This window comes from Camelina sativa, chromosome 11, assembly GCF_030686135.1.
Source record: "Camelina sativa cultivar CO46 ecotype springtype chromosome 11, ASM3068613v1".
NCBI lineage: Eukaryota > Viridiplantae > Streptophyta > Magnoliopsida > Brassicales > Brassicaceae > Camelina > Camelina sativa.
The window spans coordinates 15,463,906-15,606,266 of NC_141890.1; the positions used below are offsets into that span (position 1 = coordinate 15,463,906).

The following is a 142,361-nucleotide window of genomic DNA, read 5'->3' on the forward strand; positions in this document are numbered from 1 at the left end:
TATATAGAATAATATAATTAATGTATATTAAAGTAATATATGGGATTTGAGTAATCATAGGTGATATGATGATACTCTTTCTTTAATACGCCCTCTCAATCTCAAGGGGTGATGAAACGAAGCGAAAATAACGGCTTGAGATTGACAAGTCCAAGTGTTGGAGATCCGTTTATGAATTGAGAATATGAGCTGTTCTTGAGCAAGATTTGCTAAAGACTCGACACGGTGACGAGTTGTGTGATGTTGAGGTGGCCGACATCAACGATGGTTAGAGAAGGAGATCCAATTTTTTTCTTTAAAAAAAAAAAAAATCGACATAGATTCAAAAACTTATAATATATAAGCTTGAATGATAGAAGCACTTTTGGCTTAAAATAAAAGAAAAAATATTTGACTTAGATTCAGAGGTCTAAGATGGTAGACTTGAATAAAAAGAAGCTCGATGGCTTAGATTCAGAGGTTCATAATGAACTTGAATGTAGAAGCACTTGGCTTAAAACAAAAATAAACAATAGAAACACATACCTTAGAAACAGGAACAAAGTTGTTAGATCATTGTGGCTCTGATACCATGTGAATAGAGAGAATATAATTGTATTATATTGTTGTATACTATTATCAAATAGAATAATACAACTTATATATAAATACAAACTATAATCAAATGACATAACTAAAGGGATTAAATAGAATAATATAATTAATGTATATTAGAGTAATACATGGGATTTGAGTAATCATAGGTGATATGATGATACTCTTTCCTTAATACTTTGTTACCAATTATGCCCGGAAACACGCCGTCCTCCTAATCATCACTGTGGTTTCCAGAGGCGGCGCTCACGTTGGAGGTGGAGGCCATGCTCATGTAGGAGGAGGCCATGCTAGTGTGGGAGGTGGTCATGTTAGTGCAGGAGGAGGAGGCCATGCTAGTGTAGGAGGTGGTCATGTTAGTGCAGGAGAAGGAGGCCATGCTAGTGTAGGAGGTGGTCATACTACTGAAGGGGGAGGCCATGCTGTTGGAGGCGGTAGCGGCCATGGAGAAGAAGAAGGACGACATGGGATCGGAAGAGGCGTCGGTATGGTTCATCGACCAGCGAAGAGGAACGGAGGCTCTGCATTAGTGACTCCCTTTGCCGATAGATTTGCAACTGCTTTCTTGATCATCGTTTTTTTTCTTTAACTAGATCGAGCTCAGTTATATTTTCTTTGATATATTGAAATTTCAGGATTTGATTTTGGGTCAAAGAGTTTGGTAGGTTAAGTTTTTTTTTTTTTTTAAGTCTTAATTAGTTTCGACTTTCAAGAAGATATGTTTGAGTGTTTGTGTTGTTTAGACACACAGATGCACACTTCGGTAAAGAAAAGGGTTTTCTTTGTTTGAGGAGATTACATACTTGCACATTTAGGTTATTTATACTCTCTGCCCATAAATCAATCCAAACACAAAACCAATACAAAACTCTGATCGGTGATGTGAGTATTGAACACAGATCACTTTCAGGAAGCGTTTTTGAGGATTAAGCAAGTTCTTGTGGCTTCCCCACGCTCTCACCCAACCTGTCCGTGTTATAATCCTCACAAACAAATAATCGAGACTTAAATAAACTCACTACTTAAACTCTAAACAAAACAAAAAAAGGAGGAGGCTAGCGTGGTGAGGAGGGTCGCATGAGTAGAGAAGAAGAAGGATGTTTTTGCCTCGGGAGAGGTACAGTGACAAGGAACGGTAACACACTATTCTTAACTCCTTTTGCTAATGGATTTGCAACTGTTTTACTGATCATTAGAGCTTAAACCTGTCACTGACACTAAATCAGAAGTATAATTATTTGATATTGGCAAAGTAATAAGTTGTTTGATTATATAAGTTTCAAGAAAATTTAATCTGTCATTGAAACAACATGACGAATATTTGATAGGGTACTAAGATTACACATTCGCACATTTTGGCATTTTATCTCTGATCTTTTTACCTATACAACTAATCCATACCCGAAAACATACATAACGCTGACCAGTGATAAGAATCGAACAAATCTCATTTTCGTGAAGCGTTTTTTAGGATCCCGGATGTGACTGACGAGGAAGGAGAGAAAGCTTTGCGGATATTGAAGACATTCCAAGCAGTCCCGGCTGCGTGTCCCACCGTGCCTAGCACATCTCTCGTGGCATCCCCTGCGCTCTCACCCAACCTGTCCATGTTATTAAACATCATTTATATGAGACATTCACACTAAATGTAAACGTAGGTGCACATAAATGCAAACAAACCATCGAGACTAAATGAGCTCACAACTTTAAATCTAAACAATATATTTTTGTTAATTAAACGTAGACGCAAAATTGAGGACTTTGAAAGTGAAACTTACCTCTCGCTAACCATTTTGGTAGCAGCCTTGGACGTAGCAGAAAGAGTTTGTCTCTCTGCAGCTTCAGCAGCGTCTAGTAGTTTATCTAATTTTCAAAAATCAAATCAGACTATTTTTAGTATTATCATTATAAAGATAAGCAAGTGTTATTGAGAAAGCCAATAACAATCAATTTAACGTACTAAGAGCATCAAGTGAAGCCAAAAGAACCTCCCCTGGTACCATTGAGAAAAAAGCTTTCCCTGGCTTAGACTTTACAACTGGACCCATCACCGAGCCACTCACCACTCCCACACCATTCAACATCGTCTTGCTCAATTTCTCAGTCGCTCTCGACAATCTCCTCACTCTATATATGTATTACCACCACAAAAATTATATTACCACCACAAAGATTATGGTTCATAGGAGATAAAGATACAAAGAACTAGAAATATACCCAATAAAAACCCAAAGCGACTAATACCATAACAATATGGCAACTATTTTTCTAAAACTATGATTGGAAGTGAAATCTAAATTGGAACACCCTTGAAAAAGAATCATTCTTGAGTGAATTATTATCATACCGATGAAGATTCTTATTGATTTGATTCTTGTTTGTGGTTACTTGTCTTTGTGACGACTTACCACTCTTCTTCTCAGCCTTTGTAATCATAACCTCACCTCCTTTATGAACCTGTTCTCCCATAAAAAAACAAAACCCAAGATTCAGAATTTGAGATTAATCTATTTTCTTGGGAGAAAAATTTAATGATTAGTTACAAACCTGATTAGTGTAAGCATTACTGCATTTAAACATCCCTCTAATGATTTGCCCTGTACCTCCTGCTATAGCTTTAGACACAACATTGTTATAATCTTCAACCTTAGGCGCAAACTCTTTCCAATCTATTCGATTCTTAACACCCGTAGAAGAAGAAGAAGACGAAGACGAAGACGAAGAGAAACACGAGTTCTCTCTCAAGAAATCGTCTAACAACTCGACACTGTTCAAGAAAACGACGTCGTTTTCGTCGATGGGGAAGAAGGTGACCCCGTAGCTAAGTGGCTCTCCGTCTTTAACCGGCAACGTGAACAGGTAGTCACGTGAATCGAGTTTCACCACTGGCTCGTCTTTAATCACCGGCCATTGTAAGTCATTTCCAATCCTCACGACCATAGCTAAAGCCACACCGTTGTCAAAAACTTGAACAAGCTCGAAGTCTCCGGCGGCGAGCTCCACCGCTTCGGATCCGTCGATGAGATGAGCTCTGCATCCATCAATCTTTAGTAACACTTCATCACTCACTGTTCTGTTCGATGAGTACATGGCGTCTTCTTGTTCTTGTCCATTATACGAAGATGGTTTCGCTCCATTTCTTGAAGTCTTTGATCTGAAAAAAACTCATTTTTACCTATCTTGAAGTTTCTTGATACAGTCTCAAGATTGAATTGTGTGTTTTTTCTTTTTCTGATTTTATAAAAAGAATCTTATCGATTAAGTAAAAAAACAAAAAGAGTTATGTATTAGACAGTGTGTTTTGCTTTCGGTGTTAATCGAGGTACACTACTTTTTTCTAGGACCCAACCATGTTCACATTTGTCCTAGTTATAAATACTAATATTGTTGCCGACATGTAATATGTATTGTGTCACTTGTTTATAAAACTTCATGAAGTTAATGTAAAAGTACAAGTTAAAACGGATGAAACATGAAGTTAATGTAAAAACAAGTTTCAAGTCTTAATGAACAATTCACAGTCTCAGCTAATCTTTATCATATATATATGTACATGCACATTGTGTCTTTTAGAGCATCAAAGAGAAGCCAAAAGGCAAAGAATGAAGACTTCCGTGAGTATTATCATCTTCTTTGTAGCTTTTCTCTCGATTACTACAATCTCATTAGCCAGGAACAGCCCTCTGAAAGATTGTATAAGAAGAAATATAGCACAATTGCTCCCTCTTTCCCCTTTGAATAAGCCCAAAACTTCTCCTTCCGAGGCTATAGAAGACAATTTATGTAGAGATGAAGGACGCATCATTGTGGACAACGTGAAAGTGAATGGAATGTTCCCACAATACAACCCATACCCGAAACCAAGCCCTTTCCGTCGGTGGTTTGTACAATTGATAAACTCGGGACTAAACTGGAGCTAATATAATAACTTTAGTTGTAAACACTAAACAGTGTCGTCCAGTAATATCGGGGGGCTATAAATTACCAAATTCTTTTTTGGGGTTTTATATAAAAGTAAAAAGTACTATTTTTTTTGTCAATTATGAACTCATCTTAATTTTTAAAAAATTTGAAGAACTTTTTGCTAATTATAGAGTTCATTTTGGCTAGGTATGAGATTTTTTGCTAATTTTGTGTACTTTTTTACTAATTTTTAGCCAATTTCATTAATTTGGAGGCCTGGTTGTAAAAGCAACGTAACAGCCGACACCAAAATATCTGGCATCACTTAGATAACTGATGTTTGAATTATAACGTCACTTTTCTTAAACTCAGCATCAGTTTAAATTGACGTTAAAAACTCTTGTTAAAGTATACAAATCCATAATTTTTTTAATTAGTTTATTAAATCTAATTAGAATTGGAATGTACTAACCCAAACAAATTTTAAGTGACTCTCCGTCTTTAATAGGTGACTTGGTTGCATTGCATTGCAAATATTTGTTTATATATATATATATATATATATATATAATTTTTGTTAAACGTAGTTAGGGTTTGTTAATAAATTTACTCTATTTTTTTATTTTTTTTTCATGTCTATTTTGAGTTTGTTTTATTTGTATAGTTTATTTTAATTGATCAGTTTATCTTTTTTCAAATTATGAACAATTTCTTTTATGTTATTTTTAGGTCTTGAATATTTTAATTGGTGGTTGTTTCTTCTTGTGTGACTTACCTATTTCATAAATCAGGTGAGAAAATAATTACTTAAACAGGAACAACAGAGACATATAATACTTATTACATTTAACCTACGAATATTTTTGAAGTTGGAAATACTAGTATTTGTTAGTTATATTTAACCTACAGATGTCGGATGGCAGTTTCTAAGAACAAGTTTTTAGTAGCTCTCTACTTTTATTATATAAGATAATATTGTTGCCGACAATATGTGTTGTCACTTGTTAATCAAACGTTGAGAAAACAACTCAAAACTCTCTCTTGCAACTAAAACAAATCCCTTATCTCCTTTCTTAATCTATATACCACTTATAAATTTAATAAAATGTGATGCTTTTTTAACTTTTAGATTTAATTAAATAAAAAATACAAAAAGAAAAAAAATCAAAAACAACATTCACGCATTCTCCGTCGCCGTCAAAATTTCTCCACCACCGTCAAGCTTTTCATCACCAACGAAACAAAACTTGTTGTTATTTTGTCTCATCTTCACCTCGTCTCAACATCACCTGCTCTAAACTTCAAGTTCTTTACCTCCAAACTTTGGTTTTAGATTTGCAAATTGAAGATTTGATTATGCACATTATTTTAGGTATTTGGTCATGGTTTATGGGTCGTTTAGGACTTTTAATTGCTAACAAATAGATTTAGTAGTTGAATCGTACAATAGATTAGCACCCAAAACCATCCAATGTGAGATCTTGCGATAAGAGAATTAGGTAAAACTAGTAAAACTGGTAGAATTGGTATAACTCTTATAATAAAGTTGAATATCCATAAAATAATTTGTAAGAAAACCTAAGAATGTGTGTACTAGTAAACGTCAGAAAATAATGTTTAAATGTTTAAAAGCAATTGTAATTTTTTTTAAAATATAAAATTTGGGTTGTTATGAAAGTACCTAAACAAGTTGTTCCTTATACTTTTAAGGTTACTTTGTAAATAATAACCAAATTAGGATGACAAACTTATAGAATTGTAGGTTTTAAACATATGATTGCATAAAAAGCTCATAATTATATGTTAATAGACTTCAATCAACGGTGAAACTGAAAAATGTAATTTAAGAGTAGGTAAAACTAATTAAATGAAAAAATCCCAAAGTACAAGTATTTGCAATTTTGGTACAATTATATGTGAACACTAAGTGTAAACACACATATTGCACAAGTGGCAATACAATTAGATTTTTTTTTTTACTTTTTTTCCAGATGCGCGGGTTTTTTTTTCTCAACAACAAATAGTTAATTACAAATAAAATCCAGCTAGTTTCATCTAGTTTTACCAGTATTACTTAAAACCCAGAAATTCAATTCTGAATGAAATCCAGAACAAACAAATCATGATTTTCTTTGTAACCAAAATAAATGAATTTTATCTAGTTTTACTTGTTCAATCAAATTCAACTACTTATCGTTTATGGAGTCACTTACGGTTGGCTTGTACTTCTTCCCGACTTGGTTCCCGAGTTTGTACTTACCGTATCATTATTTCCTTCTCTTTCTTCTTACTGAGGTGGTTTCAGAGATCGTTCATCGTCGCCATTTCTCAAGTGCTGTTCATCACCGCAGTTGTTTCTACTTACATTGAGTTGTTCATCGCCACTATATTTCAGAGTTTTTTCACGCCATTGTTGAATTGTTCATCGCCACCGTTGTTTCTACATACCATTTTTGAGTTGTTGGCTCGTCATTGATTAGTTCACCGCGAATGCTGTTGAAAGCATTTCATCTCTACACTAATCAATGATTTAAATTATCTGATTTACCGAATCTAATTTCAAATACAAACATAAACCCAAAAGTCACAAACCATTTCCTCTCAGCACTAGTGAGTGGAGGATTCAAATTCTCAAGTGCTTTTCATCGTCGTCGATGAGTTGTTAATCGTCTTAGTTGAGTCGTTCATCGCCGACATTGTTTCTACTTACCATTGAGTTGTTCTGGAGTTTCTATCGTTGAGTCTTTCGCTGCCGTTTTTTCTTCCGGGATTGGTTAAAGAGATCGCTCGTCGTTGAGTTGTTCATCGCCACCGTTGTTTCCACATATCATTGAGTTGTTCACTGCAAATGATGTTAAATCCATTTCATCTCAACACTACTATAGGATCCTAATTCCATAATTTAACGACTAGTTTTACCGAGTTATACCAATTTTATATATATAATTTTACTAGTTTTATCTAGTTCTACTAATATTTCAAAATCACACTAGTTTAACCTAGTTATACTAGTATTACTATTCAGAAATTAATAGTATTACTATTCAGAAATTCAAATACGAACATAAATCCAGAATTGAAAAATTCACAATTTTGCTATAAAAAAAACAATAGAAAGGAGAGAGAGGAGGAGGAGCTCTCGAGAGAGGAGTGAGAAAAGAGGAAGATAGTTTTGATTTTAGTTTTTAGGGATTTTTATCTATTTTTGTTGAGAAATTGAGTGGGTCCTGTTAAAATTAAATATTATGTAAAATATGATGTGTAATTTCTCAAATTTTGTTAGGGTAAAATTGTAAATAACCTATTTTCGTATTAAAAATAAATTGTTTAAGAAAATCATTTTATCAAGGGGAGTTTTGAGATTTTGGTTTTAGATTTAAGGACATTTGAGACGATTGCTCATCAAACGTCATGAAGTTAATGTAAAACAATAAAAGTACGTTTGTTCAAAAAAAAAACAATAGGGTAGTGAATGGTAACCAACAAAAAGCGGATTTGAGTTGTTTTTCTTCAAAACCGCAAAGCATCCACCAATCAACAACTTTTAAACAAATTTGGGTTTTTGAAAAAAAAAAAAAAATTTGCTGATTTGTCCAACAGACCATGAGTTAGACCGCCTTTTGAACCATTATCTTCTTTTATCCAGTGTTTTCTTTGAAAACCGCACTTTGAAAACCACGTAAAACAATACAGTTTTTTTAATATTAAAATAGTACATACTTTACTACACCAAAAAAAATAGTACCTACTTTATACAAAAAAAAATACATTCTCTCCTTCTTTTATCTTTTCTTTCTTCCTCTTAGTTTTTTACTTATATGTAATTTAAAAAAAATATACAATTTAAGTATCTAAAGTTTTATTCTTTATGATTGAATTTTTTTAATTCATTTAACAATATATATTTATCATAATGATTTAGGTATCTAAAGTTTATAATTGTATGTAAATGTTTCTTTATAAAAACAAAATAAAAAAATAATATGTATCTATACTAATTATTGATATGTTTTCTAACATTTTTATTAATGGTAATCTGCATGTTTTTGTTTTTTACCATTCAAATATTTTATTGTGAACCTTACTATTTTAATTACCAATCAAACTTTAATTTTAAATAAATTTTGGTATTTAATTTTTTTATTTATTAATACAAATAAATAAAAATATATAATTATACTAGCTATTAATAAAATAATATGAAATCCTTACCACAAATTGTTTTTCACCAATCAAACATTATTTTGTACTGTTTATTTTGGAGTAACCGCACTTGTCCCGCAAATATATTTGTCCCGCACGTACCGCAGTTGAACCGTACCGCACTATCAAATTATTTGTCCCGCACTACTAAATCTGCGGTTACCTTTCGGACACTAAAAGTACAAGTTAAAATGGATGAAACATGAAGTTAATGTAAAACAAGTTTCAAGTCTTAAACTCTTAATTAACAATTTACAGTTTCAGCCTCTCAGCTAATCTCTATCATATATATATGTAATGCTCATTTTTCTCTTAGAACATCAAAGCGAAGCCAAAAGATCAAATAATGAAGACTTCCATGATCATCATCATCATTTTCTTTGTAACTTTCCTCTCGATTATAACAATCTCATTAGCCAAGCAGAGCCCTCTAGAAGATTGCATAAGAAGAAATATAGCACGATCGCTCCCTCCTCCCCCTATGAACAAGCCCAAAACTTCTCCTTCCGACGCTATGGAAGACAATTATCTGTAGAGATGAAGGACGCATCATTGTGTACTACGTGAAAGTGAATGGAAAGTTCCCAAAATACTACGTCAAGGCATTGTGCAATGTATTCGGAGATGACGAGGGGAAGGTGAAGCAATACGTTCTTGAGAAATGGTTAAACCATTCAAAGAAGCTCATCGATAGCTTATCTTGTGCTTCTCTATAAATAATAAAATGTTCTCTTTTATTTTCTAATGATTTTGTTGGATCGGATTAATTAAATTTTAACGAATCAAACTCTGTTTTCAAACCAATCAAATCACGCTATGTTGCATTTTTTTTCATTCAATTAATAGTCTACAAAATCACAAAACATATATAAAAATGATACATCAATAAATAAATTTGTAAAAATAAAATATGTTCGCATTATTTTGATGTCTACACTCCAAAAATATAAAACATTTGAAGATTAATTGACATAACAACCACGAATGAATCTCCACTTACGTAGCTTTCACAACAGATTTAATTGAACCGGAATCACCGGTAATCGAATCGTACCGGAGAAATAAATCGGCAACGATCAAGCTGGCCGTGAGAGTGACCATGTCCTTAGCTGCACACTGTTTATTCGCGGCGCTAGGCGTACCAGTTTGTGGACCGTTAGACCAGTAAAGATAATCAAGCAACTCAGACCCGGTCTGACCAATATACCGGTCCGGTTTAAATTCATCCGGTTCGTCAAAAACATTACCGTCTCTCATCACCATTGGCTGATAGCCACAGAGAAGCTCACCTTTCTTAACCTCAAAAACCGAATCGTGTGAGCTTATCTGAAAATCTTTCCTCGCACGTGCGAACTGCAACGGAACCGGAGGACTAAAACGCAGCGTCTCGTAGACCACGGATTTAACCAGCTCCATTTCGTTAACCGTCTTGTAATCAAGATCCGACCCGGATCCGCAAACTCTCCTGACTTCGGATCTAATCCTCTCCTGTAAACCGGAGTCGCCGGTGATCCTCCCGATCAAAGAAGGTAAAAAGACTGAAAAGCCCCCGTAAGCCTTTAAACCCCATCACGAATAAAAGATTATGAATAGCCTCCTCTCGGGTCAACCCGAAGTCTTCTTGACCGCACCGGATATAATCTCCGGCGTTCTCGTCGATAAAATCGTATAGCTTCTTGTAGTTTCCGGCGATTATTTGAGAAGGGTAAGCCCAAGTATGGAGAAGAATCTCCTCAAGCGGCTGAGGAAGAACGCCAAGTTTTGTAGTTGGGATGACTTGCAACGCAAGCCAAGTGTTGAGTGTTTTCCAACCGTTCTCAGCAATGTCCGGCGATACGGAAACGTCGACGCCCGCGAGAGAGGCGCAGAGGAAACTGAAAATGCAACGTTGGAGTGGGAAGACATATGAAGCGGCGCCGTTTTTGGATATCTCTGATTCGACTGTGCCCCAGAAAGTGTTTAGGTTTGAACGAAGCTCTCGCAACCATACCTTTGAGCTTCGTTTTAGTGTTTCCATCGCGAAATTTTTTATCTGAATGTAAAGATACAAGTAAAACGTTAAAAACCATTAATATATAGTTAAAATACATGTAAAAACGATAAAAAAAAGTATAAAATTAATGTTTTATATATATAGAGAGATAAATCGTTCAATTGTGAATAAGAAAACAGAAAAAATATACTGTTCATCGATTACATAGTCTTTAGTAGTTTTAAGGAATGGTGGAAAACGCCAAACTTCAAGTGTTTGTTTTTTGTTTTTGACTTTCGATTATTTACAATTACACATTTTAGTTGTTTTTTTTAATAGCGCAAGAAATGAATTATTTGTTTAAGTTTTAACTAATTAAAAAGATATGACCTAATTTCATAATGATATCTGGTTTAACACCCATTACCATAGTATTTTAAATTATCTGGCCAGAGATATAATATCTAAACTGTTTCTAACTTTTCATTATTTTTTAATTTTTTAATACACTGATACTCAATAAAAAAATGTGGAATGGAGATTGGAGATGGTCCTGTTTTTACTAAACTTGAAACGTCGTACATGTGCATACCTTTGTTTTTTTTGGTATGACGTATAATAAATTAAAGGCTCACATGATAAAGAAAGGATGACAATTTTTCCAAAAAATTATATCCGTAAACTATCCTTTTTTACCAGGTCTTTTTCATATTCGTTCAATTTTATACAAACTTCAGAAAAATGCTAAAAATAAATCCTCTAAATTACCTGAAACAAAAAAATCCATTAATCGGCTTGAATTTGCCATTAATTAATAGTAAAAAGCTAAAAAAAATTACATGACGTCATAATATGCAGTCTTCAGAAACGCTAAAAACATATATATTTATAGATAGAAATGATAAAAATTTATTAAAAAATAATTTTGATTTTCCTTTTTTTTTTGAGGTTTTATTAATGATATCTAGTTAGATAAATAGAATTCGATATAATAATTAAAAAAAACTAGTTAGGTTAGGTTGGATTCGTACTTTTGGAAGGTTTTTTAAAAATGATTTCTAAAAAAATTACATCTCTTCAGTTACAACAGTGGATATTAATATTACATGTCTGTTAAGTAAAGTCTTGGGTTTAACTTTTTTTTTTTTTTTTGGCAAAGTAATTAATCTCTTCTCCTCTGTCGATATATACTTCTCAAATCCAATTGGTATTATTTAAAAGCTCCAACAATCGTTACTTTGTTTGCTACCTTATTAATTACTTTATATACTCATCATATGTATAATAGTATTAAAGCAACGTATATGTACGAACCTTGGCATGCTTTGGCTCGGTGGTATCGAGATAAACTCCAACTCTAAGGCCGCCGTAGAACTCAAGGCTAGGCCGGAAGTCTCCGATGAGAACATCTCTTTTATCAACTAGATCCATATCAAAGAGATGGCTAAAAGACTTGACGTCGAGGACGGCAATGATGTTAGGGTTAACGTTACCGAAGAAAGGAAACGTCGGAGGGATGTTTGTACGGAACACTGTGCTCTTGTACTTCTCTGCCCTTGTCCGGAAAAACTTGTCGGGCCCTTGGAACCAGAAGTAATCTAAACGGTCCGATAATGGTCCAACCAACGGCCAACCGTACGATCCCGGTATTGTACGGAGGGGAAGCTGCGACGGGGACGGTGCTGACGGTTGCTGTGATGTTAGGGATGTTGACGGTGGTGGCCGTGGGGAAGCAGTCGCCATCGTTCTCAACATCTTTAATTTGAGCTTAGAATTTTTTTTAGAAATTATCACTTCGTGTTCTATTTCTTTCTATGCGGTTGTAGATGTATCTTGGGAGATATAAATAAAAAAAAAAGATAACATGTAGTTATATTTCTGTATATCATTACCAGATGGATTACGTGCATTATTTGTGGACTCTTACGTAAATAACTTTTGTTTATATATTTTGATCTGTATTATATGTTGTTCCTGTTGTGTATAATATTTGACTCTTTTCCTACCAAAAAAAAATATTTGACTCTTTTTTTTCATTGTATATTTGAATTTCATTACTATTAAACATCATTATATTTCCGTAGAAATCAAATGTTCTTTATAAAATATGGACTCTATTTCCAAAACGGAAACCATAGTATATATGGCTTACAGCCAAAAATAAATCTAAATTATATTTGGAGAAGAAAATGGAAATTTAGTCAAGTTTACAGCCAAATGGCTTAATCCAAACAATAAATTAATATATCATATATATAGGATGAATTATTATAAAGTTTTTTACTATGCTATTTGAAATTTTAGTGGTTTTTTTTTGTAGTTTAGAGTATAATAACACTATTACTCAAAGAAGTAAATTGAATTTGGATGTGACCTATATACATTATGTGAATGTGAAAAAGTAGATGGAAAGTTTTCTTTTGTTTTATTTTTCATTAATAAAAATTACGTGTCACATTGGGATAGGCTAGAGAGTGACGTTTATATGTTACGTACATACAAAGTTGTCTTTTATTCTTGGTTTCTTATACGTCTACGTTTACACAAAAAAAAATTATTAATATATATATACAAATTAATATATATATATATATATATATATATCTATTTATATGTGTGTTTATTCCGAAATAAATGTTATTTTAAATATTTCAGCAACATTTAAATGTTAATCGGCGTTTGTATTTAAATTTTCTAATATACTTGATAAAAAAAAATCTTAGTCTTTCAAAAATGTGAGTTATTTCATTAATTCAAAGCAAATGCAAACATAGCAAGTAATGAACGGGAACAATGGCGTAACCATTGATAGTTTGATACCAACGCGATGATTAGGGCCTCCGCTGTTTCAAAACAAGTTTATGCATGCATATACATACATTAAGGGGGTGTTAACATTAAGATAGTCTTCATTTCTAAGACAAAACTTTTTTAAAGTGTATTTTTCAGGAAATATTTCTTATAGCACGATCGCCCAGACAAAATGAAACATATATGCAGAAAATTCTAAAACATTTTAAACTCTATATGGTAGTAGATTATAAGAGTTTAAAATTTTTGTAACCTTTAAAAATCACTATATGGTACTCTCTTTGTATCATAAAGTTTGATGTTCTAGGATTTTTTTTTTGTATCATAAAGGATGATTTCTTTAGTATATTTAATATATTTTTATTGTTGAAATCAAATAACTAATTAATATTTTTATAATAAATAATTAAAAATATATATGCAGTTGAATGACAAGTGTAAGAAAAGTATGAGTAAATAAGTATTAAAAGAAATATATAACAAAAATAATTAATAATAATAAAATATTTATTATTTTCTTAATCTTGGTGAAGATTAGATTATAAGAGTTTAAAATGTTTATAAGAAAAATCAAATGGGAAAAATAACTTCTATGATTTTTTTGGTAGAGGGAACAACTTTTGCATTAAATTCTCATTTTATTCAATGTCGAACTTTCCATACTCAAGATAAAAAGTTGGGACCCCAAAAAAAAAAAGCCGGGACATCACATCATTATTGGTGATATTCTATATGAGTGTTTAAAACTTTTTTTATAGTTAATTTTATTATTATTTTAATGAAATGTCTAAAAGAAAGAATGCTAATGTCTTTATGAAAACATAAAAAGAAATTGAGATGTTTTAAATCTTAATTTATAATTATTTTTAGGACACCCAACCTCTAATTAATCACCAATAAAGGTGGTCTTAACAGAAAAAGAAAGTTAAGACTAACTAATGGAAAAATTGATAGAAGCCAAAGCCATATACTCCTTATTTAATTTGGTTTGATTAGAGTTAGACCATTTCCGTCGGTCATTTGGAAGATGAGTGTTTTTAATAAGAAAACAAAAAAAAATAAAAAACTGAAGAAGGAGAGAGACACAAAATCTCGCAGAAGACAGACCACCCTCTCTCATTTATGTATCATTGATTTAATTTAAAAACAAAAAAATCAAATTAGAAAATATTAATAAAATAATTATGAGGTTCCAGTTTTAAAGGGTTACGGATGCTGATGCCCTAAAACCATTTTTAAAGGGAGAACATGATTGGTGTTCTAAGCTCAATAAAAAGATAAATAAATTGAACAGTAGGCTTAGAACAGATTTTTTGAGTCTTGAATTAGAACAGATTTTAGTCCTGTTCTATGATCACGTGGCAGTACGTCAATGGTTGAGTTTTTTTTGCAACTGAGAAAATTTTTCATTTCTCTTCCTCTTCCAAATTGCATTTAGGTTTTGCGATGAAAAGAGAGAAAACGGCGAAAGCTTCGATTTCTACATCTTCGCCGACTAAGGTTAGTATTTCGGCCAAAAGTGTCTCTGCTTTGCTCTCAATTCTCTGTTGTACTGAGTTTGGAGTTGAGATTCCTGTCTCCGGATTGTCTTAAACCTTCTTTTACAATACTCTCCTCTTACATGCGAGCTTCTCCGATTCTCAGTTTCTGATCGCTTCATAATTTCGCAATTACGCGGCCAAGAAATTCATCAACAACCCCAACGGTTCGTTCTCTTCTTTCTTCTTTCTTCGTTCTTCTTTTTGTTTTCTTCCCGATTATCTTTTCGTCGTATCCTCTGCTCTGTTCGATGTCGCTGTTTCTTTCTCCGACGTAGATTAACGTCGATGAGAATTGTGAACTGTTGACCTATGTTTATCTTTCCCGATTGCTGTTTTATTATTTGCGATTTCTTAATTGCATTGCCTGTTTCTTGCTCATAAAATTCGCCTTGGTCGATTTTACCACATATACCCACCCTGATTTTGTTTTGCGATCCTTGAATTGTTACTCCGTCACCGCTGAGTTCGTTGCATGGTCATCACGATGTCTTGATTCCCATGGTTTAGGGTATAATTTACATCTTTATTGGCGTAGAATTAGCGGTTTGAGACTTTTTTTGCAGTCAGAGAATTGAATTAAGAATGGAATCCTTTTTGCAGATGTTGTAACTGAGTTCATTGAAGGCCTCGTTGAAACTTATCATGGACTTCAGTATTTGGATGGTTTCCCTGAGGTTAAGGTGGTTATACGAGTTGATGTCTCGGCTGAAAAGTACGACAAGGTTGCCGTTATATCAGGTGGGAGTTTTGTGACCAGAGATATTATGTTGTTTGGTTTAGGATTTTGAAAGTCTCTTAAGCGATTCTACTTTTGTATGCAGGTGGAGGCAGTGGGCATGAGCCTGCACATGCTGGTTATGTTGGAGAAGGTATGCTAACAGCGGCTATCTGCGGTGATGTCTTTGCCTCCCCACCAGTTGATTCCATCCTTGCTGTGAGTATTCCAGATGCGGTTTTCTATCTTCCCTCTTCTGTAACTGGTACTGAAGGATGTCTATTGATTGTCAAGGTAGTCAGAGTGGGAAAGAGAGCCACATTCATACAGTTTTATTGTTGCGAGGAATCTTTTCTTCGTGTTTTTGATTAATCTAGTTTCCCCATCAACTCTCTTGGCACTGGTGATCGCTTGAACTTTGCTTGCTGTTATTGGAGTTATTTGGTTCATAGGCACTTTGCTTCCATGTTTTTTTTTATGTAACTTCAATATTCATGTATCAAATGTACAATAAAAATTGATTATTATATTATTAAATCTTATGATCTTAAACATGTTCTTCCAATAACCAATTTCTTAACAAAAGATCTAAACTAATAATCTTATATTATTTTCATAATATTTTTATTTTAAAAACTTGTTCTCAATAAAGATGCCCTAAACTGAAAGTATGAAGATCTTTCTTAAAAAATCAGTGTGGAGGAGAATCAAAAGATCAATAAAACACGTGTCTATCTAACTTATAACCACCGCTTCTGTCCAAAAAAGAAATTAACAAATGCCATGTTACCACCGCGTGATGAAGAAATATCAATATTGGTTACATTATTGATTATATTATTTCAGATGTGACGTTAATCCTTTGATTATATTATAACCTTATTTTCGATTTTTAAAAAAAAACGTTCTTTGAAATGTAAAACAACGTAATATGAATGATTGACTAGTGAAAACAATTTCTACTTCTCTCGATGAGAACTTTGCTTTCACGACTCGAAAGACATGCATGAGAATCTACGTTTCTAGAGTATGAGCAAATGGAGATCTAATTTCAATAAACTAATAACTGAGAGAGGAGACTGGGGAAGGTTCTCGCACCTACAAAAACCCCAAAAACAAAAACATTAACATATGGTCCCAACTCCCAAGTAAGTGATAGATTCTTCACCTACATTTTTGTACTCACGTTATAACTGGTCCCGAGGCACCATACCTTATGATATAGTTTAAAATTAAGCACCGTCATGTCAACTGGTAACAGCTTTTAAAGGGACTTCACATTATTGAATTCACAACAGGAGGAGTAAATAATATATTGAATATTTCGAGCTGGCAACTTATTACAACCAGAAACGAGAAAATCCGATTCTATATAGCATTGCTCAGGATAAGACTTGATTCAGGGGTAATCAGATTTAATTTGCCAATGCATTAGAGTAAATATCCATTAAAAAGAGATGAATCTTTGAAGTCTTTTAATAGAAGCCACACCCTTTGATAGACGACTAGAAAGGAATCTTGATAGACTACAGTCTACATGGAGTAATAATTCACCAAATGTACGAACGGTGGATACTAAGTTGTCCAACAGTCCAAGCCATGGAGTGGTGGAGTGGTCAATGTATGACAATACAAAAAGAAAAGCCTAAATCAGAGAGACTTGGTTAAATTTTCAAGTCCTGTTTTAAAAATTCCCGCTTAGCACCGATTATGCTCGGATAAATCGCTAGCCCATCTTCTCTACCTTGATTAATGATTAATTTCTGTCTATCATCGATTATCCGATTATTTTTGTCTAATTTGATTATAACCTGCTAATTCGATTACTTTTCGTTTAAATTCATGTATACCAATTATTTTTGAAGCCAAATATAAATTAAATCTATATATTTTTGTTATTTAGACATTTAATAATTAAGATTTTTTGATGTTTTACAATAATTAATGTACAAACTTTTAATGAAAATCATAAAAATTTCTTCTAAAGTTACGATTTCATGTGTTTAACGTAATTTTAAAGACAATACTATAGTTTTATATTGTTTTTGATACTTTTTAACATAAACAGAATTATATAAATATCTAGTACTATATATTTTTATTTTATTATTAATTTAATAAATAATCCTAAAACTAATCATCGATTAATAACCGATTTCTCGCTAGGCGCTAGACCCGACCGCCCGACTAACGCCTAACAATTTCTAAAACAGGGCTTTCATAAACTAGCTCTTTACCAAAAGCCTAAATTAAGCCATAGAAAACCAATCGTTGTCAATAATCTACCGAAATAATGAACAATCCTTATAATTCTACCCTCACCTCACTAAACTACTCTGAACTCTCTAACCAGATTCATATAATATTGGTATATTTCAATTTTTCAATGAAAGCTGAAAAGCTTATAATGAATGTTGTAGTTTTTAGAATAGTCTTTGGTTTGAGTTTTGAGTGTTTCCTAAACCCATTGTCACGTATTTTTAGATTGTGGTAAAAATAGTTTTTCATTTTGGTTTTTGTTTTTGTTTGAAAAATTGTTTTTCGTTCACGTAACTTTTATTTTATTTATTCTTCTTCTTTTCTACACATGTGGGGGGGGGGGGGGGTAAGGGATTTTTTTGACCAATGTTATCGATAGATGGATTTTTTTTTGGGTTGAAGAATAGTAGATGATTTTTGACCATCTCTATTAGTTATTAGTTATAAAGGAAAAAATAACAATCTCTAAAGAACATTTTCAATGGTTCTTTATTTTTGTCTGTATATTTTATTATAGAGTAATTTTTGCTATCTATATATATAGAGAAACTCTATTTTTTCCTCTATAAATAGAGTTGAACTATTTTATTTGCAAAATAGTCCTCTTAATCTTTAACTTCTTTTATTTATGACCAAAATAAATAAAATAAGTATTTTTAATAATTAATAATATAAATTTAAGTATAAATATTTATTCTAAAATATTGAGACTACCATTTGCAAAATATAATTTCATGAAAGTGTTACAAAATTTAAAATAAAATAGGTTAGTTTGCAATTTTTGTAAATAAAAGGTGTTAATTGTAAAATAAAAATAATATCTATTTAGAATATTCATTTACAGAGAAAAAATAGGAAAAATCATTGGAGTAAAACTCATCTCTATTAGACTATTTCCAATTGTTTTTTTATTTTTTCATCTATAATAAAGGATTTTTATAATAGAGATAGTTTTGCTCCAATGGTTTTTTCTATTTTTTACTCTATAAAAAAATATTCCCCATACATTCTAACGGTGAGTTTGGTCCCACCAAATCTTTGGCTCCATTTTCTAGAATTGTTGCATTTTACATTCTCACATTTTCCAGGCGCACCAGGTTCTCTACAAATTTATTATTGGAGTTTTTGAAAATCGTTGGGAAACAAAATGGAGGTAAACTAATACAAGATGAATCAATTGTGTAACCCTGCAAAAATGTTTTGAGTGACATGCATATACAAGATTCAAGGTAAAACATTTGTCCATCATTGTTACTGCTTTCAAATGTTAGGGACTTGGAATTTCTAACAAGACATTCTAAATGAAGTGAACAGTAATTTGGGGAAAAGAGCATGTCATTGGACGTAGTAAGTTATTTTGAAGATGCACCGAATCACCGACGCGGAAATACAAGGTAACAATATAGCTTAATTATTTGTTTTAGAGAATTAATTTGTTATGAAATTCTATTGCTTTTGGTTAACATCCATAAATTGTAAACTTTTATGTTCAAAATTCGTTTTTGTCATTATGTTAATATAAATTATAATCGTTCGATAAATTGACCCGTTACGTACGAGTCCATGTATCACTGATTTTTATATTATTGAAATATTTTTTTGTTGTAAGATCAAAATGTTAAGACTTAACCAAAACATGACCTCTAACAATGATAAGAAAACATTAATTGAGTACATTGTTTGAGATAATAATAAATCAGTCTCTTTAAATTAGTACCATACTAAAGGATAACATGGTTTGCACAAAAATAATAAAATAAATAAAAGATAATATGGAAATGAGTTTTATAATAAAAAAAACATAAGAAAAAAACTTACAGCTCTTCTTATAAGTAAAATTTTTTTAGAGATACAGACAGCAGGAAAGTATTATTAATTAGTAGATGTGTAGATGGAAACTGACATGGATTGTACAGAGTGAGCTTTCTCTTGTTTTGTTCTTGAATCATATAAAATGTAGAGTAATAATCTCCAACCATGAATCTGAAATAAAAAGAAAAGATGTAATTAATGAAACTCACCTTGTTTTATTATAAGATTAAAAGTAAAAAGAAAGAACAATGAATCTGAAATAAAAAGAAAGAGACATAAGATGAAAAGAAGTCAATAAGCATGGATAGATTACAATTGTTTTTCTCATACAATTTATAATCGATGTATATGATGTATAAAAAATTAGTGAAAAGCGAGAGATAGGAAATGCCAGAAAAAGATTGAGAATTTGAGTCCAACGTGAAATGGATTTTTCATTTTGTAGAAGAAGATAAAAAGGTTTAAAAGATCGTGGTGCAGTGTATGAGAAAATTTAGGGATTCTATGATTTTTTATTTTATTTTATTTTTTTAAAATATGTAGGAAAAAAAATGAGGAAGTTATGTATTTTTTTGGGGTAAAATGTTATTTAAACCATGAACCTGAACTTTGTTGTAGGCCATTTAAAATATCAACTTTTGTTGACGAGTTTTTTTAAACATGAAGTTTCGTTGACCAAGCAAAAAAAGATTTATAGGAAGTCGTCACGTATTAAGATTTAGGTATGATTTGATTGTATAATTTAGGGTATATTCGTGGAATGTGGGATAGAAATCTTCGTAGTTAATTAGGTAATATATTCTTAACAATGACGATATATATTATAGGTGCAGTTAAGGATAGAAGTTGAGTCAAATTTTGAATTAGGAATATATTACAAAACTAAAAATGGGGCTTAGTAAGATTTTGGAATATTATTAAAAGACTGATATCTGTCAAATTAAATAATTTAAGTTATTTAAGTTATGAGATTGAATAGCGTAATCAATGTATTTAATCGTTTGACTTGATAAGAATATAAACTAATTTAATGTAGATTAACTTTTTTGCAGCCCATTATTCATTTGATTGGAGGCGTTAGTATATCCATCGAGAAAGTGATAATTCGTTACAATATCCGATTAATAATTTTCGGGTTATTTCTAATTTAAAACCCAATCCATCGTATTCAAATGTCTTATTTAACTTTAATGACTTATCTTCAGTCAAATTTCGATAGGGGCATTTTCAGACTAAACTAAAGTTGTACTTCTTTTTTACTAATATATGGATAATGTCATTATTGTCAATATATGATATAAGAAAAAAAAGATTTTCCTGGTCCAAGTATTAAACGGTCCTCCTCAAAAATCTAATACAAGGAGGCCTACACCATCTCACAACTCTCAAACCCAAAATTCACAGGGAGTTCTACCAATATCAATAATTATATTCCACATAGTGCAGTTTTTTACATTTCTTCTTAAAAAATTAGAAGCTTATTTGGATCAGGCGGAGAACCATATAAGACTCATCCAATAACTTTGATCTTTACTTCTGCAAGTAATGAGTTTTTAGAGGTGAGACCTATTTTTTTTCTTTGTCGGATAAGTCAGCTTATGACGGCTGAGTTATGGTTAAGCACTATAACTCAGCCGTAACAACATTTCATAAGTCAGCCGTTGTTCGTAACTCAACCAGCCGGAAAATGTTATTTCAGTCATGTCGTAGTAATAATTCAGCCAAAATTTTGACAACTCAACCATCGAGTGAAAACTCAGCCAGGTATCTTTAAGTCAGCCGTAACGCTTGGCTGAGTTATGCTCTAAGTCAGCCGTCCGCTCTTACCTCAGCCGAAACATACTATAACTCAGCCGTCATTACCTCTGTAACGCGATATGGCTGAGTTATTTAATACACGTCAATGATTTCTGACGTGGCAATGACATTTTTGTAATTACATTTTTTTCTGTAACATAAAACAAGGGCACGCTGGGTATTTTGAAAATACCCGAAATATCCTAGTAATAAAAAAATGATTTATTTGTTTTGGTAATATTACCTAATTTGGAGTACATCTGAGTAAATCTCCTTTTATTTGCAGTAAATATTTTACATACCATTCCAACTAAAAAAATACAGCAAAATCAATATGGAAACCGAAACTATGATATATTTAACCACACTTTCTATTGTGTATTGGAGATATTCTATTTATGAATCTTTTGCAAACAAAGAGAACAACAATTTGATTCCTATTTTGTTTTCCAAAACCTGTGAGCTTTGATTCTTAATGTAAAAAGAACTCAGATTCACATTTATTTAAATATTATAATTAATATCTATAAACTTAATAAATTTTAAAATATTACGAATATGTAAAATTGAACGTTTTTTTTTTGTTTATCAACCATTGAACCATAACTGGCTGACCCATTAGCTAGCATGACTCGATCTCTGGTGTGATGGTGCCTTCTACAAATGGACTTATATCTCCTGCCACTGCACTAAGGTCACTTCACTTTAAAATACTATATAATATGGTTATAATTAGATGGGTTATAAAGAGGAGATGTTGGAATTAATAAAATATTATTAAATTTGTGCTAACACGTATTAAATCCTCATTTTATTATTTGTCAACACTATTAATATTAGAATATTTGACATAGAAAAGTTAAGTTGATTTAACTAAGATAGTGTAAAATAAGTTGATAAATTGGCTTATCCTATAAAGCACAAGTTAGATATCCAATCAAATTAAGCCACATCAAAGTCTTTTTTTTTTTATTTTTTTTAAAGACAAAAATCCATTTATGAGAAAAACAAAACATGATCATGCAAAATAATTTTTTAAAAACTAAAAAAGTCACAAACACAACTGCTTAAAAAAATTCATTCCTAATTTTACTCCCCACTAATAGCTCCACGTTCATGGTTGTTTACAACATATCTATCTTTTATATAAATCCAATTTCAGTTTATACCTTCTTCATTTTTGTTTGAAAAAAAAATCCAAATACAAAAAACAAAGCACCACAAAACAACTTTTATCTTCGATTACAAATTTACCAGTCACCCCCACCATATTGACGGCCAACCACCAGATCCATACCTTTTGTTTGATCAACCATAGCCTTCTCTATATACACTACCACGAAAACCTCTTTGAAAAAGGTTATCAAGCCATCGGCTGATTTTTCAAGGACTTAGTGTGTCGATGCAACATCCGAAGGTCGCCTAATATTGTCAATCCATTGGTCGCGTATCCCTCAAGCACGTACAAGCATGTGTGTAACTTATTCCAGTCATCCTTGCTTTCTATCCCCTCTTAAAAACTTATGTTACCAGGGTTCTCATAATTTTAATCCTCGTCTTATTAACTTAGGTGAGCCACATTAGAGCCACGTCAGAGATGCCAAAGAGTGAAATATGTTTAATCAAATCCGAAAGAAATAAGATAATCAATAATTCTTCTATCGCTTTCTTTTTCGTGAAATTTTTAAGCAAATTTTCAATTTTTATGCATCTAAGACGTTTTAATTTTTTACTTGGTTTTAGGAAGAATAACACACAATTCAATGGCATATACCAACGAGCATCACAGAATATTTTTATATTCTCATACCATTGGAAGAAGGTATTTCCTGTTCTCATGCATTTGTATTGTGTATGTGTTTTTCATATGAGATCCATATTTGGTTATTTGAAAGCCTTTGCTAATGAATTAATGTCATTTTTCATAGATGTATCCTTTTATGAGATCAAGAGCTATAAATTCTCTGAAAAATGTTTATTTTGCATTGTTTTTTGTGTAATATATATTGTTTACACAAAAATATTTATTTCGCATTGTTTTTGTGTAACATATATATATATATATATGCATTTTTGAGTATGTCTCTTTTTAATATGTATCATATATATAAATGTATATGACTTTTCATATTTGTTTTCATCTAAAGAGCTACGTTTGCATTCTCATGTTTTTGCTGGACGTGGTGTATCCATGGCACACTCTCCATTGCTATGGGTTTTTTTAATTTTCTATGTTTTCTAACAGGTAACAGGTGAACTAGAAGAGAAACCAGAAGATAACGAATAACATATGAATTAGACGAAGATTAAATAGATAATGCTTAGAAAAAAAAACATCTAACTTGGAAACGAAACTGAACATGAAGACACAAACTAAAGCAAAGACAAGTAAATAACCAAGAAACGTTAGGAGCGAGGAAAATAGTAGAAGACGAAATAGCAGTAGAAGATGAAATAGAACATAACACACCATAAGTTTGTATTGAATCAACTTCACAAGGATAAATTTTGTGTCTAATACCAAGAATATAAGCCTAATTAATTATTCTTTGTATTAATTCTTTGAAATACATGTAAATTTTTGCATTACCGCTTTTGTATATATATTCTCTGAAACATCATTAGATATTAGTTATATCTGGAAGACTATTAATTTCTTTTGCATTCAACTAAAATTTTATTACTATATCAAGTAAGAAAACAAAAATTTCAAATGCATAAAACAAATTATTGTTTTACCACATGAACACTTTTTTTCTACTTGGTTAATAACATTTAAAAAAAATATATAATATAATTATTTTTTCCGTGCATAGCACCAGGTATAATTTGGCTTTGTGAATTTGAAAGAGCTTTTAGTGGTTGATCATATGATCGAACAGAGGATATGGATTTGGTGGTGAATTGGTAATCGAAAACAAAAGTGGTTTCGTGGTGCTTTTTTGTGTACAGAGATTTTTTTTTTTTTTTTTGCTAAGCAGGTAAATATCATTAGATGAATGAACCAAAAAGATGTACCTTGCCAAAAAAAATTGAAAAACAAGGATACATTTTATACATCCGAGTCTCTCAAAAAAAAAGAATTTGGGGGATTTTTTAGTGTGCAGAGAAAGTTGAAGAGGATTTATATAGAAATGGTATTTGTTGTAAACCACCGTGAACGTGGATATGTTAGTGGGAGTGAAATTAGGAATGATTTTCAGTTGTGTTTCTCGTATAAGAGGAAGATGAAAAAGGTGAACGACACAAAAAAATGGAGATGAAATGTGTTTTAGATGCTTCCCTTAGGGTTATACATTTTATGGGCTTCTCTGTGGGCTTGTACCAAATATATTATTGTAAATAAAAAACCCATCGTAAGTTTTTTTCTAAAGGATTTTTATTAACCATAATCATTTGTTAATTTTGATTTTTTTTTTTCCAGTGTAAACAAAAAATCTGATGTGGCTTATTTTTTATCGGACTATAAAGGATTTTAGGTAACAACTGCGTAATAGTAGCTTTGTAATTGCTAATTTATGGGATATGAATTGTTTTGAATATTTGAGTTGTGTAATTGCTTAATTAATGGGATATGAATTTGAAATGTTTTTTTTTGATTTGGAGTAGTTATGGTATTTGCTTTTGTTCTTTTGATCCAGATATGTTATTAGAACCAATCCGACTGCCCATTGGATCCGCGTGTCTAACAGCAAAATACCTAATCACCCCTTGCCCTTTTTTTTCTTTCTTCGTCCGTTTTATTTTCGTGAGGGCATTTGTATGGGAAAAAATAGTAATGTCAAAGTGAAACTAAGAAATTAAAATTAAATTAAATAAAGAAAATAGTGCTAATAAAAAACATTGCCCTACTTGGTTTGGTTTCATTTCATAGGCGTCAGTTTCGGGATTCATTTTGAATTTAGTTTTCGAATTCAAAATATTGAAACGTAACGTATTGTGTCGCTACCCCACTCGAATCGAAGTTGTATAAAACTCTTCGATTTTGTTTCTTTTCTTCGGGTTGCGTATCATCAATTTTATTAAGGTTCTTCTTCTTCACTCACTCTTCAGTTGCAGAAGTATGGAAGCTCTCCTCGCCAAGCTCAACGACAACCTCAAGGAAAATTCCGAACTCGATGCAGTTAGAAAGGCAAATGAAGAGAAGTTCGTCAAACTTGTTGAAGGTACCAATTTTTTTTTTTTTTTTTTTTTTATTCCTCTAATTGTTATCATTTTTGAGATTTGAGCATTTCTCTATTGTTAGGTTAGATTTTCGGAATTTGGAATTTACAAAAATTGGGATTTCTTACTGTGTTGTTCTTGACTTTATAGTGTCCCTGTCTTTTTGTGTGTGCAGCTTCGGAGAAGTTGGAAGAGTTTTTCAAAAGTGAAAACAAGAATTTGCTGGAGAGAGTTGAGAACATGACGACTGAATTGGCTTCAATCAGGCATGTACTACATCATTATTATATTACCGTGTTCATTTTTCTTCTCTGTTGAGGTGGTTTATATTTAGAGTAAGTTGGAGGATGCCTTGCAAATGTAATTATAGCAATCTTGTTTCACAGATCTGACTTGGACGACAAGTGTCTGGAGAATCAAAATCTTAATCGTAATCTCAAGAGAGAAGAACAAAAGAGTAAGAAGAAGCAATGTTAACTATAGTTTCTGCTCAAAATTGAATGTAGCATTTTCATAGGACATGATATATGATGTTTTTTTTTTTTTTTTTAAGGATTTTGGCTAAGAAAATAATGTGTAGTGCTTAGATTTGTTTATAACACCGTCTAGGATATAATCTTTGTTGTTCTTTCTGTGTTGAGTAATTAATTTTTGAACTTGGTACTTAAAAAGAGTTGAGTTTTTTTTTTTTTTTTTTTTTTTTTTTTTTTTTTTTTAACAGATAAAGCACTTACTGAAGAAATGTCAAGCTAAAAGAGCAGATCCAAGAGGGACATCCTCGCAACTTCGAAACACCTGAAACTGCTGGAAGTACAACAAGAAGCATGAGAAAACGTAGCAGAACAACCTGTGATGGATCAAATAATTCTGCTTGTTGTATGTTTCAAGCTCTTGGTGAACAGTTGCTAGGAATGGAATTATCAACTAGTAATAATGAAGGCGAACACGTAATTCATCTGTTGCACCCAACAACCGGTAATTTCTCTGTTGCGTAAAGTTATATCCACTGTATCTTTCTCCGGGTTGTTTTCATGCAAGACCTATTTACCTTTGATTCAAAAGATGGACCATCCATCTTATTTGAGATCATCAACCACCGTAAAAGCACCGACGCTGATTTTTGTTCTCCCTGATTTTTGACCATAACAGGTTTATCCTTCAGCCTAACTTTTTTGAATAACTCATCTGTTGAAGAATCTGAGCTGCTCTACGAGAATGCATCGCTCGGATCACTCGAAAGAGTAGCACCAGAATGGATGAGAGGGGTTAAAAAATTCAGCACAAGTATGTGTCCTTTGTTCTTTGCAAGAGTCTCTAAAGTCATTAAGCTCTATTAATGATCGGTACCGTATGTAGTAAGCTCTATTATGTACGTCTCCCTCCCTTATCTTGTGTAGTCATCTCTGATGGCTTCGTAGTGTGATGTTTCTCAATTGGTTGAATGGTTAGGGAAGTTATCATGTATCTATAGAAATGTGTCTCTCGTTAACTTTGAGATTGATTTCAGAGATACTGTTCCCTTTTAATGAATCCAATTGTGACAAGATCTTGATTTTTCCTTTGCTCTCAACAAACTCTCTTTTTTTCTATATCTCATGAATCTCTGATCTATTGTGCATTTTACATGACTTAACACTTTAATATTAGGCATATGTATATAGAGGCATCATTACAATTGGTTTCTAGACCAGTGGAACCCGAGAGAGTGGCAAGAATGGTGTGTTGTTGGGAAAGATAATTTCCTTTTATTGCTTTTACAACGACGTCGTTCCTTGTGTCGTACACGTTTTATAACCCAGACTCACCGTCTCTCTTGTGTTATTAGATGTGTTGTTTCAAGTTGTCGGTTGTGACAAGTTACGAACGGTTACGACCGTACTGTTGGTTTTGAATTTGTTTTTGAATAAGTCAATCACGAATCATTCAGAGAATTGTGTTTGCTTTACTTCCTTTATCTGGTATCAGAGCAAATACATGTATTGTGAGTGTTAATACATGTATGAAATATTGAACTGAAAGTGATGTGAAATATTGAACTGAAAGTGATGATAGATTAACTTAACAACGATGGCTTAAATAGTGTTACAGGAAGCAAACAACAACTGAATCAAAGCTAGAAAAACGGAAACAGACTCCACTAACAAACTGACTCTCAAGTCCACGACTCCACTTACTAAACTCCTTAAGACTTAGACTCCATGACTAAATCAACTCCAACATACCCTCCCTTAAACTAATTCTCCTGAATTCAGCTTACGCAGACATGTTAACCATCCCAAGCAATGCCCGTAACTTCTCTAACTGCTCCAGCTTCAACGGTTTTGTAAAAATCTCCGCAACCTGATTTTCTGTTGGGCAATACTCTAGCTTGACCATTTCTCCATTCACCAGATCCCTGAGATAATGAAACCTCACCTCGATGTGCTTGCTTTTGCCGTGTAACACTGGATGCTTTGACAATTGAATGGTTGAACTGTTGTCACAATTAATCACAGTTGCAGATTTTTCTTCAGCTCCAATCTTCTCCAACACTCTTCTAATCCACACACATTAACAAGCACAAAACGCAGCAGCTATATATTCAGCCTTGGTGGTGGAAAGCGCTACAACCGGCTGTTTTTTTTATGCCCACGAGATTGCTTCGGATGTCATCAAGAACACATAACCCGACGTACTCTTTCGATCATCCAAATCACCGGCATAATCACTGTCGGTGAATGCCGTAAACTTCAGACTCATGTTCTCACTTCTTCTATAAAAGATTCCAAGTTCAGCAGTACCTTTCAGATATCGTAGAATCCTTTTTGCGGCGAGCCAATGCGACATTCTTGGATCTGCCATGAATCGACTTAGGAGACAAGCTCCATATATCAAGTCAGGCCTGGTGACTGTTAGATACATGAGGCTTCCAACCAGCTGTTTAAACATGGTTCCATCGACCTTCTCGCCATCTTCATCTTTTGTAAGCTTTGTTCCCGGGACAATTGGATTTTTCACAGCATTACTTTCCTCCATCCCAAACCTTGCTAAAACCTCTCTAGCATATCTTCTCTGACAGATGAAATTCTCAGCATCACTCTGTTTCACTTCTACTCCAAGAAAATACTTCATTTTTCCCAATCCGACATCTCAAATTCCAGCATCATTGACGTCTTAAACTCATCACACATAAAATTGATTAACATTCAAAACAATGCATTGATTAGTGTTTAATGGATTTTTGACTATTCATATAACTATTGTACTCAATTAAAAAAAAAAATACAAAACAATTAAAAATCAATCAAAAATCAATCACCAAAAACAAAAGAAAAACAGAATTTTCAAACAAAATCACATATCTGATTGATTTCCATTTTTTAAAATTTTTAATTTATCATTAATAAAATTTATTCTTATTATTAAATTGCTATATAAATTAAATTCTGACATAATTTATATGTATTAATATATAATAACAATAAGAAAAAAAAGCTATAACTTTAAAAGTCGTTGGTAAACAATAAGATTTTAACCGTTGTTGGTGTTGGGTTTCGACGATTTAAGGGTCCGTAGGAAAGCCCGTTAAGAAGCGAAAGTCAAGCCCGCTAATGGGCCTAACGCGGGCCCAAGAGGCGATTTCGATTGAGACGTTGAGTCAAACCGGAGATAAGGTCGAAAGATCGTGGGCGAGATCGTAGGAGGAGATTCAGGAGAAGTTCGAGATCGTTTAGTTTAAATATTCGAAGTTTGTAAGGAAAAAAGGGACATGTAATCTTTTTTTTTTTTTTTTTTTCAACCAAACATTAATCAAATTAAAAAATAACTCCAAGATTGGTTGCCCAAACCGGAGGAAAAGAGTTTACAAAGGAAATTTCAGAGGAAAGCAATCTTGAAGAACGGGCTAGACAATCTGCCCTTACATTGAGCTCTCTAGAGATCCTGATCAGGGAGAACGAGGAAAAGCATGGTCTGAGCACAAGAAACTCCTCTAACAGGTTCGAAAAAGATGGCCAATCGTCAGGCGTCTGCACCATCGCCACCAATTCTGCACAGTCTGTCTCAAAGCTTTGACATCCAACTCCAGCCGCCAAGAGTGACTCCATAGCCCAAATCAAGGCTTGTAGCTCTGCATGTAAGGATGTAGGACCGCATCTCTGACTCCGTGCTCCCAAAAGGAGAGTCGCATCATCATCACTACAACACCACCATCCTAGACCCTGCATAGCATCTGACCCTTTCCAAGAACCATCAATCTGACATCGAGGAAACGCTCCCCTATCCTCCACCAGAGGCGTAGTATGCAAATACCTATCCGAATAGGATTTTGCTTCTTCCCATAGTAATTTATCATTATTCGCCTGGTGTAGAATTTCCGTCGGCTCGGCTTGTAACCCCTGAAAAACTTTTTTATTCCTATCTTTCCATAATGTCCAAAGTATCCAAGGAAGACGATTAGCTACATCCGAATCCCCCGACTGAGAGGCTGCCCGCCAAAAAATAAAGTCTAAATTTGCATAAATTGAAGCAAATGGAAAGCCATCGGGGACTAACGAAACTAGGGACAACTCCCAAACATCGAGCGAGCGAGGGCACTCAAAGAGAGCATGATTGATAGTTTCTGGTGCAGCCCCACACCGTTTGCAGAGTGTATCACACCGGATACCCCTATACGCAAGTCGTTCGAGCACTGGGAGGGTGCCCGACGCAATCTGCCAGAAAAAATGTTGGACCTTTGGGGGAACATCCAGCTTCCACACCTGGGCCCTGAGGGCCATACATGTTGGTCCGTATTCGACTTCCGTCATCAGTTCTCTGGCTAATCTATAACCTGATTTAACCGTATACTTCCCTGACTTGGTAAAATGCCATACTAACCGATCCCGTTGCTGGACCTTACTGACCGACATACGCCGAATAATCGGTATATCCCCCGGATCCAGAAACTCTTCTAGAGTAGGCAAGTGCCAATCCTTCGTGACAGGATTAATTAAGTGGTTCACCATCAAGCTCGGTAACCAGAGTCGTCCCCGACCATTGGCAGGACGTGGTCTAATATCCGGAATCCATGGATCTCTCCAAACCGAAATAGAACTACCCGAACCTACCGCCCATCGCGCTCCATATTCCACTAAATCTTTCGTTGAAAAAATACTCCTCCAGGCAAAGGAGGGATTAGAAGGTTTTTTGGCCATAAGCGGGTGTTTATTGCTAAAATATCGGCCTTTCAAAACCCTCGCCATTAATGACGTCGGGTATTGAATTAAACGCCAATACTGTTTTGCTAACATAGCATCATTAAATTGTTTCAAGGCTCTGAAACCTAGACCCCCATCACACTTATCCTTACATAGTTTATCCCAAGCCACCCAATGTAAACCATGAGCCTTATCATTGGATTTCCACCAAAAAGTGGAAATAGCACTCGTTAATTTAGATGTCAACTCTTGCGGCAATTTGTAGCAGGACATCACATGCGTGGGAAGTGCCAAAGCCACCGATTTAATCATAATCTCCTTACCACCTTTTGATAAAAGCTTTGCATTCCAACCATTGACACGATCATCCAATCGATCCTTGACATATCCAAAAACCTTATTTTTTGAACCCTGGAGGCTTTCAGGAATGCCCAAATAAGATCCCATACCTCCCTCTTTGGTAATACCAATAACTGACTTCAACTGATCCCTTATCTCAGTAGGAACCTTCTTGCCAAACATTATAGATGATTTCTCTAAATTAACCTCTTGTCCTGAGGCTTTGCCGTAATTCCTGATAATTTCCATGACCGTCTGACATTCAGTCGCCTCTGCTTTACAGAAGAAAAGACTGTCATCAGCAAACAACAAATGCGAAATGGTAGGACTATCCCGGGCGATTGTGATACCCGTTACCTTTTTCTCCCGTTCTGCCTTTTTGATATTCGCTATCAGAACCTCTGTACAGAGAATAAACAAGTACGGTGACAACGGGTCCCCCTGACGAAGACCCCGCTGTGGTTTAATAAAACCCCGGGGTTGACCATTAAGAAGAACTTGATACGACACCGAAGATACACACCACATGATCCAAGAGATCCAATTCCGATCAAACCCTAACTTAACCATGACTGCCTCTAAAAAAGCCCATTCTACACGGTCATAAGCCTTACTCATATCCGTTTTGAAAGCCAGAAATTCCGACTTGCACCTATTATTAGTATTTAACCCATGAAACATCTCCTGCGCAACCAATATATTATCCGTTATTAAACGACCCGAAACAAAAGCCGACTGAGTTTCGGAAACCAAAGATGGGAGAAACCGCTTAAGCCGAAAACACAGGATCTTAGAAATAATTTTATAGCTCACATTACAAAGACTTATCGGCCTAAACTCCGCCATCCGCTGCGGACGATCAACTTTAGGAATAAGACAAATATTCGTCTCATTTAAACACGGGTCAAAACGTCCTGAACGGAAAAACTCTCTGACTAGAGCCACTAAATCCCCTTTTAAGGAAGACCAGAATCGTTGAAAAAACAAGGCCGTCATACAAGGACATGTAATCTTTATGCAATAAAACAGAGAAAAATCAATACAAAATCCAGTTCGTCATTCTTCATTGTTCTCGTCGATTTAAACCGAAAGTCTGTCCAGATCTTATTTCACTTTCGAACCAATCTAGTTGTTGTTTCTCGTATCAACAATCGTTAAAGACCTTGAATGTTTATAGTTTTTGTAATGGTTTTTGGTTTATGTTTATTGAGAATCTCTTTTTTTATCCATTCAAGATTTTGTAAAAATGATTTTCCTAAACAATTTTGGAAACCCGGTTTTTTAAAGATTTTAACAATTTTCATTAATAATCTAAAAGCCATCTTATTTGAGTTTTTCATTTTTCTAATAAAAAAAATTTATGTGACATTTTTCTAATATTTTAATTTGTTATATTTTTTTATTTTTGTAAAATCCAAAAACCAAAAACTAAAATAAAATCCAAAAACCAAAACTATGATTTAAAAACTATTTTAAAACTACCAACCGTTCATAACCAAAGTTTTTACGGTCGCCTAAATAACCAATTCTCAAAGTCAAAACATTCAAGGCCTGCCTACAGGCAAAACAAAATTTAATTCAAAACCTAAAGCTTTGTGATCTTCTTCAAGTTTCGTCGGAAGTTACGACAACGGCGACTCCGATTACGTATACAGTTGAAAGGACAAAACAGGAACCGAATAGAATATAATCACACAACAAATCACTTCAAACAAAGTGCCAAAATGCTCTTCCGCTTATATCATCCGACGAACGTCGGAGGAGGAGCCAAACCTTGCCGTCGCTTAATCTCGTCACTATCATCCTTCTTTCAATCGAACACCAAAAGAAGCAAACTTGAACTTCAAGTGTACCGACAATGCAAGACTGGTAAACTAAACCTTGAAGATGCTCTGCTTTACTTCGACAAGCTTCTACAGACAAAACCCATTCCTTTGATTGATACATTCAATCACTTGTCCGGCTCAATGATGAAGCTTCAAGGATCTAAGGAAGTGGTTTCGATGTATAAGAGGATGTTGAGACACGAGGAGGGTGTTATTATCGAGCCTGATTTGTGTACTTTGAACATTTTAATTAACGTGTTTCGTCATTTGAAGCAGTTTGATTCTGGGTTTTGTGTTCTGAATGATATGATTAAGAGAGGGTTTGAGCCTGATTTGGTAAAAGCTGACAGTTTGGTGCTTTGTTTGTGTTCCCAAGGGAGAGTGATCGATGCACTTCAAGTGTTTCATAAAATGTCTCAGAGAGGTGTTAAGGTTGATGCTTCTCTCTACGCTACTCTTATTGTTAAGCTCTGTGAGATTGGCGAGACTGGTGTTTCTCTAGGTTTGCATAGAAGGATGATTGCTTCCGGTTGTAAGAGTGATGTGGTTATCTACAGTTTCGTAATCGGCTCTTTCATTAGGAACAAGTCACTCGACGAAGCTATGGCAGTGTTTGAAGAGATGACTGAGAATGGAGTGTCTCCTGATATATTGGCTTTTAGGAATCATTACTGCACTGAATAACTCAGGGAGGTTTAACGAGGCGCTTAAATATTTCGATGAGATGATTGCTCAAGGGATCTCTCCTGATCTGTTCATTTACAACTCTTTCATCTCTGGATTATGCAAAGCGGGTTTGTGGGACGATGTTACAGAGATGATCAAGGAAATGGTGAGCAAAGTCAGTAAGGTGAATGAAGCGATTGATATATATGACTTTATGATCAATCGAGGTCCGGATCCCCTCGTGGAAACATATCACTCTCTGTTGGATGGTCTGTTTAAAGTGTGTAGGCTAACGGACGTAACTGAGTTGTTCAAATTGATGAGGCATCGTGACGTTAGGCTTGATGTTGTTACTTACAACATAATGATCAGTGGCTATTGCAAGAATGGGAAAATTGAGGAAGCTGTCCAGGTTATAAGAGAAATGGATTGTAAAGGGTTGAAAGCAGATACTTATACATACGCAGCTTTAATCCACGTTGTTAACCAAGCTGGAGATTCAGAAGTCGCTAAAGAAGTCGTCGATGCAATATGCAAGTCTGATTGCTCTCCAAGCATACAACAGTACAGTGTTCTCATTGACTGTTTGGTTAAAAAAGAATATTTTGAAGGAGCAAGAAGACTGTTAAGACGAATGGAACGTGAGGGGAAGAGAATGTGCGATGCTTCATACACGACACTAATACATGGTTTAAGCCAGGCAGGAAACTGGGACTTCGCTCAAGAAATATTTTATGCAACTGGTCGTACTCCAAGCATAAACGAATGCGGTGCTCTCATCGATGGTATGATGAAAAATGGAAAAGTGGCTGACGCAAAGAGACTTTTTGATGAGATCCCAGACAAGGGTTTGGTGCCTGATGTCATTACGTACAATATTATGATTGGTGGCTATTGCAAGTATGGGAAACTAGAGGAAGCCATTGACATTATAAGACGAATGACATATGAGGGGCTGAAACCAGACAATTATACATATACTTCATTAATACACGCTTCTTGCCTAGCTGGGGATGTAGATGCCGCGCAAGGAATCTTCAATGCAATATGGAAATCTGGTCATTCTCCTGACATATATCAGTTCAATGCTCTAATCAGTGGTCTGATAAAAAATGGGAAACTGGAGGACGCAAAGAGACTCTTTGGTGAAATCCCAAACATGGGATTGGTGGCAGATGTCGTAACGTACAACATAATTATTGATGCCCTCTGCAAACATAAGATGCTATCAGAAGCCAGAGCATTGTTCTTTGAATTAGAGCCAAAGGGTTGCTCACCTGATTCTGTTTCGTTTAACACTATTATATCTGGCTTTCTTGAAGAGAACAAGGTTAAAGATGCAGTTCTGCTTCTTCAGAGCATGCTCGATAGGAAATTTACCCCAAACGATGGTGTTAAATGCAGGCTGCGTCGACTTCTTGCTCGTGCTGATGGACGTAAAACACTTCAGCCACTTCTAGACACTTACGGGAAGAACTTTTTCGAGTGATATCAATGTAATCATAGATGGCACTGACCTGAGGATTTATAGCTATCATCCCACCTTCAGTGTAATCGTAGAACATATTCGAGTGAAATCAATGTAATCGTAGATGGTATTGACCTGAAGATTTATGTACATTTTTCCAATGAAGGGAAAACTTCTTTAAGACATAAAAGAATCACCATTGGAGGTATAACAAAGCAACTATCAGGGTGAATTCGTGTAGCTATGTTTGCTAGGCAAAGAAGTGTTCCTCCATGAGCCACGCTTGGTAGCCACTAAATCTGGTGACTTATCAGACCTCGCCTTCTCCAAGCCCATCTCTTGGTCAGAACTTTCTCCAACCCTGAACTCCGGGTGGGCATACGCATCTCGAAGGAATTCCTTGAGGTTTAGATTTGGCTCACGTGTGCGTTCCAGTGTATCTTTGATCATAGCTTCCTGCTTTTGCTCGGAACATCGAAAAGGTAAGCTTACACATCTCACTCAAAGCTACTATAAATACCCAGTTATTTTTTTTCTCTTAAGTTTTAACTAACCTGCAAAGGATATGTGACAAAAGCAGGTTGGTAACGACATTTGCAGTGTATGTGGAACCCAATGGTCAGCAACGGAAGCACAAGAAGCAAAGGAGTGGACTTAGAAGCATGTTTGGTGCTTAGAAGACCCATCAAAAGCAGCTGTGAAACGATCAGTGCGGTGACAACACGCCTGTGAACATCAGGCCAGAACTTCCCTGCACTCTCATACTTTTGGTTATACACATTTATTACCTGCAACGAAGCCTTCATTGTTACTAAACGATGCTCGAACGTTGGAGGAAATGTATGCAGAAGATTTCAGTTATCTCACCTGATGACGGTACACTACGTAAGCCAGGCCGAAGAAGACGAGGATAAAGGGAAGAAGGATGGGGCTAACTGTTGCATAAACGAGACCGAGAAGAAAGTAAAGCTGTATTTGAGGCTCACCGGTGTTGAACCCTATGGTTCCAGGATCAGTTGCTTCTTCCCTATCTTTCTCAGTTCGCACAAGGAAGGAGTTCTTTAGATGATAGATTATGAGCGGCTTCAACCTCAGTATCTCCCCAGCAACACCTGCCCACCCATCCACCATTATGTATGTTATAAAGAAGGTTGCTTTCATTGGAATCGAGACGCCAATTGTCTTTGGAATACTGCAGAAAATAATAAGTCAGAATGATATGAGATTTCCCGGTGAATCCAGGCAAGGGGAGGTCTAAAAGAACGTACTCGTTTGCAGATTGGTTAAGGAAGCTGTTGAGCTGTTGAAACGCAGTCCCGGTGACTATGCTTCCAAGGAAAACATTAATGAACTGGAACATGTAGAATCTAGATGCAGCTCTTCTTTCTAATGAGGATGTGCTGACAAAACCTTCGAATTTGGACATTTGCATCAGTATTCTTGGGAGGAAAAGGAGGAAGATTTTCAAAGCTATTCCAGGAAGGAAACCTTGGATGATTGACTTTAACAGTTTCCTGTCGACAAAGACCAAGCAACGTGAGTAATTCAATCAACCGGGCAGCGGGACATATCAGGTTGATATATTCAGGGAGATAGACAGAGACATACACTTCTATAAGGGGCTTCAAGAAAGGAAAAGCCTTCTCTATGCCTTCAATGTTGGCGAGTGACTGTACAAATGCTATTGGTATCATGAAGAAGAAGGTGAGGAAGAAGTATGCTACGCCGACTATGAGCCTCCTTATCTTAAGGTCTACATATGGCAATGCCAGATTGTCATAGTAGATGTCACGTGGCTCCGCAGCCCACTCGGTTAGCCACTCTGTTGGGTTTCTTGTCTGTTGAGTTTGAGCACAAACCGCTGCTCCCCAACGGCTCTTGAAAGATACAAAAGCTGCTGGCACTATGGACTTTGTGCCGGTCCTTAATCTCTGTTTCTCCTCAGAGATCTGAAAACATCCAAAGAGAGTTTGATTAAATGTTGCAAATGAGGCTGGAGAATAAAACAATAGCACAGAGTAGTTAAGTTGAACGCTTTACTTCTCTGGTTAGACCCTCGACGGCAGACGTGTAGTACTTGATTCCATCAACTTCTTCACCAAAGCAGCCAAGAAATCCCATCTACTTGCAGACATGGAGATGAGTCTTAAGAGAAGAACAAGAGAAACGTAAGCTTATGTGCTTTGCAAATGTGAGTTTACCTTAATAACTGGCCTGTTATTTAGATTTCTCATGTGTTTGTTTATATTGTAATCGAGCAGATTCTGCATTTGTTTCCTCGTCAGAACCAATTCTGAGAGTTTGGTTGCATCATGGACTGCCTGAGTTAAAGCAGATCAAAAATCATCAACTCAGGAATCGAGTCAAGGTTGGACATATCAGAAAACCTGAAGATGACTTTACCTGGAAAGTGAGGTAGTGATCTGGATGATTGACCTTGAAGAAATGTTCAACAAGTTCACATATTGATTCATGAGGATCTGTAGGAATGTTTCTTACAAGCACCTAACATCAGTAAGAAAATAAACAGGTTTTCAGCTTATTTAATCACAAATAAAACTCACAAGAGCATCGAAAGATTCAAAGTTTCATTACAGTGAACTGGTTAGGTCTCCTTTGGTCATATGCAAGAAACTGTAGCCTCATTAATGCTATATTCTGGTACTCTCTTTTCAGGATAAAGCATGTCCAAAAGGTGATTGCGTAAGCTACACACAAATGCATCCAAAATCTACAGAAGATGAGGATCCAATGAGTAAAACATATAGAACGAAGGAGAAAAAAAAGCCACCAAACTTGGAGAAGCATCTCTTACCTAGGTGACCCATTCGGTATATTTGATAAAGAGAGTTTATCAATATCACTGAAACTTATATTAGAATGCCTCAACCGATCCAAACCCTTGTTTGTCCAATTAACAGGCACCATTGTTGTAAAAGCAACACAAGCTATTGGGAAAAAGATCTTGAGCCTGCAAAATTTTTCCACATGGCTCAGAAGTCTTTAAAACCAGAAGAAAAAAACAAGAGGCTTGGGGAGATACATATAGTATGTATATATACCCGAGTAAGTAGATCCTCAAGTAGACAACAGAATCAAGTCCAGCGTGATCGACGAGCTCGGGTTCTGGCATTTTTAAAGCTTCAGGCATCCAGTTAAGGAATCGAATATAGGACCTGAAGTCCAAGTTGATAAATTTGCTTCCAAAGCCACCGGTTTGTATAGAGCTACTTCTTAAGCCCTTGAGATACCATTTAGGGAAATAGACTCTGTCATTTACTGGTTGAATCCTGAATATAGCAAAAGCTAAGAGAAAAGCGAATGCTGTCACTATATTGATTGCTGCTGCTACTCCAATATCGTTTATTGTAGCCATGCGACTGTGAAAGAAGATACTATTTTCTTCTCCTGTAAATCAAAAGAACGACACAGATTCAGACTTTACAAGTTGAGGTCAGAAATATCCAAAAAAAAAAAAAAAACAAATCAATCGCAACTTGCTCTGTTTTTTGTTTTTACACAGAGAGCATCCCAAAACAGAAACAAGAACCAATCTGTCACAGTCACACAGAGAGCATCCCAAAACAGAAACAAGAATCCAGCTTTTGGTAAATTAAAGAAAAAGACCAGATTCACACTTCAGTTACCTTCTAAAAGAGCTAAAAGACAAAGCTTTCTTGTTCTTGTTAGTAAAAAGATTTCAGACCAAACCGTCGAAGACAGAACAGTGACAGAGGACGAAGAAGAAGAAGAAGAAAAAGCAGTTTTTTTCTTTGCCGGGTTTTTAGGAAATATGTTCAAAGATTCATTCGACTAAAACATTACTGCGTCAATTTATTGTTTAAATGGATCCGTGACGGTGAAGGTGTGAAGAGAGAAGGAAAAAAAAAACTTGTTAAGGAGGACATGGCAAAACGTGAGCCTTCAGTGTATTTATGAAGATGCTCTTCTTTGGCTATGACAGTGACTAAAGAGTAAATCAAAACCGTGACACCAAAAGAAAGAAGGTGATGACAAGAAAACATTAGTAGATGGGGAGTGAGTTTTTTTCTCTTTCTTTTTGGAAATGGTCTGGTAACGTTTTTGTTTGATTTGTCCAGTGCGTAAACTAGTGGCTATGATTACATTGAGGTTTCTTGATTTTGAATAAAAGGTAATGTGTTAAATACGTGTATAATATAAAGTTGGATGGACCCTTGTAAACGAAATAAAAACGGTTATTTTTTATAGCAAGTGTGAACATGTTTGTCAAATATCACAACCACTATTTTTGATAATTTTTCAAGGATTTTTTTTTGGGTGGATAATTGAATGTTTTGCAAAAGATGACGAAGTTTATTTTTTTTTTGTTTTTAAATTGTAAAAAGTGGGTCCGAATCTCCTATCTGCCAACATATAAATTTGGATTTAGTCTGCATTATCCGTATTTAGTATGGTGGTTTTCTTGTCAAAATATGGGATTTTTAGGTATTTTCTAATATAAAACAACCTTACATAATACAACAACTATTTTACGTTTCTTTGTTTTATATAGAGATGAGAGTGTTTCTACTAAAAATATTGTGCCAAACGTCTTCTTTGTATCAATTTACTGACCAGTTCTTCACAACCAAACCTGGTCATTATATGACAATTTTCGTTTTCTCTACGGATACGGCCTATTGGGACCTACGAATTCTTCGTATGTTTCTTCATGCTCTCTCTTTCACTTTATTTGTAACTTGTAAGATGCATGAAGTACTGTTTTACAATACCTCACTTTCTCTAGAAGACAGTATTGTTTTTCGAGGTAGGTAAAGTGTTTGAAACCATTAGATGTCTACAAACAAAGTTATCTCCCCTACGTTGTCATATTTGATGGTTGCACACATAATTTGATATATATATTGAGTATAGTTTTTATTAAATTCTATATAAATATAATTTGTAGGTGTGATTATTTATTTATGGCAGCATATTAGTTCTTTTTTTTTTAATATTAAATAAATATAGTTATTATTCATAATAAAATCATGTTAATCTTGTTATGAGAAATATATTTTTTTTTTCAAAAAGTAGACGAAAAGAACAAATTTCATGTTGTCGAAAATTTCTAAAAATATCCATCATAATTAACATCTCGTTGGGTAACCGTTTGGGAAAACCGCCATGGCCAAACCTATGTAAACGGGTCTTTCCCGACAAATCTACTCTTACGGTTTTGTTTCCACTTTCTCTCCCTTACTACTACACCACTATCCTTTCAACAATGAGTGACTATATCAGAAAATCTCTTCAAGATTTGGATTTGGACATAACTGATGCACCGGTTCCATTACATCCACAATTCATTGCAAAATGCAGTGACTGCTAACCGCTACTCGTTGGTGGTTCAAACTGTGAACTCGCACAAGCAGAATCTGAGGGCGCTTATTGGTCATATGCCCAGAATTTGGGGTTTCGAAGGAACCGTTGTTGGGCGTATTTTGGGACCAGGAAAAGCCATCTTTGTGTTTCAATTGGAAGAATCTCTCAACATGGTATTGCGACGTGGTCCTTGGTCCTTCAACGAATGGATGCTGTCAGTTCATTGGTGGCATCCACATATTACCGATGAGGCATTGAAGATAATCCCATTCTGTGTCCAAATCCGGGGAATTCCTCTTCTCTATCTCTCCAATGACATGGCCAGGTATGTGGGGGATCAATTAGGACCAGTTGACACTGTTGATTTTGATGAAAATGCCCATATGGTAGAGTTTGTAACGGTTAGTATAGATTGGAATGTAGATTGGCCATTACGTTTCCAGCGTAATTTTCAATTCACTGTGGGGGATAACACTATCATTAAGTATCGATTTGAAAGACTTCGTAAGTTTTGTTCTAAGTGTGGTTCCCTGAAACATGATGTGGCTGAGTATGATCTGAATGGTGAGGAGGAGGAGTTCTTTCCAGAGGAATCTCCAAATGACAATGACAATAACATGGATGGTCCTCCGGGTGAGCAAAATGATCTGACTGAAGCGAATTCCCTGGAGACCATTGATCCGTTTGACACAATTCTAGGGTTGAAAAATCACTTCTCGTCTCCGGGTGCTGGCCCGAGTTCTACCCATCCAAGTGAGTCTCCTAGTGTTTTTGAGGACACCAAACTCACGGCTGAGAGATTGCGTTATCTACATGCCAAGTTCAGCAAGCAATTCAGAGACATTTTCTCTCCTATCCGTGAGAATAAGTGTCCGTTTGTAGTGACAAAGATGCAGAGTTCAAAGCGTAAGCGAGGGGAGGTTGAAGCGTTTTACCAACAATGGGAAGCTGCAGAAGATCAGGCGGTCCTGTGCCAGATCCGTAAGAAAGAGCGTGTTAAGTCCGTTGGTTCCTGTTCTACAACTAATGAGATAGACAGAGGCGCGGGGGGCTCGGTACCCCCACCGTGTCCATGACAATCATCTCTTGGAATTTTCAGGGTCTTGGTGACTCGCTTACACAATCTACATTACGTAGTATAGTTCGTATTTATAAACCTACTATGTTATTTCTTGTTGAAACTCTTAATAGGTGTTCTATGGTTTCTGACTTTGCTCATTCTCTAGGATTTTCTAATGTAATTACGGTGCCCCCTGTTGGTAGGAGTGGCGGTTTGGCTTTGTTGTGGATAACAATGTTTCTGTATCCCAAATCTTTAAGGATACTAGAATCATTGATGTAAACGTTAAGTATTATAACTTTCAGTTCTATTTGTCCTGCGTTTATGGTCATCCTATTCAGGATCAACGACACTTGTTTTGGGATTACCTTGAACAATTATCTCGATTTAAAGATGGTCCATGGGTTTTAGTTGGGGACTTTAATGAGATTTTATCTAACAACGAGAAAATTGGTGGTCCTTTGCGCGCGAACTGGACCTTTCGAGCTTTAAACATATGATGTTCACTTGTGATCTCACGGATTTAAAGTCCACGGGCAACAGGTTTTCTTGGGTTGGTGAACGTCACTTATATACTGTTAAGTGTTGTCTGGACAGAATTATAGTCAATTCGGAATGGTCTGCCACATTTCCAAGAGGAGAAGCTGAATTTTTGGACTTCAATGGGTCTGATCACAGACCGATGGTGCTTCGTTTAGGTGTTCATGATCCAGGTTTTCGAAAGGCGTTTCGCTTTGATATGAGGCTGTTGGATGTTGCAAGTTTTAAACACTATGTAAAAGAGGGATGGAACTTCTGCAAGGATCAACGTCATCACACCATTGTTGATCAAATAAGGCATTGTCGTACATACATGGCTCGTTGTAAACGTAGAAACAATCTAAATTCTGCCAAACAAATAAATGTACTACAATATCGTTTAAACAGAGCCATGTCAAGTCTTCATCGTTCAGATCGTGACCTGATTCCCCGTTTGAGACATCAGCTAACTACTGCTTACAAAAATAAAGAAATCTATTGGAAACAAACACTACAAGAAAATAATTTTATTGAGACGTATTTTTGAGACAAAAAAATTTCGTCACAAATTTGTGACACTTTAAATACGATATTATGACTAAATTTATTTGTCACAATTTCATAGTATTTTCATCACTATATTATGACGGAAAAAATCAGTAACAAAAGTTTGTCACAATTAGTGAAGAATATGTTACGATAATATTAATCGTCACTCTTATGACTACATTGTGACCAATATATTGTTGCAAATTAGTTATGAACTTATAACAGATATGCAAGTCACAGTTTGTGACATTAAAGTGAGTAAACATTAGTCATAAAATAGTATAAATTGTTATGTCATTTATACAAAGCCCATTAAGCCAAGTTTCTAACCTTAATTTAACAAGACTTATTTAAGAGATGATTAGGTTTTTATTTTTTATAATTTCGTGCCTCCTAAACCGAGAGAGAGAGAGTAAACCATTTGAGAGAAAGAGAACAAGGAGCCACAGTTGAGATTAAGGACAGATCTTACATGTCCTAGGATATGGTGGAAAAGAAGGGGTAAACGAACTCTTTTATGGACGAATTTTGGTGAGCAGTTTCCCAACCCATAGATGTAAGTTTTCCCCAAAATATTTTGTCACCGTTTTTGTAGATTAAAAGTTACACATGTTTTCTCAAATCTATTCTGCGCAGATCCGCAAATTAACATCAGTCATCTTGTGAAACCGTTTCCCACTGCTACCAATTGAATCAGAAACTGATCTATCCGCCGTTGGAAAGATCTGAGTCTTACCTTTCCATAGAGCCTGAGATCGTTTCCATAGGAGTTATAATATGAAAGTTATGGTTGAATATGTGCATCTGGTCGAATTTGTGATTTATTTTCTTTTGTAAGAATAAAGATAGCTTATAATGTATATCTAATTTTTATGATTATAAAAAATTTGTATGATTATAATTTTAAAAATGAATTTTGTTTTAAGATTAATTTTTTAGTTATAATTTTTATCATATGCAATGAATTTTTTAGTAATAACTTACCATTTGAAACTAACTTCTAATGATAAGATTGGACATTATGATAGTCACAAAATATCATGATTTTTGAGTATTTGTTAAACTTTTGCGACAAATTTTTAATTATCATTTGTGACCATTTGAGACTATAGTTTTGTAATAATAAGATACATAATTAAAACGTTATTTTAAACTCGAATTGTGACGATTTAAAGACGTTTTGTAAGTCTGTAATTGAGACAGTTTTATTATTTTTTGTATCATAATTATTGATGACAAAATGGTTACTAATATATTCGTTGCAACTCTTGTGACGTTTTTGTTACAAAAAAAATTTGTGACGATTGTATTGCAACCATTCAAAAATCGTCACAAATTCGTAACAATGTTTATATTGTGACTAAATACTTTTTATTGTGACTAAATATTTCGTCTTAATAAAATTATTTTCTTGTAGTGAAAAGAGCAGAAACTTATGGTTACAAGCTGGAGATCGAAACACAAATTTTTTTCATGCGTCTACTAAGAACAGATTTGCCCAGAATTACATCACTACAATCAAAGCAATCAGGGGAATGTTTTCACTGGTAATACTGCTATAGGTCATCATGCTGCAGAATATTTTCAAGACATATATATATCGTCCGGCCATTTGGTTTCACCAATGGATTTTGCGGATTTCACACCTACGGTTACGCAAGGTATAAACGATGACTTGACTAAATATTTCTCCTCCGAAGAGATTTACAAAGCCTTATCAATGATTGGGGATGATAAAGCTCCTGGACCTGATGGTTTAACGGCAAGATTCTAAAAAAAGTGTTGGGATGTGGTTGGCGAGGACATAACCAAGGAAGTTAAAGACTTTTTTACTACCTCTTACATGAAACCTGGCCTGAACAATACTAACATATGCATGATTCTTAAAATAACAGAGTCGGATACTCTATCTGACTACCGTCCCATTGGCCTCTACAATGTTATCTACAAGATCATATCAAAATGTTTGGTCAATCGTTTAAAATGTCATTTGGATACTATAGTATCTGATTCCCAAGCAGCATTTATCCGAGGACGTGTAGTCACTGATAATATACTGATTGCTCATGAGCCCATACACTCACTCAAAACACGAAAACGAGTCTCACAAACTTATATGGATGTTAAAGCTGATGTCAGCAAAGCATATGACCGGGTGGAATAGAACTTCTTGGAAACCTCTATGAAATTATTTGGTTTGTCATCTACATGGATTAGTTGGATCATGGCTACAGTTAGAACGGTTGAATATGCAGTTCTTGTAAATGGTACACCTTTTGGCAAAGTGGTGCCAAGTCGCGACATTAGACAGGAGACCCTCTGTCTCCATATCTGTTTATATTATGTGCAGACATCTTAAGCTATCTAATCAAGTCTCAGGTGTCCTCCAAATGCTTAAAAGGAATAAAAATAGGCAATGTTGTTCCCCCAATAACCCATTTGCAATTTGCAGATGATAGTTTATTTTTTTGCCGAGCTAACAACCGTAACTGTCAAGCTTTGAAAGATGTTTTTGACGTCTATGAATATTATTCAGGCAAAAAAATTAACACATCAATGTCTCTTATCACATTTGGATCTCGGGTGTTTGGTCATAGACAAAATTCAATGAAGCAGATTTTGCAAATCTCAAATCAAGGGGGTGGAGGGAAGTATCTTGGATTACCAGAGCAATTTGGTAGAAAAAAGAAAGAAATGTTTGAGTATATAGTTGAAAGAGTACGACAACGTACATCGAATTAGAGTGGCAAATTCATATCTCCTGCAGGGAAAGAATTTATGATCAAGTCTGTTGCAGCTGCGATGCCAATCTATGCTATGATCTGCTTCAAACTACCACTTGGTCTCATCTCTGAATTAGAGTCTTTATTAATGAACTTTTGGTGGAAGAAATCAACGTCTTCAAGAGGTATTTCCTGGATTGCTTGGAAAAGACTTCAATATTCTAAAAAAGAAGGTGGTCTTGGCTTCCGAGACTTAGCAAAGTTTAATGATGCGTTATTAGCTAAACAGGCGTGGCGAATACTAAAATGTCCAAACAGTTTATTTGCTTAAGTGATGAAGGCAAGATATTTTCCTGATACCTCAGTTCTTGATGCCACCCCTAAAAGATATCAGTCCTATGGTTGGTCTTCTATTCTCACTGGATTAAGTCTTTTAAAGAAGGGAGTTCGATTTACAGTAGGGGATGGATCAACTATCCGAGTCAATGTTGATAATGTTATTGCAGACCACCCCCACGACCTGTCTGCTCTATTGATCCTCATTATAATGGTATGCTATCATCATTTATACATACTTCTCGTTCAGATAAGTCCTGGAATACGACTGCAGTTGTTAACATTATTAAACCGATGGATTATGAAGGCTTAACGCAAATTTACATACCACAATTTGCCTCAATGGATAACATAATTTGGCATTATAATGCTTCGGGTGAGTACACAGTTAGATTCGGTTACTGGTTAGCTACACATGAGCCTTCAAATTTGATTGTTGGTCCTGATATTCCTCATGGCTCCATTGAACTGAAAACCAGCATTTCCTTTGGAATGTATTATCCAAATAATTAGGTACCACACCTAGACTATTTTCTCGTGGCTTAGACATAAGTAAACTTTGCCAGCGTTGCCAAGGATTGAATGAAACTATCAACCATACTTTGTTCACATGCCCAACGGCAAAATTGGTTTGGGACTTGGCTATTCTCCCATTACAGTCTACTTTTCATGCCACAGATTATGAGCTAAATGTATCCTCATTGCTGCACATTTACGATGATAACAATGTTTCTAAGGACCTGAATCTACTTCCCTTCTGGCTCATTTGGAACATATGGAAAGATCGTAATAATTTCATTTACAAAAACACTGTTAGTGACCACAATCGAACGATATCTCAATCTAAGGCAGATGTTTCAGAATGGATCCAATCTTTACCATCCTACTCACATAGATCAGCTCCTAGGGATCATACATATAATCCCCATTGGGCGAGACCTGACACTCCATTGGTGAAATGTAATTTTGATGTTAGTTACAGACCTGACACGAAAAAAACTATAGGAGGTTGGATGGTCCGAAATCATCTGGGAGTCGTTGTATATTGGAGTTCAAGTATTTTAAGAAACGCAAATAACTCATTAGAAGGAGAAGCTCAAGCATTACTTCTGGCCATGCAACAATCAGCTAATAAGGGATTTCAGAACGTTTGCTTTGAAGGGAACTGTAAAACGCTAATTGATTGCCTCAATGACTCACAACAAGATGTTTTCATTCATGGTCTACTGCAAGATATCAGACTTTGTTCCAGAATTTATAAGGAAGTTAGATTTTCTTTCATTCATCGCACAAATAATGAGGTTGACCATTTATTAGCTAAATTGGGTTGTAATAACTTAGATTTTTATTCAGATTCTTGTAATCCTCCGGTATGGTTGAGAGAACCTTTGTATCTTGAACGATTTTATTTTGAATAAATTATCCTTTGCAGAAGAAAAAAAATTATATATGTAATATTAATTCTACTGAGATTTAATAAAAAGGAATTATCTAAAATTGCAAATTCAATCCCAAAATATCAATTATTTTTAACTAAAATAACCAAAGTTCTCAATATAACCAAAAATATTCAAAAGTTCTTAGTTATATATGTCAAAATTGCACCAAATTTTATTAAAATATAATCATTTTCTTAAAATTAGTATTCATATATTACCTAGAACTGAATTGAAAATATCTAGAACCAAACCAAAATATTTAAATGGATCATATAACCCCTCTATTCGAAATATCCAAAACTGAACTGAATATATTATAAAAATATTTGTTTTGTTATATATTATAACCTTTTTATTTTGTTTTTCCTTTTTCAATCAATCAGAATTTTTTATATAATATTTTTTTTTAAAAAGTAAAAATTAAATTAAAAAGCAAAACAAAGTAAAGAAACAAATTCTATATACTTTTAATTAAATATATATATATATATATATATATATTGGTTTGGTTTTGATTTTATAATTAAAGAGGCTATATATATTGGTTTGGGATATATATATTATGCTCAAGAGTCAGGATGGTAATATAATTTTGTGCGTGAAAGGATTATTTTTAATAGGTATTTTATTTACAATGTAAACTTTGAAAAGAAACAAACTTATATGGTATGTTCAAGATAATGTAAATAGAGCCGTTTGTTTATATTTTAGATTCGTCATTCGTGTTTTTTTTGGTGTGTTCTATACTTGTCCAAAAACGCGTTTGTCATTTCCACGTTATCCTAAAATAAAATATAATGATGAGATCTAGTATTGATATGTAGAATAGACCACAGGTCAAAGAGTTGTATGTTTGTAAAACCCAATCTTTTGCGTCGTTCGTCGTTTCACACGTTGGTGTGATAAAGTTGCGTCAAAGAGAATAAACTTGAAATTAATGTCAAAGAATGTTTTCTACTTTTCTATTTTAACTGTTTTATAGTGATTTATTGGTGTGAAAGGTTAACAGTGGAATATTTTCAGCTATCACTACTCTTTTAAATATGTTTCCCAGCCATAATAATTAGTATTACTAATTAGATATTCGTTTACTGCTTTCCAGAAGAAATATCTGAATCCACTTGGACTAATCAAGAAAATATCATATATAATTAGCATTAGCTAGTTCTATTAAATAATTAATACGTGGTGGGTTAACCTAAGAATTGAAGGGACATTTTATAGTATATTATCGTAATATTCTCTTTGAGGTGTGATATGTGAATTGCTTTTTATTTTATTTTTTTTGTTTCAAACTTATTTTGGTAACTTGCAAAGTACAAAATCTCTTCCTCCCTTTCTCTTATTTTCAGCCACAGAAGTTGTTGTTGACTTAAAAAAGAAAATAGAAATCATAAAGAAACTCTCTCACCCAAGCAACTTGGTCTCCCTATGATAATTTTGTTTTCGGAAAACTTTCTACTATTAAACTATCACTCTCAATCATTGTCGTGACTACTCATGACCCTATTGTAATAATACTTGCACATTAAGCATCATTGTTTTCTTTTGGGGTCGTTGTATAATTTTTTCGACGATTATAGTAATTCAAAAGTAGGACATATGAGGTCTCTCTGGGGGCTCTACAAAATCTATACGGGAAATATAATCTTTTGTTTCGGATAGTGACTTTCAAGAATCATCAAACTGTTATATCCATAAATACAAATGGGTCTGATGCTTTGATACTTTCAACATCACTCACAATCAGTTCTTATCCATAACAATAGGAGGACAGAATTAGCTACTCTTGCCATGAACAGCAATCTGGTGAATGTCCATGTCTTTGAGCATCACAGATCGACCGCAAGAATCACATGGTGCTGTTCTTGAACCACAGGTACTCTCATGTTCTGACATTCCTCTCATCCTGTCTCTAGCATCAGCTGCAGAGTTTCCCGCTTCCACCATATCTCCGCAGAACCTACACGCGATTAAACGTAGAGGACAATCTCTTGCTTGATGTTGAACCTGCAACGAAATCACAATCTCATATTAAATTTAACCATTTTTTAGCACAGCAAGGTAATGAGAACAACGATTGCAACCGTTTTTTTCAAATACGCACCATCTGTTCTTTCTCAAGCACTACCCCACAGCCACAAGTGAGAGGTTCATGAAAGACTTTCAAGTGTTTCTCCATCTCTGTTGGCTGCAGTGCTTGTCCACATTTTTCACAGTGCAAATGGTTTTTCGCCTCCTCAACTCTGAGAACGATTCCGCATCCATTATAGTTACAAACAACGTTGTGTCTGCTACAGTATGCCTCGTGCAACGCTATACTCCTGCTTGGAATTGAATGCTTACAGTTCCTGCACTCTACTGTATCGACATCTGACGAAGATGATACAGCCCGTTCCCCAACCTTAGCTCCATCGATGCTTTCTTGGGTTAGTACAGAAACCTGGTACTTGACTATTCCTTTGAAGCCATATACACCTATACTGTAAGTCCCTGAGCTCAGCGCTCTCTCCTTTGATCCCAAGATCAATGTCTTTGAACCCACATCATGTGAAGACCACTCGTGTTGATGAAGAGAAGGGAATAAAACAGGGTGTTTTGATACATATAGATCAGTATCCGCTCCATCCTTTTCCACATCTAGCTTTACAATAACTTTGATGTTTCCTGCCAATAATTTTTCTACAGTAGCCTCATCAATCGCAAACTTATAGTAATCATATTGTCCTTCTTCCACTGTTCCTGATTCAGATTTCCCAAACTGAAGCGGCCTCAACACACGCTGATTCGGTTGATCTGAAACGATATCTGGACTAACTATATCAACCTCAATATCAGTCTCCAGAACTGAAATGCTTGAAGCAGGTTTTAACTCGAGAACCTGAAGCTTGTAAGAGACTTGTCCATAGTTTACCGAGAGCACATCATCAATAGAAAGTGTAGCATGTTGGCGAAGAATGGTTTCAAGGATAGCTTTATGGTTAGGCAAATCCGAGAAACCAAGGTTGTCCGGTTGAAGCTTCGCGTAACTGCCTTTAGGCAGCCGGATATAACGTATATCCACCAAAGGAACATCCACTGGATCATGTGACGAGAACAAGTTGCTCCACACGTGCGGAGGAAGTCCAACAGTACCATCTTCAGCAGTAAACTCAAGAACACCAGAGTGTGTTGTATTTTTATTTTCTGAGTGGTCAGCTACAGAGAGCTCAAAGTACAAAGGACCTTTATCGAAAGCTCCTTGATCAGATAGCTCAGTAAAACACGATGGTGGCAGTTTAATCTTATCTCCATTTCCTTGAAAAGGCACAGCTTGGAAGACTCGTTCAAACACTATCCCATCTCCAGATATTAAACTTTCTTGCATATGTTGATCAGCCTAAACACAGAGTACAAGAAAAGCAAATGATCAAATAGAGCCAACCCAATGTCGTATGCATCAAAATCTACAACTAGAGATGGGATCGAACAAGAAACTATTACAAAAACCTAAAAAAATCCCAACTTTTTTTTTTTTATCAGGAATCCAAAAAACGTAGGGAGGAACTAAAATTCCCAAATGGAGAAATTGAAAAGTCGTAGTAAAGAGTAGAGATAAGAGACCTTAATCTGGGCTTCAATGGCGTCAAGCCTTTTAGCTCTCTGAGAAGCTTCAATAGCTTCGCGTTGCCTAATCGCAGCTTCCTTAGCTTTCTTCTCTCGATCGAGCTTCAGTTTCGCCCTTTGCTTCCTCTCTCTCTGCTCTCTTTCAAGCTTCTCCTTCGCCGATCGAAGCTCGAAATCCATTTTTTCTTCTTCTTCTTCTTCTGAGGATTCGAAATCTCAAGGTAGAAGAAGAAACAACAACAAAAAAAAAAAAAAAAAAAAAAAGGGAGAGGAGCTTTGTGATTTTTCTATTGTTTCTTCAAGAAAAAGCCAGAGTGGTGTTTTTTTATAAGGCCTTTTGTTTTAGTCAAATAAAGTATCTGGAAGTATCTGGGCCTTTCTTAAAGCCCAAACAAGATGGTACAAAGTCAGCTATGCAATAAAAATATATGATTTATATTGTTGAACATGTTGTGGTTTGTAGAATTGTATTTTATTTGGATTAATCCTTATTTTATTTTATTTTCATCATTTTTATTAATCCTTATTAAATTAATTATTAACTAAGATAAAAAATAATAATAATATATTAGTAGTTAGAAAACATCATCATGTATTTTCTCTAATTCCAAGTCCAAGGACCTGCCCAAACCCGATTCAAATTCGAATCCAAAATTTTTAAATATCCGAAAAGATTTTAAATCGCAAGACTTAAAAATCCGAACCCGAGACTGACTCGAATCCAAACGTGTTGGACTAGTTTTTAGTTCTCACTCTCGAATCTATTACTTTTCGTAGTATATATGTAGAACTAGTGTTTAGTTCTCTCGGTCCATAAATTCTTGAATAATATAGATTTTTCATGTCCTCATTTGTCATCTGATTTTAGATCACATGCCTGCCCTCAACAATGATATAGACACTCCAAATTTGTGTGACCAATGCCGTTGCACTCATAGTATTTTTATTTCTTCAACAGCCAACGCCTAAAGGTTAATGCATTTGAAAATTATCAAACGTTCAAGTTATTTTTCAAATTAGCTTTTTCTTTTTTTTTTTTTGGCAGAAATTGACTAGTTCCATGATTTTATATATCATTTTCCAAACATATTTAGAGCTTTGCCGAAATTTATGAAGAACGGGTAGTCAATATCCATGCTTTTACTCCAATAGACCAATCATAAAAGGATCGAAGTGAGGATCATCTATCATAGTTTTTTTTTCAAGTCTTTCAAACGAGAGACGTCTTTCTCTTTCTCTCTTATTTTTCATTTTTTTTCTATATTTTAACAGTAAAAGACACTGTAAGAGTTGATGTTGATGCTCTGAGGCTATAGATTATAAAGCTGTTGATAAAATAAATATTCAATTGCTCAGTAAATTTAATGACATTGTTGAATAATATGAAAATACATATAAATTAAATTGTGTTGAATGCTTGAATTGATTCAACGTGTGGATAAGAAACAAATAAGATCAATGTTGCCACATGACAAACTGTAATTGGAGAAAATGTTGAGCGAAACGTGAACGGTGAACCATCGTAAATAGTCAAGGTATAGCGTCAACTTTATGTAGCGGGTCATCTGAAACTGAAACAGCATTATTGACTTGTCAGCTTCTTGCCAAAAAAATATAAAAGTTTGTTGACTCTGTATGCCTTTTAGAGAGAAAAAAAGGTAAGATCAAAACATCCACACGTTTCACAAAAGCACAGTGGACACTTGACAAATACTAAAGATAGAGAAAATACAGATATATATCAATCGTGAAATCTACACCAGGTCCAGAGAACGATGAGGGTTGACTGAAGTCGATGAGAGACACCGTCACTTTCTTTACCCGTGGAGACACATTGATCCATCCATGTCTTGAATTATTATTAACGAGTCCAAAAAAATTTAAATTCAGATGAAAGATAATAAAATAAAAAGTAAAAGTAGGGTCGTGTCCCGTATTAAACACGAAGTTGAGAAATGCTCAAATTACACAACTGCTAACCAAACGCATAATATGGAAATGATATTAGTCTCTTTGTGCTTAGCCACCTTCTTATCCCTTCTCTTCCTAAAACCACTCCTTAAACGAATCACCCCCACTAAGCGTAAGTTACCACCATCTCCATGGTGGTCGCTTCCGGTGATCGGAAACCTCCACCAGCTCGGTCCCAACACTCACCGGTCTCTCCATTCTCTCAGCCTCCGGTATGGACCACTCATGCTCCTTCATTTAGGACGTGTACCTGTTCTCGTGGTCTCTTGTCCAGAAGTTACTCATGACATCGTGAAAACACACGACCTCAAATTTGCAAACCGCCTGGATTCAAAAGCTATTGACATATATATGAAAGGTGGGCGTGGTATAATCTTTGCCCCGAGCGGAGAAGATTGGAAGAACATGAAGGTACTTTTTCTTGAATAAATTATTCCGTATAGACTTCTTTATTAGACTAGCTTGCCAACAATAATTTATACTATTAGGTTTTGTGATAAGTTTATATGAGCTTTAATTTGATGTTTTTTTTGGGAACTACTACTCCATCCATTGCAAAATAACTGTCTATTACTCTATTTTTTTTTCACAACATTTGAAAAACTAATATAAATTTGATATTTGAAGTAAAACAGAGGGGATTTTATTTATTTTGTGTATATTTTATGGACATACTGTATATGAGTTTATTGTGAAAATTTTCAATAAGTTAAATGGTTCTTATAAGATTTATTGAATAGCGGGTTAGACATATTACGAATATATAAACTTTACAGAAAAGTGCTAATTATTTATGTTTAATCTTCATGTTAGACGTCTAGTTTTATCTTTACAATGGATATATATATTGTACTATATCAACTTGCGATACTTGCAGAGTTTGTGCATGATGCATCTCTTCAACAACAAAATGGTTCGGTCCTTTGAGAAGCTAAGAGAAGAAGAGATAAAAGTATTGACAAAGAAGCTAGAAGAAGCATGTTCATCTTCTTCATCAGTAAATCTAAGGAAACTGCTTATGACTCTTACCAACGATATCATGTGCAGAATCATCTTGGGAAGAAAATACAACAGCGAGGAAGGTGAAATTGATATCAAGAACTTAGTAGTGACATTACATGAGTGCTTTGGAAAATTCTTTGTCGGAGATTTTATTCCCAGCTTGGCATGGATAGATAGGATCAGTGGCGTAGATGATAAAATGGAAGACATAAATAATAAGTTAAATGGATTTTTAGACAGCGTGGTACAAGATTCTGTTGGTATGTTGCTATCGATTCAAAAAGATCAAACCAAACGATTTGGGCTTGACAGAGGTGACCTAATACTCACCCTCAAGGTAACACAACCCATTCCTTTCGTTTTGCATATTTTCAAGAACAATGAATTTACAGTACATAATGTCACTGAAAAAAAAAACATTTATTTTTCATGTAGAAATACATATTAGTATAAATAGAAATGAATGTGTTACTATTGAAAACTAGACTTGATTTGGACCAAGGTAAATTATGACATAGTTCACTGATCCATAAAAACCTCGTAAAAGAGTTTGGACTAAACCCAAAATTGTTGCGTACTCTCTCTCTGTTTCATAATATAGGATGTTTAGAGAAGTATTTTTGTTTCATAATATAGGATGTTTCCAAGTTTCTATGCAACTTTTAGAGGGGGTATTGAACTTGTATTTTAAAGGATTTGATGTAATTTTAATATTTTGGAATTTTGAAAGATTTGAGTGAGAGTTTAGAAGATTTGAATAGTTTTTAGATTTTTTCTATAAAAAAAAAAGAAAAAAGTGATTATGTAAGATTTTACTAATAAATTTTAGGTGATTTTAGAATATTTTACAACACAAGAAAATGAAATTTGTTTCCAATGATCTCTCACGTCATCCTCGTTCCCAGCAAAAAATTCACATGATGACGTCTCTCTTGGCCCGATTATTATTAGAGCATTTTCCATCGGCCTTCGGGGTCAACCCATAGTTTTTGTTTAAAAGATGAAACGAATCACAGCTACTGAAAACATATGTCTAACAAGGAAATCAATCGTTTAAAGATGATGAAACACAAAAAAAAATGAGATCGGAGTGAGATGAGATGTATAAACTCGGCCACGTACGTCGGTATCTATCTTATCGTTTGTCCAACTTACAAAAAATCATATATATATGATCATCACATGCACTAAAAACATAGCCAACCAAAAAAACTGCACGTACGTGTTTGATGATCATCACAAGGATAAGAGAAAAAGAAGATTTGGGTGCGTATATATTTGTTGATTATTGTGTACTGTGTTTAGTGGTGCAGCGGGTGGATTAGCAGCACCTTTAGAAGAAGTCTTATAAAAAAGGGGAAGAGGAAGAAGATCTTTGAAATCTTTCAAAATTCTATTTCAAAGGGTGTTATTTTCTGGGCCACATTTTTAAACTAAAAAAAAAAATTGTCTTTCAAAATCATTCAAAGTAGCAATTCTAAAAAGTTTATGATATTTTGAATAATAATGGATTTTAAGTGAAATTTATAAATCATTGATTGAATAACAAGAGATTGTGAATTATTTTATATGATTCTACTTAAATCTTAAGTTGAATAACATAGGATTTCAATAGATTTTTAAAAATCATTAATTGAATAACAAGTGATTTTAAGAATACTCCAAAATCCTCTAAAATACCAAATTCAATACCCCTCGTTAGATTAGTTTCATATTTATATTATGCAGTCTTGTTTATAATTGGTTAAATTTTTTTAAAATAATTATTTCTTAATATGCGTGTTTTAACTAAAACATCCTATATTTTGTTTTCTTTGGTCTTTCAGGATATGTTTTTTGCAGGAACATTAACAAATTCCTCAATACTAGAATGGACAATGACAGAACTTATGAGGCATCCAGAGTGTATGAAAAAACTACAAGATGAGATTAATTCAGTGTCGGCTCATAACTCAAATGTAACAGAGAAAGAAGTTGAAAAAATGGACTATTTACAATGTGTGATCAAGGAGGGGCTACAGCTGCATCCCGCTGCTCCATTATTGTCAAGGATATCTACTGAAGACATCCAATTAAAGGGATTTGATATTGCTGCAGGAACACAGATACTAATCAATGCTTCGTCAATTCTACGAAACCCTGCTATATGGGGACATGATGCTGAACAGTTTAAACCGGAGAGGCATTTTGGTTCAAATTCGGAATTTATCGGTAATGATTCAAAGTTCCTTCCATTTGGAGTGGGAAGAAGAGTTTTCCCCGGAGTGGGGTTTTCTGTTGTCTTGTCAAAATTAACACTAGCCAACCTTGTGAAACGGTTCAACTGGAGAGTCACGGTCGGACCAGGGGGAGATGATAAGCCTGATCTAGCTGAAGCCTCGTCTGGTATTGATGTTTGCCGCAAGTTTCCTCTCATTGTCTTTCCATCACTTGTGCACGCATGAAGGTATTAATACATCTTGACTTGATGATAAGATACATTTACTTAACGTGTCCAGTTCACTAGCTTGTCGCATGATGATGAGTGTGAGCTTTGCTTTTATGTTCCTTTATAACGTAGTACTTTACTATTTGTGGTCCGCATACTTCTTAAGTAAACTTATTCGTGATATTCTCCACCAGCCAAACAATGTGTTTCCCATCCGGACGGACCAGGCGACTTATTCATAGACAACGAGAAAATTAATTGCTTCGCCTCTGATAATGTAACTGCATAAATAAGATGCTCTTGCTACTGAACAGAGCATCTAAATGGCAATAATTCTTACAAAAGTAAAGCGATATATACCGGTAAAATCTTCAGGCCTTTGCGTTAGCAGATCCGAGAAAAAGTGAAGATGCCTCATCCTTAATGTGTTTATAGTTATCGCTTAGTCTTGATCAAATGAGTCTGAATCATTAGTTTCGTCACTTGGAAATGTGTTCGATGAGATTTCTGAAAAATTCTTAGCATTCTTTTTCAATGGAATTTAATGGTTAGGATGTTGGGTTTAGGTTTGAAACTAATGCATTTTAGTCTTGTGATTACGTATGGGAGTCTTTCTAAATCGTATGATTATTACCATAGAATTGAACTAGTTTAGAATAGTCTTCTAATTAGACAAAACAATTACGAGTTTTATTTGTAGAGCATATTGGAGTGATTAGTGATCACATGAATCAATCATCTAAACCCGAAAACTCACTTTTTGCTATTTCTCGAGACTGTTTTGATGATTTTCCGCTTTATTTACTTTTGGATCTTGTTCGTTTTTAAGTTAAGTTTGATAAAAGCCAAAATCAATCTTGATTAGCTTAGAATGAGTAACAACATGTAATTTTGATGTACTTAAAATGCATTTTTTCTTGTAGATTTGATTCTAAAGTACTATATCAACATAATATTCGATTGTGGTAATGTGCACATCAGATTTTAATTGATGTTTTAATCATTATACATGATTAATGTTCAAGCATTTGAGACGAGCATGAATAGTCAAAGTTATTAACCATGCCACATACCCTTATAGGACTTATAGTTTTGCAGACAAATAAATAAAAACGATTTAGTCGATCAGTATTAGTTAATAAATTTTTTTTTTTGGCTTGGTCTGCTTAATTGCTTATACTATTTCGACATATATAGCGACAGACTACAGTTCTATATATTCAAGTTGATTCAAATACAAAGATGTATAAATCAATTTTTGATACAATATTTATACAACTTAATGGTTTCCAAAAAAGGTAGAAAAATTGGCGATAGCATCTTTGGCAGCGCAATTACGAGCAGTTTCCTTTTTGATACGATGGTCTCCACGTCCAACCAATTTATCCTGAATATAGAAACAATATTCTTTATTTTCTTTCCATGTGTCTTTGGCCTCCAACTTTAAGTTCCTCTTCTGACACATCTCATAGAGTTCTGTCACTGGGTGGATCTCCAATTTGTCCAAATGTATTATTGGTTCGAGCAATGGTTTTATCACCTATATATCCAAAAATTCATCGAATTAATCGGTTAACCCAACTCTAGTAGATATGTAATTACAACATAATGTGTATGTTAATTACTACCTTCCATACGGTTTCGATAGAGTTGCAGTCCATGAAAAGAGCTCCAATTGTAGATTCTACGATGTTTGCTAGAGATTTAGGAACTTTCACAAGACCACGCGAGTGTAATGTTGGATGTTTCTCTATCGCTTCCACAAATTCCAGTATCTGCATGCATTAATCCGATAGATAACACAAACCAATATGAATAAATTGTAAACTATATAACTTAATAATTCAAATAAGTAAAAGAAAGACTATTTTGAATTTTTTTTTGACATAGTAGAGAATGTAACAGGTTCAGAAATTAATTGAATTTGATATTAACTAAAAGTTATATTTTTTTTTTGTTCAAAAAACTAAAAGTTATATATATTGACATATATAAGACAATTTGTCTTCCCTATAAACAAAAGTAACGTGAGCTTACACCGCTGCTTCTATGAAATGTTTATCCCTTTTTCATATTTTTGTTTACTCATTCAATCAACCAAATTGTACTTAGACATGATCGAAGATAATAAATGGAAAGTTAGATGATTTTACAAATTAAGGCTTTTAAAGATGATATTGACTAGGGTTTTAAGAAAGTAACTTACTTGGTTATCAAGCAAAGCTTTCTTATGACGGAGGCAGCGATGGAGATTGTGTTTTACAGCGACTCGGGCCAATTTCTCGGTGTCAACGTTGACGGCTCGGAGATTGGTCATCGAACCAGGTGACTCTCTAGGGTATAAATTAAAAATATATATCGTTACAATCGTGTTTAGGATCGTATCTCCTATAAATTCTAGGCGTTCATTCGAAAAATCTTCGTCGCAACTAGTGTCGGTGAAAGCTTCTAACAACAAACTCTTGTCTTTGAACTTGTAATCTAAGATCTTCTCCACGATCTCCAGAGGCTGGTCAGGATCGGTTGAGGTTAGGGCTCCTGATCCGTTGGTTTTGGTGTTGTCTAAGCTGATCAAATTCAACTGTAATGATTCAACGTCTGCGTTTGAGACTTGCGATTCCATAGGGACAAGACAAGAGAGGAGGAAGGATATGTCTTTTTCTAAGTTTCTTTTGTGTTATAATTTGTCTCTTGTGCTTCTTGGTCTCCGGTTATGGTATTGTTTTTATACACGTCTTCTTTACTATATTTGTTATGATTTTTTAAAAAAATATTGTTGTAGTTGTCATTATTTTATTGTGAGGAAAAACAAAATCATTGAATTTATTTCAGTTATTAAATATAGAAGATTCTCATTAATTTTAAAAATTATTTTTATGATTGTTTAGACTTAAAGCAAGAATAGGTCATATTCACACCAGATTTTGACTAATTAATTACATATCATATAAAGTAAGATTTATAAAACTTATTTTCTAATAAGCTAACGAAGTGGCATTTTTTTTGATATGCGTCAATTTTCACTCCGTTCTTTTAACATGTGTCATTTTTTTAAATTTTAAATATATTATTTACATAAGATTTAATTATACTTTTATATTAAAAAATAATCTATCATTTTCAATATCCATTTAGAAATTATATACTTTCTAACGAGGTATCAATATTTTATATAGTTACCATAATATTATCAATATGGTAAAATATTTTCGAATATTTAGTTCACATTTTTTTATCAATTCTTAAATAACTTTAAACCTATTCTCTAATAAGCTGACAAGTGACACTCTATTTTTTTTGACATGTGTCATTTTTCTAAAATTTAAATTCATTATTTTCATAAGATTTAATTATACTTTTATATTAAAAAATAACCTATAATTTTTCAATACCCATTTAGTAATTAAATTTTTTTTCTAATGGTATTATTTATTAATATTTTATATAGTTACCATAATATTATTAATATTGTAAGATATTTTCAAATATTAGTTCACAATTGTTTACATCATATTATCAATTAATTTTATTTTAAAATAAGATCAATTCATTTCAATCTAAAATAATATAAAGATATGAAAATATGAAAATTATATTTGTTGTTAAATATTTTCCAATATTTATTTCATATTTTTTACATCATATTATTAATTCATTTTATTTTAAAATAATTTAAAGATATAAAATATGATATATTTTTTTTTGAAAATATCATTTTTTGGTATGATCAATTTATTTATTAGATAAATTAAAATAATTTCAAGACATAAAAATAGAATTGCCATGATATGAATTCTTAAGATCCATGACGTATTCAATCGGTGCTATTTTTTTGTATTAATTCTTAAATAGCTTCAAGATTTAATAAGAATCATAATAATTTATTGTGGATAGTTGGACTTTTTGATAAGAATAATATCTGGTGCACAGATGATTCTGCTATTTGTAATATCGTAATGTCGTATTTTGAGGAGTTGTTTACTACAATTAATCCAGATAATTTTGAGGAAGTTTTATGGGAAGTTCATAGTGTGCATACGGATGAGTTAAATGACCGTCTGACCAGTTCTGCAACAGAGCAAGAGGTTTGGACAGCTTTATTTATGATGCATCCAGATAAGACGTTGGGACCGGATAGGATGACAGCTTTATTCTTCTAGAAGGTATGGAGTGTGGTTTAAACGGATTTACTTTCTCTGGTTAATTCTTTTTTTCCAACAAGGGTTTTTTGATAAAGATTTAAATTCAACGCATATTTTGTTTAATTCCAAAGGTGGAAAAGCCAACTCGGATGGCGGAATTACTCCCCATCAGTCTATATAATGTGGGATATAAAATTATTTTAAATTTTTTATGCAAACGGTTAAAAAAGGTGCTCCCTAGTCTTATTTCGGAAACTTAATCAGCCTTTGTACCAGGCCGTTTGATCTCGGATAATATCTTGATCGCCCAAGATATGTTTCATGGGCTCTGCACGTAACTCGTGTAAAACAATGTACATGGCCATTAAGACATATATGAGCAAGGCGTATGATAAGGTGGAGTAGTTTTTCATTGAACGGGTCCTCCGTAAAATGGGATTTTCAGAGAAATGGATTACCTGGAAATTTTTTTGTGTCTCTTCGGTGGAGTATAAGGTTTTACTAAATGGACAACCAAATGGGCTTATTAAACCAGAACGAGGGTTAAGGCAGGGGATCCGTTATCGCCGTATTTGTTTATTCTATACACGGAAGAGCTTCTTGCGAATATTCGGAAAGCGGAGACGGAGAAGCGGATTACAGGCTTCAAGGTGGCAAACAAATGTCCGCCGATAACTCATCTTTTGTTTGCGGATGATAGCCTGTTTTTTGTAAGGCCTCTAAGGAGAAATGTGGGGCCATCTTAGATGTTCTGAAGAGATATGAGGCTGCCTTGGGGCAACAGATAAAATTTTCAAAATCATCGCTTCAATTTGGTGATAAGGTGCCCGAGCCAATAAGATTGGAGTTACAGTCGGTTCTTGGTGTTACAAACCTTGGTGGTATGGGGTCGTATCTGGGGTTGCCGGAGAGTTTGGCGGGTTCTAAAACTAAGGTGTTTTCTTTTGTTCGGGATCGGCTACTGAGTCGTACTACAGGCTGGACGGCTAAGCTTCTGTCCAAGGGGGGGGGGGGGAAGAGGTGATGATAAAGTCCGTCGACACTGCTATCCCGACTTTTGTGATGTCTTGCTTTCGTATTCTGAAAACAATTACGTCAAAAATTACCAGTGAAGTGGCAAATTTTTGGTGGAGTAGTAATGATCATTTCAGGGGAATGCATTGGTTGAATTGGGAGAAGCTTTGTTCTAGTAAGCAATTGGGAGGTTTGGGTTTTTGGAATGTGGATGATTTTAATACAGCTTTGTTGGTAAAAATATTATGGCGGTTGATTGAGGCACCTGATTCGCTTTTTGCACGGGTTTTTAAAAGTAGGTACTATCGGCATTATAATCCAATGGTACCTCTTAAATCTTATTCTCCATCTTATGGTTGGAGAAGTATTGTTTCCGCTAGATCTCTGGTAAACAAAGGGTTGATTACACGGGTTGTGATAAGCAAGTTTTCACCCAGGATATCAATTCCCTATGCAGTTGTAGTAGAAAGGGTTGTCAATCCAAATGGTTGTCTATTGCTAGCAGGAAGGATATGATCAGAACAATACAAGTCAAGCCAAGCAGATAAGGTTTTTATTCTAACAGTCCTAAAATAAATAAAAGAAAAGAATGTAAACAAAGAAACCACACGACCTAAGCACTCGAAGCAAGCAATCGAGTAAGCAAATGAGATATGAACAGCTCGAGGTAGTACTCGATGCAGGTTATCGTGTACCTGATCGGGTAAGTGGTCGAGTAAGTAAAGAAAATGTAAACAAATAAAATACGAAAGCTCCTAAGGATGGGGTAATCGAATCCTAAGTATTCTAGACCAGTACGGATGCCTTACATGCCTCAAGAAATTATTTCCTAGACAATGAATCTCTAAAACCTTGTCACCACACTCTCGCACTAGCAACAATCAACCTTGATCACTTACCACACTCTCGCACTAGCAATATGAACAAGCAGGCATTAAGAACGATTCATTATTGTCAGTAAATTCAAACTCATCTAATTTCTTACTCAGAGTCAAGTAAACCTCTAGCATTGGCTAACTCACGCATCTCATCTACACCTCTCGGTCGCTGAAACGCCCTAGATCTAATCTCAACCTCTCGGTCTGTTGACAGCATTAAGAACACCAACCTAGAAGGAAATCTATCAATCATTTACAATCAAACTAAAGAATCCTAACCGATCAAGAACACAAAATCATCTATCCCATCCCTAGAAACTTTACTACACTACTCGGACATGACAACAAGGAACATAATAACGAAAATGAATGAAAATTGCATTGTATTAAAAGATAGGGTAGAGTAGAAAGAGTACAAGATAGAAATCTAAGAAAACTATAAAAACTATGAAATAAAAAATGCAAAAACGAAAAGGAAAATGTTTGAATCGCTAAGTTCTCTCACAAAAGCTCTCGCTCTCTCGTTTGAGGGTCTGCGGCGTGCTCGTTTGCGAGCTAGGAGAGGAGGGATTTATATATGGAAACCCCTTTGACCTAGCTTCCCAGACTTGCCCGATGGTCTACTCGATGGGGTACACGAGGGTGAAGTCGAGTTACTCCTCGGGTGGATCTTCGGGTTGTTCTTCATGCTCTTGGATCCTCCTCGATCGTGGTGGGGTTCGGACTTGTTCTTGCAGCTCGATGTCTCCTTCGGGTATATGCTCGGATTGTCCTTGTTTTTCCTCATTTTTGGCTCTTTAGCACCTGTTTTCATCCAAAATATGCAAATACAGAAATGCAACACCCTAAATGGTCTAAAAGTGAATTCCTACAATTAATGACCTAAAAATGCTAAGTTAGAGGTATGAACAATGCAAAATATGGACAAAAAAGGATGCTAAAAGGATATAAATTAGAGAGTTATCAGACCCCCAAACTTAAATCTTGCTAGTTCTCTAGCAAGGAAATAAGAGGGTGCAGTTTGAAAGTGGGGACTCATAACCTTAAGATGCTAAGCGAAGGAATCAAGCTATAGTCCTTAAAGATAGTTTAATGGTGCTAAGATCAATCAATATACTTACAAATATTTTTCTATGCTTATTACCATGCATCGATCTTGTTCAACCTCCAACTAAAGATAAAGAACATCTTTTTCACATTCAATTAAGTGTTTGGCGAATTCTTGCAAATGGAAGGTGAATCAAGCTCAATCGGTTTCAAGGGTAAGACTTTTTAGTAAGATGGTTTCAAACAAATTCTTTGGGTGGTTTTCTCTTAAAAGAAGTAATGCTAGACAGTTGTGAAAACTATCTAAGACTGAGAACAATTTGGGCATACAAAGCTTAACTCTTGATGATCTACCATTTTCTCATTCACATTTTTTTTTATTAAACCCCCTAGAATTAAACTACCCACATCCTTGATTTAAACTCTTATTTTTATATTCCCTAAGGTTTAGACTTTTAGACTTTAAGCTCTCTCTCTTTTTTTTTTTTTTTTTTTCTTCTTTCTTTGCTAAACTCCTAATATGAATATATATTTTTTTCTTTCTTTCTTTCTTTCTTTCTTTCTTTCTAGGAGACTATAGCAAGATCTTTTCTCTTTTTTTTAGAGATTTAGAGCTAATTGATTCTAACCTTAGGAACTTTTTTTTTTTTATTCCACAACCCAACCCCAGATAAACATTCTAACCACCTATCTTTCTAAACTGAATCTATTAGCTAGTTCAAATTCTAACTTAGCTAAATCAAGAGGCAGTTCTTTGTGGTTCTCAATACTCTCAAGGTTTCACAACATATAGCACAATGAAAGAGGCCTTACTCAACAATTCACAACAAGGTTTGAAAGGAAGGTTTGGGTTCATGGGTAGGACAAATGAATCGGGTTAAACGAAAAGATTGGTAAAAATGGAGTGTTAACCCGAGTTTAGAATTACCATGAGCAAGTATTCAAGTTCCATAAGCAAGACAATTAAAGTTCAAATTAAATCCAATAATATAGAGATGTTTTAATGTTAAACAAGTGGAGGAAGCATTCAAAAGACACAAGGTTCTAAGCAAAGATTTTTTCATTTTTTTCCAAAGAGTGATCTAGCAACAATGAACTGTGACTAAGAGCTATAGCTTCAATCCTAAGCTTTGATTTTAAACAAGGTAGTTTTAATCATTGTCCCCTAAGATGCAAATGCAACAATCCTATATGAAACAAACTAGACTCAATCCTAATATGTAAATGCAACTACATGAACACTCTTTTTTTATTTTTTTTTATTTTTTTTCAATGCACATAGATGCAGACTCAAATGAATAAAAACTAGCATGCAAAAATTAGAAATAATAAAAATAAGAAAATAAAACACAATGTCAAATACATTATAGGACCCTCCCTCAAACTTAAATTACCCAGTCTCTGTGTAAATAAAAGTTGGAAAAAGAATCCAAGAATCAGACAAAATGAATTAAACTAAATGCAATGATATATACAAGGGTCGGATGAAATTGGTACCTTATGGGTTGGTGAAGAAGGAGGTTGTAGCAGCCTCCATACTCGCCAACGTGTAGCCAGGGTCGTCTCCGGCTTCAGCAGGTGCCGGTATTTGCTCGTTAGAGAGCTCGGAAATACGCACGGACGACTTACTCGGACCAGCATCCGAGGGGTTGATCGAGGGTGGGATCGCGTAGCTCATCGGGTTGGGCATCGGGTAGTATGACGGAAATGGTGGAAGAGGTCCAGAATGATCACCCGTGTATCCACTCGCAGGGTGCATTGTGTACGACATCGTGAATGGCATCTGGTAAGGTGGAGGGAAAATACCTGCGTAATCACCCGATTGGGTGCTCGATGGGTGCATTGGATAGTTCATCGTGTATCCCATCGGGTTGGGTGTCGGGTAAGCGTCTGAATGGCTTCTCCGCGATGCTTCAGGTCGGGTGACGTTCTCCTCAGCTTGGGGCTCGTATGATGATGCTCTGTAAGGTTCTGGAGGTGGCAGTCCTAGAGTTCCTCCTATCGGTCCGCTTCTCCCCATCCAAGTTGGTGCTTGTGCCGAGGTAGGATCTGAGGCACAACTTGCCTTGTCTTGTAGCTCCTTAATTTGACCTCCCATTACCGGCAAGATCTTTTACCTTCTTCGCCAGAAACTTGTTCATCCTCTTCAGCCATCCGATCCTCTTGTGAGCTTCCCTCACTCCAACCGGTTGCTTTTGAGAGCACACATACTCTTCAAAATCGAAATCCTCCCAGCTATCTCCCTGTCTCTGCCCGGTCTCCTCTCTCTTCTCAGCTTCGGACTCTTCCTCCAGGTTGTACAACTCCTCCAAAGGTGGTGCGAAGTCAATGTTGTTTCCCAACCGAACCTTGGTGCATATGACATTAGGTAGGATCATTTGGGCAGCTCCGGCGGTTGGATGAACGAACTTGAACAACATCATGTCATTAAGCCTCTCATGGGCCAAAAATCTCGCCAGCACGAGGTAGTCCGCATCCAGCCATCTTAGTTCGTGCACTATCCCCTTCAAGGGCACATCGCATGCCACCAAGATTGGTGTAGTTAGTCCTCCAATGGAGATCTCTCCGCCTCCTTCTCTTCTTTTCACGGCCCACTATTTCAGATAGAGGAATTGATCGAGTAGCACAAACACCATACTAGTATCTGCAACATCTCCAACTAGAGGTGTACCATCCCTAGCATTGTCCAAAACTCCGCACAGTGCAATGTCTAACAGCTGAAGCTCATGATCATTCACATTCCCAATCTCGTTTCTAGCAAAAAGAGTGCATGCAAGGGACTTCTGAAAATACCTCAAGACAGGGCTCCTTATTTGAGTGGATTTGGAGCTTGTGGTCTTGTAGGGGAGCTTGTCTCCTATTGTCAGTCATAGGGACCTCATTTCCTCCTTGCTGACATCCACTCCTTCTCCACTGCCGGCTTTGAAGCCATATAGCTTCTCCATCTCCTTGAAAGTGAGCCGGTACTCTTTGTTCCTCACAGAGAAGGTGATGAACCCGATCCCCCCATCGGGTAGTGGGGTCGGGTGGTCCTCAAAATAGTGCAGCTGTAGCGTGGAGAGGAAGTGTATCGTCTCTTCCTCATAAGCCTCGAGGTTAGCTCGCATCATCTTGCCCAGTTGGCACACATCAAACAGGTACTCGACGTCTCTAGCGATGCCCAATTGCTTCATCGTTTCTCGGTGAGGGTAGCGGCTACCAACAAAGCTCATCTTCCGGAAAACTTTGAAGAGTCTTGCCGGAGTCTCCACCTCCTTCTGCTTCAGCCTCCGCGATGCTTGGCGTGTCCTCTCTCTCTGCTCCTCTTCTCTCTCTCGGTCCTCCTCCTCTCCGTGTTGATCATCTTCCTCAACTGCTCTCTCAACTACCTTTTCAGCCTTCTCTGAAGCCGGTATCTTCCCTCTTGCAACCGCAGCTCTGCTCCTTGATCGAGAGGTTTGGATCTCCCATTGCTCTTCTCCTCCAGCATCAGAATCGACCTCCATGGGGTCGGTAAGGGTTCTTTCGGACGTAGACAGGTCCCTACGGCGAGGATAACAGCGAACAATACTCGCCATTGGACTCGGTGAGCGAACTCAAGGGCCTACTCGATCGTTTACTCGAGCATCAGGTCGGGTGGTGGATCGGGTTGAGCATCGGTTTGGGGAGGCAAAACGTCCAGCCAGCAGTTGGGAATATGGAACGTTTCCTCTCCCTTGAGACTCTCGAGCTTCGACGGCATCACCTCCGGTTGTAGCAGCGATGGAGGTTGATCTCCTTCCCTTCCTTAGATAGGTTTACGCAATTGGCTCCATGTTTGAATTCCTTGAGAAGAAAAAGGCTAAGTCTCGAGGTTAATAGGGTTAGTCCCAAAGAAATCGAATAAAACTCGAGTTGTAGAGAGAATAGAAAGTATGGAAGCTAAAGAAACTCTAGGGTTTAGAGACAACTTATCGGTGATAATGAGGGAGAAGGGTTCGACTCCCTTAAATAGAGTAGGGTTTGGTTGGTGGGCTTCATTGAGAGTGGGATTCCTTGTGGAATTCGGACTCCACTCGCCACCCAAGTAGGGACACGATCAGGCGCGTAGAGTACGGTGTCGGGTTGACCCTCGGGTTTCCCAATTTTCCTCTTTTCAATTTTTCCATCTTTTTTTTTTTATGAAAATTCAAAAATAGAAAAATAAGATAAAACAAATAAATCAAAATTAAAACAAAACAAAAGATACCTTTGGGATTTCCTCCCAAGTGAGCTTTTTTAAAGTCTCTAAGCTTGACTCTTCATGCTCCTTAAGCATGGGATCCAGGTGGAAGAGGTTTTGGAATCCTCTCCACAATAGCAGGCTAGTTCAACACATTTTCCAGATTTTGTCCAGGTTCTAAGGCAAATGTCGTGTTGACCTCTTCAAGATGTTGCACCTTCCTCTGTTTGGTCTTAGTAGAAAAAGCTTGACCATCAATGGTTGGCCTCTTAATCCCTTTCTTCACATTGAACTCCATCTTAAAATGCTCACCATGCCCTATTCTGATCTTACCTTGTTTCACCTCGATCACAGCACCAACTGTTGTCAAGAATGGTCTTCCTAGAATTAGTGGATCGTCTGGTTCCTTTTCCATGTCAAGGATCATGAAGTCAGTAGGTACTTCCACTCTTCCAATCCTGAGAGGCAGATTTTCCAGGATCCCAATCGGATGCCTCACTGTTCTATCAGCCAGAACCAAATACAAATTGCTTGGTTTAAAATCAGTGAATCCCATCTTGTTGGCAACTGACAGCGGCATAATGCTAACTGAAGCTCCAAGGTCGCACAAACAATTCTTGAAGATCCGAAGTCCTATCGAGCATGGCAATGCGAAAGAGCCAGGGTCTTCTAGTTTTTCCTCTATTCGCAGCTCAGGATCCAAGCACACTCCACTCCTGAGAATCTCAAACCCAATCTCCTTTACAACTTCCTTAACCTGATCCTCCAATCGCGCTGCCTCCTTGGAAATTTCCTCCTGAAGCTCGTGTGGGGGCAAAGTTTATTTGGTGGAGCCTTACGCCTAGCCATTCGCTCTGCAAGCACTTCCAGCTGAATGTCAAGTGCAACATTGAACCTTTCCTCTAACTCCCCTCCTGCTGTTGCAGGTGGTTGAGGCTGGTCTCGCTTCTCGACATCTACTCGATGCATCATCCGATTACCACCATCGTGTAGGTCATCGGGTTCCACTTCGGGTTGTTCTTCAGTTTGTGATTCTCGAACCAGTTCTCGATCATCAACTCGATCAGACTCCTCGAGTGAAGGCTCGGGTTCATACTGGGATATATAGTACTTGCCCTCATTTTTCATCGGGTGTTCAACATCCTCCCCATCTTGAACATCACTGTCCCTAGTGAGGTAGTCCTCATAGTCATCATCAAGGAAGATGGCTTGAGCAGATGCATAATCCTTGGGGTTTTGAACAGCCTTAACTGGGAGTTGGTTAATCTTTGGAGCTGGTGGGTTGTTGTGGTGGCCTTCCAGGTATCTAACCTTATTGTTGAGTTATTCGTACTTGGCATTGAGATCATTGTATCCTGAGTCGATCTTGTTGCTCATTTCTGCGAACCTTTTTTCAATGTCCATAGGTGCTGAAGCCTGATTCTGAATCATTTGCTGAATGAGTCCGCGTAACTCGGCTTCTTGTGATTGGTTCGGCGGATCTTGTGGTTGTTGGAAGCCAGGTGGTTGGTTGTAGGTTCCAGAGTACTACTGCTTAGGGGCATAATCTTGGCTGTACTGGACAAAAGGCTTTTGTTGAACCTAGTTCCCTTGAACTGCAAATGGGTAAGTTTGGTCCTGAGGATTGGCAACATTCGGGTTCCGATAAGACAGATTCGGATTCGGCTTGTAGTTGTTGTACCCTCTGTTGTAACCTCCTTGGTTGTTGATGTAGTTAACATCCTCTATCTGTATAGTCTCCCCATCTTGTTGTAGAAACTGCTCTTCCTCTGATAGTGCATGAACATGCTTCTGCTGGTTGAGGAGTTTATCGAGCTTGTCATTGAGGGCTTTCATGTCCCTCTTGTACTTGGCATCTTCCTCTCCTGTAGATCGCACTGAGCGATCATATTTCTCATTGTAGTTGCCGTCAGATTGAGCCAAGTTCTCCACTAGGTCCCAACCTTCATCGACATCCTTATTGAGGAAGTTACCATGACTTGCGGTGTCCAGCAACATCCGTATTTTGGGGACCACTCCTCTGTAAAGTGTGCTTAGCAACAAAGCATTGCTGAAACCGTGATGTGGACATCGAGTAGTGTATCCCTTGAAACGTTCCCAAGCTTCACCGAACGTTTCGTTGTTCTTCTGAACAAAGCCGGAAATGTCATTTCTCAGCCTTGCGGTTCTGGAGTTGGAGAAGAATTTGGCTAGGAATGCCTTCTTGCATGCTTCCCAAGTGGTGATGGACTCTTTATGGAGCGATTTCTCCCAGATGTGTGCCTTGTCTCCCAAAGAGAATGGGAAAAGCCTGAGTTTGAATCCATCTTCAATAACTCCATTAATCTTAGTGAGGCTACAGAGCCTATCAAATTCATCCAGATGATCCAATGGGTCCTCCATTGGGAATCCATGAAACTTATTACTCTGTATCATCTAAATGAGACTACTCTTGATCTTAAAATTGTTGTTCTGCACAGCTGGTGGCACAATGCCATTCCGTTGAGTGTGAGTAGATGGAGCATCTCCTGCTCCTATATTGGTCCTTGCTTGAGGAGCTGGTGGACTGTTCTAATTATTCATCGTCTCCTCAATGATTGTTGGTTCCTGTTGAACTTGTTGTTGTCTGAGTAGCCTAGGTCTGTCGATGTTGTCGATGAAAGGACTCAGGCTACCTTTGGATAGTGTTTGCATGCACAGGTAGGTGTCCGAGTGTATACACGAGGGTCTACCCGATCCAGGTGATCGAGTGACGGGTCGGGTAGGTGCTCGGGTTTGTACCTAAGATTCAAAACAAACAAGAGCGAAAGCAAACAAGTCAGATTCCGAACCAATATGAACAAATAGAACTTGATCTAGCAAGTGCCGAAATCCTAATCGTAGCAAAATAAAATCAACCAAATGGCAACGGCGCCAAATTGATAAGCAAGTTTTCACCTAGGGTATCAATTCCCTATGCAGTTGTAGTACAAAGGGTTATCAATCCAAATGGTTGTCTATTGCTAGTAGGAAGGATATGATCAGAACAATACAAGTCAAGCCAAGCAGATAGGGTTTTTATTCTAACAGTCCTAAAATAAATAAATGAAAAGAATGTAAACAAAGAAACCACACGACCTAAGCACTCGAAGCAAGCAATCGAGTACATGATCGAGTAAGCAAATGAGATATGAACAGCTCGAGGTAGTACTCGATGCAGGTTGTCGTGTACCTGATCGGGTAAGTGGTTGAGTAAGTAAAGAAAATGTAAACAAATAAAATACGAAAGCTCCTAAGGATGGGGTAATCGAATCCAAGTATTCTAGACTAGTACGGATGCCTTACATGCCTCAAGCAATTATTTCCTAGACAATGAATCTCTAAAACCTTGTCACCACACTCTCGCACTAGCAACAATCAACCTTGATCACTTACCACACTCTCGCACTAGCAATATGAACAAGCAGGCATTAAGAACGATTCATTATTGTCAGTAAATTCAAACTCATCTAATTTCTTACTCAGAGTCAAGTAAACCTCTAGCATTGGCTAACTCACGCATCTCATCTACACCTCTCGGTCGCTGAAACACCCTAGATCTAATCTCAACCTATCGGTCTGTTGACAGCATTAAAAACACCAACCTAGAAGGAAATCTATCAATCATTTACAATCAAACTAAAGCATCCTAACCGATCAAGAACACAAAATCATCTATCCCATCCCTAGAAACTTTACTACACTACTCGGACATGACAACAAGGAACATAATAACGAAAATGAATGAAAATTGCATTGTATTAAAAGATAGGGTAGAGTAGAAAGAGTACAAGATAGAAATCTAAGAAAACTATAAAAACTATGAAATAAAAAATGCAAAAACGAAAAGGAAAATGTTTGAGTCGCTCAGTTCTCTCACAGAAGCTTTCGCTCTCTAGTTTGAGGGTCTGTGGCGTGCTTGTTTGCGAGCTAGGAGAGGAGGGGTTTATATATGGAAACCCCTTTGACCTAGCTTTCCAGACTTGCCCGATGGTCTACTCGATGGCGTACACGAGGGTGAAATCGGGTTACTCCTCGGGTGGATCTTCAGGTTGTTCTTCATGCTCTTGGATCCTCCTCGATCGTGTTGGGGTTCAGACTTGTTCTTGCAGCTCGATGGCTCCTTCGGGTATATGCTCAGATTGTCCTTGTTTTTCCCCATTTTTGGCTCTTTAGCACCTGTTTTCATCCAAAATATGCAAATGCAGAAATGCAACACCCTAAATGGTCTAAAAGTGAATTCCTACAATTAATGACCTAAAAATGCTAAGTTAGAGGTATGAACAATGCAAAATATGGACAAAAAAAAATGCTAAAAGCATATAAATTAGAGAGTTATCAGGTTGGCTCTAGGGATACTAATTCTATATGGACAGATCCTTGGGTTCCAACCCAATTCCGAGACCATCACAAAGTAAGGATTCATTTAAGGATCCTTTGCTTCAAATTAATGATCTTATTGATCGTGCGAACAACGCCTAGCGTATGGATCGACTTGTCGACTATTTTGCTCCGGCCGATGTTGATTTGATTGGATCTATCCCTCTGAGCATTAATCAACAACCAGATTCGCTAGGTTGACATTTTACAAAATCTTGTAAGTATATGGTTACGTCGGGCTATCATACGACACGTATGGCTGTCTCTCATGAGACCCAAGTGGTTGCTTATGGTCCAGATATTACGTCTCTCAAGGCTAGTGTTTGGCAAACCCGATGTACACCAAAATCACATCATTTTATGTGGCAGGTCCTCTATGGATGTCTTTTGGTGACTGTTAATTTAAAACGACGGGGTATTTCTTGTGATTTGGATTGTTTTCGGTGTGGGGCTGAGGGGGAAACTATAAATCATGCTCTTTTCAATTGTCCGCCAGCGCGGCAGGCTTGGGCTCTATCCTATGTTCCAACGGGTATCCTAGCGTTTCTCAGCCCTTTAGTGTATGCAAATATGGATCATTTCTTAGAAGCAAAAAATCCAGGCTCTCAGGTCCCAACCTTTCCTCGGATTATATGGTATATTTTGAAAGCCTGAAATGCAAAGGTGTTTGAGAATGAGGTAGAAAGACTGGATGAAGTGGCATGGCTAGCGGCAAGTGAGGCAAATACTTGGTCAGAGGCTCAGGGTGAGGAAGAGGAGATTTTCCTTGTTACTCCACGACCTATTCCTTGGGGGGGGGGGGTCAATGGGTCTGTCGTTTGTCTCAGGGGGCCTCCTCGCTTATGGGCGCCTCAAATTACCACCGTAACCTATCCCCACTGCTTGCTGAAGTCGAAGCTTTTGTTTGGGCTATTTGTTGCATGACATGTCATGATTTCTTGGACGTAACCTTTTATACAGACTGTTCAGATTTGGTGATAATGGTGTCTTCTCCCTCCGATTGGCCATCCTACTCAGCATATCTCGAAGACATCAAGGTGGACATGGCAGAATTTTCTACCTTCTCTTTGACCTTGATTTCTAGGAAGTATAATGTGCTTGCAGATCATTTGGCACGACATGTTCGTACCCCACCGCATGTTATTAATTTTGTAAACGACTCTCTTCCCAATTGGCTCACATGAGCTAATCTTTTTATTTGTTGTTAAAAAAAAAAACTCTCATGATACACTTTAATGTATTAATTGCCATACATTTATGTTTTATAATAAATATAAAAAACCACAATCAAAATTTATGGTATATTTATTATTAGAAATGTAACCATAAGTCCCTTGAAAAAAAACTGAAAACATTTCATGATACTACTGAAGTATTACTGCATAAACAAAACTTAAAGAACAAAAATATTTTTCTCTATAAGTATCAAAGCAAAATCTTCATCAAACATTATATTATCATCTCACATAATTTTATAAATTTTGTAATATGAAATTTTATAATTTAATTTAAAATTTGGAGCATATGCAGAAATGAACATGTTTAAGGCTCATTTTTGCACAAAGTATATCTAATTTCTTTACATTCAGTTTCTACTTCTTCTTCATGGTTTGAATTTGGCAAATCCTGTTTAGCATGTCTATTTTATTAAGTTTCTAAAATTCATATTAGTCTTTGAGTAGTCAACCAAATGATGGACATAAAACCAAATATTCATTAGATACATATGATATTTCCAGGTTGGTGTTGGTTCAAATCACTATCACCTTTTATTTTGATGTGCGATTACTTCTTTTTGTATTTTCCATTAGTTTAGAATTTTAATATATTTACATTACTCATATATGTACACATTTGGTTTTTTGTCAAGTTTAAAAAGTTTGATCTTTGCAAATCCAAAAAAAATCATAATGTATTTTTGCTCTTCACAAAACAAAAAAATTATGTACTAAATATGTAAATTCACGTCATTGTTTTGGTCATCATAATTTGATAAGTTCATCATCTCCATCAAAAATCTAAACCGAGTGTTTATCTTTTACCTATCATGTTTAATTTACATTATATTTTGCTTATTAAGTTTTGTTGTGACCATCATAATTGCTTATGATGCCTTTGTGGGCAAATGAAATAATCTGGAAAGAAATTACATGAATGAGGATGGTATACAGTCTGATGAATGATAAGCTTATACAAAATATATAATCTTCACCGTATCACTGGTGGAACTTATGTCGATTTAAAATTAATTTGTTTGTTCTTAAAAAAATAAACTCACAAATTTTTTTAATTAAATCATATAATTTAACTTTATTGATTTTTCATCCATTCTATAATGCAATTTATTTAGTAATTGTATATGTGTGTCAAATTTGTAAGTTTTCTATTATACTTTTAAATTTTACATTTACTTTAGTAATTCTATATGTGTGTCAAATTTGTAAGTTTTCTATTATACTTTTAAATTTTACATTTACTTTAATAATACATCGATACGAATTTTAATATATTTCTGGTCAACTGAATTCATTTATCTTTTCGTTAATATTTTCTATGTGAATCCTTATGAAGTTCTTACCATAATATTCAATGATAGAATAAATAGTAAATAATTTGAATAATAATATTTATGATAATTATTATTAAATTTATTTTTAAATAACTAAATATATTAGTTATAAATAATGTATAATTTATTATTTTTACCCATGCATTCCGTCGTGAAGCTTTTTTTAGTATATAATATATTTCCACACACTAATAAAAATTAAATACCCTTTTAGGTTTTTGTGTTGATATCATATATAATATAACCTTGTATATTTAAACAAAAAAATTATTTTTACAATCCAACTCTTTGCACTGAAAATTATTAAGTTGAGAAAATAAATTCCTAAGATTTATAAGATTTCTGAATAATATAATAAAAATTAATACAGACACTCCCACGTGTTTGGATTTTGGCGTAAATGTTCTAAAGTTGACTTGCCTAAAATCTTGCCAAAAAATCCTTATATTATCCGACCACCGATGCGAACAACAAAAAATGAAAAAACGAAAGAAACAAACTTTTGATATGAAAATAAAAGTAAAAAGAAAACTGCCATAATTCTTTTTGGACATTAGCTCATTCGATACAAATATAACATTTATTCCAATGCAAAATCTATACAGAAACGAGATGGAACGGAAAAAAATAGATTAAAAAGAAACAAAGAGTTGACTTTGTTTTTATAAAATATGAAGGGGCTTGGTTGTTGAGTGACAATGAAACTGAACACAGACCACTCGTTGTCTAAGAACAAAGACTAATGGATTCATCGCCATAGCGACTTTAGTTTGCTTAAATAAAACAGCATATAAAGCTAATTGCATATGAAGCATGGTTATTACGATAAAAGAATCATTGTTTGGTTTAATGTTACATCTGTAGAAACTTTTTTTTTTGGTTCAATGTTACATCTCTAGAAACTTTTTAAAAATAAGATCGCATTATATAATTTACGTATACATTTATTTGAGTGGTGGAGACAAAGTTCAATATAACAGATATATGAAGTATCTAAGCAAATAGAAATGTATGATCTATTGTGAACGCATGGTTAATGCTGTAAATGTATGTTCTATTCTGTGAACGCATGGTTGATGCTGTGAACCTATCTTCGAGTCTGTCAATGTAGATATGGTTATCTAAGAACGTTTTATAAGGACATTTTCGGCTCATGCTTGCTTTGTTTGTCTTAGGGGTTTTCTTTATTTATATTCTTTGTAGCGGTTTCCTAAGAGTATCGAAGATAGAAAGCAGTACAACGAGAGATTGGAAGATCATATTCCCGAATATATTTGATTTGAGTGAAATCTGCAGCGCCATGATTAGGACATATCTCTCACATTGAGGGTGAACCACTATAAATCTAGTATATATACCATTTTTTTGTTTTTATCTGTGTTCTTGAAGTTAAAATAGATACGTATTTCCTCCTGACATATTCAATAATTTTACATTTTTTTCTGTTACTTTCTTTAATATATTTGATATTAGAACAAATATATTATCGATAATGTGTGACTGAAAACAGATACGAACTCCAAGATACATAAATAAAAATACATATTTAGAAAATTTCGGTAAAACCTGGTAAATGAAGTGATAAACGATTCCGAAGATTCCAAAGCTATTAAGATGTATGTTTAACTTCCCACTTCCACAAAAGGTATTTATTTTTGGTTAGAATTGTACATATTTTATTTAAAATGGAAATGAATAGGAGTTACATGAAGTAAATCCCACTATTTGGTCCCATGAGAAAAAAGAAAGATATAAGAACATAGACGCAATGAAAGACCATTCATTCCGTCGACAATAACAAAAATAAATGACATTTTGAAGTCAATGAAGTGATAAACAGATTCCGAAGAATCTCCGGCCTAGAAGACATCCCAAGGAAGAAGATACGGGAAGGCAAACGGCAATGGTACCGATTCATGGGATAACCACAGTGATTGAAAACCTTTCCCCGGTAGCCCGAGAAACTAATCCACCCACGTCATGAGAGATCGGCTCTTCAAAACTAATCCATGAACTCTCTCAGAGTCGAACCACACGAACCAAAGGAAACAGTAACGATAGCTCACTCTAGTCTCTAACATCTTCTTTCTTCGAAGTCGGCTAGCATAGAGCAAAATACGCAACACAAAACAACAAACACTAAACATTCCTAAGGTCTCACTTGCTACTCCGATTCAACCACTAAGTTAAGCTAATCCACAAACCAAAGTAGAGTCCAATACTAAATAACCTCCATAGAGACTAGCGAGGCCGCAACTTAAGAACAAAATAGAACCAAAACTGTACAAACGCCACGGCAGTCCGAGAGAGGAGAAGACTCCTCAACGGTGGCAGCACTAGTCGGTGTCAAATGCAGGAAAGACACAGAGAATTCAACCGAGCCTCTAGAACATCCTCCTCTTCATAGCTTTGATTCCACGATCACACTTTACCTTTACTTGCGCCACAACAAAAATAGAGGTGTAAGTATTACCATAAATACTTAGTGAGGCAATCCTCCCATCTATTGGGCTATACACACATGTATTAAGATCCCTTCATGCCATAATCAACAAACAATAAAACAAACCAGTCAATATACAAAACATTTGTATCATTAGCCACTGCTGAAGAAGAGTGTCGACCGATAATATGTTTTTTTATCAACACCGAGTTTTACAAAACCCCAAAACGCAGCAACATGTGCATTTGGTTAACTCCTCCGCAGAGGAATGCCTAGATCGTTTGATACAGCCTTGCATCGACTGATTCAGCCTTGCATCGATCGATGCAAATTCCAAAAATGGGATTTCCGTTTGCGGATGTTACAGTAGCAGCTCAAGCAGGTTGTACTGCTTATCAAATAGATGTGAAAAGTGCTTTCCTGTATGGAGAGTTGAAGAAGGAAGTTTTTGACCTTGAGATCTTTGAGGTTTGCCTCATCAAGTGCCTTTTGTTGTGTCGGATTGAGGCTCTCAATGCTTATGAGTTCTTCGAAACCTGGATTAATGATGCACCAGTACTCCTTGGATCAGAGAAGATTCTCCATGATTAAGCTCCAGTGATCATAGTCTCCATAAAACTTTGGAACAACAGGTGTGGTGAAGTTTCCCGAATCTCTCATTCTCTCTTTAGTGTTTTTGCTCTAATACCAGATAAAGGAAGTAAAAGCAACAATTCTCTGAATGATTCGTAATCTTAAAGAGGGAGATACGAAAACAGAAATTGAAACAAACTTAAACGAGAAAGACTCATTCAACTCCTTCAAATAAGCTAGGACTTGGTAAACGATTGACTTATTCAAAACACCAACATAGTGGAGACAAATCTTAATATAACAGATATATGAAGTATCTAAGTAAATATAAATATATGATCTATAATGTGAACGCAGGGTTAATGCTGCAAATGTATGTTCGAGTCTGTGAACGTAAATATGGTTATCTAAGAACGTTTTATCAAAGGAGATTTTCGGCTCATGCTTGCTTTGCTTGTCTTAGGGGTTTTCTTTATTTATATTCTTTGTAGTTTCCTATGAGTATCGAAGATAGAAAGCAGTACAACTAGCGGTACAGTACTGTAAATCCAGTGTACCATTTTTATCTCTTTTGTTATTATTTGTGTTCTTGAAGTTAAATGATACGTATTTCCTGACATATTCAATAAATTTTACATTTTTTTCTGTTACCTTAAGTGATAAATGATTCCAAAGATTACAAAGCTAGTAAGATGTATGTTTAACTTCCCACTTCCACAAAAGGTAGTTTTTTTGGTTAGAAGTGTAAATATTTTATTTAGAAAGGAAAGAAAATCTCATTATTTGGTCCCATGGAAAAAAGAAAGATATAAGAACATTGACGCAAAGACCATTCACTTCATCGACATTAACAAAAAGAAATGACATTTTCGAATCGAAGTCAATGAAGTGATAAACGATTCCTAAGATTCTCAGGCCTAGAAGACATCCCGAGGAAGAAGATACGGGAAGGCAAACGGCAATGGTACCTCTTCATGGATAACCACAGTGATTGAAAACCTTTCCCCGGTAGCCCGAGAAACTAATCCACCCATGTCATGAGAGATCGGCTCTTCAAAACTGATCCATGAACTCTCTCAGAGTCGAACCACACGAACCAAAGGAAACAGTAACGATAGCTCACTCTAGTCTCTAACATCCTCTTTCTTCGAAGTCGGCTAGCATAGAGCAAAATATGCAACACAAAACAACAAACACTAAACATTCCTAGGGTCTCACTTGCTACTCCGATCCAACCACTAAGTTAAGCTAATCCACAAACCAAAGTAGAGTCCAATACTAAATAACCTCCATAGAGACTAGAGAGGCCGCAACTTAAGAACAAAATAGAACCAAAACTGTACAAACGCCACGGCAGTCCGAGAGAGGAGAAGACTCCTCAACGGTGGCAGCACTAGTCGGTGTCAAATGCAGGAAAATTGATCACATATAACATGGTGCTAATTAAATATGACTTAGAGAAGAGCTTCAAGTTATGAATGAGACGAGAAAGAGGAGAAAGATTTTGACTTTTGCTTCTTGCTCCTATTAGTACCATTCTGCTTTCCATGATCCATAGCACCCAAATCTTAAAGGAAACCTATAGTTACAAACTTACATACAAATCCCTGATATATATATATATATATATATGAGTTGTGTTATATATATATGAGTTATGTTGCTTTTGAAACTTCATTAAAAATAAACAATCTCTTCTTAAAGTCTTGATGAAATAGTATAGTTTGGTGTGCTTTTTTTTTTTTTTTTTTTTTTTTTTTTTTTTTTTTTTGTTCAAAGTATAGTTTGGTGTGCTTATACCATTTAATTTCGACATTGCTAGGTTCATTCATAAGAAAACTTTTAAGGAGTACTTTATTTAAGTTGATTCAAATACAAAGATAATACAATGTCACCTGTATAAATTAATTTTTTGATGCAAATCCTCACAACATCCTGTCGAGAACTTTTTTAAAGGTCTTCGAAAAACTTAGAGAAATTCTCGACAGCATTTTGTGCAGCGCGATTACGAGCAGTTTCCTTTTTTTCTGGATATAGCCCACATCCGACCAATTTATCCTCAATAAGGAAACAATATTTTCCATTGATTTCCCAAGTGTCTTTGGACGTCAGTTTCAAGTTCCTCTTCTGGCACATCTCATTGAGTTCTGTCATTGGATGGTTCTTGAAATTTTCTAAAAGTATTATTGGCTCCATAAATGGTTTTATCACCTATATATTTAGTTTTTCAACACCGAAAAAAAAATATATATGTATCATGGATCAATCGATGACCTAAATCTAGTAGCTAACTATAGATATTTTATAACGTATAGTTACTTTAAGTTACCTTCCAGACGGTTTGGATGCACTCGCAGTCCATGAAGAGAGCTCCAATGGTAGACTCTACTATGTTTGATAGAGATTTAGGTACTTTCAAAAGACCATGCGAATGTAATGGATGTTCTTTTTTTGCTTCCACAAATTCCATTATCTGCATATATAATTAGTTATATATGTACATCTCATTAATATAGTTCACACATAACACACAGCCAATAAAAAAGTTTTTATTTACGAAAATGTTAATATTAAATGATCAAATAAAATTGAAATAGAGAATTTAGCGGGAAAAAAACACAGTTGACAAAAAGAAAAAATCATTTTTTTTGTTTTTGTTTTGTAAAATCATTTAATCAACCAGATTGCAATAAGACATGATCGACAATAATAAATGGGAATTTAGTAGATTCAACACTGTTAATTACTAGGAATTTAAAAGAAGATAAATGACTAGCTAGGGTTTAAAGAAGGGTAACTTACCTGCTCCAGAAACAAGGGTTTCTTATGACGGAGGTAGCGATAGAGTTCGTGTTTGACAGCGACCCGAGCCAATTTCTCGCTGTCTACGTTGACCGCTCGGAGCTTGGTCAAAACACCAGGTGATTGTTTAGGGTAGCGTTTAATAAACTCAAAGATTATGGCCGTATCTAGGACCGAATCTCCTAAAAGCTCTAGGAGTTCGTACGAATCACACTCCTCATCAACGTAAGTAGCGTCTGTGAACGCTTGCAGCAACAAATTCTTGTTTTTGAAATTGTAATTTAAGTTCTTGTCCAACAATTCGATATCCAAAGGCTCGTCCGCCGGATCGGTTGATCCCTTGGCTTCGGTGTTGTTATCTTCATTACCTTCGAAGTTGGTCAAATTCTCCAACTCATGTGGCTGCGGCAAGGATTCAGCAACTGCGTTTGTGAGTTGCGACTCCATAGAGACAAGAGGGTGTGTTTGAGGAGAGAGAGAGAGAAGGGATATGTCTCTTTGCTATGTTTCTATTGTGCTTGTCTGTTGTTCTTCTTAAGTCTTGATTATGAGTCCCTTTTATACACAGTCTTCTTTGATACATTTGCCAAGCTATCTTCATAATAGTTATAGATGTCATTATTTCTATTGTTACTAAGAAAAATCATTTTTCAATATTTTGATTAAATAAATATAGTAGATTTTCATTCATTTCTAAATTATTATGATTCTTACCCAAAAAAAAAAAAATATTATGATTGTTAAAATTTAGAGAAAGAATAGGTCATCATAACCAAAAGATTTTGACTAATTGATTACATATATATCAGATATTTTCTTTGTATGACACTAATAATGATTAAATACCGTTTTAGGTTATATTAAAATGTACTTTTCAACCAGAATTTATTTTAAAAATTCAAATTTATTGTTTGCAGAAAATGAATTTCCAAATTTTATTATCTCCAAAACAAAAAAGGATATCTATAATAACTAGAAATGTAACGAAAATTCTCTCATACATGTTTGCATTTATATATTTTCTTTTATTCAAAGTGGACTTCCATAATTTTTGCTAAAAACGTATTTACTTTAACGGAACAACGATACTAATAAAAACCGGAAAAGGAAAGACGATATAGTAATCTTAAATATTAATATAAATTAAATTGTATATTTTAAATGCAATTTGAGTTAATTTACAAATCCTTTTAGGAATACAGAATCTATAAAGAAACACCATATTTAGTATATTTAAATTTGGGATGGAGCGACCAAAAGAGAAACAAAATTAACTTTGTAAGAACCATGGGCTTGGGTTGTTGAGTAGGCACTGACAATAAAATTAAATATCATTCATTGAGTAAAAATAACAAAAAAAAAAATAATTTTAGTTAAATAAATGGTAATCATATCTTATATAATATGAGAAGGTTTTTCTCAATTTTTTACAATGAAGATGACACATGTATTATGTTGTTGTTTGGGCCTAATTAACTAAATTTATTTGTGTTTTGGACCTAATTAACTACTGGCTCATAAATCCAAAAAAAAATTCTCAACATTTCCTTTTTTCCTTCTTCAATCAAATCAGTTGTAGATCCTTCCCATCTAAAATCATCATTTATCAGTTTGTGGTTTCATCGTAGGAAAAAATTGATTATAGTTTATTTTATTTTTTTATGAATTAAATATAAAATTAATTCAAACCAAAAAACTGTTTTACATCAAGTGTGGACTCTTTACAGAATTTTGTTTAAAAGAAATACAAAGCTTTATGTTGAGCATAGTAGAGCGGCCAAAAAAGAGATATCATTCACTATGGTGGTCGAGCTGTAAACCATAAGGCAAGGCCTCGATCATAAGAGTAGTCGCCTTGGTTGCGAATCGAGATGAATCTGTTACGAATGGTTTTCTCAATTAATTTATGAAGATGTTGTGAGGAGCTCGGGTTGTCGCCGTGGCGTCGAAAGTTGTGTTCTCTCCAGATGTAATAAATCGCAGTCTGGAAAAAGCATACCGTAACGTGAATAGATGCAGCTTGTCGTAGCTAGAGTGAGTGAGAGTATTCAGTAGGCGAGTCCATCCCAAAGGGAGTCCTTTCCCGACAGTATCCTCCATATTAGTTTAAGACAGCTTGCATTATTTCCAGCTGTTAGGGACGGGAGACCTAAGCCACCTTCTTGGGCAAGAAATTATAGTTTCTTTTGAAATTATAATTATGGGGTTCAATCTTATGTATGATTCATGGGCAAAAATAGATTCTAAATTATGTAAAAAAATGTATTTCTGGGTTTCAATCTTATAAATGAATCATGTGCAAGAAATAATTCTAAATTATGTTAGATTATGGGATGTTTATGTGTTCTCAACATTCTCTTATAAATTCATAAATTGTTGGTTTAAATTTTAAATTATGGATTTCTATTTGAGGGTTTAGTTTCTGGCCTTTAATCTTATATAATCTAATAGTAGGTTGTTTTACGTAAGTAATTTGATCGATGCACATCCCAAAACCGGGATTCCCGTTTGCGGATGTTTCAGTAGCAGCTCAAGCAGGTTGTAATCAACTAGATGTGAAAAGTTATTTCCTGTATGGAGAGTTGAAGAAGGAAGTTTTTGGCCTTGAGATCTTTGAGGTTTGCCTCATCAAGTGCCTTTTGTTGTGTCGGATTGAGGCTCTCAATGCTTATGAGTTCTTCGAAACCTAGATTAATGATGCACCAGTACTCCTTGGATCAGAGAAGATTTTCCATGATTAAGCTCCAGTGATCATAGTATCCATAAAACTTTGGAACAGTAGGTGTGGTGAAGTTTCCTGAATCTGTCATTCTCTCTTTAGTGTTTTTGCTCTAATACCAGATAAAGGAAGTAAAACCAAACACAATTCTCTGAATGATTCGTAATCTTATTCAAGCAACTAAAAACTGGCTTATATAGAAGCCTTACAACGTTCACACGAACTCTAAAAGAAATTGAAACAAACTTAAAGGAGAAAGACTCAATCAACTCCTTCAAACAAGTTAGGACTTGGAAAACATTGACTTATTCAAAACACCAACATAGTGGAGACAAATCTTAATATAACAGATATATGAAGTATCTAAGTAAATATAAATATATGATCCATTATGTGAACGCAGGGTTAATGCTGCAAATGTATGTTCGAGTCTGTGAACGTAAATATGGTTATCTAAAAACGTTTTATTAAAGGAAATTTTTGGCTCATGCTTGCTTTGCTTGTCTTAGGGGTTTTCTTTATTTATATTCTTTGCAGTTTCCTATGAGTATCGAAGATAGAAAGCAGACAACTAGCGGTACAGTACTGTAAATCTAGTGTACCATTTTTATCTCTTTTGTTATTATTTGTGTTCTTGAAGTTAAATGATACGTATTTTCTGACATATTCAATATATTTTACATTTTTTTCTGTTACTTTCTTTAATATATTTGATATGTGAACAGATATATAGTGGAAGCCCCTTAGTCCAGTGGTTGGTTTAAGGTTCATTAATGTTTCTATACCATGAGGTATGGGGTTTTAGCCCCGGACAGTGGCGGATCCAGCAAATCTTTTGAGGGGGTGCAAAAAACAATCCAAAAGTGTTCCGGTGGGGATTTGAACCCTTGAAGGATCCAGCAAATCTTTTGAGGGGGTGCAAAAAACAACCCAAAAGTGTTCTGGTGGGGATTTAAACCCTTGAACTCAAATAGTATGTGGTGCATTATTGACCACGAGGCTACTTACATCACTATTAAGTATACATAAACTAAACCATTTATAGTTTTATCTGGTGCACTTGCACCCCCTCTAATGAACGTGGGTCCGCCCCTGGCTCCGGATAATGCGATTTATTAATTGTGCAGATTAATAGAGGCAAATTTACAGTTGATCTCCAGTGATGCGCAATTATCGCCGTCCAATTTTTCCGGTTCGGCAGTTCAATCTATGATTTTTCATTCATGGATCTTGATAAGATCTTTCCATTTAGCAGCACCTTAGGATGGCATAGCCTTAAAGTTAAGGGCGAGGTTCAAATGAGGAAAGGCTTATTGTGGATACCTAGGCACCCAGAGACGAGGAAGGGCGTAGTAAGAGACGAAATGCTTCGGGGAGTTGAAAATAAGCATAGATCCGGAGATTCCCGAATAGGTTAACCTTTTGAACTGCTGCTGAATCTATGGGCAGGCAAGAGACAACTTGGCGAACTGAAACATTTTAGTAGGGAAAGGAAAAGAAAGCAAAAGCGATTCCCCTAGTAGCAGCGAGCGAAATGGGAGCAGCCTAAACCGTGAAAACGGGGTTGTGGGAAAGCAATAAAAGTGTCATGCTGCTAGGCGAAGCGGTGGAGTGTCGCACCTTAGATGGCGAGAGTCTAGTAGTCGAAAGCATCACTAGCTTATGCTCTGACCCGAGTAGCATGGGGCTCGTGGAATCCCGTGTGAATCAGCAAGGACCACCTTGCAAGGCTAAATACTCCTGGGTGACCGATAGCGAAGTAGTACCGTGAGAGAAGGGTGAAAAGAACCCCCATAGGGGAGTGAAATAGAACATGAAACCATAAGCTCCCAAGCAGTGGGAGGAGCCTTGGGCTCTGACCACATGCCTGTTGAAGAATGAGCCGGCGACTCATAGGCAGTGGCTTGGTTAAGGGAACCCACCCGAGCCGTAGCGAAAGCGAGTCTTCATAGGGCAATTGTCAATGCTTATAGACCCGAACCTGGGTGATCTATCTATGACCAGGATAAAGCTTGGGTGAAATTAAGTGGAGGTCCGAACCGAGTGATGTTGAAAAATCAGCGGATAAGTTGTGGTTAGGGGTGATATGCCACTCGAACCCGGAGCTAGCTGGTTCTCCCAAAAATGCGTTGAGGCGCAGCAGTTGACTGGACATCTAGGGGTAAAGCACTGTTTCGGTGAGGACCGCGAGAGCGGTACCAAATCGAGGCAAACTCTGAATACTAGATATGACCTCAAAATAACTGGGGTCAAGGTCGGCCAGTGAGACGGTGGGGGATAAGCTTCATCGTCGAGATGGAAACAGCCCAGATCACGAGCTAAGGGTCACATTTTATTCATGAAATGGGTTGGATTGGTATTAGTCTGGATACAGCAAAATAATCCTATTAGGTCTATGTACTTATTAGATCTAATAAGTATAAGTTCCTTTTGTCAGAATTGAGAAATTCTATTGCTTGAATCTTTAGTATTCTCTTATTTATTACATGTGTCTACTATTTAGGCAGAATACCATCACCCATTTTTATTAAGAAACTAAATGGAACCTCAGAAACGGGTGGGACTAAACATGACCAAGAGGTATCCACCGAAGAAGCTCCTTTTCCTTCTCTTTTTCGGAAGAAGGGGTAGATCTGGACAAAATCGATGAAATGGAAGAAATCCGAGTGAATGGAAAAGACAAAATTAATAAGGATGATGAATTCTGCGTTCGAACATACTATAAAACAGTTTCTGAAAATCTAGATGGAAATAAAGAAATTTTGAATTTAGAATTTTTCGAAAAAAAAAAAGGAGGATCATTCTTTATGCTTTGAAAAACCATTTGTAACTCTATTTTTCGATTATAAAAGATGGAATCGACCAAACCGATATATAAAAAATAATAAAATTGAAAATACTGTAAGAAATGAAATATCACAATATTTTTTTTATACATGTCAAAGTGATGGAAAAGAACGAATATCTTTTACATATCCCCCAATCTTTCCACCTTTTTTTGAAAATATCCAAAAAATGATTCCTTCATTTACAAGATAAAAAAAACCCTCTGACCAAGTTTCTACTTATTGGAGTTTGATGCACAAAGAAAAAAAGGAAAACTTAAAAAAAAAAAATTAAATCGAATTGAAGCTTTAGATAAGGAATGGTCTGTTGAAAATATACTGGAAAAAACGACTAAATTTTTTTATAACGAAGCTGAAAAAGAATATTTACCTAAAAATTATGATCGATTTTTGCATGGAATCTCTCGGGGAAGAATAAAAAAATTACCTCCATTCAAAATAATAACCGAAACCTATAGAAAAAAATAATATAGGAGGATCATGGACAAACAAGATTCATGGTCTACTTCTGAAAATAAATTATCACAAATTTGAGCAAACAATAGAAAATTTTAATAGAAATCTTTGTTAATAGAGAAAAAAACTTTCATTTTTTTCAGAACCCCAACAAGAAGAAAAAATTCATTCACATTCAGAAGAAGAAATAAAAATTTTTAATTTTTTATTTGATATCGTTAGAACTGATAGTAATGACCAAACACTTATAATTTTTTTTTTTAATTTCCATGAAATGAATAAAAAAGTTCATCGATGGTCATACAAATTAATAAGTGAGTTAGAAGAATTGGAAGGCGAAAATGAAGAAAATGTACCAATGGAGCCTGGAATTCGTTCAAGAAAAGCAAAATGTGTAGTGATTTTTACTGATAAAGCGCCACATGACGAGATTTATACTAATCTCAAATATAATAAAAATTCTGATCAAAAAGATGAAATGGCTTTGATCCGTTATTTACAACAATCTTATTTTCGTCGAGAGATAATTAAAGGATCCATGCGTTCCCAAAGGCGTAAAACAGTTATTTGGCAATTTTTTCAAGCAAAAGTACATTCCCCGTTTTTTTATCGAATATATAAATTTTTTTTTTAAAGATGTCATGTGGAAAACGAACAAAAGATTTTTTGATCAAAAAGAAGAAGAACAACCAGAAATAGAAGAAAAAAAAACGGATAGAAATTGCAGAGACTTGGGATAGCTTCCTATGGTAGAATCATATGAAATTATTCTCATAATTTGCAATCAATAATAAATCTAGATAATAAAAAAAATATATATATAATCATTTAGAAAAAAACTGGTGAATGAAGTGATAAATGATTCCGAAGATTCCAAAGCTATTAAGTTGTATGTTTAACTTCCCACTTCCACAAAACGTATTTTTTTTTGGTTAATATTTTATTTAAAAAGGAAAGAAAATCTCATTATTTGGTCCCATGACGAAAAGAAAGATATAAGAACATTGACGCAAAGACCATTCACTTCATCGACATTCGAAGTCAATGGTACCGATTCATGGATAACCACAGTGATTGAAAACCTTTCCCCGGTAGCCCGAGAAACTAATCCACCCACGTCACGTGAGATCGTCTCTTCAAAACTAATCCATGAACTCTCTCAGAGTTCACTCTTGTCTCCAACAACCTCTTTCTCCGAAGTCGGCTAGCATAGAGCAAAGTATCCAACACAAAACAACAAACGGTAAACATTCCTAAGGTCTCTCTTGCTTCTCCGATCCAACCACCAAGTTTAATCCACAAATCAAAGTAGAATCCAACACTAAATCAACTCCATATATAGAGAGGCAGCATCTTCATAACACAATAGAACAAAGACTCTACAAACGCCACGGCAGTCCGAGAGAGGAGAAGACTCCTCAACGGTGTCAAATGCTGGAAAATTAATCACATATAACATTCTGCTTTCCATGATCCATAGCACCCAAATCTTAAACGAAACCTATAGTTACAAACTTACAATAAAAAACCTGTATATAGTAGTTACATACAACCAAAACACCTGCAACCTAAATATTTCATAATTAAAATCTAAAACTATAACTAACACCAAATGCCCACACTAATTGTTGTAAATCCTACACACGAAAACGTAACACTACAAGAAAATAGTCGATTTGCAACGGAAATCTGCGACGGCTGAAAGTCCTCGCAAATTTGCGACGGAATTGCGAGTACTTTGCTAGGAAGACGAGAGAACTTGCAATTCCCTCGCAACATTTGCGACGGCACAGTCCCTCACAAATTTGCGAGGGATTTACTACAGACTTGCGATTCCGCGGAGTTTCTTCGCAAACAATTCGCAACTCTCTCGCAAATTGCGACGGATTAGCGATGACTTTATCCGTAGCAAATTTGCGAGAGAGTTGAAAGGGGTGAAGATGTCAGCAGTCACGTTTTCCCCGAGTGTAACTGTTTTGTCTCGCAAATATTGTGTATTTCCTAAACTCCTAAACTTAATAGAGTGTTAATAATGAAGATGAAGTATTTATGAGACTAGTAAAAGAGTATCTTCGAAAATTAGGGGCGTGCTCTGTAGAATGAATGCTCTATATGTGTAAATGAGCGGGCCTCTAAAAATTTAATCATCTGGTACTCTTTTAATGAATATATTAATATTTTATATTCACATAGAACGTCTATAGAGCAGTTCTCACAAATAATATCAATGTTTTGAAATCTGACCCGGATCGTGAACCGGACTAGCTCTCGGATCACCGGATCATCAGGTCAACTGGATTCGACCACTGGTTAATTGAGTAAAATATGTTTAATGCATTTATGTAAATAAATATTTTAAAAATATTATAAAAAGAGGATATCATGTTTAACAAATTATGAAGTTTAATAATAATAATAATAATAAAATGATTAAAACTTTTAAATCCAAATAAAAAATAAAGAACACTAATAAAACATCTCCAAAATAATTCACTGTTCTTACGCAATGTTCGAGAGATGAAAAAGAAGTTAAGATGAGAGGTGTGTCGTGAGTCATGTGTTGCCGTCTAAGCTCTAAACGAATAAAAGGTTCTAAAAGTAATTGAAATTGTGAATCCCTATACATTTTTTTCAAAAATCAAGTAGATTTTTTTGAACTGCTAACTGGCCGGGTTAACCTGGTCGCGGGTTAATAACAGTTTTTTCTGGGTTTTGCCGGTTTTATTACTACCGGTTATTAGCACTATACCCGAACCAGTAAAGTCTCTGGGTCGCGGGTTAACCGGTCAGATCCGCCGGTCCATGCCGAGCGTGAAAACATTGAATAATATATATATAACCAGAGCAATGTATCCTCTTTCACCAATCAGACCGTTTAAGCGACCTAAAGAACACCAACTATCAAACCAGAAAGAGGTGGTTATTCAATTCTTGACCTCCACAGATGAAACTGTTTCGCGAGCTCTCTGTATTTGAGGATCTTTTTCCAAATCCACGAACCACCAGTAGTGTTATCACTGACAGCCCAAAGCGAGTTTCCACGCAGGAGATTGTGTTTTACCCACACTACCCACATCGAGTCTTTTGCATAGCAAACCTTCCAAATCAGTTTCAACATATTGATCTTATTAGCTTCCTCAATAGAGTGCAGTCCCAAACCCCCTTCACTCTTTGGGAGATATACCTCGGACCATGCTACTTTTATTTTCCGAGCATTCATGCATGGTCCAGACCAGAGAAAAGCATAACACATCTTATGAAGTTCTCTAATACAAGCTTTAGGCAATCTAAAGGCTGATAACCAAAAGTTGATAAGACTGAAGATGACTGATCTGATAAGCTGAAGGTGACCAGCAAATGATAGCATTCGAGTCGTCCAATTACTAATTTGGAGCCGGATTTTCTCCAACAGAGGTGAATAGTCCGCAGTAGACATTCGTTTCGGTGACAATGGCAAGTCAAGGTACCGAACTGGAAAGGTTCCACTGGCAGATGGGAACTGTTGGAGGAGTTCGACCTTATTTTCCGGTGCAACACCTGCTGTGTATATGGTAGATTTTTCTAGACTCACTTTTAAGCCCAAGTGGATTGAAAAATCATCAAAAACCCTCAAAACACCCATAACAGAACACTGATTGCCCGCTACAAACACCATCAAATCATTTGCAAAACATAAATGGGTGAGTTGCAAGTTCTTACAGTTCAGATGGTAGTCAAAGACCTCGTTTCTAGCTGTTACATCCAATCTACGTGAGAGGACATTCATGCATACGAAAAACAAATAGGGGCTAAAGGAGCAGCCTTGCCGGAGTCCATGTTTACTACCAAAGTAGCCTGCAAGTTCACCGTTCACTTGTACTGAAAATGATGCAGTAGTGATGCAAATCCGTATCCACTTGACGTACTGCTCAGAAAACCCAAGTGCGCGTAAAGTAGTAAGCAAGTAGCTCCATTGGACTGAATCAAAAGCTTTGGAGATATCTATTTTCAAAGCACAGCGAGGAGATACCGCATCTTTGTGGTAATCCTTAATGACTTCAGTTGCAAGTAGAAGGTTTTCCAAAAGCAATCTATTCTTGACAATAGCAGACTGGTTTGGTGAAAATGAATTTGGGAAGGATAATCTTAAGCCGGTTCGCAAGGATCTTAGAGATGACTTTTTAAAAGACATTGCACTATATATGTCCATGTTAGAACAAAAAGTTTAGGGAATTGTTATCTTTTTATTCTCTATTCCATAAGATATAACATATATATAGGAATATAATATTAGGTTTTAGGGTTTACACTAATGGGCCGATAATAGGTATCCATACAACAATATAATCATTTATAACACTCCCCCTTGGATGACCATTATAAAAATATAGTTGCAAATGCGCATGTGAGATGCTGCCTTGTTAAAAACCTTACATTGAAAACCCATTGGGAAAAATCATGGTTAAGAGAAAAAGAGTACAACGCGCTTTTACTCCCCCTCATGAATACATAAATTGAAATTTTCGAGATGACGTGATCCCATATGATGAAGTAACTTCTTGAAAGTAGTGATTGAAAATGCCTTTATAAATGGTTCGCCAAATCTTCTCTTGAATGAATCGTAGTAAATGTGTATCACCATTTTTTTATCGGTTATGGGATTCGCAAGTGTTCCATCTTCATCATTATCTTTGCTTCTCACGGTCTTAAAGACTTTGAAGATGATAGACTTTCACCATTGGAATCATAATATTTTTTTTCAGGTGTTTATCTTTCGCGTGTTCTTTGTTGTCTCGTTAAAAACCTTTCAAGGAAAAACCCATTAGGATAAAAACCATGATAAGGGAAAAAGAGTAAAGCCACGCTTATGATCATATTTCTCCCCCTGAAAGCATCATCTTCAGGTTATGTATTATGATCATAAATATCAACTTTCTGAACTGTTATAAACAGCGCTTTCAGGTACAAACTCATATGGTCATCATATATTCTCCTGGGTCATTGAACTTTAAGTCATTTGAACCCCTTTCATATAGAAGATATATTTGAACTTTAAGCCCAAATCTTTTTTTACATACAATCTTCCAAACAATCATCTTATACATAGGAGTTATTCATAATCTCGTTGTAAAACTTTCTCTTTCAACTCTTCTTCTTAGTATGGTACTACAAGACCATTTTTCTATGTAAACATCTCTTTCATCATATGTCAAATCTGTAACCTCAAGAAATTTCATGAAATATCTGATCTTATACAATAAGATTTCTCCATCTTTCAGGAGTAATATTTTATCACTGATTATTTCTCCATATATTCCTTGGTATGTGAAATCTCATAGAGATAAACTCTCACCCTTTTCTCTTCAAAGGTGTCAAAAAGGCATCGAGACTTTTTCTTGCTTTTACAATATTCTCGAGAACTATAAAGTATTGCTTCTAGCAATATAATTAGCAATATAATTATTTTAAGGGATATATCTCTTATAGTTTGAAAACCTTCTAAACAGATTAAATCAAGTCTTGCCTTATTTTCAAACTCATAAGAGATCTACATAGTTGCTTCCACCATATGAGAGTGCATTTCTCATAATAAATATCAAGTATTTATGAGAATCATTGTACTACTACATGTACTTTATTTCTCATAAAGATCCCCTTATGTCCCACTCATTTTACACTTTCAAGTGTAAGGACTACAAGTCTAAATATTATTTGTTTAAGAGACTTGAACTATTTCATAGTTACCTCTTTCAATGATTAACCAATCATTCTTTGTGTACATTTTCAATAAAACTTTCTATTAACCGCAGTTTATGATCCTCGATTTTTATCCATAACATCATCAACTGCAACACTGCATGCAAACATATTACGACGTCGATTTGCTTATTGGTTCCCTTTCTTTCTAGACATGACTCAACTTGTTGAGATTTCTTTTCATTATGATTCTCAGGTACCTGAATCTCTTTCTTACTCATGTCTAAGTCTCTTCTAGCGATTCTTCATATCTCTTTGCTTCCTTCGTGTCATATTAAATTATGCTTCATTTCTTTTCCGAGGATGCTTATATTTGGAACCATAAGTCTATCACATTTCATGCGATCTTTAGATTTACTAGCAGTTCATTTTATCTTTCTAGGACATTAATTGGAGCACAACTGGTATATGTGGCTTTTTCACTCAAGGTCAGAAAATGGTTCTGGCATGCTTTTAGCATCTTTGCAAACTTTGCAAATAAATTATCTTTTGAAATTCTTGCGCACATTTCTCAGTACGAGGATCAAGATAATTTCTTCCAAAATATTTCTTTACCAGCTGTTTATTTTCTCCCCCTCACGTTGAAAAGACTGACTCACTGAAACAATAGTCTCTGCATCTCGAGATATTCAATCATCAAGAGAAATCTATATCTAATATTTTCAACATTCTTTCAAAATTCCATCTTAATCATTTGGTGATGGACGATGAGAAACCAGATATATTCCATCTAAATGTGTTATACATCTTCGTCCAATGAACGATGGTTACCCAGTCCTCTATTTAGTAAATCCTCCGCAAACCATGAAGCAATAAAATAATGAGGCATAGCTAATGAAATAAAATTTCCTCGTGAAGGCATAACTGATCAGTCCTGAACCAAGAGATCAAATATATAAAGCATGCCTAAAGATTAAAGCATAAACAATTCTATTTCCTAACGTATGATATGGGCATGAGGCTATGATTATGAAATATGAGATTGATACTTATCTCGATTGAGTAATTGGAAACCGTGTGCTACGGTGAGTTCAAAGGCGGAGATAAAAACGTCAAGAAAACATAGACATCTTGAATCAAAAAGATCGGAGATGGCATCATAGGGTGATCTAAACCAGAAACCATGTCTCAAAGCAACTAAACCAACCAAAGCATGTGTCTTATGAACAAATCAGATGGTGTTAGAACTCGATATACAAATTTACAAACTGACTTAAAACCACCGGACCATGAATCCAAACAATAAGGCATTAATCGATAATCAAAAACATGGTTATATATATCAGATATTCAAATCTGTATTGAGCCATAAGTCAATAGTGAAACAATATAAAATATGGTATTGACGTGCGGCCATAAGTATAATTAAATCATGATTACTTATCTTTTCTTGGTAATCATGAGTGGTCAGATCGGAAACGTCGTCGGAAACAAAGGTTGGTTCGAAACTTCGAATAGGGTTTTTGAAAAGTACTATCCATTAGAGACATCAATAATCAACGATTCAATTAAACAATCAACATATAAAATTTAATGCTTTCGACCACTTGATAAATTTTTTCGGTTTTTTTCTTTTTTTTTTAGAATTAACCGAACCAACAATAAAGCAACAGCTGATAATAATCGAATGATTAAATATGAACAGATCTCTCTTCACAATAACTAAAACAAGTAGATATTTAAAGCATGATCCGTTAAACAAAAGAGCATCAATCGATCATAAAGTAAACATAATAATATAAGTCAATACTCCAAACTGATACGGTTAAGGTCGAACGTGGAGCATAATCGGTAATCAAGCGTTACACAACATGAATCAATCAATAAAGCATGAGACGATTGATATATATATTAAAGCATGTGAAGTCAAAGCAATATGGTTTAGAATTAAACATGTGTCGACTTGTTATAAAGATCAACAAATCTAAATTACACTAAGCAATAACGATTATAGATTCGTTTCCCAAAAACAATAGTAATGATAAAACAATAACGATCTTTATAAACAAGTATGACCGTTCTGTAATATAGCATGAAACGAACGATAATAAAAGATGATGTTACTTATCTGAATAATGAAACCGTGGATTCAGAGGTGTTGGAGATCCAGAACGGAGACACAATTATTTGCTCGGTCGGCTAAGGATTTTTTATTTTTCTTGACGGGCTAGGGTTTAGAGCATACGGATGACATGTTAGAACAAAAGGTTTAGGGAATTGTTATCTTTTATTATCTATTAAATAAGATATAACATATATATAGATACAATATTAAAGTTTATGGTTTACACTAATGGACCACAATAGGCATCCATACAAAAATATAATGATTTATAACAGTCCAAAATATATAAGGCAATTCTCACATATATATATATAGAACATATGATAATATATATGACAGGAATAATAAAAATTTATATCGTATTTTATACATATGTCTACAACGAAAACTAACATATACCAGAAAATAATCTGACAGCAAGATTATATAGAAATCTGTATATAAACTCCAATTCAAAGGTAAGTATGTTCATATAGAAAAACATGTTATTGGGAGAAATCAACAGTCTCTAACTATGAGTTATGTTGCCCTCATGACTCAAAAATCCCTTGTATATATATATATATATGAGTTATGTTGCTTTCGAGACTTAATTGAAAATAAACAATCTCTTCTTAGAGTCTTGATGAAATAGTTTGGTGTTCTTATATATACCACATAATTTCGACATTGCTAGGTTCATTCATAAGAAAAATGAAAGGAGTACTTTATTTAAGTTGATTCGAATACAAAGACAATACAATGTCATCTGTAGAAATTAAATTTTTGATACAAATCCTGACAATATCCTGTCGAGAAGTTTTTAACGATCTCCGAAAAATCTTGAGAAATTCTCGACAGCATTTTATGCAGCGCGATTACGAGCAGTTTCTTTTTTTTCTAGATATAGTCCGCAATCCAACCAACTTAGGCTCAATAAGGAAACAATATTTTCCATTGTCTTCCCAGGTGTCTTTGGACGCCAGTTTCAAGTTCCTCTTCTGGCACATCTCATTGAGTTCTGTCATTGGATGGTTCTTGAAATTTTCTAAAAGTATTATTGGCTCCATAAATGGTTTTATCACCTATATATTTAATTTTTCAACACAAAAAAAACTACATATCTATATATATATATATATATATATATATATATATATATCATAAATCACTCGATGACCTCAATCTAGTAGCTAGCTATAGATATTTATAACTTATTGTGAAATATATTATGTATGTATAGTTACGTTAAGTTACCTTCCAAACGGCTTGGATGCACTCGCAGTCTATGTTTGCTAGAGATTTAGGTACTTTCAAAAGACCGTGCGAATGTAATGGATGTTCTTTTATTGCTTCAACAAATTCCATTATCTGCATATATATATAATTAGTAATATATGTACATCTCATTAATATAGTTCACATATAACACACAGCCAATTACAAATGTTTTTATTTACGAAAATGTTAATATAGGGCAAGGTATATCAAATAAAGAAAACATTCATTGGCTGAAATTGACTCTATAGGATTTAAATTGAAATAGAGAATTTAGCGGGAAAAAACACAAAGTTGACAAAAAAAAAAATCATTTTTGTTTTTGTTTTGTTGAATCATTTATGCTCGCCGGTTTAATAGATAGTTTTGGTAATTGGGAATTGGGAATTGGGGAGAGGATCCTTTACGAGATTAACCGAATCGGAGACTCCATCGTTCTCCCACGTCCTCCAACACTTTGGCTTGGGAATAGGTATAAACCTTTAGCTTCTGTAACCTCCTTGTTAATTTATCATTGTTGATTGCAATTTTGGGATGTGGATCTTCTCTGTTCTCCATGATTTCCTCCGGTTCCTACAAGCACTCTCAAATTCTTGTTCTTTTGAGCTTCTTCTAGATTATAGATATTAGATAGACTGGTTTTGATGTAGCTGTTGTAAGGTTTGAATCTTTAGCTTCTCTAATCTTGTTATTTGTTCTTAAAACTTCGTTAATTTAGCTTCATCGCGTAGTTGTGTGTGCTCAAATCTTTCTAAACTGGATCTTATATTTTTTTTAAACATAACTTTTCAAGTGATCATGCAACTTGAAAACCTCAAAAAAGTAAGTTGACTTTCTATTAACTTTTTTAAAAAGCTTTAGACATCCTTGAAGTTCGTGTGCGTGTGTGTATTTCAGGTGATCTCTCGATGTGTCAAACATGGACTACTACTACCGGTGTTTAACAATCTAGTAAGCTTGACTTTTGGGAGTAAGAATAAACGAGGTTGGAGACTACTGCCGTATCTGCTTAAGCAGTCTCCAATGCTTGAAACTCTAACCATCCAGGTATATATATCATTTGCTTAACCCGTTAAAGAATCTATCTATCTATAGTTAGAGGGACACAAACATAGGTGTTGATCATTTACATGCATCTATCCAGGGTCTGGATGGTCATATATCTGATGTGACTATGCATGCATCCCAAGTGGAAGTGTGGTTAGGGAGGCACTGCTAAAGAGTTGGAGCACTTGAAATTCTTAAGTATTTTGATACAAAATTCATATTTTTGTAAGTCCATACCTATACATAACTTCAATAGTTTGTGTTTATGGTTTAAATGGAGTTTTTTCTTATTAGAAAATGAGAATTTTTGCAATTTTATAAAATTGATTTTTCAGTGTTTAATGATTCATCTAATTTGTACTGTTTTACATTCAATGTATGATGATACATCTTTTTGCATATATGTTACCATTTGACATTTTTAATTATCTACACGTTGAAATTATTATTTTTAGAAGGAAAATAAACTATAAAAAAGTTATTCCACAATTTTGTTTTTAAGAAAAAGAAAATTTTCCATTTTTGAGGAAAAGAAAATAAATGAAAAAAAAAAAAAATGTTTTGTCAAATTAAGAAACCTTGGTAAATTGGTTTTTGAACCCATGTGTCCGCTTCAATTCAATTTTGAGTGTAACTACTATTAGTAAATATGGATATCCAACCCAAAACCATTTGGTAATGAGTAGAGGGATCCATATACTATTTATATTAGTCCTAAATATTGCCAAGTTTCGATGTGGGACAATTCTAATACACTCCCCTCACGTTCAGGATCGATATCTGAAACGTGAAGTTTGTGGGACTGGACATCCACGAGTGTACCCCATAATCGAGACATTGGTCCTTAACCTTGGGCTCTGATACCATATTAGTAAACATGGATATCCAACCCAAAACCAATTCACAATGAGTGGAGGGATCCATGTACTATTTATATTAGTCCCAAATATTGCCAAGTCTCGATGTGGGACAATCCTAATATATATGACGAACAAGAGAGAGAAGAAGAAAGGGAAAGTTTGTTAGGATTACTGAATACTTTCTTCATTCAATTAATTTGTAAAATGTACATGTGAGTTGTAATATATACAAATATCTATTCTGAGTTAACCAACTAACCAGCTAAGCTAACCGACTAATTAACTTAAACCGAATAGCATCCTCAATAGTCCCCCTCAAGATGAGACGTATATGTTATGAAGACTCATCTTGTATTTGAGATGAGCATGTTGATGAGGAAACAGAGGTTTGGTGAGGATGTCAGCGACCTGATCTTCAGTATTTACATGTAGTATCTTTATGAGACCCTTGTCCAGCTTTTCACGAATAGTTTGGCAATCCACTTCTATGTGTTTTGTGCGTTCGTGGAAGACAGGGTTGGTGGCGATGTAGATTGTTGTTGTACTGTCTGAGAAGAGAACCGGAACAGAGGGTGACTTGATCCTCAAATCAGAGAGAAAAGTAGTAATCCAGATCATCTCACACGAAGCAAGAGCCAAAGCGCGATACTCTGCTTCAGCAGAAGAGCGGGAAACTGTTTGCTACTTCTTGGAACACCAAGAAATGAGAGATGACCCCAAGAACATGGTAAAACCAGTCGTAGAACTTCTGCTGTCTCTACAAGCAGCATAATCATTATCAACAAAGGCTTTAAGAGTGAGATCTGGATCCGCAGAATAAAAGACACCTTGGCCAATAGTGCTTTTGATGTATTGCAGAACCTGATACTCAGCCGTAAGATGAGATGTGCAAGGAGCAGAAGAAAGCTGGCACAACTTATTCACATCAAAGGTTATATTCGGACGAGTGATGGTCAAATACATTAACCTGCCAACAAGACTTCGATACATCTCCTTATCATGGAGAATATCACCATCAGTCTTGGATAATTGGAGATTTGGAACCATTGGAACATTCATTGGCTTACAAGCCCACATACCAGAGGAGGTAAGAAGCTCAAGAGCATATTTTCTTTCACAAATGGAGATTCCAGAGGTGTTACGAGCAATTTCCAATCCAGGAAAGTATTTCAAAGGACCAAGCTCACGTAACATGAAACTTTGTTTTAAAGCCTCTATCAATTGACGAGCACCAGTCTCGGAGGTACTGGAAATGACAATGTCATCAACGTACACAAGAACGGCCAGAAAATCGGAACCATAACTCCTGGTAAACAATGTGTGATCCCCATGACCTTTAGTGAAACCCAACCGAAGCAAAGACTCTGAAAATTTCAGAAACCACTTACGAGATGCCTGTTTAAGACCGTAAATGGACTTCTTCAAACGACAAACAACATTCTTAGGCATAGAGTCCCCCTTAATCTCTGCATATCCTTCTGGTAAACACATATAGATATCCTCATCTAAATCACCATTCAAGAAAGCATTGGAAATGTCAAGTTGAGTCAAGAACCACTTCTTCGAGGCTGAAACTTTGAGCAACCATTTCACGGTGACCATCTTTGCAACCGGTGAGAAAGTCTCATTGTAGTCCAAACCCTCCTTTTGAGTGTACCCCTTAGCAACCAAACGTGCTTTATAACGTTCAAGACTGTCATCTGCATAAAATTTCAATGTGAAAACCCATTTGCAGCCAATCACTTTCTTACCTGGAGGCAAACTAGTAACATCGAAAGTAAGAGTTCTCTCCATTGCACCTATCTCCTTATCAACAGCCTCACACCATTCCTTGGAATTCTTTGCCTCAACATAGGATTGAGGGATTGGAATTTGAGTGATGTTATTTATATAACACTTATAGGATGGTGAAAGTTGTGAATAAGAAAGAAAAGAGGAAATAGGATGAGCAATATCACTGTCAAAAGAGTAACAATGATAATCGCTCAAATGAGCTGGTGGTTTCTTAACTCTCGAAGTAGAAATTTGTGGTGGAGGTGGAAAAATTTGTGGTGGTGAGAGAGAGTGAGGATCTGAAATACCTAAAGACAAAGTATCCATTGGTGTGAAGCATGCATTTGGAACCTCAAGTTTCTTAGGATCTGCCAATGGAAAGACATCCTCAATAAACTCAACATTTCGAGATATATACGTCATGTTACTCTCCAAATCCATGACCTTATATCCTTTGTATCCAGCAGGATAGCCTAAAAAGATGCAAGCTCTTGCCCGAGGTTGAAAATTATGCCTCTGTTTAGGAGAGGTTGAAGCGTACAAGCAACCAAACGACCTAATACGAGTATAGTCAGGCGTCTTACCAGAGAGAACCTCATACGGAGTTTTATTAGAAAACAACTGAGACGGTGTCCGATTGATAAGAAAAACCGCCGTCAAGATGCAATTCCCCCCCAAAGAGTCAATCGCACATTCGACTGGAAGAACAAAGATCTTGCTACATTCAGTATGTGTTGGTGTTTACGCTCGACAACCGAGTTTTGTTCAGGAGTCTCTGGACAAGAATGATATGAAATGATTCCTTGATCTTGATAAAACTTAGTGAACTGCAATTCCTTTGCATTGTCTGGTCTAACACTCTTCACTTTGGAATTGTATTGTGTTTCTACTAGTTTGATGAAAGCAGGAAACACTGTTAGAACATCACTTTTGTTCTTCAGTAAATAAACCCATGTTGCACGAGAGTGATCATCAACTATAGTTAAAAAATATCTATATCCTTCAACTGTTTCCACTGAAAAGGGTCCCCAGACATCAATGTATAACAACTGAAAATTCTCATTACAAATGTTGTTCTCAGATGGAAAAGATAACTTCCTCTGCTTAGCCAAATGACAACTATGGCAATAAGCAGACTTCTTATTCTTGTGTCCTGTAGTGCCCAAAACTTCAGAGATAACATCCAGTCTGGTGTAAGAAGGATGACCAAGCCTCTTGTGCCACACAATGATATCCACCACGACATTAATTGAAACTGATGAGAAGTCTATATCTAGCACATAGAGTTTTCCAATACGGCGACCTTTACCAATCATCACCCCCTTGGTAGGATCCTGTATTTCACAACAAGTAGGATCAAAGATCACTCTAGAGCCTATGTCACCAGTTAAAGATCTGATACTTATCAAACTTAAACGAAACTAAGGTATGAATAAGACATTGTTAAGAAGAATGTCCTTGTTCAACCTAACCATGCCCACTCCACTGATCTTAATATGCTGTCCATTTGGCATATTCACAAAACTCTCCACAGAAGTATCCAAAGAGACAAAAACATCTTTCTCATGTGACACATGGTGAGTTGCACCAGAATCAATCACCCATGTGTCGTTTGACAAAATGTGTTTAGAAACCGCCAATATACTAATAAAAGAGTAGACTGAGTTAGAGAAGGAGATATCAGGGTGATTTAAAGGCGATTGGGAAGTACTTGCTTCTGCTTGAGTAACAACCAGAGTCGAGGGTTGAAGCTGGGAGCTAAAAAGAGCAATGATGTCTTGGAGTTGATCTTTAGAGAGATTACCAATCATGCCTTCAAGAGATTGTTTTGCAGGCATAGGAGACAAAGAAACTTGAGCAGCAACCGGTTGAACACTCTGTGGTTTCTAAGTTTTCTCACCAAACTTCCCTGTTGGAGTGAATCCTGGTGGAAAACCATGCTTACGGTAACAACGCTCTGCAATATGTCCCACTCGATTGCAGAAATAACAAATTGGTCTACCATTGTTTGGACCATTTTGAACGTACAAGATAGCAGGAGCAGGAGAGAGTGCATGATCCAAAGAGTCTTGAGACACTTGAAAAACCGTAGGTGGAGTGATAGTAGTGAACGTCTTCTGGCTGTCATCTTGGTCCAAAATCTTATAAACTTCAACAAGTGGAGGAAGAGCTTTCTTGGCAATGATCTGTCTGCGAACAATAGCATAAGACTCATTCAAACCAGCCAAGAACTTAACCGTCTTTGCCCTCTCTGCCTTCAAATGCAGACGAGCAGCTTTACCACAGACACAAGGATCATCTGGCTCCTTTGAGCCATCAAGTTGATCCAACAGCGTCTTCAGACGAGTATAATACTCTGACAAGGACAAAGAACCTTGACGCAAATCCTGAATCTCCTGAGTAAGAGTATATGTGCGTGGAAGATTGGTCAAATGGTAACGACCATAGAGATCACACCATATATTTGTAGCATCATTCATACACAGTATGCTACGATAAATCTGAGGAGAAATAGCATTAAGCAACCATGCTTTGACCATACTGTTGCATCTAGACCACAAATCAAAGTTTGGATCTAAAACTAGAGCCCTAGGCAAAGAACCATCGATAAACTTGATCTTCTTCTTTGCATCTAGTCAAATACGCATCGCATAACTCCAGTCATCATAGTTCGTTTCCTCTAAACGAAGAGAGATGATGTTCAAACCTGGATTATCTACGCTGTGTAGGAAGAAGGGTGAATGAGTTGGATCAACGATCGCAGATGATGCAACAACTCGCGAGACCCCAGAAACCTGAGAATCGGTCACTGATGGTGAGATCGGAGGAGAATCATTGACATCGGAGGTGGATCGGGTTGATCTACAAACAGCGGAACTTGTAGAAGCCTTCGATCGAGCTGGTTTCCGATTCACACGAACTGTAGTCACCATTGTGACGAAGATGGGAGCTCAAAACTTGAGAAATCAGATCAAAATCAAAGAAAAATTGAGCTCAGATGGCTCTGATACCATATGACGAACAAGAGAGCGAAGAAGAAAGGGAAAGTTTGTTAGGATTGTTGAATCCTTTCTTCATTCAATTAATGTGTAAAATGTACATGTGAGTTGTAATATATACAAATATCTATTCTGAGTTAACCAGCTAACCGACTAATTAACTTAAACCGAATAGCATCCTCAATAACTAGTTAACTACTAACCATAACCAGAAGTTTCAATTCAATCGGTAAACGAAAAGGTTGAAGCTTTTACCTTTTTTTACCCTTTTTTAATTGCAATTGTAGGATTTGAATCTTCTATGATCTCTGTTCCCTTATGATTTTCTTACAAGTGCTTAAATTGTTGTTCTTTTGAGCTTTCACTAGATTATAGCTAGACTGGTTTTGTAATGAGGCTGCTGTAGTAGTTTGACACTAATCGGCTTTCTCGTGCTACTCTAGCTCTAATCTTCCTTTGCTTCAATTTTTTTAAAAGAGGGATAAAGCTTGAACCTTTATTTTTTCTGAAACTTCGTATTAATTCAGCTATATCGTCTAGTAATTGTGAAATCTGTCATTCATGGTTTGTGGAACTTCCCTCTTCGTTGCTATCTCTCTGGTTATTATTATAACATTCAGACACTTTTGAGCTCTCGCTAGGTTTTAGAAATATCCAATTTTTTTTTTATTTCGTTTGGTGCGTTATGGCTTTTATCCAGCAGCTGAATCACTCTGAGCTCACTTCAATGTTTCAGGCACTTACTTTTAAGGAAGAAATTGCTTCTGTCTCTCTATGGATACCAAAAAGTTGGATACTGGCTCCGATGATGCAATTGCAATCAGCTGGCTCCCTCATGAGGTTCTGGGCGACATCTTGTCCAGAGTTCCGACCAAACTGGCTGCTTCAACATCTGTTCTCTCAAAAAAGTGGAGGGATGTGTGTGCATTGGTGCACAATCTCGATTTTGATAATTCTGTCTTCCTGCAACCGGAAGATGGTAAGCGAGAGAGGGACGAGATCCGGGAGTGCTTCAGGAACTTTGTCGATAGAACACTGGCTTTGCAATGCGCTTCTCCGCTCAAGAAGTTCTCTCTAAAATATCACATTGGCGATGACAGTGAGATGGATCATATGTACCCCTCGATACGTAATGCCGTAGAACGTGTTGTAGTGGAGCTTGACGTTAGTATTGAGCCTACCTATGGTGACATCTTGCTGCCTTATGAGTTCTTCATGAGCAAGACATTGGTTAAGCTGACACTGGGGACACGAGTTTCTTTTGGAAAGTTTCCCTCAGATTTGTCTCTTCCAGCACTTAAGAGTCTCATCTTGGACTCGGTCATTTTCGAATATGAAGATCTGTGTCATGTGCTTCTTCCTGGTTGTCCGGTGCTCGAGGATTTAGTCGTACGTCACAAGTACTTCGAAGCACTCCCATACTGCATATCGAGTCGGAGCATCAAGAAGCTATCAGTTCACTACGATTGTGAGCTTGAAATTGGTCCTTATAGTATTATGTCATTTGACGCCCCAAGTCTTGTGTCCTTGGACTACTCCGATTATGCCTTGGCTATATACGAACAAGTTAACTTGGCTTCCCTAGTGGAAGCTAAGATGGATATTCGTTATTCTAAAAGAATCGAGAGGCCTGATGTATCAAGTCTCATTGAAGGGATATGCAACGTGGAGACCCTGCATCTTTCTCCCGGTTCTGTTGATGTAAGTTTGCCACTTTCTTTTCTTTCTTTGCAACTTTGTAAAGAGCTTGGACATTCTCTCTAAGTGTGTGTGTGTGTTTCAGGTGATTTTTCGATGTGTTAAACGCGGAATACTTCTACCGGTGTTCAACAATCTGGTAAGCTTGTCTTTTGGGAGTAAGAATAAACGAGGTTGGAAACTGCTGCCATATCTGATTGAGCAGTGTCCAAAGCTGGAAACTCTAATCATTCAGGTATAGATATCATTAGCAAAACCATGAAACGAATAGTATATATAAAGAGAGACAGGGATAGGGACTTAGTGGTTGATCCCTTACACATGCATCTTCTTACACATGCTTCTTCTCCAGGGGCTGGATAGTTACAGAGGGGATGTGACCTTTCATCCATCCCAGGTGAAGGTGTTGCGTGTTCTTGGTTATGGAGGAACCGCTAAAGAGTTGGAAGACTTGAAGAAATTGATTGGGGAATCGGAATGCCTTGAAGTGGTGCAAGTGGAGGTTGTGCAAGGTGTTGTGGTAGATGGTGGCGTTATATCGCAAACATACAACGATCTAAGGAGGCTCCTTGGTGTTTCACTTCCATCCAAGTGCAAGATCACGGTCGCATAATTCAACTCCACCAGGATCTTCAACAACCTTCAAAGAAAAAACAAGTAGTAGTCATGCATAGCAGCACTTGAGAAAATGGATAGACATCTTATATATATTTGAGAACAGCAATGTTTTTACCATCATTTTTTTTCTAGAACACTTGATATAATGATATGCTTTCAACTTTTAAATCGTATTTATATCCAATTATATGATTTTTGGAGTTGAATTGGGTAGCAATCCCGGATATAATTTGTTGGTAAACCGAGCTAAACGTCAGCTAAACTGATGGTATACCTACTAATCAAATTACTCTTATAAGGCTCAAGCGAAACGGCGTTTCGTAGATCACCATTATGGTTTGTTTCTTCTTTTTCAGCTTCAATTCCAAGTCTTTTTTTTTCCCCGGCTATTCCAAGTCTATTAATTAAATTACTCTTAAAAGTCTAATAATTATTTTGCACTAATGAAATTAAGAAAAATATTACAAAGAAAAAATAACAAAATTTCCATAAATTTGTATAGAATTTTAATAAATAATTTTACTTTCAATAATTTATTGTGTGAGTGTTTAATTTTATAAAATTTTGAAGTTATAGATAATAAATTAAAAAACATATATAATATTGAAACACAAATTATTTATTATTTGTAATTAAAAAACCCTATGCTTTTTTTCTTCTTCTTCTAAATGGCGTATTATTGGGGAAGTTGTGAAGAACAAACAGAGAATAACAAAACAAGAAGAATTCGAAAAGGAAGAATGAAAATCGAGTTTTCAAACACTCTGCAGAGAGTGACGAAGCCTTTAGAGATCAGGTTTTTTTTTCCTTCCATCCCTCTCAATCTCTTATACATTGTTTAATAACACCTATTCTTCTTCAATTATGTTGAATCTGACCAGGATAAGTTTTTGAGGTTTTAGGATTTCGATTAGCCTCCACTTAAAATGTATGTGCGAACGCTTTGGCGCGTACAACTCCATATCAAGTTTTATATGTAAACAATTTTTCATTAGTTCATATAAACTAGTGTTATCTACGCCATTTTGTTTAGTTCATATCAAGGCAATTTTTCATTAGTTCATATCAAGGCCATTTTGTTTCATCTTTTATTATATAAACTAGTGTTATCTACGCACATGGTACCATTTGTTTTACTAAAACTTTTATATAAAAACAAAATATAGTTTTTATTGAATCAAAGTCTACAAATGTAATTTTCAAATTTTAAATCAATTTTTACTGAATCTCCTAAAAGCTCAAGGAGTTCGTACGAATCGATTTTGGTAAAACAAAATCGATTTGAAACTGATGCTAAATAATAATAAAACACATAGTTTAATAGTACTCGGTAGACTAAATAAATACAAAATACATGATATTATTTATACAATCCATTTAAATTATATTTAAAAGTTGAACAAAAAAATATATAATAATTTTTTAAATCTTATGTATTAAAATGTAGACTTCATATTTTTCACATTCAATTTTGTTTTGTAAAATATCATAAAGTTCATATTTAATTTTATCTACATTACAAATGGCTTTCTATTTCTTCAATCTAATTTAATTTTACAACAAATCTAACATATTTTAATTTGTTCAAAAAAAAAAATCTAACATATTGGCCCTTACATATACAACACAAAGTTTCATATATACTTATAAATACATATTCGATCCCAAATCATCTTTTATTAATATTCATTTGTGTTGTCTATATATTTTAATCATTACTTTTTAAAAAAATTATTGTCTCATGTTGCATTTTAAAAAATAATTTCATAGAAACTAATATATCTTTGCAGTTTTTATGATATATCAAGTTTGTCTTGAAAAATATTTATTTAATATAAATGATAAAATTATTTAATATGAAAATGATCAATTGCTAAAAGGCAGCTAATTATTTTTAATATATATTTATTCATATTTAACTATATCAATATTAAATCCATGCAACACATGAGATACTTTCTAGTTTAGTAATAAGTTAAAATCAATAAGTGAAATATGATAAAATCAATTTTAATGATAAAATAAACTATCTTCCACAAGTTAAACTTTTCTTATTTAAAATTTATTTTATTGAAATTTAAATTATGTTTAGGAGTTTTTTTTAGTTTAAAGAAAATTAAAATTGACATAATTAACATCAACTGATTAAATTGTAAAAGCGATTCTTTAAGCAAATTAAATTGTAACATCAATTTCTTCACTAAAGGATAATTTAAATATAATAATTTAAAAATAACTAAAAGACTCATTAGTATTTTCATGATTTTGGTACTTTATATATAATAATTATATCTATATAACCTGGTATTTTTGGATTTTCACCAATATAACATATTAATATATACATACATACTATAATAGTTGCTAATCTGATTTTTTTTTGGCGAGATAAACACGACATAATTCCACTTTCAAGAGGTTCTGAGATGTCAAAATAATGTAAATGCCACATCTTTTGTATTTGCATCTTAGGTTTCCTGAAAATAAAGTCACATATACACAAAAAAAATCAGAAACACAAAGAAAATTAATAATTGCTAGAATTAAATCTATTTTGAAATTATGTAGAACAATTACACCAAAATTAATGGTATTTGCAATTATGTAGAACAATTACACCGAAATTAATAACATTTGCAATTATGTTTGTTACCTTTTAAAACATTTAATTTCTATAAAAAAAATCAAATATAGGTCATGCTTGTAGATAGGTTTCAATTACAAGATTTATTTGTTAAATGTCTCCAAAAATGTATATATACATTATCACAATTCACGAAATTGTTTTTAAAAATTGAAAATATAGATTTTTAACAATAAACAAAAAAAATCAAATATAGATGCTACTTTATTTGCACGATAAAATTCATTATTTATTTATGAAAATACCACCACATTCATTTTTTTCGTACGTTAAATTCATTATTTATTTATGAAAATGCCACCACATATATTTTTGCTGATATTGCCACATTTCTTAAGATATCTCAACAAAGAAAGTAAGAAACACTAAAATAGAAGGAAAAGAGACTATATTTGGGTCAAGAGCTGTTTCTTTTATTACATGTGCATTATTTTAGTCACAGCTTTCCAAGACAAGAGTGGTTCAAAGCATAATTAAACACAATTCATTCCACAATACAATACGAATAATTGTTTAGTTGTCCTCTCAAGAACTATATCTATAATAAGCCAATATTTCTTACACCACATATTGTTTTATCAACTCCTCTAAGAGCTGAGTAAGGAAAAGAAGCTCAGAAAAAGAAGAAAAAAAAGAACAATTGAACCCCATGAATCCAGAAACCTGAAATAATGTTATAATAAAGTATTCACTGAGATATTACCCCCTCCTTGATCATCGTGCTTTATCTTCTCCCTTCAAGAACCGATCCTGATGCTCGAATGGATCGATACAACTCTGCTGGATCAGTTTAACAATATTGTCTCGATGATATAGAGCAGAAAGTGTTCAACTACCCGAAGTTTTACCGGTTGTGAGAGTAACCGAAGATGAAAATCTGGGGACGAGCACTGCCTCGTTGCTTACGGATTTGGAAGCTGCCAAGTCTTCCAAAAGCTTCCATGTTGCTTCTCGTTTGGCTACGACCTTGGTTTCATTTGCTTCATCTTCTTGGAACTTGGCTAAGCATTCATCAAACAGAACTTGGTCTGTCTCTGCTAGTACCTTTCTCACATTTAAAGTCAGACTCTGAACTGCTTGGTGCCAATGGCCTCGTGTGTTTCTCTCCATAGCCGGGAACACAATTGGCATTATCACTTTAATGTTTTGCGTAATCAGGTTTCTTACGTGATCGTTGTTCCACAGAAACAGAGCCCTTTCAGCCACCTGACAAAAGAAACAACTTTTGAATCAAACAACTCTCTTAGCGAGCGATTAAGAAACCGAGAGTCGCACCTGAAAATGAGAACTGTTGAGGCATCGGGCGATTTGACGGAATAAAGGAACCATACACCGCTGAAACTCAGCTGCTTGAGTTGCTTCCAAAACTTCTTCCAACTCCCCAAGAAACATAACTTCCTTTGAACTGTTAGTCACAGGCCAATACTTTAAAAGTCCTCTAATGACGGTATCAGCAAGCTTGAAGTCTTTCTCTACAAACTGAACAATGCAATAAGAAAGCTGTTGATGATAAGCAGCTGCACATTTAGGTCTGTGAAGCGGAATCAAGGCCCGGACAAGGAAAAGCTTATGCTCTTCTTTTAACGGCAATGCGAAACCATTAATTATACTTCCAAGAATCTCAAGCAACTCTGCTATGCCATTATGTTTCTCGGTTTCGAATATGAACCTGTAGAAGATATTGTTGATGGCCTTTCTGATAAAAGGTCTGTGCACCATGAACTTCCCGTATATCCGATGGAGAATGGTTTTTAGATACTCCCTCTCCCTTTGGTCTTCAGAGTCAAACAAATCCAAAAGCTTCAAGACAAACGAATGGTCGATATATCTTTTTGCAAGCTTAGCATCAGTCATGGGAGAAGCCACGAATCTAAGGAGCAGCTCATAGACAACTTGAAGATGAGGCCAAGCCGGCTCCAACGCAGGCTCCTCATCATCGACATCAAGCGTTTCAAGTATTTTGCTCTCGTGATTCGCAGAAGGAAACGTCCTGAAGAGATTAACAACAGCCACTTTAGCAATCTCCTGCATCGCAGCGTCACTCAACTTTGTGGAAACCGTTGCTATATAATCAACAAGCTCAAGCAAAGTCTGTCTCTTAATCTCTTTCTCTCTCAGATTCTTGGAGGGATCACTAAAGTCGAAGACAACGCAGCAAATACTCAGTTTCTTGATAAAGAGATTAGGTTTCTCCAAGCTAGAAACGTCTCTAAAGCTAGGCAAAGCTTCATAAACCCCATTGGCTTGATTGGTTCTGTTACTCGTTGAGGAAGGAGGAGGAGCAACAGTGCCATTAGCTCCATTGGATTTGGAGATACTAGTACCCGAATTAGGGATGTAATATGAATTTACCCCACCACCACCATCTCCGTTTGGATTAGAGTCATTATGCGATGACTTCGATGGCTTCCTGGGGAGTTTCCCAAATATCTGCTTGATCATAATTACAGAAACCCTAATTTTACCTAAAGCCTCTAAGAATGAGGTGAGAATACGTCACTTTGTCATGTTAAAACCTCAAAGCTTTGCTTTCTAATTGAAAAAAAACCCTAATCATTGAACAGCCCTGCATGCATAAACAAAAAACCCAAACTTTCAAAATCGGCAACACAAACTCGCGAAAGAGAATGGTAAATTAAACACATAAAAGATCCATAAACTTTTGGGAGAGATTCATAAGAGAGAGAGGAGCTTACAAATGGGCAGATGAGTAGAGGGAGATCTGGTGGGGGACTGGGGGAGATGAATAGAGAAATCAAAAGAAACCCTAAGAAAAATGGGAGCAAAAGAAGGATCTTTGTGATAAAAACCCCACCTAGTTTAAATGAAAAAAAAGAAACAGCTACTTTGTTTTGTTTCTCTCAAACTGAATCGAGCAAGAGAGAGAAAGAAGGGAAAAAGGCAACGAAGCCCAGCAAAGAGAAAAAAATATATGGGAAGATACAGAACACAATACCAAATATTAAGGTTGTAATGAAAACAAAAATAGGGAAAAATTAATAAATTGTCCCCTTCGCTATCTCTCTTCCTCTGTAGATTTTTTTCACTGTAAAATCTCTCTTTCTATGGCTTTCTTCGGATTCCGAATAACAGAAGACATTATAGAAATTAAAATAAAACAAAAAAATACAAAAATACCAGGAAATAGACAGATTGACAGGTAGGTTAATTTACCTTTTTGTCCCTGATTTAGGGGAGCGTGTTTGTGATACGTGTGTGTCTTTTATGCGGCAACTGGTCAATTTCGTAAATACACGAGTCCGTGTCTATCAGTAATTTGCTTATTGGATAATTTTTTCGATTATTCTCTGCCCAAAAGATATATGGTGGCTGAGTCGTTAGCAAATGGGATATATAGATGACAATGAAATATATAATTTTGCAAAAGCTATAAACTGACTAAATCTGAAGAAAAGAGGTTTGATGAATCTAAAAAAAATATCCAAAGCCTTAGGAGAGCGTTCACCAAATAGTTCGAGTCAGCTATGATAGGGTTCAAAAACACTTCAAACCAAAAGAGACAACAAAGTCTAGAATTTCTGGATGACGACCGAGTTAGCAATACCGGCTTGCTCAATGGTTTGGTCCAAGTCTGTCAATTGTTTAGGAGGGAACCCCATGGTAAGTAACTGGTAGTCTTTGGAGCCGCCTGGTCTTGAAGCGTAGATGAACCCACGGACGTCTCGGACTGTGTGGTGGTGATTGAACCTGGATACGAGGCGTGTTCCGTCTGCTAATCTGAGCTGGATCGAGGTAGTTGGTGCTGCTGGATCTACTACTAGCCCTCTTGACGGTGCTGGTGCTGTGTTCATTGGTGCGGATGAGGTTTGTCGTTCCGCAGCAGCTGAGCTTGATCCCGATCCGCTTGCTCCTAGAGTTCTTCCCACACCTTGGAATGGAGTTTTGGGCTTTGGCGGTTCCTGTGAGTCAAGAGAGAGATACAAACATCAACAAAATTCTACTACTTGAGTGAACATGTTAACTATAAAGGGAATGAGACTTACTGTGAAATTTTCTTCACGCCTGACGAGGTCGACATGAACAGGGATCTTCCTATCTTCTGGTTCAAGTTCATGGGGGCACTCTGACTTTGCAATGCTCTGCAAAAGACAACATATGTATCAAGGATTCAAAAGTATCCAAGTGAATCGTGACAAGTATCAGCTGCTCAATAACTAGGCATGAAAATAAATTTATATCAGTGAAATAACAATCATTCCAGAAGAAGCCTAAATACACTGGTCAAATTGAGTTACATGGTAATAAGAGAAAGATTTGGATATTACCTCCATAAAGTCTTTGTTTTCAGGGTCATTAAACCCCCTCAAGGGACCATCATCAACGGTGAAACCATTCAACCAGAAAGTGATAGTGTGCATAATCATCTGAGGCTGGTCTTGCTGTTGTTGCTGAGGAGTAGAGGAAACGGTTTCACCAGACAACAATCGTGCAGCTCCAGTGAAGCTCCTAGAAGCTGATCTTGATGATTCAACAGGTCTGTCTACAGCTGACTGCCTAGCTTGGTCAAATAGTTCATCAACATCTTTTGGTTTCTTAGGATCTTGTACCATCATCCCACTAAAACACATAGCACAATCCAAAAAAAAAAAAAAAACATTATTAGCTATACTTTTCTCAAGATTTTCAAGAAAGACCTCAAAACTAACGCAAACAATGAATTCAGCTACACACAAGACATGGTCATCCCTATATTAACATTGATCATAGTTCCCTAATTCACTTCAAGAAACCACATTGCTCAAATTTATGATCATAGTGCCCTAATTAACTATCTAACTAAGTATTCCCCAATTCATGAGCAGATCTACTTATAAACAAACCAATCAAGAGTTTTACCTCTTCTCTCCACCAGTATAATACTCATTGGCCTCATCAGAATCACTGCCCTCACCACCAGCAGGAGAACGGTTCAGATCGGCGAACGTACGGATATTCCCAGCGTGTTGACGGCTCCTAGTACCCCTACTCCCAGAGGGATTCTCCGGTGCCTTACTCTCTCCAGCACCGCCTCTCGATCGGAGACCATAAGGAGCAGCGCGAGAAGACGGAGAAGGAGACCGTGATCGCGAAGGAGAAGGAGAGGTTTCGGAAGGAGTGTAATCGGGGGAGTGAGATTGAGAAGGAGATTGTGCAGCAGCAATCGAAGAAGGATGCGGTGGTTGTTGTCCGGTGGGGTTTGGTACGACGGTTGGGGCTGCAACGGTATCGTTATCGAGGAAAGTTGAAACGGCAGAGTCTAGATCCCAACGGTGACTTTCGAGGAAGAAGGAAGCTTCTTCTCTTGATGATGAAGTGATCTCGATGAAGGAGATGATCAGATTCTCGTTCGTCTCCGTCGTCGCCATCGTCTCTTGTCTTTAGCTTTCTGATTAATTTTTCTTTTTGTTGCTTCTACTAATTTTTTTTTTTAATATATATATATATATATATATCTTGAGAATATCTTCCTTTTGTTCACCGTCAGAAACTTCTCCTTACATACGTTTCGAATATAACAGGACGTCGTTAATGGGCCTAAAAGGCTTTTGGCCCATTTAATCAATATTAAGGTCTTTTTTACATTCGACAAGCTTTTTTGGTGACTGTTGGGATCATCTCCCGCCGTGGCCAATGGCCTGACTCAGCCGTTCTAAAAGACACCCTTTGCATAACCTATTGGGGCTGCTATGTGTTTGAAACACAAATTTCGAAGGCTTCTCTACTTACTACTTCTCTACTTATGTATGTGAATTGTGATGATAGGTATATGAGATATAGATAATGAGACAATTTTGATATAGGTCTATCCGACCAGCCTGCATATCTAGGCTCCTACGGGTAACCATTAGAAAAACAAAAAGAAAAAGAACAAAAAGAACAATGTGGAATGGAATAAACAGTTTTTAAGAAATAAAAAGAAATTCTGCAGAGAATGAACGAAATAGTAAATGGTAACTAAACAATAAAAATATATTTTTAAATATATTAAATATTAAATAAATCAAATTCAATAATAATACTATACTACTTCTAATGTATATACAATGAATTTTACATTTGTTTTTTTTTTTTAAAATTGTAAATTAATTTTAGATATGTCATATTTAATATTAACCTACAATACAATTTTAAAAGTAATTTAAAATATTTTTAGTTTTTATTTACGATATAAACATGAGTCTCTTAAATTTATTTTACTATTCATATATAGTTTTCAAATAGCCTTAAGATTAGTTTAACATGAAATTCATGTCAAAATTATTTTTTCTGTCAGTACATTATGAAAATATGAAAATTATTATATTAGAAAATTGAATATTATTAATAAACTTATTTTTTATTTATTTTAAAATATAAAAAAGAATTTTAATATTTATTCTTTTTTCTGTTCTATTTGTTGCTCATCAATTTTGGGGAAGAACACTTTTGTTCAATTGTTCTTTATTGTTTTTAATAATGTAGAGGAATGTAAATGAAAAATTATTATGGTAAAAAATTTGTGGAATAAAAAGGAATATCACATTCCTCCTCGTTCTTTTCCTAAAATGTAGTCACCAATTGAAGCCCTAGTTTTTAATTGGCTCAACCGAATCGGATTGGTTTGTCAGACCACTCATCCCTACTTTTGATAGTTTAAGCATAACAAATTGATGATACTAAATATATTTCAGAAATACTATTCAAATTGCTTTGATTACAGTTTAGTTAATCCAACTTAGAATTATGGGTATGAGTGTTAAAAAAAAGGAAGTGGAAAAAGGATGAAAGTAAAGTGATGAAAAATATAAACAAAGATAAAAAGAAAAGATAATATTCTATTAACCTAGCATATGATTATGAGTTTTTATGACTTATGGCCGTGTTCGTTTTGTAGTCGCTGAGTCAGCGATCGGCGACACAAAATAATAACTAACTTGCGTGTTAAAGTATGTGGGGAGTAACACATAAGACCCGGCAACACCTCTAAATGTAGTCGCAGCGACTATAGTCTCTAATAAAGATCACTATTTTTTTAACGACACCCACGACATCGGTATCACATCTAAGTCGCAGCGTCACCTCCTCTATTTCTCATCCATTTCTTTTGTTATTAACGTCTAATTTTCCATCGCTTATCGCTGATGTAGCGACCATAAAATGAACACGCTGTAGTTGAAACAGAACCTCAACGAAACCTAACATATGGGTTTCTTTATATTGTATGAGTTCGAGAGCTTTGTTGGTAATTCATGATTCATTACTCGAATAAACAAGGTTTAAATTCAAGTGAAATTTTTAACTAAGAGATAGTTGTGATGACTTGTGGAGTAACTGAGGCAAAGTATCCATAAAATGGTGCTTTCTCTAAAACCATTGGATATATAAAACTAGCTCCGCAATCTCGTGTCATTTATAGTTCTTGCTCATCATTATCTAACGCTGATGTTATAATACGACATACGTTTGACCTTGTGTATATATTTACTTATATAATTATATGTCGGCAGCATATAGAACTATATATTCAAAAATGATGTACCGTATACTAAGGGTCCTCGAGGACTTGAGCTTAATTTGATTTCAGTATTGTTTATCAATTAAAAATTTCGCCAATTTAGTCATATATTTCAATTCAGTGTCACTTATCTTAACACTACTCGGGCTAATCGACTCCCGAAAAAGGGAATCAATCACTCTGTTTATACTTTATAGACGGTGTCTTCGTTGATTGTAACAATGTTGACTAATGGACTTTAGAACTGAATTGCATGCGACATATCTCACAGAAACGTAATGTTTACCAAAAGTCTGATCAATAATATGCATTTTAATTTTAATGTAGACCAAAAGTCTGAATACTATGCATAAAATATTAAAATGATAAAAAAAGAAAATCAAGAAGTGATTTTTGAATCTATCAACATCCGTTTTAAATCTATAACTAGTTTATATAGAAAATTTCATTCATCTACGAAATACAAAAATAAACTATGAAGCTAAAAAGTGGAGTAACAAATTAAATTATGAAATAGCAGAACTGATAGAATGATAACAATCTTTAATTTTGAATGAAATGTTTTTCTAAAGGCTAAAAAATAGATTATTGTAATACTAAAAAATACTATTTAATATTAATGAAATTTCTCCAATTTACTGAGGAGTTGTTATTAGATGAATGATTTGTAAATCTACATAGAATTGTAAAATTATAAAAATCAAAACACATGAATTTAGAAATATCATGTTTTATTTTACTTTTGAATCCTTCTATTTTTCACTTTCAAATCCATTCAAATCCATTTAAAATATAAAGTAGGTTTTGAAATTAAAAAGCAAATCATTAAACGAATAACATAAAATTTTAACAAGTATTTATAAATCATAGATTCAATAACACATAATTTTGATAAGCTTTTTAAACTCAATGATTGAATAACACATGATTTTTGTTTGGATTTCCAAATCCATTAAAATCATGGAACTAATAACTCATTTATACCTTTATAATGTATGAAATGATTAGTTTTGCTATTTCATGCAATTATGCAATGCATGATTCATCTATTTTAACATATCAGTCAAGATGTACTCGCCATTTATGGCAGACGACTTTTACATTTTTACGTTATTCGTTCTATATATGTATATATTCCTACTTGCCATTTTTGGCAGATTGATCAGTTCACGTTAGCGTCATTGATATGTATATTTCTACTTGCGACTCTAGTAGAAATATTAGGAACCTGGACGAGGCGGTGGATCCAGTCTTGGGGGATAACTTCAACAAGATAGAAGCGTCACGTCTACTTCAAATCGGGCTTCTCTGCGTTCAAGCAGTTGCGACTCTACTTGCGTCAGTTCACGTTAGCGTCACGTTAGCGTCATTGATCAGTTCACGTTATTCGTCATTGATATGTACAGCGACTCTAGTGTGTAGTTCAGAGTCGTCCAATTAATCTATTTTATTTCTTTGCTATTTGGAGAATCAAAGCCCTTTAATTTATTACATATATGGACTACTAGACTATAGAATTACATTTCTAGCTCCGACACGGAAATTAAAATTAAGGACTTTGAATTGAATTAATCTGTCATATATAACTAGATTATTTGGTGTCGAATCATGTAAGTTATCTGGATCTGGTCCGAGGAAAGTTCAGTAACCTCGTAATACTATATCAAATTAAAAGCTCTGTAGAACTCAACTCAAGTTTATCCTCAAATTTTAAATTTTAAACTCTCTTTGTTCTTAATTTATCTAATTTTTAGACTTTTTAGGCGTGTTAAAAAATATTTATGCATTATGACGTGTGTTAAATGTTCATTATAAATACATTATTTTAATATTTTTTCTACATTTCGTCAATAATAACAACTAAAAAATATTATATAAAAAGCTATTTTTTTTCTAATGGAATTTCTTCTGTTTGCGCTAAAAAAAAAGATAAAGAGGCAATATGGACTAAAAATTGCTAAAAATACTGAAATAAATAGACAGTATTGAATCAAAAAATGATTTCTTCATTTTAGTTATTTAAGTTTTAGGTCATTATTTGCATGGAGGTTTTGATTGCGAATATTAAAAAAATCCAAAGGAAGAATAAACTTATGGGTATCATGAGCAAACTGTTTCGCATTTGCTGTTCGCTGATGATAGTCTGTTCTTTTGTAAAACAAAGGAGGATGAATGTAGAAAACTTATGAAAATTATAGGAAAGATTCGGGGCAAGAGGTTAACCTCGAGAAGTCTTCCATTATGTTTGGCAAGAAAGTCTCGTCCGATGTCAGAGCTTAGCTAAAATATGTCATTGGTATCTCTAAAGAAGGCAATATGGTTTCTTATTTGGGTATCCCTGAAAGCCTTGAGGGTTCGAGAACTAAGGTATTTAGTTATGTTAATGATCTTTTGGTATGCTAAGTATTTATCGAAAGGTGGTAAGAAAGTCTTGATTAAATCAGTTGTGTTGGCTCTCCCGACTCATCTCATGTCATATTTTAAGTAACCCCAGGAGTTGACGTCTAAATTAACGTAGTGCCATATCAAAATTCTGGTGGTGGTCTAATGATAAGGAACGAGGTTTATATTGGGTAGCTTGGGATAAAGTTTGTAAAGATTAATTTGATGGAGGTTTGGGTTTTCGTGCTCTAGAGCAATTTATTGATGCAATGTTGGCTAAGCAGTATTGGCGGTTAATTTAGTATCCGACATCTTTAATGGCTCAAGTGATGCAAGGTCGATATTTTCGGAATAAACATCCTTTAATGGTCAAAAAACCATATTCTCCCTCGTTTGCTTGGAGGAGTACTTTCTCCACTAAAGGATTATAGGAAAAAGGGGCTAGGTGGGCGATAGGTTCTGGCTGCAGTGTTTCGGTTTGGAGAGATCCTTGAGTAACTGATCACCAACCTAGACCAGCTAATGGCCGAGAGAGATTATTGTACCCAAATTTAATGGTAAATTATTTGATTAACCCAATTACTAAGGAATGACATATGCCTATCCTTGAGGAGTTCATGGATCTGGTGGATATTTCGATTAATCAGAGTATGGTGGTTAGTAACTCTTTTAAACTGGATATGTTGATTTGGCATTACACTAAAACAGGTAGATATTTTGTCAAATCGGGTTATCGACTAGCATGGGAATTAATTAAAGAGGTTGAGTATAGACCTACGTATACGGCTCTTAAGGAACATGCTTGGAAACTTGAAGTTCCCCGAGGGTCCAACATTTCTTTTGGCAGGTTGCCTCCGGTTCACTTCCAGTGATGGAACTGTTTGCCCATCGGGGTGAACTGAAATGATCCGACCCGTTTTTTTAAATAAATAATAATAAAAAAGTAATAATCATAATAATAATAATAATAATAATAATAATAATAATAATAATAATAATAATAATAATAATAATAATAATAATAATAATAATAATAATAATAATAATAAAAATAATAATAATAATAATAATATTCTACAACTAGTGGTCCCATACCCACTAGCCACCTAACCATATTCACACAACAGCAGATAACGTAAACCATAACATTAAACCAATAATATCCAATAATTAATTAACCAATATAAGTATAGCAAATATCCACTAACCAAACAGCATGGAATCATAAAACTAGCAACCTAGCAATGTTCTATTGACTCAACTATAGCAACCTAGCAATGCTAGACAACAACCAATCGAGTCCCTAGAACATCCTCCTCTTCATTGCCTTGATTCCACGATCACACTTTGCCTTTACCTGCACCACAAACAAAAGTTGAAATGCATACGTATTTAATAAACACTCAGTAAGACAATTCTCTCATCTACTAGGCTATACACACAAGCAATAGAGACTTCTCTAACCATTAACCAACAATCAACAACCAACAATAACACACCAGGACTCTGCATCGACCGACACCAACCCTGCATCGACCGACACCAGCTGGGGTTGCATCGACCGATACAAGCTTGCATCGACCGATACAAGCTTGCATCGCACGAAAACTCTAGTTGCATCGACTGACGCCTCCACATGGCATCGACCGATATTCCTAGGTCAAACGCGTCGTCCTCGCATTTGCATCGTGCGTCGGTCGATGCACACGCCGAGCATCGTTTTTCCCCAAAGCTTCTCGCTGGATCTTCGTCCCTACAACCACAAAACTCGATCCCAAGCCACAAGAAAGCTTCCCAAAGTCCCAAATAACATTCTAACAAGCTAAACAACACATAAACAAGCAGATCAGAGAAAACTCCAGCTTAGATAAGCCATGGTCATGCACTTACCTTTTCCAAGAAGATTTTGAACCTCAAACAAGCAAAACAATGCTCCTAGGAAGCTCCTACAACGATTCCAGCTACAAATCTCTACAGGAACAGCCTCAAACTCCCAAAATCTCACCAAGAAGACTTAGAAATTTTTCTCTCTTTTCTTTTCTCTCAAAAACGGTCAATCTCGTCGAATTAGACAAAAACTCGAGTTAAGGGTTTTTTCCTAACCCAAAATGCAGCGCTTTACTTAAGACACGACATACAAAACCGACTTTGCATCGACCGATGCAACACCAGCATCGATCGATTCACATCCCAAACCTGGATTCTGGTTTGCGGATGTTACAATTCTCCCCCACCAACATAGATTCGTCCTCAAATATCGAACAACCATCAGCCAAGGACTCCCGTGCAACCGTCTCCACGGTCCGCACTCCTCCGACCGATCTACGAAGGTCACCTCTAGGCGATATAGTATCACGTTCCAAGCATTATTTGCTTTCTACTTTTGGACTTTCCTTTACTCATAGGCCTTAACCTTGAGTTTTATTGGCTCCTCATCAGGCCTAAGCCTGCATGCCATAATGTTGGCTCCTCATCGGCCCTAAGCCCACATGCTAAAATATATAAGGAAATCCAATGTTCGTCTCTCGGGTTGCCACCCTACAGCGTGCCCCCGGATCGTCATCCGAAGTCGATATACCAACAATACTCTCAAGCCACAAAGTCTCAGAATATGGCAGTACTAGGAGAACTAAAGTCCCCCAAGAGTCGCGAGCAAACAATTCTGAACATGTCTGAGTCCTATCCCTAACCAGGTTCCCTTTCTGTGGCTCGCGTAAGACAACACAATGTCTTACGAACCACATATCCCCTCACTGGAATACCTCATGACCACACAAGGATCATATACATGCCCCAAGGGCCGTCACAAAGGCTAAACAAATGTCCTAAGCAGGACCGCCTCCAAGACCAAACAAATGTCCTAAACATGACCGTCACAAAGGCCAAACAAATGTTCTCAACAGGTCTGTCACAAAGACCACTTATCCCGAAGGACCGTCACAAAGACCATACATCCCGTAGGACCATCACAAAGACCACTCATTCCGAAAGATTGCCTCAGCAGGCCACACACCCCGAAGGACCGTCACGAAGACCACACATCCTGAAGGACCACCTAAACAGGCACATTGGCTAAACAACCCGCCATAAAAGATATACAATTGGATAAACAGCCCGCCATAAAGGCCACACAATTGGCTAAACAGCCCACTACAAAGGCCACACAATGTCTCCAAAGAATGCCACACACTGGCACAATGACTCAAAAGTCCGCCTGGAAGGTCACACAAGCCCCTCCTAGGCTCATAATTACTAAAAATGGACAATTCTAACTCCCATAAAACTTTCCATTTTTTGAACTTTCCACTTTTGAAAAATTTCCTCTTTTAGAAACTTCTCTTTCAGGAAACTTTTCCCCTTTAACCACCTCACGGAAATTTCGTACTCCGAACACCACCTCATCTTGTTACTTAGTCGCACAACCAACTACCCCTAAGCGACCAAGTAAACAAGAGAGATGGGCTGGAATACTCCATTCCCACTCCAACCACGGATTACAGATAGGACCAGGCTAGACAAGCTCAAGTCGCGGCTTATTTCTCATACCACTTCTTAAACCTTGCCTTCATCCTCGCCTCTGCCTCCCAAGTCTGCTCCTCAACACCATCACAGTCCCAAAAGACTCTCATCAAAGGAATCGTCTTCTTCCGAAGTTCCTTGATCCTCCTCTCAAGAACCCTCACTAGTCTCGCCTCCAAAGTCATATTAGGCTGAAGATCCTCAAGAATCTTAGCCAACTACTGGTCATCCTCCCGGAGACACTTCCACAACAAAGACACATGGAAAACCTTGTGGAACGCATGCGTAACCTCGGGTAACTCCAGCCTATATGCTACCGGTCCCACCCGCTCAATCACTCTGAACAGACCCATATACCTCGGAATCAACTTCGTCTCTGACAATGACCTGTTCCGACTCTGCAACATGGCCATCTTGAGGTACACTTTGTCTCCCACCTGAAACTCAAGATCTCTTGATACTAGGTTTTTTGTGTGTCTATCCTAGCAGGTCTCAATTAACCTTATGCAGTTGTAGTACAGAAGGTGTCAATCCAAATGGGAAACTTTACTAACAATCGAGATGCAATCAAGCAGTCACAAGTTAAGCCAAATTCAGAGAATGGTTTTATGTCTAACAATCTTAAAGTGATGAAAATGCAAAACAGAAATGAGTCACATAACTAGAAACGAAAATGTATGACAAGAAGCGAAAATGAATAAAAACAGAATCGAGTCTAAGCATGAACTAAAAAGCAAGAAACGAAACAGTCTCAGGAATGTAATAAAAATCAGAAAGAAAGAGGTCCTAAGGATGGGAGTAATTGATGTCGGTGGAGTATCCTAGTCTATAGAGTGTTTAACATGTCACAAGCAAACAATCCCTAAACAATGAACACCTCTTCTTAGTTAATCCAATCTCTTGACAGAAGCTACTCAAACTAACACACTTCCAAACCTAGCTCTCGCTAGAGAAACATGATCAAGCATGGCATGACAAACAAGTTCATTCACATCAACAAACATCCTAGACAACTAATTTCTTAGGCTAGGAACGTAAGTCTCTGGCACTAGTTGGTCAGACGTTTCATCGAACACCTTTTGGGTGCGGAAATGTCTAAAACCTAGTTCCAATTGATCAGAGAGAAACTAGTAATTCCAACACTAGTCCAGAAGGGAATCATACAAATCAAAGCTTAAACACCTTACATCCTAAGATCATCCACCTAATCTATCCCATACTCAAGAACTACTATACTACTCAGATCCGAAAATCATCATCAACAATACAAATCCAGAAAACATTGAACAAAGCATAGTAGATAGATAGAAAAGAGAAGAACAAGTTTGTAGAAGAAATCAAATGCAAATACTCAATGTATTAAAAGAAATCTGGATACAAAGTCTGAGAACGTTTTTGGAGGCTAGGTAAAACTTTAAGAACAAAAATGAGATAAAAGATAAGATGTTTTCGCAAAAGACTTAACAAAACGTATTTATAGTAAAAACATGTAAATCCCTAAAACTTAAAACGACAAGATGAAGAGTCGGTTTGGTAATCTCCTGAATCGTGTAAGACAGAACGTCTTCTTGACATGTGCGAACGAGTGGTAGCTCGAGTGGGTGATGGTGTTGGCTCGAGTGGTGGAGGGTCGAGTCGACGGGCAGCGGCTCGAGCTGGGTGTATACACATCCACTAAAACGATGATAACTTTTTAACCACACCTCCGATTGGCTTGAAATAAACGGCATTAGAAAGATGACTCAATTCTCTACAACTTTGATGAAGGCGTTGAAAGCTATATCCCACTCGAATGGAACGTCTCGAACGGGGTGGAGTGGTTGCATGACGAGTGGCTCGAACGGGTGTATACGCATCCACTAAAACAATGATAACTCTTGAAATACACCTCCGCTTGTCTTGAAATAAACGACATTGAAAAGATGAGTCAATGTTCGACAACTTTGATGAAGACGTCAAAAGCTAAATCTCACTCGAATGGAACGGCTCGAACGGGGTGACTCGAGTGGTGAGAGTGGTGGACTCGAATGGTGTTGGGTCGACTCGAAGGACGTGGACTCGAATGGGGTTGGGTCGACTCGAAGGACGTGGACTCGAATGGCGGCTCGAACAGCGTCTCGGAAGATGTGTTCATGACGTCTCCTAGATACCTGAAATACTCCGAAATGCACAATGTATGCAAGGATGATGCAAGAACTACCTAAATATGTAAAGTGTACAAAAGAGGCTAGAAATTGATGCAAAACGACTAGTTATCCTAGCTAAATGCATGACAAATACATGCTAAGCAGAGACAAAATATAGACATATCAACTCCCCCAAACTTATTCTTTGCTTACCCTCAAGCAAACGATCAAGAACAACATATGGAGAAGAGGTGTGAAGATGGGGTCTCAGAACCTAAAACAAGCTGAATAGAGTAGTTAGAATCAAGGTCCTTGTTTTTAGTTCTATGATGCATGGTGAAGGAACTTTATTTATTTAATCTACACATGCAATCCTAGCAATCATTCCCTTTAACATTTATTAACAGAGAACCGTGAATCAAGCTATGCAATGTCGTTGAACTCATTTGGCTAGGGTAAAAGGTCAGAGACATAGATGGTCTCCTTCTCAAGTGGTTTTATCAATACAGAACAAGGTTCTCTCACGAAAACGAGTTGAGTTTAAGAGAAGGATAAAGTTTGAAACCAACTGATACATACAAGAGCAGCGCCCTGTCTACCCAAACCGAAGTTGGTCCTATCTCTACTCTTCATCAGAAACTTCATCTCAAATTCTTTACACTTAGTCTTAGGAGGAGTTCACTTCTTTTCATTCTAGCGAATTGGAAAATCTTTATTATCACTATGGTTCCTTTTCTTAAGCATCTTAAGCATTTTTACTTTCTTTTCTTTGTCTAATCTTTTATTTCATGCCCAGAACCAATTACTCTTTTTACTTTGCTCAACCCATATCCTTTACTAGACTTGTAAACTTTGAAAACGCATCTCCCTCCTTAAGACTTTCTACCCTTTAATTTTCTGCACAAATCCATACCCAATACCCAAAATCGAGTTCTCACCTAGTCCTACTAGTCCGGATAACGCGAACTAAAACTACACAGGATCCTACTCTTGTCGGTTAGAACCTAACACTTTCTAACATGCTCAACTCGGAAAAGTCCTGACACTCAAGAATACAATTGGCTTGAAAGAAGGGTTGGTTAAGGGTGCGGGGAACTGTTCCATAGATGGGAATCAGCTACTTGGATTAACAAGGGTGGTAAAAAGGAGAAAGATAATCCAAGTATGTATGTGGTATCCATGAGTTCAATTTCAATGCATAACAAGATAATTGCAAGTCAGGATTAGGTTCAGGTAGATAGGGAATGATATCAATTCAAAACATGCTTCAATCTTACAATTTCAAGTTCAATCAACATGCATCAAAGAACTAATAACAAGGGCCCTGATCCTATCCTATTGAATTCAACATGCTAACAAGGTTACAATCATCATCAACCCCTATGCTAAATGCAACAACCCTATATGAATGACACTAGACTCAATCCTAATATGCAAATGTAAACTAAATGAACACTCTGTTTTTTTTTTTGGAAATTTTTGAAAATTTTCAAATTTTTATGGTTTTCTATGAAAATATATGGATGCAAACTCAAACATGATATTATGCAAAAAAAAAAAAAAATTGAAATAAGAATCACAAAACACAACATCAGATACATCATCTCAAACCCTCCCCCAAACTTAAATTACACAATCTCCTGTGTAAGAAAAATTTGCAGGAGGATTTAAGAATCACAACAGAAACAATGCAGGAATGAAATGGTATATACAAGGAAAGGTGGGAGTACCTCAGTAGTAGAAGAAGGAGTCGGTGCTCGCCCAAGGAGGAGCGTTATATTGACTTTGGCCTTCACCTTGTTCCGGATCCGCAGGAGTGACCTCAGCGGGTTGGTCGACGTGCTGCTCAAACACTTGCGTGTTCTGATACATGTTCGGCTGCTCGTCACACTGCATGTCATCGACTCTGGACTCACTGTGGCCCGATACCAACATAACAACCTCAGTAGGCTTATAATCACCTTGTTTTTCGCCCTGCTGCTCAACCCCGTGCATACCCTGATAATCACCCTAAGCTTCAACCTGTTGCTCAACCTCAACCTCATGCTCATCTCGAGCTGCAGAACGACGCGCTGATCGATAACTAGAAGAGGCTCCGGAACCTCGCGAACCGCATCTCTGTCTCTCCCTAGACTCGTGTGATGAGTGGCGTGAAGGGACGGGTGTCGACTGACGCTGCCGAGATACATAGGAAGATTGGCGAGCTGGAGAATGGACTGGAGAAGGTGTTCGTTGGTGAGTTCGCTTGTGGCTTGTAGAAGCACGACCCTGCGTGGGTCTGGTGTCCTCGGGGATAGACCTAGGGACGACGATAGTGGAAGTGGAGCAGCTAAACTTGCGCATGAAGTTCGTCATTGTCTTGGTGAAGCTGCTGAACACCTTGTCTCGGGTCTTCCCCCATCGCTGAAGCTTGTTGAGGCGTTATGAGCTGCTTTGACTCCTTTAGCCATTCTCGGTTCTGAATACTCCTCGAAGTGGAACTGCTCAGGGCAGTACTCAACTGCGTCTTCCTCCATCGGATCAGCTCCTGCTTCCGCGACGTCGACATGTTGCTCCTCAGCTTCAGAATTGTAAAGGGTGTCCATGGGAGGGATGAACTCGATATGTTTACCCCTCAAGATTGTAGTCAACTTGACGCAGGGTAGGAGTAATCTCGAGGGACCGACCGCAGGATGCACAAACTTGTATAGCAATCGTCCATTCCTCAATCCCCAGTCCAAAGTGCGTAGCTGCCGCAACTTGTTTATGTCTATCCAGCGTGGTTGGTACGGATCGGGTTGTAGGAGAACACCTGCAGCCTCAAGAAACCAAGTCACTATGCCTCCCATGCACATTACTCCAGGAGTTCGGTTGCTGTTGAGTCTCGAGACCCAAGTCTTGTATGACATGATGTAGTTGAGAAGGTAGAGCGAGACGGAGGTGTTGGACATATCGCCTTGCAGTGCGGTACAATCCATGGAAGTGAACGAGAGTCCTTTAAGTGCCAGATCGATCATCTCAAGCTCGCCATACGTAATGTATCCCTTAATCCTTAGCATAAAATGCATTAGCGACCGCCTTCTGGAAGTAACGCAACACCGGGCTTCTCAGGTTCATCGCCTTTGTTTTCGATGAAGTAAATGTCGGCGCGCTTCCAATCGTTTCCCAGAGTGCAGATATCTCATTCCTATCAAACTGCGGCGTAGTTCCTGTTCCGCTGGGAAAACCGAATATCTCTTCGATGGCCCGGAATGTAAGATTATAGAACTGGCCATGAACGCGGAAGGTAATGTAGTCCATACCTCCATCAGACATCATGCATGGCTCATCCACATATAAGTGCATCTCTAGAGTGGAATGGAACTGAATTGTCTTCTCGCTGTATCCATTCTTGGGGGTGTTCATAATTCTCTCCAGATGACACCGCCGAAACAGGTACTGAACATCCTCCCCAATCCCTAGTAGCTCCATCGTTTCAGGATGTGGATATCTTGTTCCACTGAACTCGCACTGTTGGAACAGCTCGTAGTACTCCTTGGGAGTCAACTTCGTCTCAGATGTTCTTCGTTGTACAAATTTCCTTTGCTCTTGTTTTTCGTCTCTGGAGTGGGAAGCTCGTGCCAGTCTCTTCCCGTGACTCTTGCTCTTGGAAAGCGGTTTGTCTGGTCTGATCGAACCCGCTGCTTGTTCTGAACCCCCAACAACCTCGTCAACCATGTTCTTCATTTTCATGAAACGCTTCGACATGTTTTCGGGGGATGAACGTTCTCCAGCAACACAACCATATGCCTCTCTCATCTCATGTATAAGCTCAGCACTTTTTTTGTTTCTCTTAAACATGTAAACTCAAAGCTAAACGTTAATATATTAGTGAAAAAATAATAAGAGCAGTTATAAAAGTCGAAACTTGAATGTGCAAAGAGAGGATAAACCAATCATGTGACAAGTCGGGGTCGGTGGCGAAACTGGTCGGCTTGAGCGTGGCGAGTTCGTCAGATCGAGTCACCTACAGGTCTGACGGGTCGACTGGCGTGGAACACCGGTGAAAATCGAGTGTACACGGATGTGGCTCGACTGAGTTGAGCAAATGTCGGTGAGGGATTCTTTGGTCTATTCGTTCAGCTTTGCTCGAGCGGTGCGAAGATGTCGATTAAGAGTAGTAGCGGTGAGATCGGCTCGAGCTAGACTTCAAAGATGGGTCGAGTGGCATAGGCGTGACTCGAGCGGTGGAGTTTGGATCTGGGGGGTGAGACACGTGCGGAGATGGCGAGACTAGTTCTTAGACAAAAACGGTTCACCGTTGTTCGAGTCGTGTGACAGATCGAGTGGAGTAGTGCGTGACTCGAGTGGTCGTCGAGTCGACATGGGATGACTCGAGCGAGGTGTTGTTTCATCAGTTGAGTGGGGGGGTCGTGACGAGTTCGCATGTGCAGATGGCGAGAACGGTGCACGGATGGAGTCAGCGAGATGTTGGTGAGAATGGCGTATCCAATTCGAGGGAGGCAACGACACGGCGGCTCGATGGGTGGTTCAAGTGAATAAAGGTCGGCGACTCGAGCGGGTAGCAATACGGCGGATCGATTGGAGAGGTCGGCGGAACAGGTGAATACTCACGGTGGTCGAGCGGAGGTGCAATTCTCTTCGTTAAATCGAGCAAAAGAGAGAACAAGTGAAGTAAGCTTCTTCAAACGAGCAAGTAAAAATAAGAGAGGTGAGGGAGTTTGTTTGGTTGGTGAGTTGAGAGTGAAGGAGAGGTGAAATAAATAGAGGGGTGGTGAAGATGATAGATAATTGGAGGTGATTTGTCGTGCAAGTGGAGGAGAAAAGAGGAGTGATGGTGGAGTGATGTGGGAAGATGAGACATAAAGGTAATATGTCTTGTGGGGAGAAACAAAGGGTGAGGGAAGGTGATATGACAGACACGTGGGTGAGAGGAGAGGAGTGACAAAACCCAATAATTGAGATTCCCCCTCTATTCTGCCTTCCATTCTCGCATAGAACCAACAAACTCTCTTTGACTCTGCTTTTCTTTGATTATTATTTTTTTCTGTATACTTTATCTCTTCTGTAACTTTTCTTGACTTCACTTCTGTAATATCCATCATACTCGGTTTGACTCTGATCTCACTAGTTTGACTGCATTTTTTTATGTTGCTTAATCTCCCTTCTGTAGATTCCTGAACACCAGAAAAACAAAAACAAAAATTAAAAACATAAACTAAAAATATTTACAGTGATACATTTGGGTATTTCTCCCAAGTGAGCTTGTTTAAAGTCCCTAGCTTGACTTTGTAGCCTTTTATGCTTTTTGGGGTTCAAGGAGGAGCACAGAAGACCCCTCTGGTCGGACTTGATCATCTAGATATTTCTTGACTCTCTGACCATTTACAGTGAATTCACTACCATCCTTGTTCAGAAGAGTGATGACACCGAATGGCAGAACTTCTTTGACTTGAAACGGTCCAGACCACCTAGACTTAAACTTTCCAGGAGATAACTTAAGTTTATAGTTGAAAAGCAACACCTGATCTCCAACCTTGAGCTCCTTGACAATAATCTTCTTGTCATGAAAATTCTTTGTCCTTTCTTTGTAAATCTTGGAACTCTCATAAGCATCAAGTCTTATTTCTTCCAACTCGTGGATGTCAAGAGTTCTCTTAGCCTGAGTTGTGTTAGTATCCAAGTTCAGAAACTTGATTGCCCAAAGCGCCTTGTACTCAACCTCCACAGGGAGATGACATGCTTTACCATATACCAACTGAAATGGTGTTCTGCCAATTGGCGTCTTGAATGCTGTTCGGTATGCCGAGAGAGTCTCGTCTAATTTGACAGACCAATCTTTCTTCGAAACCCTAACAATCCTTGATAGAATAACCTTGATTTGTTTGTTCGAAACCTCAACCTGTCCGCTGGTCTGAGAGTGATACGCAGTAGACACCTTGTGCTTGACACCATATTTATTCAGCATGCTTTCAAACACCTTGTTGATGAAGTGAGTTCCACCGTCACTGATCACTGCTCTGGGTATCCCATACCTTGGAAAAATTATGCTTTTAAACAGTTTCAGAACAACCTTGTGATCATTGGTAGGACTGGCAATGTCTTCGACCCACTTAGAAACGTAATCGACTGCCACCAGAATATAGACATTACTATTCGATGGAGGGTTGAAAGGTCCCATGAAGTCTATACCCCAAACATCCAATATCTCTACTTCCAGTATCAGATTCTGAGGCATCTCGTTTCTCCTTGTGATGTTGCCCATCCTCTGACAAGCATCACATTTGGTGATGAAACTATGAGCGTCCTTGAACAATGTTGGCCACCAGAGACCCGATTGAAGAACTTTCTGAGCTGTCTTGAACATGGCAAAGTGACCTTCATAAGTGGAGCCGTGACAGTGCTCAAGCACTCCCTGTACTTCCCCTTCTGCTATGCATCCTCTGAACAGACCGTCAGAACCCCTCTTGTACAAATAGGGTTCATCCCAGAAGTAGTGGTTGACCTCTGTGAAAAGCTTCTTCTTCCTGTAAGGATCCATGTCATCAGGAACTTTTCCACAGACCTTGTAATTCACGACATCTGTATACCAAGGTGCGGTCTCAGAAGTGATTGCCATGCATCTGATTCTGAGGTTGTCAAGCTCTGTGTCATTCATCTGCTCACAAACCTGGGCGACCAGAAGTTGTTCCTCAGGCATTGAATCATCTATGGGAACAGCATCTTCAATCCTCATTCTTGATAGGTGGTCAGCAACTCCATTTTCTGTGCCTTTCTTGTCAACTATCTCCATGTCAAACTCCTGAAGAAGCAGGATCCATCTCAACAGTCTTGGCTTGGTATCCTTCTTCGAGTATATGTGTCTCAGAGCAGCATGATCGGTATACACAATAACCTTCGAACCCACAAGATAACTCCTGAATTTTTTGAATGCAAACACAACGGCTAGGAGTTCCTTCTCTGTGGTAGCATACCTTCCTTGAGTCTCGTCCAAGGTGCGACTTGCGTAGTAGATGACATGAAGCTTCTTGTCAATACGCTGTCCCAGAACTGCTCCAACTGCGAAGTCTGAAGCATCACACATAATCTCAAATGGGTGATCCCAATTTGGAGCTTGCACTATGGGTGCTGAAACCAATGCCTTCTTGATCTTGATGAAACCTTCCAAGCATGCTGCATCAAATTCGAACTCAACCTCCTTGCACAATAACCTTGTCAAAGGTCTTGCAATTTTTGAGAAGTCCTTAATGAATCTCCTGTAAAACCCAGCATGTCCCAGAAAGCTTTTGATGTCTTTCACTGTCTTAGGCGGTTGAAGCTGAACCATGACCTCAATCTTAGCTTTGTCAACCTCAATTCCTTTCTCAGAAATCTTGTGTCCCAGAACAATCCCTTCTTCAACTATGAAGTGACACTTTTCCTAGCTCAGCACCAGGTTCGTCTCCTCACATCGCGTCAATATCCTGCACAAATTTAACAAACAAGAGGAGAAAGTGGAACCATATACAGAGAAGTCATCCATAAAAACTTCCACTGACTCCTCAATCAAATCCGAGAAAATTGAAGTCATGCACCTGTAAAAGGTGGCAGGAGCATTGCACAAACCAAATGGCATGCGTCTGTAGGCAAAAGTACCATAAGGACAAGTAAATGTTGTCTTTTCCTAATCATTTGGGTGGATAGGTATTTGGATGAATCCACTATACCCATCAAGGAAACAATAATAGGGGTGACTAGCTAATCTTCCCAACATTTGATCAATGAAAGGTAGAGGAAAATGATCCTTCCTAGATACAGCATTCAACTTCCTATAATCAATGCACATCCTATGTCCTGTGATGGTCCTAGTTGGGATTAACTCATTTCTTTCGTTTTTGATCACAGTTATGCCTCCCTTCTTAGGTACACAGTGCACTAGAGATACCCAAGTACTATCAGAGATAGGATAGATAACTCCAACATCAAGCAATTTTAGGATTTCCTTCTTCACTACCTCTTTTAGTTTAGGGTTCAATCTTCTTTGGGGTTCAATACTGGCATAAGATTCATTTTCAAGGTTGATTCTATGGATGCAAAGGCTAGGCGATTTCACGTTTTGAACTCTCTGTGTTAGATAGCTGCTCGAACTCCTCTTGTTCATCTGTTTCTCTGTGGGAGTCTAGCAGATTCTTGTAACAGGTGGTCTCCTCATGCAGGAACCCTTCTTCTCCATCCTTGGTTAGAGCAGTTTTGAGATGATCCTCCTCAGCTAGTTCCTCCAACAACTCATCAGCCAACTTATCCATCTCTTCAATGTAGAAGACTTGTCCTCCTATTGTTGGCTTCTTCAAAGTATCCTTGATGTCAAACTTCATAATGAAGTCATCGCCCAGGTTGAGATCAATCTTGCCATTTCTGACATCAGTGATGGCTCCATCAGTCGCCAGGAATGGTCTTCCTAAGATCAGAGGATCTTTTGGTTCTTCATCCATCTCCAGAACCACAAAGTCGGTTGGCACTTCCACGTCTCTGATCCTGACGGGTAAGTCTTCTAAAATACCATTTGGAAGTCTCACTGATCTATCTGAAAGGATGAGAGAGATGTCGCAACCCTTGAACATTGTAAAACCCAACCTCGTAGCAACAGAGAGTGGCATTAGATTAACTGAAGCGCCAAGATCACATAGGCACCTGTCAAAAGATATAGGTCCAAGGGAGCAAGGTAGAGTGAATGATCCAAGATCTTTGAGCTTCTTGGGTACAATCTTCTTCTGGATGATTTCACTGCACTCAAGACTTAGTACCACCATACCTTGAACTTCTTTTGACCTCTCCATCACTAAGTCCTTGAGGAATTTCTGGTAGTGAGGAACAAGTTCGAATGCATCCAACAATGACATTCTCAACTCAATCTCCTTGACTTGTTTTTCGAACAAGGCTTTGTACTTATCAGTAAGCTGCTTCTTAACCCTCACTGGGAATGGTAGAGGAGTCTTGTACGGTGGAGGTATGAACCTCGCAGGTCTGTCATCAGAAACAACAGGCTCCTTAGCAGCTTCAGGTTTGGAATGCTTCAATGGTTCAACCGGATCCTTGACTGCTTCGGCTGGATTCTTCATCTGAGCTTCATCCTGAACAAAATCCTCCCCATCTAATTCCTCACTGTCCTCAGTGACATCTGGAACTCCCTGTCGGGGAGGCAATGTTTTCCCAATTCTCAGCGTAATTGCATTTGCAAACTCCTTGGGGTTCTGAACAGCTTTCCCTGGGAATTGGCCAGTTTTTGGTGCAGAAGTAGAAGTAGATTGGCCTTCCATATACCTTATCTTCGAGTTCAGAGCTTAAAATTTAACGTTCAGGTCATTGTAGGAACATTCCGTCCTCTAACTAAGGGCAGAATACTTCTTAGGAGTATCCATAGAACCGCTAGCTTGACCCTGAATAAGTTGTTGCATCATTTGCTTCATTTCTTGATCTGGGGATGTAGTAGGCTGAACTGGTTGAGGGCGGAATCCTGGCGGTGGTCCTGAAGGAGCTTGGTAACCCTGCTAGAACTGTTGTTTTGGAGCGAATCCCGGATTGTAAGACACAAAAGGTTTTTGTTGTCCTTGTTGGTTTTGTTGAGACGGGTACAATTGATCTTGTGGATTAGCAACATTGTTACTTTGGTAATAAAAATTGGGGTTCGTCATGTAGGGTTTGTAACCTTTGTTGTATCCACCATGATTTTGAACATAGCTGATCTCTTCAGTCTGCTCACCCTCCCCATCTGGAACTTGGAAAGGATCAACCTCAGATACAAAGTGGATGCTCCTCTGCTGGCTTAGCAAGATACGGTCAAGTTTCTCATTGACATTCTTGAGGTCCTTCTTGTACTGCTCCTCAGACCCAACGTCGCCTTTAACTGTGCGGTCATAATCTTCATTGTAGTTGTCGTCAGACTGGGCGAGATTCTCAACCAGTTGTCAACCTTCATCTACGTCCTTGTTCAGGAGGTTACCGTTAGAAGCAGTGTCAAGCAGCATGCGTATCTTTGGTAGTACACAACGGTAGAGAGTGCTCAGTAGTGACTCGTTGCTAAAACCATGGTGTGGACACTGGCTGTGGTAACCCTTGAAACGCTCCCATGCTTCAAAGAATGATTCTGAGCTCTTCTGAGTGAAGCTAGAAATCTCATTCCTGAGACGTGCTGTTCTGGAATTGGAGAAGAACTTGGCCAAGAATGTTTTCTTGCAACCATCCCAGGTGGTGATTGATCCCTTGGGAAGGTTTTTCTCTCATTGATGAGCTTTGTCTCCCAGGGAAAACGGGATGAGGCGCAACTTAAAACCATCCTCACTAACGCCGTTAATCTTGGTGAGACTACATAGACGGTCGAACTCGTCCAAATGGTCCAGTGGATCCTCCATAGGCAACCCATGAAAGTTGTTTCCCTGGATCATGGAGATCAGACTGCCTTTGATTTCGAAGTTGTTGTTCTGCACGGCAGGAGGGACGATACCAGCACGCTGAGTATGACTATTCGGTGCATCCCCAGCACTAATGTTTTGCGGTCTCAGATTTGGTTCATTTTGTTGTTCCATATTGACTAGTGCAGGATGATCAGTGAGTTGACGAGCATGTCGTGGTCGTTGTAACCGATTGATGTCGTCGATAATAGGAAGTAGATTCTGATGCCCTCTTGATCTGGTGTGCATGCAAGGTTGCAATCAACAAGTTCCTGAGATGCAAAACAAACAAGCAAACAACCAAAACAAGTCAGTACTTAGAATGATAAGTGTAACAAAACTTAATCTTGCAAGACTTGAAATCTTAAATGTAGCAAAATGAATCCCAAATGGCAACGACGCCCAATTGATACTAGGTTTTTTGTGTGTCTATCCTAGCAGGTCTTAATTAACCTAATGCAGTTGTATTACAGAAGGTGTCAATCCAAATGGGAAACTTTACTAACAATCGAGATGCAATCAAGCAGTCACAAGTTAAGCCAAATTCAGAGAATTGTTTTATGTCTAACAATCTTAAAGTGATGAAAATGCAAAACAGAAATGAGTCACAGAACTAGAAACGAAAATGTATGACAAGAAACAAAAATGAATAAAAACAGAATCGAGTCTAAGCATGAACTAAAAAGCAAGAAACGAAACAGTCTCAGGAATGTAATAAAAATCAGAAAGAAAGAGGTCCTAAGGATGGGAGTAATTGATGTCGGTGGAGTATCCTAGTCTATAGAGTGTTTAACATGTCACAAGCAAACAATCCCTAAACAATGAACATCTCTTCTTAGCTAATCCAATATCTTGAAAGAAGCTACTCAAACTCAACCACTTCCAAACCTAGCTCTCGCTAGAGAAACATGATCAAGCATGGCATGACAAACAAGTTCATTCACATCAACAAACATCCTAGACAACTAATCTCTTAGGCTAGGAACGTAAGTCTCTGGCACTAGTTGGTCAGACGTTTCATCGAACACCTTTTGGGTGCGGAAATGTCTAAAACCTAGTTCCAATTAATCAGAGAGAAACTAGTAATTCTAACACTAGTCCAGAAGGGAATCATACAAATCAAAGCTTAAACACCCTACATCCTAAGATCCTCCACCTAATCTATCCTATCCTCAAGAACTACTACCCTACTCAGATCCCAAAATCATCATCAACAATAAAAATCCAGAAAACATTGAACAAAACATAGTAGATAGATAGAAATGAGAAGAACAAGTTTGTAGAAGAAATCAAATGTAAATACTCAATGTATTAAAAGAAATCTGGATACAAAGTCTGAGAACGTTTTTGGAGGCTAGGTAAAACTTTAAGAACAAAAATGAGATAAAAGATAAGATGTTTTCGCAAAAGACTTAACAAAACATATTTATAGTAAAAACATGTAAATCCCTAAAACTTAAAACGACAAGATGAAGAGTCGGTTTGGGAATCTCTTGAAGCGTGTAAGACGGAACGTCTTCTTGACATGTGCGAACGAGTGGTAGCTCGAGTGAGTGATGGTGTTGGCTCGAGTGGTGGATGGTCAAGTCGACGGGCAGCGGCTAAAGGTGGAGGGTCGAGTCGACGAGCAGCGGCTTGAGCTGGAGGGTCGACTCGACGGGCAGTGGCTCGAGCTAGGTGTATACGCATCCACTAAAACAATGATAACGTTTTAATCACACCTCCGATTGGCTTGAAATAAATGGCATTGGAAAGATGACTCAATTATCTACAACTTTGGTGAAGACGTTGAAAGCTAAATCCCAATCGAATGGAACGGCTCGAACGGGGTGGAGTGGTTGCATAACGAGTGGCTCGAACGGGTGTATACGCGTCCACTAAAACGATGATAACTCCTGAACTAAACCTCCGCTTGTCTTGAAATAAACGGCATTGGAAATATGAGTCAATTTTAGAAAACTTTGATGAAGACATCGAAAACTAAATCCCACTCGAATGGAACGGCTCGAACGGGGTGACTCGAGTGGTGAGAGTGGTGGACTCGAATGGTGTTGGGTTGACTCGAAGGATGTGGACTCGAATTGTGTTGGGTCGACTCGAAGGACGTGGACTCGAATGGCGACTCGAACAGCGTCTCGGATGATGTGTTCCTGACGTCTCCTAGATACCTGAAATACTCCGAAATGCACAATGTATGTAAGGATGATGCAAGAACTACCTAAATATGCAAAGTGTACAAAAAAGGCTAGAAATTGATGCAAAACGACTAGTTATCCTAGCTAAATTCATGACAAATACATGCTAAGCAGAGACAAAATATAGACATATCATCTCTCCTCCTCTTATCGCCATAACTCCTCTTCCTATCCGGAGCTTCCTTCATGTTCAGCTTGAGAACCCGAATCTTCTCTGAGGTCTCCTGAACAAAACAAGCACCATACATGCTCTTCTCCCCCACCTGAGTCCAGCATCACGGTGTACGACATGGCCTCCTATACAACGCCTCATAAGGAGCCATCCCAATACTCGTCTGGTAACTGTTGTTGTAAGCAAACTCTACCAGGTTTAGGTGATCCGCCCAATGACCACCCCAATCCAACACACACATCCTCAGTAAATCCTCCAGTGTCTAGATAGTCCTCTCTGACTGTCCATCTGTCTGGGGATGATATGCTGTACTCATATGCACCTTAGTGCCCATTTCTGCCTGAAATGCCCTCCAGAACACCGAGGTGAACTTAGAATCCCTAACAGACACAATACTCGCTGGCACGCCATGCAACCTGACTATCTCCCTCACATATTTCTTAGCCAAGACCGCTGCTCCATCTGTCTTCTTAATGGCCAGAAAATATGCCGACTTAGTCAACCGGTCCACAATGATCCAAATAGCATCAAAGGTCCGAGACATTGGCAATCCTACCACAAATTCCATCGTGATCATGTCCCATTTCCACTCCGGAATGGATAGACTATTCAGTAACCCGCATGGAACATGATGCTCAGCCTTCACTAGCTGACACAAATCGCACCTCGCGACTCAACTAGCTACATCTTTCTTCATCTCTCCTACCAGAGACTTCATATCCTGCTCCTGAGCCGAAGCTGCCCTCTTCCGACTCAGAGCATCTGCAACCAAGTTAGCCTTACCAGGGTGATAGGTTATCTCCAAATCATAATCCGCCACTAGCTTCATCCACCGCCGCTGCTTCAAGCTTAGCTTGGGCTGAGTGAATATATACTTCAGACTCTTATGATCTGTAAACACCTGTACTTTTGCACCATTAAGATAAGATCTCCAAATCATCAGGGCAAAAACTACAACAACCATCTCCAAATCATGAGTAGGATAATTGTCCTCATGCTTCCACAACTGCCGCAAAGCGTAGGAAATCACCTTCCCATGCTGCATCAACACACACCCCAAACCAACTCTGGATGCATCTGCATAAACCACATAGGATTCTCCCTGCTCAGACAAAGCCAATATTGGCGTAGTAGTCAACATATCCTTAAGGCTTACAAAGCCCTCCTCGCAGTCCTGTGACCAAACAAAAGGAACATCCTTCCCTATCAACTTAGTCATCGGACGTGCCTTGCAAACAACTTCTGCTGCTGTAGCTTCTCTAGAACTGCCCTGAAATGCACTGCATGATCCTCAGGACTCTTAGAAAATACCAGGATATTGTCGATGAAAATGATGACAGACATGTCCAGAAAATCCTGAAACACGTTGTTCATTAATCTCATAAACGTTGCTGGCGCGTTAGTCAACCCAAAATACATCACCACAAACTCATAATGCGCATACCTCGTCCTGAAAGCCATCTTCCTCACATCTGCCTCATCTATCGGTATCTGGTGATAACCCGACGCCAGATCTACCTTGGAGAACCAAGTAGCACCTCTCAACTGATCTAATAACTCATCGATCCTGGGAAGAGGGTACTTGTTCTTCACAGTGAACTGGTTCAAACCTCGGTAATCAATGCACAAGCGGAAACTCCCATCCTTCTTCTTAACAAATAACACCGATGCTCCCCACGGTGATACTCTAGGACGGATGAATCCCTTGCTCAACAAATCCTCTAGCTGCTTCTCCAGCTATGCCATCTCTTCTGGAGCCATCCTGTAAGGAGCCTTGGATAATGGCGTTGTCCCCGGTTCCAGTTCAATCGTGAAAGGATCAGACCGAGATGGTGGTAATCCCTGCAATGACTGAAACACATCCTCGAACTCCTCAACAACCTGAATACCGCTAACCATAGATTGCCCCACTGATTCTGGCATCGATATAGTAACCAAATAAGCCTCACGGTCCTTCGCGATCATCTTCCCAGCCTGCATGGCCGAGATCACGAGACTCCCTGAAATTAGTATAATACCCTGGAAAACCAACTTCCCTCTTGGACGCTCAAACTCCACTCTACCCCGATGGCAATCCAGATGAACCATATGCCGATGCAACCAATCCATCCCGAGAATAACATCATACAACTCCACTGGACTGATAAGCAAATCCGCTGGCCACGACTCTCCTACGATTTGAATATCAACTCCCCTAGCTCGTCCAATGACTCTCAGAAACTTGCCTCCTGCAACTCTTACAACTCCTGTACGCTCTCTGGATTCTCCTCTGATATCCGCATCCTCCGCACACTCCGAGGTAATGAAGCTATGAGTAGCTCCAGAATCAAACAGAATGTGGGACTTAAACCCGGCCACCAACAAAGTCCCTACATAAACCTCATGTATTGAAAACCTAACACTTTATCACAGGCAAAACATAAAATCTGAACCTACTGAAAATTCACAAAGTTTAAGTACCAGAAATTATACCTGTGATCGCCCCGGCACTGGTTCCACCAGTCTCGACCGTTAAGCTGACAAATTGGAGAGGTTGTTTGATACAAGTTCTCATCCTCCCATCACTTGACACCTGAAACCATAGTCAAGCTAAAGACTTTAAACAAACGCTTATGGGAGGCAGCCCATGGGGTTTGTGATGGCTTACCCTTTATTTTTATTTTCTATTTATTTTGTCTTAGGATTTTGGTTTTGTTTTAGGATTTATTACGGTAAAATCACGTCCGGTGTTAAGTATTTTCATGAATAGGTTCTAAATGCAGAAGATACGAATTTTTTTTCCAGGAGCTTCGGATCGATCGATCCCGGTGTTCATTCCAGGCATCTACAGTTCAATATGTTGCAGATCGATTGATCCCATCCCGAGACCGATCAATTCCATCTCGATCGGTCCCCACCATTGCCAACACCACTCCAACACCAGATGCGAGATCACCGGTTTTTTGTTTCTTTCCTTTCTTTTTATTTTTCATGTTTTCTTATTTTTTTTATGGGATTCATTCTTTTCTTGGCTTTGCTTTCACACCGAGACAGTGTGAAGTATGTTTGGGGGAGAGATGTCTCCAAATTACTAACACTACAAAAAAAATATGATTTTTATGACTACAGTTAGCGACTACATATGTAGTCGTCATTTTTAGCGACTATTTAGCGACTATTTGACGATAATTTTACAACTACAAAAATTTAGTCGTAAAAAATGTATTGGGAAAGACTGAAAGAGTAACTAAACACATCCGTGTATGAATAAAATCGAGACTTTATTTTAATATAATACCAGTGTTATAGAATATCGTTTATCAACACAACCTCCGGTGATCTCTATGTCTTATGATCACTAGTCTAATCATATATACTCCTAACATGCATCACAAAGAAAGCATGAAAAAAAAAATTACCTAGTGAGGTAAATCATTCCTACTCACATGCTGTCACAATATATAATCACCCAATTACTCAAAACAATAATTTACATTAACCATATAGCTTCATGCTCATACACATAATACAAAATATTTATAATCTCATAACTTGCTCGACATTCTCTAACATGCCCATGAGTCTTTCTGTACCTTTCTTCATGGCAACACAACCCTCGAGCTTGGTCAACATGTCTCTCCAGTCCATTGTTTGGACACATTCTATTATTTCGAACATCAGGTCAAATAAAATATATCAAGGCACGGGGATTGTCCTATGCATGAAGCTACTAAGGTGAAGCCAACATATTACCAGGTCTTTGTGCTTCTTCTGTAGTAGTCAAGGTAGCCACACAGCGGCAAGTCACCACATTTGATCGACTAAGGTGAAGTACATAGTCGACTTCTTATCCAAAATTGATGTATTCTGAGTGGCTTACGGCGTTTTATAGAACATGTGAGTTTTCACGTCTTGAAACCTCTTTTATGTTCTTTTCTTGCGAAAAGTTTAGATCTAAGTTCAGCTTGGACTTCATCTAGGAATTCCCCATACACAATTGGGTCAGGAAGGTTGGTCCTATGGAAGTAGTTAAATAACAGCAATCAAGTTTGCTTCTCCAGTTTCTAGCTACCTTTCCTCTGATTCTCTAGTAACTTAATTTAATTTTTTTTTGCAAGACAGCCGAGATCAAGGATAAAAGGCAAAGCGATACAAATTCTGGAAAGTTCTTTTACATGAAACCAACGCTTTCTGGCATTTTGATGCTATGGGTTGAAGAACTAGAGATGAAATAATGAAATATAACTTGCAAGATTTTTTGTCGAAAAGAAAATCCAAATAACTTAGATAAGCTTAGATTGAAGAATGATGATGCCTTAGAGATCTTACATATGAATTTCAGATTTTCAGATATAACAAACACAAAGCAAGCAAATGTAATTCAACGTTCTGGAGCAAAGATACTGAATATAGAGACAACATAGAAGATAACAAATGCAAACATATAGAACAGAAGAAAGTAGACTTGTTATAAGCTCCCAACCTAAGTATCAAAGCTAGAAATTTAGAGATTAGAAGTAAAAGAAAAAGGTTGGGTTCTAAGAACTGGAGTGCACTTAAGCGGATGAACCATTTTTAGGGTCATTCCTTCAAAATTCTCGTCCATGTTGACCTTATCTTCTTTGATTTCCCAATCAAAGCACTGCACCATCACTCCTATTGCAGTTCCTACAAATATAGAACCAAGATTTGATCCAGGACATCCTCTCCTTCCACTGCCAAAAGGAAGGTACTTAAGTTCTTGATCTTTCTCGTCCCCTTGCTCTGATCTTGTAGAACTTAGAAACCTCTCTGGCTTAAAACTTTCAGGATCTTCCCAAGAAGCAGAATCTCTCATCACAGCGTAGATATTGATAATGAGTGTTGTCTTCTCCGGTATGTAAAATCCATTGACCTCAGAATTTTCTTGAAACTTCCGTATCAAGACCGGAGATGGTGGGTGCAGTCTTAGAACTTCCTTAACCACTGCTTGCAAATAAGGAAGGTTTGGTAAATCTGTTTCTTGGATCAACCTTGTTTCCCCTACAACGGAACTTATTTCTTCTTTCAGTCTCTCAAGAACTCTATCATTGTTGATCATCTCCGCCATTGCCCACTGTGTTGTTTGCACCGAGGTATCAGTACCTCCAATGAAAAATTCCTGCATTGAGAAGACTCAAAAGATTATAAGTTAATCTTTAATTTTTAGATTATCAAATAAAATTGACAAAATGATAGGAACATCTACCACGAAAAATCCCTTGATATGATTCCATGTGATCTTATACTCTGCGTTTTCGTCTCCATAAGCTGCCAACAACACGTCCATCATATCCATACCTTCTTGATACTGCTCTTCATGTTTCTCCTTGTGTTCCTGAAGCATCCTCTCTAGCAGCTCATCGAATTTGTTGGAAACAGCCATTATCTCCTTCTTGAATAGTGAAATCCCAAGCTTCGCAAGCGGTCTCCGCAATATAGCTGCCAAGAATATCTTCTCCGACAAAGCATACGTTTCATCAACCAAGCCCCTGACTCTCTCTGACTCACCGTCGTCTTCTGAAAAACTCCTTCCCATGATCAATTTACACAGGGTGTTGTTCATGAGCTTCATCGCTTCCTTACCAATGTCAACGCTCTCATTATTTGTTGCCTTATCAAGAATGCTCCTGTAAAACCGCTGTAGCTCTTCAACACGAACACCTCGTGACCGCTCCAGCACTTGCGGTCGAAATAGCTTTGTTGCCATGAGCTTCTTTATGAACTTCAAGTACTCTCCGTATGGAGCGTTCAAGATGCCAGAAGCCCCAAACATGAGAGACTCATCAATCGCAATGATACCGCGAGAGGAGACGTTCACGTCATGGACCTTGAAGATCTCGTTGGCCATTGGGGCAGAGGAGACAATAATGATGGGTACATAGAAAATGCGGATGAGGAGGAGAGGTCCATACTTGGAGGAGAGTTGCTGAAGAGACTTGTGAGTTAGGGCAGAGAGGAGAAGGTGAAGATGACCGATGATTGGAAGAGAAGGAGGGCTCGGAGGCAAAACAAAGCTTCGTGAGTCTTTTGGTTTCTTGAAGAAGAGAGAGTGAAAGAGTAGTATCAAGAGGCATGCAAGGATGAAGATACAGAAGTTTTGGAAGTCAAAGATGATTGCTGCCATTGTTTCTCCAAAGTTAAGAGGCTGACGACACTTGATGAAAAATCTGTACGTTAATATAATGGATCAAGATGACCAACCATGCATTGTTTATTACAAAGAAAAAGCCTTGTCTGGAAGAACGTGGCATAATGGACGTTCGTGATAAAATCTATAATATCAATATTATAGTTTGGATCGGAGTTTGAGAATACTAATAGTCAAGTGGTAAGATGTGTTCACTTGATCTTATCAAGCAGATATGAAGAACTGTTCATGTCCAAATGGACGTTGAGAGTAGAAATCCAAATATGAACATATCTATTATTCCGACATTTATATCTACCATCATCTCAGTCACTTTCAACATAGATTATCTCAGTTAACTCTTCAACAATAAAAGGGTAATTCCAAGACTTAAACAAAATTCAATCAAAAGAATAACCCCTCTTACGACATGCACATATTACTTGACTCATCAAAGCAATATATATATTAAGTATTGATTCCACACAATTATTCGTCCGTTATAGTTTCAAAATCACCGCTTCCGTATTGTTGTCAGATTCATGTTTATTTTTATAGTCAACAGTTTCAGATTGGATATAAGGAGTCCTCACGAAATAACATTTTCCAGCTAACTCTTACACAACGGTCATGGCATAGAAGGTTGGTCCTCTGGAATTAGTTGGAAAAAAATAACAGCATATGCTTACTGCCTTCGTTTACCTCCTCACACGCATGCAGCCGATGGCTTCAGTGTTACGCACTTTGTCTCTTTTGTAGCAAAAGATAGGAAAATTGGGGGTTATTGTATTGTTTAGTTAAATACAATTCATTCGATTATAAAAAAAATTACAGACTACATATTAAATGATTGTCAAATATGAAATCTAATAAAGTTTGTATAGAGAACTCTAAACACAATTTAATTTGAAACACTTTTTTTTTCTTTCAAAAGCACTAATTATTTCGATACAAAAAAGATTAAACACAT

At 36.5% G+C, this 142,361-nt stretch overlaps 13 protein-coding genes, 2 long non-coding RNA genes, 2 other non-coding genes and 3 pseudogenes across 30 annotated transcripts; 10 read left to right on the forward strand and 10 right to left on the reverse strand.

Moving 5' to 3' along the window:
* Window positions 1–1,871: 1,871 nt before the first annotated feature.
* On the reverse strand, window positions 1,872–3,989 carry LOC104728050 (senescence/dehydration-associated protein At4g35985, chloroplastic). The gene is made up of 5 exons (XM_019231528.2): window positions 3,142–3,989; window positions 2,942–3,051; window positions 2,555–2,721; window positions 2,373–2,457; window positions 1,872–2,195 (listed from the first exon to the last, which is right to left on the reverse strand). Exons 1-5 carry the CDS (start codon window positions 3,682–3,684, stop codon window positions 2,042–2,044), a joined length of 1,059 nt encoding a protein of 352 aa, XP_019087073.1. The 5' UTR covers window positions 3,685–3,989; the 3' UTR covers window positions 1,872–2,041.
* Window positions 3,990–9,594: 5,605 nt separating this feature from the next.
* LOC104723616 (linolenate hydroperoxide lyase, chloroplastic-like) lies at window positions 9,595–12,683 on the reverse strand (annotated as a pseudogene). The gene is made up of 2 exons (XR_015571211.1): window positions 11,987–12,683; window positions 9,595–10,732 (listed from the first exon to the last, which is right to left on the reverse strand). The product of XR_015571211.1 is annotated as a linolenate hydroperoxide lyase, chloroplastic-like (transcript).
* A 2,462-nt stretch (window positions 12,684–15,145) lies between these two features.
* Window positions 15,146–16,291, forward strand: LOC104723617 (putative 3,4-dihydroxy-2-butanone kinase; the record flags this gene model as incomplete). The annotated part of the gene is made up of 3 exons (XM_087472442.1): window positions 15,146–15,188; window positions 15,625–15,762; window positions 15,846–16,291. Coding segments are annotated over 3 exons (447 nt in total), but the record flags the coding sequence as incomplete, so codon positions are not given.
* A 2,721-nt stretch (window positions 16,292–19,012) lies between these two features.
* Window positions 19,013–21,130, forward strand: LOC104723618 (uncharacterized). Of its 2 annotated transcripts, none has more exons than XR_757380.2 (3): window positions 19,013–19,227; window positions 19,306–19,392; window positions 20,863–21,130. It is a non-coding gene; the product is annotated as an uncharacterized LOC104723618 (long non-coding RNA). The 2 variants fall into 2 exon arrangements; XR_015570485.1 differs by having other exon boundaries at window positions 19,313–19,392.
* Window positions 21,131–22,795: 1,665 nt separating this feature from the next.
* LOC147934029 (uncharacterized) lies at window positions 22,796–23,941 on the forward strand. Its single transcript, XR_015570666.1, has 3 exons — window positions 22,796–23,079; window positions 23,178–23,429; window positions 23,853–23,941. It is a non-coding gene; the product is annotated as an uncharacterized LOC147934029 (long non-coding RNA).
* Window positions 23,942–25,547: 1,606 nt separating this feature from the next.
* LOC147934030 (uncharacterized) lies at window positions 25,548–27,345 on the forward strand (annotated as a pseudogene). The gene is made up of 5 exons (XR_015571212.1): window positions 25,548–25,773; window positions 25,947–26,037; window positions 26,158–26,228; window positions 26,493–26,746; window positions 26,921–27,345. The product of XR_015571212.1 is annotated as an uncharacterized LOC147934030 (transcript).
* A 679-nt stretch (window positions 27,346–28,024) lies between these two features.
* LOC147934031 (uncharacterized) lies at window positions 28,025–32,133 on the reverse strand. Its single transcript, XM_087472443.1, has 3 exons — window positions 29,674–32,133; window positions 28,404–28,876; window positions 28,025–28,307 (listed from the first exon to the last, which is right to left on the reverse strand). The coding sequence occupies exons 1-3, from the start codon at window positions 32,131–32,133 to the stop codon at window positions 28,025–28,027; spliced, it is 3,216 nt and encodes a 1,071-aa protein (XP_087328569.1).
* A 755-nt stretch (window positions 32,134–32,888) lies between these two features.
* Window positions 32,889–35,384, forward strand: LOC104728052 (uncharacterized; annotated as a pseudogene). The gene has a single exon (XR_015571215.1). The product of XR_015571215.1 is annotated as an uncharacterized LOC104728052 (transcript).
* Window positions 35,352–39,363, reverse strand: LOC104723620 (hyperosmolality-gated Ca2+ permeable channel 1.6). Of its 10 annotated transcripts, none has more exons than XR_015571213.1 (12): window positions 38,895–39,244; window positions 38,310–38,655; window positions 38,063–38,218; window positions 37,843–37,978; window positions 37,651–37,752; window positions 37,449–37,568; window positions 37,288–37,368; window positions 36,856–37,196; window positions 36,516–36,761; window positions 36,115–36,359; window positions 35,802–36,035; window positions 35,352–35,703 (listed from the first exon to the last, which is right to left on the reverse strand). XR_015571213.1 is itself a non-coding variant. In XM_010442007.3 (12 exons), exons 2-12 carry the CDS (start codon window positions 38,621–38,623, stop codon window positions 35,470–35,472), a joined length of 2,289 nt encoding a protein of 762 aa, XP_010440309.2. In that variant the 5' UTR covers window positions 38,624–38,655; window positions 38,895–39,363; the 3' UTR covers window positions 35,352–35,469. The 10 variants fall into 10 exon arrangements, 8 of the variants coding, with proteins under 8 accessions (XP_010440309.2, XP_087328159.1, XP_087328166.1 ...); XR_015571214.1 differs by having other exon boundaries at window positions 35,352–35,706; XM_010442007.3 differs by having other exon boundaries at window positions 36,115–36,439; window positions 38,895–39,363.
* Window positions 39,364–44,945: 5,582 nt separating this feature from the next.
* On the forward strand, window positions 44,946–47,198 carry LOC147934032 (uncharacterized). Its single transcript, XM_087472444.1, has 5 exons — window positions 44,946–44,988; window positions 45,258–45,398; window positions 45,489–45,629; window positions 45,810–45,994; window positions 46,440–47,198. Exons 1-5 carry the CDS (start codon window positions 44,946–44,948, stop codon window positions 47,196–47,198), a joined length of 1,269 nt encoding a protein of 422 aa, XP_087328570.1.
* A 1,655-nt stretch (window positions 47,199–48,853) lies between these two features.
* LOC104723621 (uncharacterized) lies at window positions 48,854–51,144 on the reverse strand. The gene is made up of 3 exons (XM_010442008.2): window positions 50,823–51,144; window positions 49,327–50,598; window positions 48,854–49,229 (listed from the first exon to the last, which is right to left on the reverse strand). Exons 1-3 carry the CDS (start codon window positions 51,003–51,005, stop codon window positions 48,999–49,001), a joined length of 1,686 nt encoding a protein of 561 aa, XP_010440310.1. The 5' UTR covers window positions 51,006–51,144; the 3' UTR covers window positions 48,854–48,998.
* A 1,544-nt stretch (window positions 51,145–52,688) lies between these two features.
* Window positions 52,689–56,425, forward strand: LOC104723622 (cytochrome P450 71A27-like). Its single transcript, XM_087475290.1, has 3 exons — window positions 52,689–53,207; window positions 53,674–54,135; window positions 55,625–56,425. Exons 1-3 carry the CDS (start codon window positions 52,716–52,718, stop codon window positions 56,240–56,242), a joined length of 1,572 nt encoding a protein of 523 aa, XP_087331416.1. The 5' UTR covers window positions 52,689–52,715; the 3' UTR covers window positions 56,243–56,425.
* Window positions 56,426–57,420: 995 nt separating this feature from the next.
* Window positions 57,421–58,961, reverse strand: LOC104733626 (ribonuclease 3-like protein 3). The gene is made up of 3 exons (XM_010453195.3): window positions 58,433–58,961; window positions 57,855–58,001; window positions 57,421–57,766 (listed from the first exon to the last, which is right to left on the reverse strand). Exons 1-3 carry the CDS (start codon window positions 58,847–58,849, stop codon window positions 57,506–57,508), a joined length of 825 nt encoding a protein of 274 aa, XP_010451497.2. The 5' UTR covers window positions 58,850–58,961; the 3' UTR covers window positions 57,421–57,505.
* A 10,579-nt stretch (window positions 58,962–69,540) lies between these two features.
* LOC147934033 (small nucleolar RNA R71) lies at window positions 69,541–69,647 on the forward strand. Its single transcript, XR_015573320.1, has one exon. It is a non-coding gene; the product is annotated as a small nucleolar RNA R71 (small nucleolar RNA).
* Window positions 69,648–79,382: 9,735 nt separating this feature from the next.
* Window positions 79,383–80,739, reverse strand: LOC104728054 (ribonuclease 3-like protein 3). The gene is made up of 3 exons (XM_087475291.1): window positions 80,252–80,739; window positions 79,779–79,922; window positions 79,383–79,660 (listed from the first exon to the last, which is right to left on the reverse strand). Exons 1-3 carry the CDS (start codon window positions 80,696–80,698, stop codon window positions 79,400–79,402), a joined length of 852 nt encoding a protein of 283 aa, XP_087331417.1. The 5' UTR covers window positions 80,699–80,739; the 3' UTR covers window positions 79,383–79,399.
* Window positions 80,740–102,373: 21,634 nt separating this feature from the next.
* On the forward strand, window positions 102,374–104,493 carry LOC104728056 (F-box/LRR-repeat protein At3g60040-like). Its single transcript, XM_087472041.1, has 2 exons — window positions 102,374–103,710; window positions 103,793–104,493. Exons 1-2 carry the CDS (start codon window positions 102,784–102,786, stop codon window positions 103,946–103,948), a joined length of 1,083 nt encoding a protein of 360 aa, XP_087328167.1. The 5' UTR covers window positions 102,374–102,783; the 3' UTR covers window positions 103,949–104,493.
* A 2,934-nt stretch (window positions 104,494–107,427) lies between these two features.
* Window positions 107,428–110,095, reverse strand: LOC104723624 (serine/threonine protein phosphatase 2A 59 kDa regulatory subunit B' gamma isoform). Its single transcript, XM_087473737.1, has 3 exons — window positions 109,666–110,095; window positions 108,245–109,535; window positions 107,428–108,175 (listed from the first exon to the last, which is right to left on the reverse strand). The coding sequence occupies exons 2-3, from the start codon at window positions 109,409–109,411 to the stop codon at window positions 107,798–107,800; spliced, it is 1,545 nt and encodes a 514-aa protein (XP_087329863.1). The 5' UTR covers window positions 109,412–109,535; window positions 109,666–110,095; the 3' UTR covers window positions 107,428–107,797.
* A 251-nt stretch (window positions 110,096–110,346) lies between these two features.
* On the reverse strand, window positions 110,347–112,452 carry LOC104723625 (plant UBX domain-containing protein 5). The gene is made up of 4 exons (XM_010442015.3): window positions 111,827–112,452; window positions 111,256–111,547; window positions 110,974–111,069; window positions 110,347–110,889 (listed from the first exon to the last, which is right to left on the reverse strand). The coding sequence occupies exons 1-4, from the start codon at window positions 112,333–112,335 to the stop codon at window positions 110,500–110,502; spliced, it is 1,287 nt and encodes a 428-aa protein (XP_010440317.2). The 5' UTR covers window positions 112,336–112,452; the 3' UTR covers window positions 110,347–110,499.
* Window positions 112,453–132,529: 20,077 nt separating this feature from the next.
* LOC147934034 (small nucleolar RNA R71) lies at window positions 132,530–132,636 on the forward strand. Its single transcript, XR_015573283.1, has one exon. It is a non-coding gene; the product is annotated as a small nucleolar RNA R71 (small nucleolar RNA).
* Window positions 132,637–139,568: 6,932 nt separating this feature from the next.
* LOC104723626 (cytochrome P450 705A22-like) lies at window positions 139,569–141,408 on the reverse strand. Its single transcript, XM_010442016.2, has 2 exons — window positions 140,471–141,408; window positions 139,569–140,383 (listed from the first exon to the last, which is right to left on the reverse strand). The coding sequence occupies exons 1-2, from the start codon at window positions 141,386–141,388 to the stop codon at window positions 139,748–139,750; spliced, it is 1,554 nt and encodes a 517-aa protein (XP_010440318.1). The 5' UTR covers window positions 141,389–141,408; the 3' UTR covers window positions 139,569–139,747.
* Between the last annotated feature and the right edge of the window lie 953 nt (window positions 141,409–142,361).

Coding starts and splice junctions, on each gene's coding strand:
- LOC104728050 (XM_019231528.2), bottom strand. CDS start 3,684: ATGTACTCATCGAACAGAACAGTGAGTGATGAAGTGTTACTAAAGATT. Junction 2,458..2,554: donor GGCTTCACTTGATGCTCTTA/GTACGTTAAATT, acceptor TTTGAAAATTAG/ATAAACTACTAGACGCTGCT. Junction 2,196..2,372: donor ACCAAAATGGTTAGCGAGAG/GTAAGTTTCACT, acceptor TAACATGGACAG/GTTGGGTGAGAGCGCAGGGG.
- LOC147934031 (XM_087472443.1), bottom strand. CDS start 32,133: ATGGCGGAGTTTAGGCCGATAAGTCTTTGTAATGTGAGCTATAAAATT. Junction 28,877..29,673: donor GGATCTCTAGAGAGCTCAAT/GTAAGGGCAGAT, acceptor GGAAAAATGAAG/TATTTTCTTGGAGTAGAAGT. Junction 28,308..28,403: donor ATGACATCCGAAGCAATCTC/GTGGGCATAAAA, acceptor TGTGTGGATTAG/AAGAGTGTTGGAGAAGATTG.
- LOC104723620 (XM_087472033.1), bottom strand. CDS start 38,623: ATGGCTACAATAAACGATATTGGAGTAGCAGCAGCAATCAATATAGTG. Junction 37,979..38,062: donor ATACCGAATGGGTCACCTAG/GTAAGAGATGCT, acceptor CATCTTCTGTAG/ATTTTGGATGCATTTGTGTG. Junction 37,369..37,448: donor ATAACAGGCCAGTTATTAAG/GTAAACTCACAT, acceptor GTCTGCAAGTAG/ATGGGATTTCTTGGCTGCTT.
- LOC147934032 (XM_087472444.1), top strand. CDS start 44,946: ATGGCTACAGTTAGAACGGTTGAATATGCAGTTCTTGTAAATG. Junction 44,989..45,257: donor ATATGCAGTTCTTGTAAATG/GTACACCTTTTG, acceptor AATATTATTCAG/GCAAAAAAATTAACACATCA. Junction 45,995..46,439: donor TATTGATCCTCATTATAATG/GTATGCTATCAT, acceptor CTCCCATTACAG/TCTACTTTTCATGCCACAGA.
- LOC104723621 (XM_010442008.2), bottom strand. CDS start 51,005: ATGGATTTCGAGCTTCGATCGGCGAAGGAGAAGCTTGAAAGAGAGCAG. Junction 50,599..50,822: donor CCATTGAAGCCCAGATTAAG/GTCTCTTATCTC, acceptor CTCTGTGTTTAG/GCTGATCAACATATGCAAGA. Junction 49,230..49,326: donor TGCTTGAGAAAGAACAGATG/GTGCGTATTTGA, acceptor ATTTCGTTGCAG/GTTCAACATCAAGCAAGAGA.
- LOC104723622 (XM_087475290.1), top strand. CDS start 52,716: ATGAAAGATAATAAAATAAAAAGTAAAAGTAGGGTCGTGTCCCGTATT. Junction 53,208..53,673: donor AAGATTGGAAGAACATGAAG/GTACTTTTTCTT, acceptor CGATACTTGCAG/AGTTTGTGCATGATGCATCT. Junction 54,136..55,624: donor ACCTAATACTCACCCTCAAG/GTAACACAACCC, acceptor TTGGTCTTTCAG/GATATGTTTTTTGCAGGAAC.
- LOC104733626 (XM_010453195.3), bottom strand. CDS start 58,849: ATGGAATCGCAAGTCTCAAACGCAGACGTTGAATCATTACAGTTGAAT. Junction 58,002..58,432: donor AAGCTTTGCTTGATAACCAA/GTAAGTTACTTT, acceptor TAATGCATGCAG/ATACTGGAATTTGTGGAAGC. Junction 57,767..57,854: donor CTATCGAAACCGTATGGAAG/GTAGTAATTAAC, acceptor TTGGATATATAG/GTGATAAAACCATTGCTCGA.
- LOC104728054 (XM_087475291.1), bottom strand. CDS start 80,698: ATGGAGTCGCAACTCACAAACGCAGTTGCTGAATCCTTGCCGCAGCCA. Junction 79,923..80,251: donor AACCCTTGTTTCTGGAGCAG/GTAAGTTACCCT, acceptor TTATATATGCAG/ATAATGGAATTTGTGGAAGC. Junction 79,661..79,778: donor GCATCCAAACCGTCTGGAAG/GTAACTTAAAGT, acceptor CTAAATATATAG/GTGATAAAACCATTTATGGA.
- LOC104728056 (XM_087472041.1), top strand. CDS start 102,784: ATGGATACCAAAAAGTTGGATACTGGCTCCGATGATGCAATTGCAATC. Junction 103,711..103,792: donor TTTCTCCCGGTTCTGTTGAT/GTAAGTTTGCCA, acceptor TGTGTGTTTCAG/GTGATTTTTCGATGTGTTAA.
- LOC104723624 (XM_087473737.1), bottom strand. CDS start 109,411: ATGATCAAGCAGATATTTGGGAAACTCCCCAGGAAGCCATCGAAGTCA. Junction 108,176..108,244: donor TCAACAGTTCTCATTTTCAG/GTGCGACTCTCG, acceptor TTCTTTTGTCAG/GTGGCTGAAAGGGCTCTGTT.
- LOC104723625 (XM_010442015.3), bottom strand. CDS start 112,335: ATGGCGACGACGGAGACGAACGAGAATCTGATCATCTCCTTCATCGAG. Junction 111,548..111,826: donor TATACTGGTGGAGAGAAGAG/GTAAAACTCTTG, acceptor TATGTGTTTTAG/TGGGATGATGGTACAAGATC. Junction 110,890..110,973: donor GGCGTGAAGAAAATTTCACA/GTAAGTCTCATT, acceptor CTTGACTCACAG/GAACCGCCAAAGCCCAAAAC.
- LOC104723626 (XM_010442016.2), bottom strand. CDS start 141,388: ATGGCAGCAATCATCTTTGACTTCCAAAACTTCTGTATCTTCATCCTT. Junction 140,384..140,470: donor ATATCAAGGGATTTTTCGTG/GTAGATGTTCCT, acceptor TTCTCAATGCAG/GAATTTTTCATTGGAGGTAC.